Source organism: Strix aluco, chromosome 4 (genome assembly GCF_031877795.1).
Source record: "Strix aluco isolate bStrAlu1 chromosome 4, bStrAlu1.hap1, whole genome shotgun sequence".
Classification (NCBI taxonomy): Eukaryota; Metazoa; Chordata; class Aves; order Strigiformes; family Strigidae; genus Strix; species Strix aluco.
Genome location: NC_133934.1, coordinates 3,676,432 through 3,820,610, shown reverse-complemented (window position 1 = coordinate 3,820,610; position 144,179 = coordinate 3,676,432). Strand labels below are relative to the sequence as shown.

Genomic DNA, 144,179 nt, shown 5'->3' with positions numbered 1-144,179 from the left:
CTTATATCTATTCTAAATCTACCCTCCTTTGGTTTAAAACCATTACCCCTTGTCCTATCACAACAGGCCCTGCTAAAACGTTTGTCTCCAGCTTTCCTGTAACCCCCTTTAAGTCCTGGGAGGCTGCTCTAAGGTCTCCCCACATCCTTCCCTTCTCCAGGCTGAACAACCCCAGCTCTCTCAGCCTGTCACTCATAGGAGAGGTGTTTCATCACTCTGATAATTTTTGTGGCCTCCTCTGGACCTGCTCCAACAGGCTGACGTCTTTCCTGTGTTGAATATGAGCATTAACATTGGTATCTAATTGCAAACAGACCCAATGCAGCCCCAGTTGCAGATTACGATTTGCCAAAAAGCCAGACCTCTCCCCGTGCTCTGCTTACCTCTCCAGAGCACTCCAGGGAGCCCCGTGTATATACTGGGAGTTTTGTGGGTGAAAAGCGCTGGGGAAGCACAAAGCATTATTGTATTCTGTAGATGCATTTTACCAGGCTTTGACCTTTCAGATTCCTGCTGAATTGTCTCCTCCTTGAAAGCAAGAGAAAAGAGTTAACATTTTGCTCCTGCTTTTCAACCTCAGCAGAACAATTTTTAACAGGGCATGAAAAGCATAAGCCTTGTCGCTTCCTTCCTTTAACCTTTAAAGGGAGTTTTGTCTTTCCATGAACTCTGCTTCTGCTTTGTAATTTGAACTTGCTATTTGGAAACTGGCATTTTAAAACCGATTCAGGTTTCTGATCAAAGATGCTGGTGGTTGAAAGGACCTGTGTCACTAAGCCCTCTCCCTGGCTCAGCTGGTGCTGTTTCCTGAGGTCTCAACAGATTGTTCCTTCCCTGTTTCCTCATTGATCTGTCTCATTCCTTATTTCAGTACCTTTCTCAGTCAAGGTTATATATATCATTTCTCTCTTACTCCCACAGAAAAAAATCATCTGAGTCCACGGGCTCTGTACTGAACTCAGACCATGATATTCTTCTCTTATTTTCCACTCTGCATTCACAATTTTCTATAAAGTAGTAAGAATGAGAGATGACAAATGGTTTCAGGAACATGAGAACACTTATGTTGTCCAGCTCCATGTGTTTTTGTGACATTTAACAAATTTTTATGGCATGTGGCCACCTCCTTGAGTAGTAATGCATGATTTAAGGAGCTTGAGGACTTTTGAAAGACTTTTCTATTTGCATTTCTAGGTACCTGAGCACTTCAGAAAATCTGATCTTTGCTTACATATGTCACATGCTAAGATACTTAAGATACTGTGCTTTAACTTAATTGTAGAAATTGGCAGTCCCTAATTTTTTCTTTTATTTGACTCAGATTTCAAACTTATCCATTGTCTACTATAGTATTCCTCCTGATTTACACTCATGAATGTGAAACTTGGATTAGTTCCTAAAATGGTGGATTACCCTTAGTACTGAGACTGAATAGTCTAAACTCTTCTCTCAGCTGTTTCCTTGTAAATGCGAGTTCACTCTCCAGATTCAAGTGGGATTCAGTTGGATTTGGGCTAGAGCAGTTCAGGGTCTACAGAGCCCCCCTGTATGAATCTGGACACCTACTGATGTGATTGGTAGAATTTCCCCTGTACTTCAACAGAGCCAAGATCTCACTTCTTATAACTCAATTAAATGTTTCAGAAAACAACAAGGATCAGTTGGTTGATCCTCAATGATTATAAATTGTAGCATGTCACAAATTTCAATACGGTTGCACTTACATATACCATGCTAGATATCTGTGCTTATTAATGTCTTTAAAAGAAGTTGAAGACATCAGCTATTTACTTACAGTTTTCTACATCTACTTTGGTGACAGAAGGCTAACACTGACATTGCACATCATAGTCTTTAAAGATGTTCCTTTGCTAGTTGTACGTAATCCATAAAATGGTAGGAAGGTGCTAGCAACTTACTTTTGCTGCTTGTCCACTATAGACAGGGATTAAGACCACATCTCTAACTGGGAACTTCTCAGCTCCTCCTTTCCCTCAGTCATCAGCTTTTCTAGAAGTGGCAGAACACCCGGTAAGAGGAGATGGTTGTTTGAATGCTAAATGTCCCCTCCCCCTTCTGCTCCTCAACAGATCTTCTAACCAGGGGTGGAGTTAGCTCTCTACTGCCTCCTGCTTAGACATTGTCCATGAAAGCACAGTCTGAAGCATGAACTCTCCAGTGCAAAGACCATAGGTCTTTGAAAGATTGGAGAGTGGTAGCTCTCCTAATTGAGTGATAATAATTGAATGGAAGAAAGACAGAAGAATTATGCAATTAAGAGAAAGTGGAGGTTTGGATGATGAACAAAATAGCTGGGAGAGATGCACTGAGATGCTGAGGGAGTGGAATATGGCAGTGGCAGAACAACTGTGGTGTGACTCTCTGAGGCAAGAAAAACACATAGTGACATAGTTCTCACCCGCCTGTTCTTTTCTAGAAGTTTATTATATTGAATAGTGCCCTTTCTCAGACCAAACTGCATTTAGATTCTTGGAAATTTGACAAAAATGTCTCCTGAGAACTAGACTGTTTCCTCTCTTTCCAAGCTGACCTTTTAATGAGGTCTCATTTTGCTTCCATAAGCTGAGAACAGAGTGTACGAGACCAGCCCAAGATGTGCATTGTCTTTCTAGGATTTCTCATCTGGTTCATTCTCCTGCACATTTCTACTTTCTAGGGGCCAAATCCCAGAACAGCTGTCTTTCCCTTCAATGAGAGGTGTTGTTTGTTGATGAACCAACAGAATGGATCTACTTACCCTTAAGACCACTGTTATTCTCAGAGGTCCTAAAATAGCCATGTATTCACTGTATCTTCTCTGATGACTTAACACAAGTCTTTCACTTGGAATATTTGTTAGTTTGTTTTTATCAAACAAATAAAGGGAATGGGAACATTGATTGTGTTTCTGAAATAAGAGTCACAAAAATCTTTTGATCTGATTCATAACAAAGTATTCTGTGGGGTTTTTATGTAATACAAAACCTAATCCTGGTATTATTCTAAGGATGCATCAGCAGATGCTGGAAGGAAAGACTAAATCAAAGGCTATTGTCCTATGGGTATTTAGGATCACACTAGGAGTGGAGAAGAGGGCCTGTATTCAGCCTGCTTCATCCCAGTTGTTATACACAAAGCAAAATATAAAGTAGCAAAATCCCTGGCCCAAAACCTTGACATCATAGATGTTGGAGATAAATGGGATGGAAAGTTAGCCAAGATCCTTGATGGAAGGATTTGGAAGTCTCTTTCCTTCTTCAAGGACTGTTCAGTCCTGCCAGGAGACTATGAGTAAGTAGTAATGGCACAGAGTAGCTTTCCTGTCCAAGATCTGGATAGAGAAATGAAGGAAAGTCACCTTATGGTCAACCTGAGCTTCTGAGGAAGGAAGAGCAGTAAGCAAATCTATGTTCACTGTCTCATCTCCATCCTGAACATGTTGTGGATACTAAAGGCATGTGCCAGAGCTAGGAGCTTGGTAGCGGAAGGAAGCTTTTATAGCCTTTGTCAAGTTCCTGAAGAGAGAGAGACCATTATGTCAAGGAATTTGGAAAACTTACTCTACCTTAGGCACTTGCAAGTTGATGTGGTTACTCTTCCTTGGCACGCTGTGCACAAGGGAGATTACTACTCAGTTATCTCTTCTTCCATCTAAATTGCTACACCAAGATCCAGTAACTGGGATGGGGGAGAAGAAACGAGGTCACAAATTTGAATGATGGGGATAGTTAAGGCAAACAGCAGGTTCTTCCACTGCTGAAATTTTTAATTATATTATTACTTTATCCAAAATGAGACATTCTACCTAAGTTGGAAATTGATGCAAAATTTACTGAGTGACCTGTATTAGACTGGATGGTGATGGGCTTAAAATTGATAGCATGGTTACAGGGACCTTACTGAGTAAATACAACCATGCTGGGGAGCCATGTAGCATAAATCTAAAAGGGTCACAACACAGTGCTGTGCACTGCTGTTCTGCAGGTGCAAACTCAGTCCTTATGCTACTGGATGTTTAGTCAAAAGCTCAGAGCCAACAGGTATATATTTTCTAATAGCTCCTTGCAGCTTAGTTCAAAAAGACAGGAGTAGAAAATAGCTGTTTGATGGAAGACAGGGTTTCATGCTCCTGCTCCTCACGATAAGTCACAGAAAGTGAAGTGTTCAAACTCCTGCTAATCATGATAAAGCAGAGCTGGGAGCTTTAAGGTTTTGAAAAATAGAAGTGATAATATTTCATAGATGTGGTCATACACATATAATCCTTGTTATAGGACCATTTCTAAAATGGTGTTTTGGTCTGTAGATCTCAGCAACAACTTTAACTGAACAAAATGCATTCACCTGCAAGAAAATAAATAGCTTGGTACAAGAGGATGATGGCCTGGGGTATTCCAGGCCGAGACGGCAGACAACTTATGATTTCTTCCTACAACTCCTCCCAATCTCTACTATTAAAAAAAGCTGTGGATCCACCCTGACAGGTCAAAGGAGATAGGACATGCAAACAACAACCGCACTAGACTGATGTGTTCCTAGGTTTGAAAGAGACATTGACTATGTAGATGTCACATCTGTAAGAAAGAGAAACTCAACAATGTTTAGTGGATGTCTTCAGACAGAATCACAAGGACAGTTGGAAGTCATGAGGCAGTCACTGAAGGAAGGATTTTTAGGGCTGCTCAGGCCAGAGACTGGGCTGCCTGAGGCTTTCCATGGGCGGCTGGCACATCTCACTAGCTGGAAGAGAAAACAGTCCCCAGACAAACCAACAGCTCAACTCTGGACAAATACCACTCCTGGGGAACTTTGCAAACTGGATTCTAGTGTTGTCTCATGTCAACAGCTAATTATTGCTCTGTATAAAGTCCCTGAGATGGTAAAATATGAGGGACTGAGACTATCCATCTTCTGGTTGCTCCAGATAAGGATCACAGGCTTAATAGAGTTGGTACTGAGTTACTATATTTAGAGATGTAGAAGTTTACCCACTAAAGATATTTCTTGTGCATATATTTTATTACTTTCGTTATGCACTTAAAATAGAAAGTTTATGATCAGTGCTTTTCTGTGGAAGAAGGAATTAAATTGCATTTATAATGACTTCCCTCCTTCTTCCATGACCCTCCTACATATTATTTTCTACAGGAGCAAGGGAGACTCATTTGATTTTCTAAATTATTTTCCTATAGGCTTTAATTTTACTCTTTGTTTTTCTTCCTTCTGATGAACAAACGTGGCAATTTACATATATGAAAACACCACCTCTTCAGTTCAAGCTCATTGATTTTCCCTAGACAGCTCCTCTGGAAGCAGCAGAGAGATCAATATTTGAAGAAAATTTGAGGTAGCTGTAACATCACTGAGTCTATCAAAAAGAAATAATCAGTATCAACTCATACAATTTTTGCTCATGGTTGACACAATTGGACATTTTAAAAAGGTAAAGAACTATTAATATTTTCAAACATATGTTAAAAATAAGAGGTAAACACACAAAAGTGCACCACGTTAGCAAGATACACTCCAGCCAAAATGAATTAAAGCAGTGGTCACTGGGCCAGATCTGTAGCTGTGTAAAAGGAAAACTCCGTTAAATTCAATGCTCAAAAGTTCCATTTCAATTAATTCCTTTTTAATTAAGAGCATGCCTGGGCAGGTTGCTGCTACAGCCATAGACATCAGATTGTCTTCTTTTTGGAAACTTTGTGAGGTTATAGGGTCAACATTCTCTGGAGTTCAACTGTGAGAAAAGAAATACTGTGCTTTGATATGGAACTGGAAGAGGGGGGAGAAAAACTCTTGACACTTGGATTTCTAAATTTTCTGTGCTGCCTGAATGCAGAGGGTCAAGTAGCATGAGGAGGCTCATACTGAATTGATGGCTTTTGTGCATGGATTAACTTTAGTGAGTGTAAAGAAAAAGACTGGAGAAACCAAAGAATAGATCTGAAATGTGATCCCATCCCCTGAAGATCTGTTTTCCCCTTCTTTAATAAGTTTAGAAATTGTTAATAAATATTTAGGATATGGACCAGGCACCTACAGTTTTCTATTAATTGCTGGCAGAAACAAATAGATGTACTGATTTAATCACTGTTGCAAAGACTCTTGTGATTCCACCCATACCCCATCCTACCTGTGAATTGTCTCACGGTTAGACCCATTGCCTAAATGGTACAAACACTTGCTATGTGTTCATGCCCTGGTGGCTATGAGTTCATGTCCTGTTTCCATACAACCACTCTCCCACTGTGAATGTACAATTTTATTTCAAAAAGTATATCTGCTGAGTCTGACAAAAATAGCTGGCAAAAGCTGGCTGGTACACTGTGACTCAACCATAGGGAGCAGGAAAACTTTACAACAAGAAAAGAAACTGCTATGTTTTCCAGGTTTGACAATCAAGACTCTAGGAGAGTAATATGATTTGGCCAAGGCAGGACCACAGTTTCCTCTGCCCCCCAACACTGAGCACCAGAGATAGGACACTGATTTTTAACTAACAGCACTAAAGACATAAGGAGAATTATTCTGTGAGTGGGCAGCCAAGAAACAGGATTTCCAAATAAAATAAGTCAGAGGCCTGTGTGGAGGAGAAGGTTTCCTCCTTACTCAGTTTGGGAGGGAAAAACTCACTGTATTTTTTTTTTTTTTTTGTGACACACACAAGTATTGCTGAATGGATTGCTGAGAGTTTGTCTAATGCCTCTTCCTGCTAGGGAATGGTATCACTTCAACAAACACCCAAGAATACCTCATTCAACTTAAAGTTAGTGACCTCTAATAATAAAGACTTTCCAAAGCCAACTAGACTTATTTTTGAAGTTAAGGATTTGGCTTCTAGAATCTGCTTTCTGGCACTCTTAGATTTCTACTGACAACGTCCAGTCTTTCCTTCTCCAATCAAATATTGAACGTATTGGCTTGAGATCCAATATTTTTAAAAAAATATATACATTTAAGCTGCTTAAACATATTTCAAAGGTTATCCTACCTTTTATGTAATTAGTGACATTTCATTCCACTATAACATTGATCCAAGATCACAAATTTACGATGGGAAGGGATGAAGAAGTTTAATTCAACAGAATGAGAAAAACCAAATAACTAAATGCAATGATATAAATTATTTTAAACAGGGAATTAAATATCCAACCTGGTGAAGAAAGTCTCAGTATTTTGCTCTCCAGCTAAAATTGATGTGTGCCCCAACAGATATGCCAGCTGTGGGTTTCTAATGTAAAAGGCTTTGTCAAAGGGATATTTTTTGACACTTTTTCTTTCAATGAATGGATACCCTCTTGACATCTCTTCTTGCCTTCTGTGACATACTACTATTGACTTAGTGCAAAAAGAAGGGCTAAGACTGAGTTGCATTTCTGAAAGTCTTGTGCTGATTAATGCACATAATGATGTATGACTTGCCAAGAAGAGATTTCAATTTTTTTACTGAATCTTGCAAAGGAAGCATATTCTAGTTGAGCCATATGACTCTTGCCCTGAAATATAAGGGTTTTCTTCTCACTGCTCTCTACCTGTATGTTGTGGCTACTTCAATGAAATCCACTTTCCTAGCAGTTTACTGGGTCAAAACTCTCCCTGCGGATGGTCTGTTCACAGTCAGTGCAGCTAAATTATCTATTCTGACTCATTTGCCCAACAGAAGACATGAGGTGTGAATTATTGGTGCCACATATTGGTGAAAAGGTAAATTATACAGGATTTGTAGGCTAGTTTAAATATTTTGGGTAAATATGGCTTCAAATGTTCCTCCGGTTATGATTTATTTTATTGATACAACCCAGTAAGGCCACTCAAGCTTTGCATTTCCCTGTGCCAGAGACAGCTTTGAGTTTGATCGTCTGACTGGGGATATGTCTGCCACAGGGGTCACACAACTGAGGAGGAGACAGGGCATGAAGCTACAGGCGAAGCAGGTCTCACTAACCTGGGTTTCAGGTTCTTCTAGGTAATTTTCCCTGAAGATGCAAACACACCTCTACAGGATTTTTTTCCACTCTATCACCAGAATCACCAGTCACAGCTGGTCAATGAATCCTGAATCAGAGTGGCCTTAGTTGCCTTTGGCTCTTGTGACCAGGAAAGAATCTGTGTGATACAAAACTTGCTGGGGCAGATGCAAAACTATGGGAGTCTTATGATCAAAGCCCAAAATGGTCTGGTATTTTTGCAAAAGGTGATGATGTGAAGGTAGCCGAAAAGGTCGAAACCATGATTTGGAGTAAGAAGCACCTACATTTTTAGTTCTTGTGCTCATCCTGATTCTTTTGTCTGTGTTAAGTTGCAGTTATCAAATATCTCTAGAGTATGTTTTTTTGGCTGTAAAACAGCTGAGTCAAGATTTTTGTGATGACCTCCACAGACCACAAAGTAGTGGAAGGGATCTGAAAACGTTTCAGGTGTTTTGAATCATCTCTTATCAAGTAATTCTGAATTGAATTATCCAGATTAGGCTAGAAGAAACATGATTAAAAACCTCTGGGCCATGGGACGTGGTGGTTCTTTGTGGCTACTGGAGAACAGACTTGTTTGAATGATTTGTATTTTCACTGAATAAAAGAGAGAGGGAAAAAGAGAATGACATTTTGCTTCAGACTACTTTTTCTCAAACCCCAAAGAGTTGTTTTGTGATGATATTAGCCCTAAGTTATCTACTTAGAGGATGTTTTAGCTCTTGGTGTGATAAACTACACGTTCAATTAAGAGCACAGAATTCTGGCTCATCATGGATTACTTGAAATGTGGAAGGGGTCTGCTGGATACTTTAACACTATCATCATGAATTATTCTCTGAAGTTTCCTTGAGTTTTCTTTCTTTTTGTCTTCCTAGACTTGGAAAACCACTGGTATGGGTAAATCACTCTTTCTTCTCCTTCTCACTAAAATCTTCCAACTTGAGGATATCTACTTCAGCATTAAGGTTCTCTTGTTGTTGCACATGAGTTGATTATCTCATATTAGCATGGACAAAAATCATCCTTTGCTGTTATTTGTTTGCCCAGCAGGACGGGCTCCTGTGTTCCAGTTCTTGGAAACAGTAGGAATAAGTGAGGACACTTGATAGACACAGGAAGACTCAGACTAACTTTCTGAAATGTATAAAGTGCTATTTAATCTGTCTAAGGGTGTATCTAGACACTGCCATGATCTAACCATTACAATATCTGAGTACTCATACTCTGGAGAAGGACTGACTATGATACATAGCAAATAGCTAAGCTCATATACTTTCATTTATTTTTGAAGAGAATATTGTTCTACATGTTCTGAGATGAAAAGTGATTGTGGTCAATTTTAGCAAAACTAGCACATGCATGAGGCAGTGCTAAAGGGAGAACAATTTTCATTTGCCAGTTGATTGTACTTACCTACCAGAAAGAACATTAATAAAGATGTCCTATCATGTCTGATCTTTTGCCTTGAATAAGTGAGAGTGCAACTTCAGTTTCGGAAGATCAGTTTTCACTTGAAAATACACCTTTCTCTATGGGCTTCTGCTGCAAAACACAACGAGATTATTTATTTACAGTGAGTGTCTATTGTTTTTAGTCAAGTTGGAGACAAAATATAAAAGCTTGGAAACTGAATTTAGAAAGTGCCAACTTTCATTATCATTATTTAGATTTATAAGACAGCCAGTAATCTACAAATTACCAACACTGTGTGAATCCTGTTTAAATGAACTGAGAAGAAGAAAGCAGTAATTTAACATTTCCTTAATCCAGCAACTAGTAGGATACCAAGCCCTTTTCCTGACAGCTCCCACGCTTAGGGAGACTTAGAACGTCTGCTTAGTTTGCATCCATGACATGCAGCAAAGTACTAAGCATGTATTGACCAGAGAATAATCAGACCAACACATCACATGAATAAAGGTCTGCAAAAAAAAGAGATGACTGTATAGAGGTAAAATGTCAACAAAATCTATTTCTCCAACTTGGGTCTTGCAATGTGGATGTTTAAGGGTGGGTGTGGTATGGATGATAGTCCATCCATAGTCTGGTGTCCTCCACAAGGAGAGAACGGACCTGCCATTGCTCAGCAATTGAACCAGCAATTGTATGTTTTACCTGGTCAGGACTGGCAGGGTCCATCTTAATTGATATTGACTGTTGGCAGCCAGTTCCAGATACTTCTGGTCAGATGGTGGCAGATGAGTTGTATGGATGGCCTTTCCCAGGAGTCTGCAGCTGTTTAAATAACCACCCTGTGGGAGCCACAGCACCATAGCTATGTTTGACATTATTAAACCTCAACAGGGACAGGGAGAGCCATGGGGACAAGGAGTCCTCCCTGCTTCCTGGTTTCCATAGATTACTTTAATTGGTAAAACTATGCTCCTGTCACTGGAGAGGACATGTCATAAAACAAAGCATGAACAAAATCCTAGGCCTAAGAATTAATTTGCCCTGAGGCTCAACAAAACCCTTCTGGGTAAGACTGGTGGCTGAGTCAGACCACCAGCAGTGAGAGGAATCCCTTGGAAAGGGGACAGGCTTGTCACACCTCTCAAAGGGGGACACAGTAAACAATCTCTATGGCTTCCTGCCAGACTTTTATTTTTCCCCAGTGATCTTTGGCTTTCCCATCTGAACAAGTACATGAATCCTCAGTGAAGAGTCATTATCTTTCTAGGGTGAGAGAAAAACAAAATTGTTTCTGTGTGTATGTGTGTGTTCATGTGCACACATATATCTGAAAGTAAGGGACAATATTCTAATAATGTGCCTTTTTAATGCTTTCACATAGAATTTAGTTATGACAAGCCTATTATTATTATTATTATGCACTATTGAAAGTGGCACTTAGCAGCTCTCACACGTTCAAACAGATCTTTCTTCCTAAGTTAATTAATAGAATTTTTACAGGAACAATTAATTCTGATTTGTGACTGAACTTTAACAGGTGTTATTAAACAGGCTCCTTTAATCTAAATCTGTTTACGCAAGCCTGTTTTATTTGTGCTAGGTATGGACATGATACACTTCAAAATTTTAAGAACAGAGAGAACTAGGATTTGGAGATAAACTGTGCTCTCTACATAGTAAGGTAACAATCCCTTAGATACTGTGTTTCATACAGCCAGTATGAATCCCATAATAGATGTGAGATAAAAATCATCTTTAGGTGCTGAAAAGATAAAGTAATCCTAAGTACAATCCTGATATTGCCTACAGTTGTTCTAGAAATACAATTTAAGCTTAATCTTCAGAATCTTTGTGTTACCTATAGCTATGCTGTATAAAATCAGTAAAGAAATTTAGATCTTTTTGCCTTTAAATTTGCTACTGAATGATAACTACTGTTCTCCTGAGCCTACCTGCCTGATTCCAAATGAGCTGATTTTCCTGTCTAAAGGGCCTTTGGCAGACTGTGTTGAGGTCCCGTCCCCCAGACTTGCCCTCATTCCCCAAGCTTCCACACAGCCTGGGCAGGTCCTCACTCTTCAAGTATCACACTCTATAGGGTGAGAGGGTTTCTTCCACCTCAGTTTTCCTTCACAGTGCCCAGACTTTTCCCCCTTCCAAACCTAAAGGGAAATAATTTATTTTTCTAGTTTATCCATGTGGCTCTGAGACCATTTCCCAGCCTCTCAAACGTCTCTGCACAGGACAGTAAGAGAGTACAGTAGAGCTGCCCTCCATATATACACGTTACTGATCTTGTGTGGAAGTTTCCAAGGAACTCAGGCAAGACCCTGTAACCTGAAATGAGAAAATGTTCAGTAATTAGTAGGTTTTAAAGACTGGTTTTGAGCTTGCTTCTCACGGAACATTAGCAGGAAAACACATGTGTGAGCATGTGTGGCAAACATCTTACACTTGTGCAACTGGTAACAAGTCTTTCCAGAATTTAGTTTGGTTTGGCTTCTTCCAATGAGCAGAGTCACAGGGATGAAGCAATGCTCATGATTTTTATTTAGTTCCTGTATTTTTTTTAGTTTAATTTTGTTTAAAACTTTAGGTATCTTCAAGATGATTTCACTGAAAGCAAGTTTTGATCAACAGTTGCTTTGTTCAGTGTTGGTCTGATAAACTTGGTTGATGGGTTTCTAACTTTCATTCATGTGATAAACAAAGGAGAAACAGAATGGTCTTTAATGTAAAAGGAAAATTACAGCAAAGGCATGGGAGATGTCATCCCAACATCTCCATGTGTCCTACTCTAGAAGAGTTTACTGTATAAGAAGTTCCCATGACTAGAAACCCATTTCATTCCATAAGGGTTTACTTTGGAAAGAAACTTGTTCTTGCAGCTTGTGCTCATGTGATCTCTTCCAGCCTCTAAGCGCAACTTGGTTTTATTCCAGCAAATGTTGCTAGATTGAAAATCCAAGAGCGAGAGATTTCCTGCCCCTCTGTCACATAATTACAGTCGTATGGAGACAGAATTGGTGTCTGATCTCCAAGCTGGCTCCAACATTTGCCTCTCCATCATGGACCAGCCAATATCTTAAGCTTCAGGCTTTCCAGCCTATTTGTGGAACATAGGAAGGACACCACGTAATCATAATCACTCTTTTAAAAGCTACTAGATTAAAAGGTATAAATAGCCCTTGGAACAGGAACTGGAAACCAGCCTCCGCATTTCAGGTGACAGTCCTATTGCTTTGGCTAGCAGATGGCCTTCCTGCTACCTCTCTTTCATCAAGAGGAGATTTAATCCCAGATCTGCTGCATAAAGACTCAGTTTCAGCATGATAGGCAAAGAATGCTCTCCCCCATCTCCCCAACACGTAGGCTGTCTGCTGACAAAGACATTAGTAGAGCCTCATGGGAGAGTTTGAACCTCCACAGATGATAGGGCCTGGAAGACTTTCTACTTTCCAGAATATGCTTCAAAAGGGGGCAGCAATTATCTTCTCTTTTTGTGGCACTTGAAGAGAGCAGAAAGAGCCCTTTTCATTCTTTTAAAAGCAAAAATGTATACATTAGTGCTAGAAGAGGTGGCCCAGTTAGCAAGGGTCTCCTTATGTGTAAAAACCACGCACCAAGCCTATGGAAAGCGAAGGGTTTAAGACACACATCTCTCTTTGTAGTTTACTCTGACATCTACTGCCCTCAGTCTCTCAGTCATTGAATATCCCTTTTGGAGACATCTCTTCTTCCTGAGTGTATGAGGGCTCTGAGACTGAAGGGATGTGCTCAGGAGTCAGGAAACTCAAAGTTAGATGTTGTGACTGTTTGGCACTCATTTCACCTATTCAGCTCCTTTTAAAGTATATCTTCTGTCAACGACTGTCACCTAATCCAAGGTTTGTGTAGAAAGATGCTCCTCCAGGGTACAACTGGTTGTATCCTAAGTTAGGTGAAGTACTGCTACTTTCTAGAGGTTTCCCTCTCTCTCTCCCCTCCACTCGGTCTCTCAAAGACTATATCAGACCCAGTATCTCACATCAAGAAGTTTTACTTAGGTGAGATAAATCCTATTGAGAGCATCTAACTTCTGCTGGATTTAACCTTTTAACTTGAGTAAGGCTTTTATAAAATGGAAGAAATTATTGAGCTCCTCAGATTTTTGTCTGTTTTCTCTATCTAGATGGCAATTTTCCCATGGTAGGTTTGCCTTTTCGTAAGCGTGTGTCTAACTTGCTGGCACAACAGTATCTGAATCTTAGAAATGTGACAGTCTGGAGGTGTGTGTTTGTCACTTATAACCTGTTTTGTTTTTTAAAAAAAGACACTTTGCTTTTAGCTTTCCTATAGCTTTCAGTTTGTCTCAGAAATGATACAGCCATAGTCTTTTGCAGTAGACACTTTAATAACGCAGATGATACGTTATCCAATGAACAATGATTATGGCTGTTCCCAAATCTCCTCCCTCTCCATTATGTGTTGATTTGCTTTTTTATTAAAGTTCCTGTAACAGATGAAAAACCACAGAGTTCCTGTGGGTGAATTTTAAATTGGTGTATCAGATAGAAAATATTGATTTCCAGTCAATTTTATTTTTCAAAAAAAAAAGCACAGCACATATTTTACAATGGAAAAGTTCACACAGGACACAGGAAATAGAGAAAAATATTTCCTTCCCACTTCAGCGCAGGAGCTACACAGCGTGTTCCAAGTCAGAGAACACGCAAACAATGTTCAGTCTTCAGGCAAGGTCAGCAAAGCAGATGTGACTTTAAGTTTACCGCTTGTATAGCGTGAGAACAATCCCCAGATAATGGAAAGACCTTATGGGGAAGCCTGGAGTTTGCTAAGCAACTTGGCTAAACGCACCATATGATTTACTCTGTGCCATTTCCACATTGCTCAATGCTCTTGGGGCTGCTGGAAAAGCAATGATTAAAAAAAAAAACGAATCACTTTGAGATAAATATCTTTAAAGATTGTGGAGGGAGGCGAGAAGAAAACATCAAGACTCCAGGGCTACCCTTGCAGTCCTCCATCTCCTATTGAACGTAGAGCACTTTGATGGATGCTTTGCTCTCCATGTACTAGTTGCATTACTAAAGAGGTGTGAAGTTCATCCTAGGATAAGATACATCCTAGTCAACTCCTAGATATTTCAGCCACTCTTGGCTATTCCATTGGCAGCTGTGATCTAAGACCTCTAATATAAAAACTAAATGTACACATGGCCTTTGTGTTTGTTTAAGTGATTTCAGGTTCAACATCTAGTTTATTGGAGTCTTGATCCTTGACAGAGATTTTGGTATTGTATTTCAAAGAGAACAAGGAGATGAAAGCATGAATTAATGTTAGAGCAAAAAAATCAGGTCATTTTCCTTGGAAACTTCTCAGAGATATTTAAAAAAGTGGGACCTGTCCAAATAAATATGCAGTTCACTGACAGCTGAAGATTATCCATTTGTAGTTCATTAGTGTTTTATCATAACAAAAACATTAAGGAGATGGTATTCCATTTCAAATTTTTTTGAGGGAAAGAGCAATAACATTGTCAAGTGATGTATGTGACAGAGTAAGTTAACCTTTGTAACTCTGACCAAGGTCAGGTGACTAAGGTTGGAAAATAAATTTTAATCCCCCTCTATCATGTGGGTGCTAGGATCTGCTGGCTCTGGATCTTACTAGTACACGGATGTGAATCAAGCTCTAGTTTTCTGCTAATCTGCTATTCTGTAAAGTTGTAATGAATTGGAAGCTGAAGCTGACAGAACTCTAATGTAATATTATATAGTTGGTCTTATTTCTCTAAGCATACTCAATTGCTAGCATAAACATCCACCAAATGCAGATACATTCTCTTTCATACAGGAGTCTCTGAACAGGTAGTTTATGTTTTCCTGGAAAAAAAAAAAAAATTACACACAATTGAAGAATCACTGGCTATTGCCCCTAAATTGGATACACATGGATTTAATGGATGGACCACTCGGTGGCCCGTTTAAGGAATTGGCTGGATGGTCACACTCAAAGAGTTGCAGTCAACGGCTCAACGTCCAAGTGAAGAACAGTGACAAGTGGCATTCCTCAGGGGTTAGTGTTGGGACTGGTGCTGTTTAACATCTTTGTTGGAGACATGGACAGTGGGATTGAGGCACCCTCAGCAAGTTTGCCAACAACACAAAGCTGTGTGGTGCAGTTGACACGCTGGAGGGAAGGGATGTGCCATCCAGAGGGACCTGGACAGGCTGGAGAGGTGGGATGTGCAAACCTCATGGAGTTCAACAAGGCCAAGTGCACATGGATCGTGGCAACCCCAAGCACAAATACAGGCTGGGAAATGAGTGGATTGAGAGCAGCCCCAAGGAGAAGGACTTGGGGATGTTGGTGGATGGAAAACTGACTGTGAGCCAGCAACGTGCGCTCACAGCCCAGAAAGCCACCCGTGTGCTGGGCTGCACCCAGAGCAGTGTGGGCAGCAGGGCGAGGGGGGGGATTCTCCCCCTCTGCTCCGCTCTCGTCAGACCCCCCTGCAGTGCTGGGTCCAGCTCTGGGGGCACCAGCATCAGAAGGACACGGACCTGCTCGAGCAGGGCCAGAGGCGACCATGAAGATGATCAGGGGGCTGGAGCACCCCCCTGTGAGGACAGGCTGAGAGAGTTGGGGGGGTTCAGCTGGAGAAGAGGAGGCTCCGGGGAGACCTTAGAGCGGCCTCCCAGGACTTAAAGGGGCTACAGAAAAGGGGGGAGGGACTCTTGATCAGGGACTGTAACGATAAGATGAGGGGTAATGGTTTTAAACTGAAAGAGGGTAGATCAGATCTAAGGAAGAAATTCTTCCCTGTGAGGGTGGTGAGGCCCTGGCACAGGTTGCCCAGAGAAGCTGTGGCTGCCCCCTCCCTGGAAGGGTTCAAGGCCAGGTTGGACGGGGCTTAACAACCTGGTCTAGTGGAAGGTGTCTCTGCCCATGGCAGGGGGGTTGGAACTAGATGATCTTTAAGGTCCCTTCCAACCCAAACCATTCCATGATTTTATTACTTGAAGTCTGCATTTTATTAACGATCAGCCTAACTGGTTTAACAGTAGTTTTATTTTGCAACTAAGTAATGGATTTAAATTAATTTGCACCCCTTAGTGAAATGCATGTCTTTGCAGTGTAGTATAGAGGATTAAGTAGCAATGACCCTTTATCCAGGATATATGTCATACTTTGAAAATAATTTTACCTTAGCCCAGGTTCTGAAGCACAGATATCCAACTCATAAGAAAATAATCATGGATAAAATTATGACAAATAACCTTGCCGATAACTCACCACATCTTTTGCTGTGCTTATCTTCTAGTCTTAGCTGATATTCCCAAAATGGGATGCTGAAGAAAGCTGTCAAGGTAGGGTGGAAATCTTGCCAGCTTGTGCATTGCAGCCAAATATTCTGTGGAAAAATAGGCAATTTAAGTCTGAAAAGCTTTCAATTAATTCTCTTTCTTTATTCACACAAACTTTAACAGAGGGATTGCTGCTCAGATGCCTTGCTGCAGAACATGTTCAGTAGTGAAAATTCTCAGTGCACAGTTCCCTGGGCCCATGGTTGCAGTGACTGAAACCCTCTTGAACATCTGTAAGAGTTTTGAAGTCATAAATCTTATCTGTGACTAACTCATAGTCTTTCAGATGATGTCATGAATATAGTTTTATTATGTAGCAAAAATCTTTATTTTACCTGCATTCCATGCTAGAACAGAGACAAATAAAAATCCAGGATTGTTAGCTTTTGGCATATATTTAACTTTTGCACACCATTATGAGGTTGCTTTCACATATAGCACTAAGGAGAGAGATTCACACTGACTTCAAGTGTACAAACTCATTCAAAGCTGAACTGAAAAAATGCAGCATCATTTTCTGCATCTTCCATTCCATAGAGATTGCAGGAGTAAATTTGGAAAACACACAGCACTGGAATGATCTTGACTTGGAAGCAGTCAGGTGAGTTCAGAATTAGCTTTCCTCAGTGTGTGCTTGACCTAAAAAGAAATACCACAGCAGCTGTTCTTCCTCCTGTTACTCTGCTATTTTGAAGGGTATGGAGGGGTGGGGTTCGATTTTGACATTAAGTAATTATTTGTATAGCGGTAATATAATTAGGTCTGATTTAGAACTCCATTTTCACTGTGGATTGCCAGATTGCTGTTTGCCCTCAGCACAGCGATGGCTATACCAGCAGCAATGCGTGACAACACTCTCCTTAGTGGCCTCGGGTCAGTTGGTGCTGAAGTTATTGGTGAAAAATTACCTCTCTGCAAAGTGGATGAGACCATTATACCAGTGGATATGGAACTGGGGAATATTTCAAACTACAAGTCTGGTGGTGGAGGGTAAGGCAGGGGACATCTTGCATGTTCTTGATCTGTCGGGACCTGACAGACTAGATTTGACTTTCTAAAGAGAGAGTGTAGGAGATCACACCACAGTGCAAGGACTGAGCGAATAGGTTCATATTTTTCTCTTGAGTGTACTGATCTTGTGTATGATCACAGCAGAACTGCTGGGACTCTATGCAACCTCCTATGGACTGTATGTGTCTCATTTCAAGGGGTTTTAATGCCCGACTTGGAGACATGATTCCTTTATGCCTGCACTCTACTCAAAATTGCCGCCAGCAGTGAAGATATAGCGACAGATCACTTTCTGAAGGTTAGGATGCTGGAGAAAAAATTAGAAAGAACCACAATTTTTGGAAAATAGTTATAGTGAAAGTCATGGTCTAGATTAGTTTTAATGTGCTGCAATAGCTATTCTTGTACATTTTTCTCTGCATTTCTCTAAATTTTCAAATGTCGTTCAAGTTCATGGATGGGCGAGAATATAGATGTTCAATCTAATTTATCCAGGAGAAAGTTAGAAGCCTTCCTGATCCCATATCTTTGGCCAAGCCAAGTAAAGATTTCTGATTTGACTGCACACTTTCATTTATCAGAAAGATTCAAAACAAGATCAAATATCTGCCAGGAAAGCTGAGTAAAATCAGATGGAAGATCAAGGCTCTCATTTTTTACATTCCAAAGTAACTAAACATTACGTCAGGTTACCCCAGGACATAACAAAGTCACTTTTTCTTAAGTATTTAAGTCAAGACAGGTTAGTTTTCTAAAACATGATGCAGCTCAACCATTTAGTTCTCTTAAAACTCAATGAAATTCCCCCTCCTGCCTTTGTTCTGCAAGAGGTAAGTCAATTCAGGTGACTCCTGACCTTAAACATAAAAATCTTTGAATGTTAAAGAGATTGAATGCAAAAGGGTCATAAGCATGACATTTGAAGCACACACATGTATTAGCTGAAAATATGTATTCAGCAGTCATCCACTTGGATGACTGCTTCTCTGCATATCATTCTGTTCCCAGATGAAGTGATCTTTCTGCCTTGTTTATAGAGAAATTTGTTGCATGCAATGATTACTTTCTTTTTAAAAATCTAGCAAGACATGATCTTTAGGCAGTAATAAAAAAACTTGTCCTTTTCTTCTGAAAGCAATGTGTGGGGTTTTACAGTTCTACAGTAGCCGTGTTACCCATCAGGATAACTTTCTCTATCAGTGTCCTCACAAAGAATGATATTTCTACAGAAGCACCAGAAGTCTCATTTTTCAGATGATTAAGGAACACAAGAACAGAGATAAAGAGTCTGATGTCCACATTAACACATAATTTATCCTCCATGGTCAACTCTATCAAAATGCCAACTCTTGCTCTACCTCAAAACTGGAAAGAGACAACCATCCACACAGGAATGGAAATGTTAGTCCTGGAGGCAACTGTCTCACATTCAGTCTCTGTCCTTGCAGGCAGTGTGGGCACCACACAGCCAAGACACGTTATGTCCACAGGTTAAAAAAAAAATGGCAACAACTGTGGATGAACTTTCCAAGGCTACCACAGGAACAGTCCTCACTCTGCCAAAAGGGAGTTTCCCCATAGTTGTGGACAAGGGGTGTCTTGGATGCTTACAACATTCAAAAAAGCTCAAGAGAAGGATTTTCCATGTCAAACCCCACAGATATATTGCTGCATTTTCCACGATGGTTACACTTTGAAGTCATAAAGAGGTTCTGGGGCACACAGGACATGCCTTTCCCACAAGCACCCATGTCTAGGAGGTGTCTCAGAGCAGGGAGTGATGGGCTGTCTTCCACACTGTGCTGTCTTGCCTGTAGAGATGAGATCTGTTCCTCCCAGCTCTTACAGAGATACAAAAAATGAACAGAGTATGATGGCAAGATAGAGGAAAGCTGGAAAGGGAGAGGGGGAAGCAAAGTGAAAGTTCAAGAGAGACATCCTAGCTTCTCACTGCATGTCTTCTTTCCTGAACCTTCACTTTCCTACACCCCTTTCAGCACTTCATTAGCCACATATGAACCCTGTGCCATTTGCACCTTTATCATCCCTTGGTATCATTATCCTTGAAGAAGTGAGTAAAATTATATCTGCAGGTCCACTGATGGCTCTTCATTTATGGTCAAAAGTGCTTCTTTACAAAGGTTTCTCTGTTCACTCATGAATAGATTTGTATGCACACCCCCTTCCTTGCTTAAATTTCTCTTTGAGTCTCTAATTAGACAGTCTTTCAGACTCCTTTTCTCCTGCTGTGCTTCATAACAAACAACTTTTATTGGGTTTGGTTTAATCTTTTCTATTTCTACAGCCTATTGATTGCACATTTTTACAGTTTCGACATTTACACAGGAATAATGATGTTCTCACTCTGTACATTTCTATAGATGACACTGCATCCTCATGATTTTGCACCACAATGGGTTTTTCACAATGCTCTCCAGACAGTCATAGTAACTGATCATCAGTGGGGATGTTGGCATACTCAGATCTAACTCTGCCCCTGCCAGGTGTAGAAAGAACTACCCAAAGAATGAAAACCATGCGCTGAAAATCATGCAACAGTCTTGGGAATACCTCTAACTAAAGCTTCCTGGGGACAAAAATTGGCTAGTCCTTAGTTGAGTTGTTTGTCTAACTTATAACTGTAACAATGGTGTGAAACTTATGAAAATTAAGAGACGATCTGTTTTTTTTTTTCTTTTATATGTTGCTTAATGCAATATGAAACTAAGAAATAGCTGCAGCTGTATTGGGGAAAAAGTGTTTCAACTGATCCTTAATGTCTCTGGAATAAATGCCTCAGAGCTATCAATTCTTCAAGACTGGATTAGACACTGGAAAAAGACTTGTGGAAGTCCAATGTGTGGGTGAAACTAACCCTGACATACACTCCCCCTACCCTACAACTCTTGAACCTATAAGGCAACTTCAATAAAATATTATGGACGGAGAGCAGTCTCAGATATATTAAGACTTTTTATGCTTTATAATTATGTGACTACACAGAAGAGGGAAATTCTGCTTAATGTCCTTTTTGAAAGAAGAACCCACTAACGTGCTCACAAAAAGCCACACATCAGCAAACCAGGCTCCACTGCTCCTTTGGTTGTGAACCGACCTCTGCACCTCACTGTAGTCTTTTCTTCGAGATACAGGTTTCCTGGCACTCAGCCACGGCTTCTGCTAGAGAGAGCTATCTCCAGTCCTGGAATTGTGTTCTACTTTATGTAGAGACTCTATTATATGTTTTAAGCTTCTAAAAACAAAAATTTCATTAGCAGGCTAGAGGGAAAAAATATGAGGCTGAGTCTCTCTCAGGAATAGAGTACAACAAAGCTACAGTCAAAACCAAAACCGATAGAGGTCTGACATGATGCAGTGATGTTTTTGAATACTCATGATTTAGATGAAGCAGACTTGAAATCAGACCACAGGACTCTTAACAGTTTGTGGCAGGTGTAATGCTAAGAGGTGCCAGGCATGTAATTTTCTCCAATTAAAGTAATTACATGATTGGTGATCAATTACTGCACTTCTGAAAAATAGCTGGGAATCCCTCAACCATGGATATTCTGAACGACTGTTTAAGACTTTCTGTCAAAGAGATGTGATAATCACTGCTCTGTATGGAGTATCATACCCACAAGCTCTCTCATGCCCAGTTGTCTTTTGGCAGGTTTCTAGCTGTATTAAAATGGCCTCAAAAATGTGAACAGAATTCTCTTCACTTGTTTTTCTAACTGCTTCCAGAAAACTGGTAAGATCTTCAAGTTTCCAAGATGTAGGAATGGTAAACTGGGGTAAATCCTTCCTTCCCTACCTCTACATGCCTTTAAATATTTGATCTGCAACCCTGAGGTTGAGCACCAAAAAGTAGTCTGAACTTTATTGTTTACTAAGACACCAGTAAACCCACTGTACAGTTATTTATTGGAAAATTTTTCTACTAGCCTTTTGAAAGTAGAAGAGATCAGATAAGAAACCTCATCCTCTCAGAATGGGAGAAAAACCTCATAAGGGCTGGGAAAGGAAAAGTAGATTTACTCTGTCTCAGCATCCCCCTGAGTTGCTACAAACACCATGCTTAGCCAAAGAAAAGGTGTCTGGATGCAAGAGCATCCTGTGATGGCACAAAACCACAACCACTGTTGTTAAGTGGGAACATGAACTCCTGAGGAAACCATAAAGCATCAAAGGGGTGGGAATTCATCAAGCAATTGCCTGGACTGTACCCAAATGAGTCCACAATTCACAGTTCCCCAAAATAAGATGAATGCAAAAAGGTTGTGGGGGTATGACTTCTCCAGCAGAACAACCCTTCTAGACATTAGACTATGAGACCTTCATGAAAGGATCCTCGTAGAAGGAGAAGTGGCTCCCAGAGGAAGTCTATTCATCTCCAAATACCAACAAAAAAACATTCACAGGCAGGGGAGGAAGGGCAATCAGATAGACACCACGATGCTGCAGAAGGAGAGGAAAGTCAGGAAAGCACTGCCAGCCTATGGAAAAAGGAAGGCACATTTAGCATGTCTTTATATAACATGTAAACTATTTCAGAGTGTCGCAGAAACCCTGAAGACCTTCAGGGCCTTCTGGTGGAACAAGCATGATAGGAATTCACTGTAAGGCTTCATCTATAGGTGCAGCAAATGAACTAACATCTTGGTGAGCTCCCAGTAGTGATGGACAAGTTTCAGTTGCAGCTCCTGGTGTAATTCCCTCTGACTACCTCAGCTCCTGCACATCAAGTTCAGCAAGAGCCTCAAGACAGTGCAAAGAATTGGAGAAAGCTCTGGGATTTGTGTGAAGCCGTTATTGTCCCAAGAGGAGACCAGAGTTTAGGGCCTAACCTCAGACATTAAGACTTGAATATGAACAAAGCATGGCTAAAAGCACTTTGAGCTCATGAGATGTGTAAGACATCATGTAGAAGTAGCTTTAAGTATAATGTTCTGAATGGCAAGGCTGTTCTCCAGACCACCGTGGAACTTGGGCCATTGATCATAGACACTCAACCTTCATGTGAAATTTAGATTTAATCAAATACAGTTTCAAGGCAATAAGAATGACTTCACAGAACAAACAAGGCCAAACTTGGGCACTCCCTGGTTTACATCAAGCTCAGAGCCTGGCCTGGGACACCTGACTGCTGTGCTTACCCCCTTTTTAGTCACGAATAGCTCACAGCCAGGGCAGCTTTTTTTTTCAATGGTTTCTGTTAGGAAGGGGATATTAAGGGTTAAATATTCTATTTATGAATCCCGCCAAGATTTTGCAGTGTTTCAAATACATGGGGATATTTTTAGACAGAGAATTCTAAAATTAACCATTCGGCCTTCCTAAAAATACCCTGTCACACTTCAATAGTTCCCATTGATGAGACATGAATGTAAAATACATTTTCATTTCCTACAACCAAACAGAAGAAAAGGAAAATGTTTCTCCCTCTAAACAGAGGGAAAGAAGTACTTTTTTGAAGTGGCAAGTCTCACATATCAACCCTGCCATCTCTAAAAGGCTCTGTCTGGTGAATCAGCAAGTTTATAGGGGAAGCAGAAATAACCCTGAAGACCCCTGAGCTTGAGATTTCAGGTAGAAGGCACATCTTTTTGATTAAAAGAGCATCTCAAAATCAGATAAGAAAAGGGGATATATATTGTTGGTTTTGTAAAGTGTTTGCTACAGTTTTTTGTGATAAAATCCATCTTTTTTGCCTAGAGTATCAGAGGTAAAATCTTGTCTCCATGGAATTCAGCATTTCTGAGGGATTTCTAAACCTTCAGAATTTCATCCATCATCTTGTCCTTTCTGGTTTTTCTCCAAACTTTAAATAAAGGGTGCTATGTAATAACAGACAAACCCTTCAGCTCCCTCAAAATACAGGCACAAATAACAAAGGTTTTTTGTGGATGCTCAGCAGCATTAAATCCATGTAATTCTTTCGATGTTGTAGAGCCATGATTATCCTTGACTTGATTGAGGCTTTCAGTCTTCCTCCGACATCTTCAGAGCTTGATACTAATCGCAACTATAGTCTAAGCTCAGGCAGTGGGACTACTGTGATTGACACTTGGGTTGAAAAAGACCTATGAGCTTGAGAAGACAGCTCAAATACCTCCAATTACCAATTATCATCTTCCCCACTGTGCACACTGTAATTCACCACAACTGTTTTGGGAAACAGTCTTGCAGGACACCTTTAGCCATTTCTATCAAACAGCTAAACTCCCTGTATTGGTTTCAAAATCCCGTATCTTTTCCTGTGTGAAATCAATTACAAAACTCTTATACGTTCCTTTGAGACAGTACACCAGATGATTTTTGGAAACCTAAATGATTTCACTGGTTGGCTGTCATCTTGCTGAACAGTATAATTATCACAGTTGGTTTTGTTCACATCCATTTCCATAACCAAGATTCCAGAATAATTTAAAAGTAGGCTTTATTTTTCTTGATGGAAAATGTCTTATTGAATACCCAGAATCAGCTTGTCCCCCACGGTAACCACTTTCTGATCTCTTACAACATTATGACAGACATGTAAACTCACTATCTGCTCTTTTAAAAGGAAATATTATTTCAGTGACCAAATGGAGCAGTGCTTACTGTTGGGGGGGATCAAGCCAATCTCCTAATTACTTTACACGTTCAAAGCAATGATTCCATCAGGATAAAAACTTTCTGAATAAATCACTTTTAGATGACGTTTGTTAGCCCACTTAGCTTTCTGAAGAGTTCCAACAAGAACTCTTTCTATACTCCAGGTATAGAACTATTTTTACAATCTGGTTGAGAATACTTTAAATGGAAATAAACTGACTTTTAAATCTCCATCTCAGGGATGTCTTCTGGGACTATCACTTGTTTGTGCATGTACGATCCTACGCACTGGCTGATGAGTCATCCTGCCTGCCACCTTATCTGCACAATCCCATGCAATCTGGAAAGCGTGGTCACATCAGAAAGTGATTTTACTACTCCTGGCTGCCCAGGCTAAAAGCTGAAGCAGAAAAATGAGACTTTTTACTGTTTGCGTGTTATGAAAGTCCAATACAGTTTTTTTAATTGCCATTTTGATTTGCAGTTTAAAACTGCCAGGAAATGAACCTTCATTTCTCTGTAGCTCTTTGGCCCTTTCTTGTCTCAGAACTGCATCTCTAATTTATTCTGATAATCAGTGCTTCCTGCCTCCAAAAGTAAAAGTTGTCATTACATATTTGAAAGGCAGTGTAAAGTTGGTTTCATATTCTTATCTATGCCAGAAAAATCAAGGCCAGGTCCCACATGCACTCAAGGTTAGGCAAAAATGAGCAAAACACTCAACATCAGACAAGATCCATGCTAACATCTTTTCTGATTCGTACACAACCACTCCTGCAGCCCCTAGTGCAATTTCTGACTTAGACAATCCCCTCTATTTTAAAAACCTGTATCTTTATTCAAACAAACACTACCTGACCCACACCAGATAACATAGGCAGGTGACAAAATGCCTACAGTTTCCTGCTGAGTGAATCTATGCCTTTTAGGAAAAAAACTTTCCCTTATGATTTAAAGGAAGCAGCTGATGAAGAATCACAAAGATTGTAGGGAGGTTGTTCCAGTGGTTAATTTCTCTCACTATCAAAACATCTGGTTTTTATTTCTAGTCTGAATTTCTCCAGCAGTTCACTCTAGCTTGACCTCCACCTATCACAGTGTCCTTTTCTCCTAGATTAAAGAGCAGTATTCTCTCAGAAAGGGTATTTCTGTAGAGATACTTGCAGAGATGAGAGCAAACCAACTCTTAACTCTCATGGTGAAGCTTTTAAATCTCTTGATTAAAGTCGCAATCTAAAGAACACTTGTTGCTGCTTTTTGAAAAGCTCTTTACATTGTTTTCAGTATTCTCATTGAAATATAAATATCAGGCTTGAGTATATACATCTGTAATTGTCCAATTAAGACTGCATTCAAAATAATACAAGCTATCTGATAATCCTTTAGTATGTCAAAGCATGGCATTGGCCATAGATGCAACAGCTTCATGCTACTCAACTGTTTCTCCACCATGGTTTTGTTATAACCCTCCATAGATGTTATTGAGCCCTTTAGTGCTGTACTTTTAAATCCCCAGAGGGAAATGGCCCATACAACCAGGCAGACTTGGGAAAATGCTGGTGTTTATAATCCTTGTTGATCGCGAAATACTATTTCCCACAGGGGTGGAATAAAGTCACAAATGCAGATGTATCAGGTCTCCTTGGGAATGGGTGGAAGATAAATTGGAAGAAGGTGCAAGCTTGATCCTACTGCCTCTGAACTCTTGTTATATTTAAGGGTTCAATGACACCAAGTTTGTTGATGATGTTATTGTTCTTGTCTTTCCTTGTTTGCTTACAGGAAAGTGCCTGTCCTGAAACTGGCTGGAAAGGGGATCTGGCCTGGCCATACAAAACCTACCTATATGGGAACTCCACATCCATCAGTCTGTTGATAGTTCACCTCTCACTTCAGCTGCCTAAAATCTGAAATGCTTTAATTTAAATCAGCAGAGATATTGCAGTGCTATTTCTTCACTGTGCTCTTGGTGACATGGTACTACACTGAGATGATGCCTGACATGGGAATTTAGGCACAGCAGCAGTCACCCAGCAGGCTATTTCCCTTTACCTTTGTTAGTTCACTAGTTTTGTGCCCCCCCCCTTTATTTTGGGTCTAATCTCTCCAACTGTTTTAATTCAAGGAATGGAAATCTAACAGATTAATGCATAGTAAACCATTTCCACTTTCCCTTCTTGATAGCTTAGTTCAGCCTGGAAATGCCTCTGGATCAGTATAGTAAAGTCAGGAGCCTGGTACAGTTAAAACCTTTTATCTCACTTCTCTATTACATTGTCTGTCTAGACAGGATCTATTTATACTTGGCTATAGCACCTAATTTAGACAAATAAGTTCATTTTGGTAGAAGTCAAGTCATAAATGGCACAGACTTTGCTTTCTCTGATCTTTAAATCTGAGGCATCTTACTATGTACCTATCAAGGTACTTCTGCAAATGAGGAATTTCCAGGCAAAGACAGATGATACACTAATAGGAGGGGATTTAAAGTCACACAGCAACTCCACTGCATGAAAGATCATAAAGAAAATCTGTTCTCAGTGTAATTAATCTGTAGAGGCTCTCAGAAACCCCCCTCTTTTCTGCTCTCCAGACTCTTACTACTGTTATTAGGCTTCATTCTCTGATCAGTGCTATTTGCTTCAAAGGGAGATGAAAACCTATAATGAGCCACATCTACTTGTAATGTCCTGTATCATGAGATGAATTTATTTTCACACCCATCTGATGGATTAGCAAAAGCCCGGGCTGCATATGTTTTAGTAAACTGCTAATATTCTTTGTTCTGATAAAAGACCAATGCTTTCTTTAGGGACAGCTGCTAAAGCTATTTTTTTTTCTAATATCTTGCAATAGCGGCACTTCTAATCCCTTTGTGCCAGCACCTCCAAATGTTAATCAGAGCTAAGGGACTTGGGAAGAGCAAATGCACAACTATTTTACTGTGGCATAGGATGCTTTTGGTAAACTTTGTGATGCATCTGTGAACAGAAATTTGGGAAGGGTGTGTGCCAGGATACACCACTAGCTCTAAGATGGGCTTGCTGGTGGTATGCATATTGCACTATTGATTTGGATAAGCCCACTTGGGCCAGAAGGTATTTCTATTTAACTGTACAGGATCTCGTCCCATCCCAAGCATTCTGTGATGCCATGAACCATGGTAGATGTAATCTGGAGGGGGCTGGAAAAAACCTCTTCTCCATGTTGCCATAAAACTCTTCCCAGTAAATGTGGGCATGTAGAGGAGGCTCGCTAGTTAAAATGGTGCTGGGCCATAGTAGAAAGCTGCCGAAAGCAAGGCTGATAACTCACAGGTAGGAACAATCTGAAAGGATCTCCTGCTCAGCATTTCCTATTCATAAATCCTGGATATATTAACAAGTTGGGATTTTTTTTATTTTTCCTCTCCTGGCTGTTTTTGTCCTAAAGCGTCCCCATCCCTCCATCATCACCAGAGCTAGCTGTTGAGCAGGGTCTGTGACAATGTGCAGTTGTCAATGAAGTGATGGAAAAATATATTCATTTTTTGTTGCTGTCTCTGTCAAAGGTTCTCAGGGCTCACTACAGTGTGCTGGTAAGCCAGGAAGAGGTTTTGTTCCTGCAGCTTCTCTTTCTGTCCTCTTCAGTCTCCCATGGCTGGTGGCCCACTCTAATGGACAGAAAGGATCACAACGATGTTCCAGCCCATTGCTGTCCAGTGTTCTAGACACTGGTTTTGGAGATAGAGGTTAAAAGCTCAAGGTTAAGGAGGACATCCCCAGGCAGGGGAAAGCTCCAACAGCCAAACCACTGCTTACAAGAAGGGGACCAGTGTCTTTACTCTTGGATATGGCTTGAAGAAGGATTATGGCTACTGCTCTTTGCCCCTCTTGGTGCTGTCAGTCTGTAAATATGATATGATTATGCCCATGGGGCAGTCTGTGCAGAAAAGTCTACTCTGACAGTCCCAGGATTATTTAGGCTTGATATAGTTTTGTGGAGTTCCTTAATCACACCTCCATGTAGGCTGAGAAGATGAATTTAAATTGTTGAAGGTTTTCTGAGAAAAAAAAAAAAAAAAAGCCCCTTGCGGCTTCTTGCCTAAAACTGCAAGGACAAAATTTAGACAGGTACCTTTGGGAGCCATGGGATTTGGCCTTAGTTTCTATAGTGCTCAGTGATACCTCTGCTGCAGTTCTTGCTCTGCTCTACTTTACAGGAGTGTTGCAAGGGTAAATGATGTTTGAGTTCTGGTCATGCTCATCATTAAGAGGACCCTGTCAGTACCAAGGATGGGTGAATCTCTTTTGAAGCAAGCCCTGGGGACGTGAAAGAGCAACTTGCACTGATCATGTCTTCTGTTAAATTTCTCTTTTGACGAACTTTCAGTGACACCAACTGAACTTCTTGTGTTAAGAAAAAACATGAAAATTATTTAACTTGAGGCATTTAAACAACCGCACTGAAAAGTGCCATTTGCTAAAGACATTTCCAGCTGCCTAAGAGGACAATTACTGCAGCAAGGCAATTGCTCCCACCTTTAAAACACTGTTGCTCTTTTCTATCTTTTTTTCTTCCTAAATATTTTACCCATTTCCTACATGTAACTTGTTCTTGTTAGCTGAAAAGCATCACCTCCCAGAGGTATTCAGTCGTCCCACCCTGCAAACCTGGATACTGCTGGCAGGTTCCCAGTGCTGCATCTGAAGTGCATGGCACAAGTGCCAGAAGAAAGCTCCCCAAAACTCACCAGCCCTCTTTAACATGCTATTCTGGGGGGAAAGGATGTGACTGTTGATATGTTTCGGGGTGGATGTCCTAGGGGAATTGCATTCACAAATCTGGCAAAACATGAAAGAAGGAGGGTTGTGTTGTAGCACCTTGTTCAGCCTGGCTATGGCTCTTTCTAGTCCTTGTATTCATACAGAAGTTTTCAACAGTTAGCTTTTCTGCATTGGATGGTGGTTTGGTTTGTTTGGTGCCATCATGAAGCACATGATCAATGATAACATGGTCCAAAGTGTGTTCACGTGCAGTTTGTGCAGCCCCATGCAATAGTTTGGAGACCCTCCAAGAGGACTTCCTCTGGGATCCGGCTTGGCAGCCAAATAGCTTTCACTGCTATGAAACATTTCCTGATACACTGCGTGTTTGTCCCTGAGGGGTCACCCTCATCGTTTCCTTTACTGCTGGTATCTGCCCCCTTCACATGCTGCAGATGGATCCCCAGGCATCCTCAGGCCTGGCCATTTGGTGACATGCTTATGCCATTTACAGTTTTGGAAGGATGAGTCCCAAGTTCATATTTAGGTCATTAAACAAAAAACCTTTTAGTTAGTGCTGGTGCTGTGATGAAGGTTGCTGCTGATGGATGCAATCACATGCCCTACCACCAAATTCTGCATTTCTGAGCTATGTATTTGTCTCCTCACAGAAACATAAGAGTCCTAATGCTGTAGTTTTCTTCTGATGCAACACCATCAGAGGAAGAGAAGGGAGGCAGAGTGAGCTTATAGGTTTTTAAAAAACATTAAGGGTCAAGAAATAAACTTCCTCATATGTGGCCCATAACTCCATGCAGTCTGCACTGTTGTTGAAGAGCAGGATTCGTTTTTAATAACAACTAGGGGATGAAGTGTGAAAGGGTGGTATCATGGGATATCATTTGCATAGTCAGAACATGATAAACCAGAGCAGCAATGTACCTGCCCTGACCGAGGGGCTGAAATCCAGAATCCTGGTGGTAACAAGGCATTTCCTCTGCCATCTTCCATATCTTCCATAAGTGGCAGATGAGGGAGAGCACAAGTCCCAGTCTATACCACAACACACTATATTGCCTCTGCACATGGAGTTCAGTGCTCTTCCCTTCCATGCACTAAGGTTAACATGTTTTGTTTGTTGTTTGTTTGTTTCTTTTTTTTTTCCAAGTTGGGGTTTTTTTTGTTTTTTTACTTTGTACTGTCAAATAAAAACAGAAAAAGAGTGGAAAATTATGAGAAAGTGGGATATCATTTAGGCTAAGAAGTTTTCCCTAATTAGCTAAATTCCTTTGAAAAGATGGGGAACGGCATAATCATCGCTGAGACAATGTTAGTTCCTGAAGAAGAATAAGATATTTCAAGAAATAACCAAAGCAACACAAAAAGTGCAAGAAAGACCTGTTGCCATGGTAACAATGTGTATCAAACTGATGTCAAACATTCTGTGAAATAATCTCATAAAGTTGTAAGATGCGATGATAAAGCAGGCTACAAAAGGAGTCTGTCAGTGTTTTATTTATACTATTTTTTGTATACCTATTTGCCTGCGTGGTATGCATATATCACACCCACATTACCACCCACAGCACACAGCTGTCCCTCTGAACTGTCTTAGGTCTACTACAGAAATTCAGGGAACAATGGGGGAGGAAGGACAAGGAGAAGAAAAGAAAAAAGCATTCAGATTTGGAAAGAAACATAACACTGCATCTTTTCAGTACCAGGTGGACGTTAGTCGAATGAGCCAGATTCAGTTCTCACCTCAGTTATTTGCTATACAGGTTTCAGTAGTACAATTCCAGATTTGTGCCAGTGGAATTGAGATCAGAATAATCCTAATATTTTCTATGTTATTATTTCATTTGTGTGCTCTACAAATGTCAATGAATGGACATCAGTCTGAAGAAACAGGGCTGGGGATGATGTGTGAAACTAAGTCATGGAATCACAGAATGTTTGAGGTCGGAAGGGACCTCTGGAGGCCACCTTCTCCATTGCCCCTGCTCAAGCATGGCCACCCAGAGCTGATTGCCCAGGACCATGTCCAGATGACTTTCAAATATCTCCAAGGAGGAAGACTTCACAACATCCCTGGGCAACCTGTGCCAGTGCTCGGTCACCTTCACTGTAAAAAAGTGTTTCCTGTGTTTCAGTGTGTTCCCATTGCCCCTTCTCCTGTCACTGGGGACCACTGGAAAGAGCCTGGCTCCATCCTCTTTGCACTCTCCCTTCAGGTATTTATGTACATTGATGAGACCCTCCCTGAGCCTTCTCTTCTGCTGGCTCAGCAGTCCCAGATCTCTCAGCCTTTCCTCATAGGAGACATGCTTCAGCCCATTCATCAACTTTATGGACATTGACTGGACTCTATCCAGTATGTCCATGTCTTTCTTGTACTGGAATTCCAGAACTGGACACAGTACTCCAGGAAGAATCACATCCCTTGACCTGCTGGCAATGCTTTGTCTAACGCAGCCCAGGACATCACTGGCCCTCTTTGCCCCAGGGGCACGTTGCCGGCTCAGGGTCACCTCGGTGTCCACCAGGACCCCCAGGGCCTTTCCTGCCAAGCTGCTTTCCAGCTGGGTAGCCCCCAGCACATAATGGTGCCTGGGGTGCATGAGGTTGATCCTCCCCAGGTGTGGGAGTCTTCAGTTAGGTGACTGAACAACTGATTTGTCTTCATCCCCGCACATTCCAAAAGGAGAAACAAAACCTGGTGATGCACTTTCATGCTTGTAGACACAATGGGCCCAGTGCACTGCTCAGAGAACAAAGCTGAGGCTTGTAATTAGCATTTCTGCAGTTGCCAGAAGAAGCATTTGGGCCTCCTGATGGGATCTTGGAAAATCAAGAGGAGATACAATGATCCACAGCAAAGCAAGCAGAAGAGAGAGCGCCATCATCCCTGAGGGCTGGAGTGGATTTAGAAGCAGGCAACAGCTTTATCAACCAGCAATTATTTTTCTGAACAAAATAAGAATTTTCTCCCATTTGGCCCACACTGACATCTATGTATCTTGCACTTTTTGACCTTCTGTTTCTGTCCTAACCAGGTATAGAGATGCAAGCACATATATCCATCTCTACAGAGTCTTTCGAAATTGCTTTGAAATTACTTTTCCATTTTTCTGAGAGCACATCTTGGGTTCATTAATGCAAACCCTCGACTCCAATGAGCAGTGGTGTCACTGCCATAAGAGTGTTATCCTAATTCTGCCATAACCTCTTGACTCACCTTTGCTGTTCTCCCAGACATGTTCGTCCTTGTTCTTACATCCCCTCTGCTGCCTTGTTCCCCTGCCATCAGATCTTATCCTGTGGAGCCTGATAAACCTAACCAACTCCCTCAAGCTCGTTATGGTCCTTCTTGTCTCACCCATGTCCTTGTATGGACCATTCCTCTTCCCCAAGCTATGCCAACCTCCATCCCACAGACTGCTCCCTGGCTGCCAGACAATATCCCAGTTCACCTCAAAACACAACCTACTAAGAGGTCTCTGCGAAGGCCAGACACCACAAATCTGCATAAGAAAAACATAGATGGATGGTGGCATAAATCCATAACGATATGGACAAATAATTATAGCTGCTGTAAGTCTGAGTAGCCTCTTTATTCCAGGTGACACTTTGGTTCATTACACGTCTGCTGGGGAAGCACTGTGTTACTTCAAAGTATATGACACCTCCTTGATGACCTCAACTACCTACCAATTTCAGGGGCATAAGAGCTGAACTAAAACATTGTACAAAATTATTCAGATTGGTCATTTATTGCTGAAGCAGGATTTTGTTCTGTACAAAACTGAATGGCTTTATTTTTTTTTTTTTTGATCCTTTATTCCATGTTTCAGTTGATTAAACTTTGCCAAAGACAACAATCCCACTGGATAAAAGTAAGGTTATTTTGGATTTCTTTTCAGGAGTACACCAATTTTGTGCAATCAAAACTGTTTACAGGAAGTACCTGATTTCAGTGAATTGCCTGGTTTTTAAACAGAAAATTTGTGAAAAACAGGAGGAAAACTGTGATATTACGTATTCCATCTTTGACACTTCCACAAGAAAAAAACATGTTTTCTCATATGGAGTAAACTTTCATGATAAAACAGCTGCTGCTTTATACAAGTATCTACTTTTAAAGGTTGAAACAAAGATAAAGAGCCACCTTTCCTCCTCTTTTGCAGGTGTCCTGTGATTTGCAAAGTCAATTTACAGCTTTGAACTATATGCAGAGAGTTGCACCAGTAAACCCCTAGCAGACCCATTCAACACCCACCTTTGTTAGAAACCTTACTCTGAAATGAAAATAAAACTCACTGTACTATGTGGTACTTTGTTCCTCCATCCTAGATCTTAAGATTTAACTGGATTGGTGTTTTGCTATTCTCCCCAGTGTTCTGTCACTGAACCGTGGCCCTGTCACTCTGGCAGCTGAACTACCTTGTACATGGTGGGCTCGGGTGGCAGCGCTGTATAAGCACCTGATCCCAGCTGATGGTCTGGAGGTCTGCAAGAGCCAGGGAGATGAGGAGCTCAGAGGAGTTTTAACCTACCAATGAGGTGCTCCAATATGTATTATGTCAAGTGGTCTTGTTCCCTTCCAGCCATCTTCTAGGAGATAGCAGTTTTATGAGCTGAACATGAATATTTTCTGGAGCTGAGCTTTATGCTGTGTTTTTATTATCTGCCTACTGAACTCCACATGAGATAAAAAGAAGAGAGAACCCATTATGTTCAACACCTTCTTATGTTCAATGTGAAGTTACTGGGAAATATGGAAGAGCAATGATTATCGGTGACCCCTCTGTACGTATCTGCTGTGTTCTAACGTCTGCTAGAAAGTCTGGAGAAGAAGACAGCCCTGAATATTTCAGCGCCTGTAATTACAGAGAGGATGGGTGGAGTTTTCATCTTTTGTTTATTTTTGGTTTTTTTTTTCTCTTTGGAGACAAGCTGAAGTGATGAGGTATTATTTAGAGCTGGCCCTTTGCCAGGATGTGATTTCAGAACTCTAAACAGCCTGGAGGTTAAGCTCAGGAGAGAGTAAATCTTGTGCTTTCACTCAAACAAATGAACACTACTGCTGTTGCCTGGCTTTCTGGCTCCCAGAAAAAAATAAAGAAAGGGGGAGTGATTTAGTCTGGATTGATCCATGGTTGCCGTCGAGTCAGCAGCATCATGTTTAAGTGAAGTCTCTCACTCCCTCCCCTGCCACAGTTTATATACCACTGCTTCAGAAGCAGCACACTCTAAAGGAATATGATGGGTCTTCATGATTTCAAGCTTTAAAAATTAATTTTCAAGTGATTCCAAAAGGAAAAAGGAGGACTTTTAAAACTCAAACGATGTCACGGGTTATTGCTGGATATTAAAGTCCCAAGCCTGTTTGGTGAAGAGCCCATGAATGGCAGTAAGATGGTCTAGGTGGAATTTAAGCCTTTTAAACAATAGTCCTATCATTTTATCTAGTGTCACTCTCCAAGCTCAAACCTGGCAACAGCAGTGGTAGTAACATATGAGCAACTCTACTGCCTAACAGGGGTGTTTCTTGCCCTTCATTGTGGGACTTGATGAAGGGGAAACTCCCTATGCATCTGATGTGTTGCACTTGCCACATCTGATCCAGTGAATTTACAAGTGGGAATATGTTAAATTAATTGTGTGAATGTGGAAACACCAGTTTGGGATGGGGGGCATTACAAGCTCTACTACAGACATTATCTGTGGTTGTGGTCACATCACACAGTGTCTGCCCTTCACCTCTTTATAAACATTTAGGTGTAGATTTACTGTGGAAGATTAAGCATACTTTAGTCCACTGGCCAGTTGCTTTTTCTGATGTTCGTCCAGATATTCCTGCTCTGTTTCTGTGCATCCCATCTACTTCTGGCCCAGGCAAACAGCTTTTCTCCTTCTTGCTTAACAGACACTGATATTTGAGAGGCATTATGAAATATGATCACCTCTGTATTCTACAGATCTTCACTTCAGCAAACTTATAGGAGCCTGCAGAATAGGTGAACTGGATTTGGAGTTGAAACACAGTCTGGAAAGCACCAAGTGGCCTAACAAGCACCTCTTGCATTATAAATGCATCCTGAAAGTACAGGATTTTTTGTTAAGTAGATATTGTGGCTCCTCCCTCTATATTTCCTGCATGCTTCCCTGGTTATCACAGATGGGAAGAACTGTAGTGACCATGGATGGGAAGAGCTTTGGTCCCAGAATTGAGAGAGGGATGTGATGATTTTTTGTTAATTATTGAACTCTGATAATAAAATAACATAACAAAACCATGCCTGGAGTGACATGCAAAACTGACATTGCAAGGAGGTGACATGGTAGATGAAGTAATGCTTACAAAAATTTCCTTGGGGTCTTCAATTTGATGAATGCATTTAATTAAACATTATGAATACATAAAAAGATCATCAACTAGACTGTGAATACTCTGAGAATAGAGCCATAGAATATAATGGAGTTTGGTGTCTCCCTTTGTTTACTCCAGACAAAATTGGAAATCTTCCATTTGTTTGGATTAGTTTTAGTGTCAGTGAAAGTATAGAACCACTAGTCTTGACTCATCAGTGGTTTCCAGCTGCCGTCCATGGACCTCTCTGGTGGGTGTGGGAAAGATCCTTACCTATTGTCAGTCAGCTGAAATTCATAACACAGATGACTCTAACTCCACTAATGTAATTTTACAGCTGTGCAAGCTGGAGAAGGTTGGAAATCACAAGGTCCAGATGCTCAGCTGGTGCAAGCTGATAGTACTCCATTTCAACGTCAGCAGACTTGGCTGTCTCTCCTTGGCTGTCTCAGGAAGATCTCATCATTTGCCTTCGTGTAGTTCTTTGTACTCACAGCTATTCAACACAACATGTTTAATCAAGAAGTCACATCTGCCAGGCAGACTCTGCTGCAGAGCTACAGTGCATCTAGGGTCAATGTTACCCAAGCAATGGTCAATAAATCAGGCAGTCGAGTTGGCAGGCCTGATTCTTACAGTACCAGTGAAGTCCATAGTTTTGTGTATATTTCGGTGTTCATACACCCAAAGGGCTGAATACAAAAAGTGTGGCACAAAACCAAATGGTCTGCCTTTCCTTTGGACAAAAAGTGTGTGAGTGAGAGGGGGAAACTGGAGGGTATTTGAGGATTTTTCTCCTGGGTTACCCTGCAACACAGGCTAAACAAATGAACAACCTTGATCTGAGCCAGCCAGACTACACTGCCTCCAACACTTTGCATCATTGTTTCTGCCTCAGGGGTTTCTACAATGGAAAAATGTATTTTAGTGAATTGGGTTTTTGGTAGCACTTTATTTTCCCCAGCAAATTTCTTTCTGGTGAAGAAATCCCCTTCTTGGAGACATTCTACAGAGCCCTCTGTAGGCAGTTAACAAATGCAGATAGTGGGTTCCATGCTGTTTGTGGAAGAAAACTATTCCTCAGAATGGGGAATTTGGGAGGATCCTGAACTGATTCATCTGCCCTGAATCACCACCTGCAGCTCTTTAACCCTTCTTCACTGGCCAAAAGAAGATGGTCTCCTAATTATGAACCTAACATGAAGTTGCCTACAATATTGGGGCAGCACAAAACAAAAGATGATATCCAGCTCTGTGTAAGACTGGCCTCATCCTCTAAAATGTGAAGCAATACAGAAGAAAAATGGTAAAGCACAAGTTGCTGGGTCAAAGATGAGTTTGCATCCCAAGCGGGTTGTAAATTGGCTGAGCAACACTCACCTTACCCTCCTTACATTGAGTGAGGCCATAGCTAGTGAATCAGTTCCTGCACCAACATCCACCTTAGTTCAGGATGCATCATTCCAGTACCAACTGACATTCAAATCCTCTTTCTCACACCCTTTGGGGTTTGTGGACAGGGCCACATACCTCCAAAAAGGTCTCTTTGCACTACAAACAATACTTCAGTCTTCTTGAGCAAAAGCTTCTCTAGAATATTTGCTGCACAGAAAGCTCAGGGACAGTCATCCTGGGGAGGAAATGACTTGTGAAGACTATGATATCAAATCAGGCAACACATGCTTGTGTTTGGAAACAAGATTTTTAGTACACCCCAGACCTCCAGCTTGATACACCAGGGACCCTGGGACTCACCCAAACTGGCTACTGCCCCCCAAAAGATGTACAAACAACATAGGATAACTGGAGCTTTGGGACCTAATTGAACTGAAAGGGTTGTCAATCATTGCAACAGGCTGCCCAGGGAAGGGATTGAGTCACCATCCCTGCAGGTATTAAAAAAAAAAAAAACAAACATGTAGATGTGGCACTTAGGGACATGGTTTAGTGGTGGACATAGCACTGTTAGGTTAATGGTTGGACTCGATGATCTTAAAGGTCTTTTCCAACCTAAACGATTCTGTGATTCTATGATTCTATTAAAAGGTCTGTGAAGGCTGCCCCTCTGAGAAACCTCCCCTCCTCACCAGGTTGTGGTTGTCCCACAAAGGAGATGGGGCCCAGGCACCAAAGACTCCAGCCCACCTCTCAGCAGACTAGCTGGAGCCCAGCTTTTAGAGCAACTCTTCACCTTACCATTTGTTTTTCAGTGGGAAATGTTATTTGACGAGGATGGTGCCTCTGGCTCATCTCTGAATTTCTGCATTACTTCTACGTGAAGATGTTGCTCTTTTCTCATAGGTCAAACAGTGACTACTCATCAATTATGCAGCTTGTCATTTTCAGCACACCATTCATTTGTGTGTCAGAGAAAGCAACCACACCATAAAAACTGGATCCGAGACAGCACTTGATGCTTGTTCTTCTGAAAGGGGGCTGTCACATTTGTATCCAGACAGAGCAGAAAATACCATGCTGTCAAAAAAGCAGCTCCAGATTGCAATTCCTTTTACACACAAAGCTTTGGTGCGCGCTAGACAAAAGCTATAAATTGTGAGTGGGCAAAGGTGGCTAACGCTGATTCTGATTTGGTTTTAGCTTAAAAAAGAACATAAAGCAACACAAAGCTGGAAGAGTCAGTAGTAAAAAAAAGGCAGTGGAAGAATTTCTGTGTCAAGGAAGGCAAGGGGCTACTGAAAGCTCTTCCTGGGAGCAGGAAAATGAAAGCTCCATGTCTCCCCCTCTCTGCCACAAAAACCCTGAGTCACCCAACCACCAGAGAACCATCAGTGTGAAGAGTTTTGCTCTGCTTTAAGGGGAAACTAGGAGAAAAGGATATAAAGGCAGGAGTGGGCAAATTTCTCATCTTGTCCCAGCTCCTACTTCTTCCAGCTCTGAAAATGTCTTCATTATGACACACTTAGCCTCCAGCTTCTTATAGTGCTTTGGTTCTTTCCTAAAGCCATATCAGTGGCATGACACTACCAGAAAATAATGAAAAAAACCTCATTCCACTTACCCTTAGAAAAATTTGGTAGGAAGGACCATGCTTTAAAGACCTTGCAATCTACTTGGACAGAAGAGAGCAGAGAAGCCTGGTCGTACAGCAGGTCAGCAGAACGAGCATGATGATTTCCTCCCTGATTGATTCACCATGTCCTAGGGAGCTCAGTTTATAAAGCTGAGCTTCTCTTGTCATGGTGGGACAGCTCATCCCTAGCTGATGGGAGCAGTTGCACCAACTAGATACGACAGGAATAGTCTTGGTCTTTGATTTTCTTTCCAAGCTGGTGTTGGCATATTAACACTGAAATCTTCACTCAGCTTTAATTATTGCTAATCAAGTTAAAATCTGTGCACTAACTATAAGTCTACCTTGCCAGATCCTTATGTAAGAGCAGGGTCTGAATGCCCTGATGTAGGCCAGATGTTTTCTGCAGTACATAAAAGAAAAAAAAATAATAAAATACTTCTCCATCTACTGAAAAATATGTTTTGTCCACATCTGTTGAAAAGATTAATGAGTCCTCTTGAACCTGATTTACTGCAACTCAGATTTGTAAATTACAAACATTCCTTTTTCTCAAATATGTAGCAAATTTTAAAAAAATATTCTTGAGTTTTAGAAGTAGTAAAACTAACCGGCATAAAAGAGGAAATCTTGTTGGAAATAAAATTTAACCTCAAAAGGGAACTTCATAACAATCAAAAGTTTTATTCCAAGGCTCTCCAGGTTAACTTGTATTTTGATGTTTTCAGCATTGCCATTTAAAAAATGCAAAAGTAGGGCAGGGCTATAAAACACTCCCCCATATGGGAAGATAGTGAGAAAACTTGCCTATCAGTTTGCATTTCCAGGCACACTACTCAACCACTCAGCCAGGGCGTCAGTCACCCATGCTTGGATTTCAGCACTTCTTTCACTTCAACTCGCTGTCACTGAACCCTTCCCAGCAAATAAAAATAGTTCTACTGGGCTTGCTGATGTCTCAGACCTGACCCAACCTTTAAGGGCATTGCCCTGTGCTGTTAAATTGTCCTCAAGTTCCTCTTTGCAGTAACTCCCAGTAGACTTCAGTTAGATGAAGATGGAGTGAGCGGGAACTATTGAGGAGGAGCAGATGTTGTTATTTAAATTTTCACATGATTTTTCGTCTTTGAACCATGCAACTATTGCCCATTTAGCCGTGTGATCACTGTGTCTTCATTCACTCTGTCTGCTCTCCTGAGCTGTTCTAACTGGAAAGAAGGTGCAAGGTGCCCATATCAAGGATTAAACTGTCTCTTTGTTTTCAAATGATCCAGGGCTAATAGCCAAGGCAGGAAGCAAGCAAGCAGTATGGACATTTCCTACCCCTGTGTATGGACACAGAGGGAGACAAAGACTTCCAGAGTGAAGTCCAAGCTAGTGGAAGAGAACGATCTGGTGAGAATCATCAGTAACTTCAGAAAGATAGACCAGAAGCTGAAGGCAGGTTGGAAACAGTGAGGTTATTTAGGAACTGGATGTGATTTTATGACCAAACCAGACAGAATCTGTCTCTCCTGTTGCTACATCTGGCTGGTTGGGTGTTTTTCAGGGGCTTTTTCATGCTCTTGTAAGAAGGTATCCCTGAGGTCACACGGATGATGTAGGGGATCCTGGCACAGGTACAACCATGCCCTATATTGGGGGGAAAGAAGAAGAGTCTCTGTGTCTGCGTCTGCCAGGCCAACACATCCCACCAAACACAAGACAGAAAACATAAAAAAGGAAGCAGATTCCCTGTTTCTCCTTCCACAGTGAGTAAATCCGTGCTTCCCTGCAGTGAGCCAACAAAAGCTAACATTTCCTAGGTCTTGATTTAACATGAGAGGCTGTGTCAGATCTCAGAATAAAGCAGATTAACCCCAGTGTAACACCAGTAAAGAAACCAGCACCAGAGTGTTGCACTGACAGCATAACTGCTCAGCCGTGTAATAGCAGGTGTTTTCTCTTGAAATAGGTCCTGTTTGTTGCAGTTTGACATAACACTTGAGACCACACAAATCCTTGTTCTCCATATTTCCAGTGTTGTATTCAGTTTAGTTTCTATTAACAAGATAAAAGACAGCTATTGATTTGAGTCAGCTGGGAGTAGAGCCTAAATGCCTGTCTCAAATCCTCCAGCGTGTTGCTGAGTGCTGAGACGAAGTTGAGTAGTCCTGGAAAATAAGGATGAGGATTTGGCAGCCCTTAGGTCTGTTCCAGACTCAGCAGGTGAGTCTGGATGAGAATCATCAGTTTGCATGGTACAAGTTAGTCACCCTCAAACCTCTTTAGCATCCATGAAAAGCTATATAGACGTAGTAGAGGGTGATGCATCTCCTCCTAAACTGCGTTATCGTCAGTCTGATGAAAGAATTTTCCCCTGGAGGCACCAGTTTCTCCTTTTTTCACTCTAGTGGAAGGTCACAGTGACTGGCTTAGAGTGAGACATCTCATTTTAGATTTCTAAGAGTTAAGGGAGATGGATACCCCCATGTAACCTCTCCTTGGTGCCATACTTGTAAAATGTGAATAATGATTCTGTGCAACTCAGGGAAGCTTCAGCAGTGAATGGATGAAGACACTAAGAAAGCCTCATGTGAGAATGTGAAATTCTTGGTAATGATGTGTGTCACCCCAACTTTAATAAAACCAGATAAATCTTTGCTCACAGGATTTGATCTCATCAGTAAATTTGCAAAGCAAGATACCCAGGACTGCAGTGAGCAGGAGTGCTTGGCCAGGAGATCAGGACTGCTGAGCAGCCATGCTGTGGTGCATCATTCAGAGCCAGCCTGGAGGGACAGAATCTTATTGTCAGATGAATGGTGGGAGGTGATGGGGAACTTGCAAAACAGATCTTCTCCAGCCAGTCCTTACCTCTGCTGCCACTGCTCCCTGGAGCCTGTCTTGAAGGGCATCTTAAAGTCCTCCTTTAATTATGACCTTGGTTTAGGAGACCATTTAACACTCAGTTTTCCCTTGTTGGGACATCATCCCTTCAACCTTGAACTGGTGGAGGACAACCACAACAGCCCATTTGCCCCTTCACAGGTCTGCTCACCCCCTCCCATTGCTACCAGGGGTTTATGCCCCTCAGCTAAAAAGAAGTGCATTTTGTGTATTATTTGGTGTATTTTATCTGGGAAGTGGAGAGGACAGCGTGGCTGGCAGGACCTGCTGAAGGTGAGTTGAGTTGCAGTGGGACAAGGAGGCAGCCCTGCTCTTGGCCAGACATGCCTTGTTTCAGCTGCCTTCTGCCCACAACAACCTGCAAGGTGACTTCACTAACATGTTCCCTTGGAGGATGCAGCTGCAAGTTTTCTGACTTTAGAGCCGTTGTTGTTTACGCCGTTGTCAATGCAGAGAGGCAGGGATGGTGTGGACGAAGCCCAAGGGAAACCCTCTGCTAATATCCTACCCTGAAATGACAGGAAGGTCAGAGCTAGTTTCCCTGCATCTGCCAGAGTCACCCCCCTTTCCCATCCCTCCCCCTGCTCTGGGGACAGACAAAGCACCCATGCCAGAGGCAAGTTTGTCCCAGGGTTCATCAAAATGTTTCTGAAGAACAAATTTTCTGCTGCAAGAAGCCAGATTGCACAAACAGGCAGATGTCTGCAAGCAAATGTCCCAAGGAAGATTAAAATCCCAAGACACATTTTTTTCGTAGCTCACATCTCAACTGTCGTCAGGATGCTCGGATTACTCACTGGAGTCAAAATATATAGAAATGACCAGCAGAGACAAGAAGAGGTGGAATTTTCCAAATGATGCCTTCCTTCACAATGAGAGATGTTTATAGGGAACCTGTTAAAGGATTTCACCAGACTGTGGGTATCTCTAGGCTGGCTTTATTAACAACTCAGAGTTGGGACATCACCTCAGTGAGTGGCAACAGCTAACAAAAAGCGCCCTCTATATATATGATATAACATACAATACAAAGAGTCTTTGGTGATTTTCCAGGAACTTTCAACTCTCAATTCATCATCAATTTCAAAAGTCCATTGTATTCCACAGTTTCGACTAGTTCTTATCGTTCCATTCTAATTCCTCTTCGGACACCACTGCTCATTGATGCAGTCTTCGGTCATCATGGTTACTTATCGTCTGAACAATCTTCATCATAATTCACTTTTAGACTTCTGAGAAAAGACTCAAAATGTTCTATTTAACATATACTTAATCTATGTCTAGCTTTTCATTGCCTAGCCTTTCTAAGTTGCTTAAACTGTCAGTATTGTTCCTAGAGCACCTGTGCATACTGCATTGAGCTGTCAGTATTGTTCCTAGAGCACCTATGCTCTATGAATTAAGCCTATAAAACAATATCTATTTATTAATTATTCCTGTTATTAATAATATCCTAAGAGAAAAGAGTTTTCTAAAGCTTGTTCCTTTTACAGAACCACAAAGGAATGATCCTTGTTCATCAAGAGTGCAGCAACACTCTGAAATCCCACCAGAGTCTGGGGCCTTGATATTTATAGAAGCAATGAAATTCTGCTGCTAATCTGAGAACAGATAGATAAAATATTGTTATCCAGAAGAGAAAAGGACCTTGCTGATTAGTGTCAGACAGTGGGGACAACCCACCTCTGCTGTCCAAGATGGCTACAGCCAGTTTTGTCCCTTTTTGATAACCCTCCTTTTCTTTTGCCATGCATCCTTGTTCAAGACAACACTCCAGCTTTTCTTTGCTCAAAGGAAGTTCTAGGACACACTTCAAAGCATTAATACTGAACCATCTCTCCCACCCAAAGAATTATCTGTCAATAAATCTCTGTAACCCAGCAGGCTGAAACACCTTTCAAGTCTCCAAGGATTACCTCCAGATTGGGCTTTGCAGCATGTCCTGAAATCCAGGAAACCAAGGCTGGAATAAGTGGCTAAGGGCTTCTTCTAAAGACCTGTAAGATCCTTGTAAAGTCATAGCTCTCCTTTCCCGTCATCCACAAAAGTGGGATGGCTTATACAGATCCTACAGACAGATCAACAGGTAGGCAGATACAGATTTACCAAGGTAAATACAGGTTCATCCCTCCCCTTCTCCTGGAAAATCATCCAGGTTTGTGCATACAACTAATATACAATCATCCTAACACATGCTGTAAAACTAGCTTTTTTATTATTTGCACATACAGGTTTGCAGTGCAGTTATATGACTTCCCCCAGTTCCTCAGTCCCAAACAGAGTTGATTTTCCCACCAGCTGCGTGGGCAGTCTGTGCAGAAGCGCAGCAGTGTCATACAGATGTAGACCCAAGGACCTCTCGCAACAGAGATGTTCTTTTCCAACAGGAGTATGAAAATACAGCTGTGCAATCCCCTTTCAGCCCTCATTTTCCCCAAGTGCATTTAGGACACAGGTCCTTTTTTGGGGGCTGGTTTTGAGTTTTGGAGCTCCCTAGGTCTAAGTAGTGCCACTTTAGCGAGCAGCTTTCATGCTGACGGATGTATTGAGAACTCCTGAACTTGGTACATTTGCTTTTGATTCTTTTGCTCTGTGAGAATCTCAATCTACACCCACAGAAAAAGGGGTAGAGGTTTTAAAGCTAGAAACGATCCTCTCTATATTTGCAGTTGCTACAAATCTTTCTTCTGCAGAAATTCTCCACTTCTGTCCTTTCTACAGGTTTTGGAGTTCTTCAGCTTTTGTGCATTTCTTTTTTGCACCTGATGCTCCCATCCCTCCAGAACTGCAAAGCTTTCCCATGGCTTCAGGCAGAAGAAATTGCAAAAATATTTTACTGAGCCTCTGAGGGGACTGGCAAAAATTGTATCCAGCAAAGATGGCTTCATAAACAGGGTCAGAGAACAGTTGTACCCGATAAGCTGGCCTTGGCGTAACTATTTATTTCAGCACATATGAGCCTGCGATCCTAGTTATGTAGTCATTACGCAAAGGGCTGCGTGAGACCTTGATGACTCACGCTCAGTACTTTCAATCACCCCATGAGCTAATCTCTTGATACCATTGCCTAAACAAAACTAGTTTTCATTTCACTGCATATAATGCAATTTATTAATGTCACTAGACCACATATTGGCTGAGGAAACAGCTCCCTTTGGATTTTTGGAAGGGACCCTGGACTGCAGTCCTTGGCCTGTCTGTCTACCTGTTGTCTTTCCAAACAAGCCTGGTATAGGCAACCCAGCCAAGCAATCAAGTGCCCAGTTACTGGGACGAGACTGCCTGGAGCCTTACATGAAATATGCTTGGGAGGAGTCTGAAGCTCGAAGCCAAGGCTGGTTAGGGAAAAAAAAAGTCCTATTTTGGGTGCTCTTGTTGAACATTCCACTTGAAGGAATTTCCTCCTTTTAAGAAGGAATGTGAAATGGTCAGACACCATTAAACTGACAATTTTATATTTTGATTTTGTGTGTGGTCTATTTATAACCATAAATCTGCATGACAGGTCAGGTGGTGAGGAATGTTCTAAGGACAACTCTTAATCGTATCATCCTTATGCATTTTCTTGCTTAAGAAAACAAGGTCTCACAATCTTGATAGGCAGGGATGAAGCTTTAAGTTCTTATTTTCTGTACCTATTATAAGAATTTCCTTAGAGGTTTTCAAATATAATCTCTAAAGTAGAAAGAAAAAAAGAAAGAAAACAAGGGGAATAAAAAAAAGATTTTCAAGCCTCCAGGACAATAGCAGCTCTGACTACTGCAGGTCATTATCTTCCTGGAATCATCAGTCTTTTCTGAAATGCTAAACTGTGTGTGGCTTAGATTTCACACAGCAGCTTTCAGCAGTATCACACAAGAGTAGTTAAGTAACCACAAGACCTTTTCAAAGCCCTTGATATTTCACCTTTTATAATAAATAAAATAAGGCAAGACTAGTCTGAAAACCTACTGCCCCAAAACAGGTCAGGTTTATACTTTCCCCAGTATTATATGGAAGACTCTTAGTTGCCATTGGCTGAAGGTGTGTGGGGCAACATATTAAAAATTAAATAGTTTGGTCAATCATAGGCTGTGTCCTGGCTCCATTTAGATTATTAGTGGAGATGCAACAATAGGATGATGTGAGAGTTTCTGATTTTCTCTGTGCATGCTGAAAAAACAGCTCTTTTTGTCACCAAACTGACTTGTGGAGGGCAGTTTCAGTGAGGGCAAGCTCAGCCATTGACTGAGGAGGGATAGTTTGCTTAATCCCCTGCCTTCCCAGTCCACACCAACAAAGTGAAGGCAACTTCGCCTCTGGATTTTTCAGGCTTTTAACACCTCAATGCAGTGCACACCATGTGAGGGCATCCCCCAGAGCATGGGGTAATTCTCTCGGCTGACAATGGTCTTATCTTCTCGTTTCTTGTGCCCTTTTTTCAGTTGTCTGGTTCCTGGGGGGTGAGGAGTGCTCATCTTTTCCCCATGTCTGCTCTGTGCTGAACACAGGTGTCCCAGCCTGACCATGCATTACTGGAACATCAATAACATCATTGTAGTGGTGGATGCTGGGGTATGACATTCAAAAGTGTTGCTGTATGAAAGGACCTGCTGCACTGGGAGAAGAAGTCAGAAAACAATTGCAGAGCACGGCCAGGCGACACAAGCAGCACCACAGGCAGAAGTATTGTGTCCTGCCAAGTCTGCCCTATACTACAGAAGTCAGGCTTGGGTTTATGGTGCCTTTTTATTTGCAGTGCATTGTGACAGTCCTTCCATATCTCTGGGATCATGATCATGTCTGATCATCGCAGAGATCATCTCTGGAATGATCTCTTGGTGATCAGTAAAACCTCTGAGCTTTGACTCTCTTTGAACTTTTTCATTCCTTTTCACTAACGTGTTTCCTTCTTGTGTTCATATTGGCCTTTGTTGAAACTTTTAGTCATATCATTCACCAAGTGTTGTCAACCTTTGTGAAATTACCTTTTTTCCCTCTCTTTCTTGGCTGCCCAGCTGATCCACATCCTCACTCGTTTTCACATGTGGAGTCAAAGAAGCTCTTGCTTCTTGTTCTGCATCCTCTGCAGGGTCTGATTCCCCTGACACATGGTGCTACTCAACCTGGGACCCCGTGTCATTTGCTGGACATCCAGATTTCTATAGAAAAGGCCCAGAAAAACAGCAGACCTTGTCTTGCATGTCCATGATGTAAAAGCAAACTAAGTGTTAATGATTTACTGCTCCATGAGGCTATGAAGAGCTAGATTTCCCCACTTAAACAGGCAGGGAGAACTTTTCCATATCTTTTTATAACTACCTGCTCTGCAATTCAACGTCACTGCTTCATGTGTTCAAAATTGCACCTTTTTCCCTTGTAGAAGAAAATGCCAAATGGTCAGATTCCATTTAGTTCCCCACTTTGAATAGGAAATTTCTCCTTAAGCAGCCTCCTCCAAGCAATCAGGACTGAAAATAAGAGGCACACTCCCTAAATGACTACCCCATGTGGAACAATTAAATTGTACACAGGAATACCTGGCCCCTCTCACCAGTATTCAGGGAACAGGTTGATCTCTGGCAGCTGCACAAGATTACCAAATGCTTGCAGAGGCAGAGAAGTGTCTATACAGCTTCAGAGGCTGATGTGCTCTGGGAATCCAGTGCTAATGACTCCCTGATGGAGTCAGATGGGTTGGTGATCACCCAAGCAACCTCACATCCACTGTCCTATGCCGTGTACAGATATCCAAGATTTTGGCCTTATTTCCCATAGATGTTGTGCATACCTCCTCTAAACTGCTTCACATTGTGATGAACAAGGATACTTACTCCATAAATACTCTTCTAGCAGTCCATATCTGCATGCCAAAGGGTGAAGGTTCTCCATCAACATGGATGTCCTCAATGCTGGATTGAAGAAAAAGACCATAACTTTCTCAGGGTTGTTTCAGGGATGCTCTGTGGTCCAACAAGTCCTTTTCTTTGTAGCAGAACTGCTCTGATTACACCCAAAATGCACCCATCGGTGTTCAAACAGTGGCAATCCAATCCAGAGCCCAGTTGTACCGGGTCTGGCTGAGCCAGAATTGGTTTTCCCCTGTAGCAGCCCTCATGGTGCTGTGTTTGATGTTGGGAGCTGGCAGGATGTTGATAGCACACTGGTGTTGTGGCTACTGCTGAGTGGTGCTTACACAGCACCAAGGCTCTTTCTGACATTTCCCCCCGACAGTGGGACGGGGTGGGCAAGATCTTGGGAGGGGACACAACCAGGACAGCTGACCCCAACTGACCAAAGAGATATTCCAGACCATATGACGTCTGCTCAGTATAAAGCTGGGAGAAAGGAGGAAGGGGGTGGGGTCACCCTTGGTCCTCCGAGGCAACCACTACGCGTATGGGAGCCCTGCTTCCTGAGAAGGCCCGACATCACCTGTTCATGGGAAGTAGAGAATAAATCTGTTTTCTTTTTTTTGCTTCCACACGCGGACCTTTGCTTCGCTTTGCTTATATCAAAACTGCTGTTGTTTTACCCACAAGGATTGGGGGTTTTTTCCTATCTTATTTTCTTTCTCCTCTTTGCCCTGTTGAGAAAAAAAGGGGAAGGGGAGGGAAGTGATAGAGCGACTTGGTGGGTACCTGGCATTTAGCCAAGGACAAACCACCACACCAGTCCAAGGCTGGGCATAGAACCAGCAATCCTCTCCCCAGGATCTTGGGTACTTCCGAAATGAGCATATCCTCAACAGCAAAAGGTTTTCAGCACTGCCTTTCCAGGATTTTTATTTTCTTGTGAAGATCAAGCACTGTGAAATTCACTGATGACATGAAAACAAAAGAAGTAGCAAAACATCAATAAAATACCTGATCTGTAAGATGACCAAGAGGACATAACACAGACAACACAGAAAAGATTCAGCATGGGTAAAATAGAGAAATAGGAGACCAACACAGACAAGATCCATCTGGTTTCCCTATAGCTAATGGCTTGTATAGATTTGAAAATTAGCACAAAATGAAGTACTGTCTGATTAAAAGTGATTCCTGAATATCTCCACATGTATGCATTTTCATTCCCAAGTGACAACACCCCACTTCTAACACACAGATTTTGCAGACAAGTACTCATGTAGCCAAATGTGCAATCGATCAGGGGTTCCTCCATCGGCAGTAGTTTTATCTGCTGTCATCAGAAATCACAGAACCTTATTGACCTACTGAAACATCCAAGAAACTATCCCGTGTTTTCCCATGTGAACTGCCATTTCTGAATGTTTCCACACTGCTATAACTTGTTTAGTACCATGCTGTGCTGTCATCTTCACAACCTACAGCTCCTGAAAAACATAGCTTACCAAAAAAACCCTGAAAATAAACTAGTGATAGCTCAGTATATGGCATGTGGGACTAGCAAAAGTGTGATGCTCTTTGCAGTCGCATTGACTTTGATGGTCATATTTGTTGAACCCCAGGCACTGTTTGGCAACAACAAGAGACTAGGCGTTGACCCTAAGAAATAAGCAGTTTACCTAACAACATACTTCACAATTCAAAGAATAAATAAAATAACAATGCAATAAGGTTATGATAGGGCCAATACATATTCTATGAAATGTGCCTAGGTACAAAATACAAGTGAAAATAAGACGGATACTTAAAATCAAAAACTATTTCTAAGGATACTTGTAGGCAATTCATATATGAAGGCAGAAGATCCTGCTTTGGGGCTTTTTTTGCAGCTATTTGTGTCAGAAGGAAACTATTTTGTGGATAGTTGATAGAAACAGACAAACAGGTGGAAAGTTCTGCATGCAAGTTTCTCATCTGTCACAGGGTGTGCGCTGCTGTTGGGCACAGATGGGTTGTGGCAGCTTGTATTCTCACCCACCCTCACGTCTCATATAGTTTGACCAGAGGAGATAGAGAATATTCAGGCACTAGCACACCTTCAACAGAATTCAGATTGCCTTGCAGCATTATTGTAAATCCCTGAACTCCAGAGATCTCCAAGTAAGTGCTATCTGTATACCCTGCGCACACCCAGTTCCTCTGCCTTTGTCAGGCATACAATAATCCCCATTTCTCTCTCTGGAACCACCATAAAAGTAAAAACACAACTTCTACAGCACAGATTATAACTTCACATTATCCCCTCAGTCTGATGTGCTCTCTCCTGGAATTGGCGACCTTCAGCATCGATTCACGAGGCTCTGGACCCATTCCTCCCACGCACTTGTTGGGTACCACTCTGTCCATGCAGCTTGACCACCCTGTTCAGGAGCGTCTCTGCTAACTAGCTCCCACGTGCATGCTCCAGTTGTTGGCCAGATCGTCGCTCACAGGAGCTGTACGTGCTCAGGCCAGATGGGAGAATGAGTATTGCTGGGCAGAGACTGCCTTCGTGGGAAGGCTATTCTTCATGTGCTCTCTCATTTTCAATGTCCCCATGATTTAGGGTGAGTTTTCTGACTGGTCTCGGAAGGGTGGAGGGGAAATCAGAGCTATTCCTTATCTCCATGGGACAGCCGCTGAAGGTATTAAAGTTAGTCTGGACTTTGTGTTTAAATCCAGATGGCTTTAGGATTTAATTACTAAGTTGTCTGTGCTTTTTTTTTTTTTTTTTTTTTCTCTATCTGAAAACCAAATCTGCACCAGTGATACAAGGAATGTATAAAACATTTGATTTATACAGTTGTGGGCTATAATCAGCAGCACAAATGGAAGTGGTGACCAGGAAAACACTTCAAATGAAAAGCAAAGCAAGTGGTGATAAAGCTTTCTTTGCACAAAGAATGACAGCTGCCATTATCAGGATTACACTCAGACAAGCAGGTTTCATGGCAGCCCCTGTTTTAGGAAAGGATTGCAACAGGAACCTCTCTGGCTCAGGGAAAGGGAAGCAGCAAATGAAAGATAATCTTTCAGCAGACAGGAGTGACAGGTTCTTGTCATTAGATGCACTGTTATCAAAATGCCAGGTTTACAAGTTTGATTTCAACTCTTGGTTGAACCAGCTCTTAATGATCACACAAAGCATACCCCATGTAGAAAAATGTGACAAGTTTTAGTATGAAATGACTTTTTATTTTATTTTGGAACATTTGTCAAATGTACCCAAGACTTGCATTTGAACACCTCTTAGGAATATTATTCTCTATAGGCAAGGACCTCTGGTGGCCCTTTGCTTTCCAAAACATCCCTCTGTTTCTTTGCCTCTCCCTACCAAAAGAGAAGACTTTCTCCCCTTGAGGCTGTAGGACATCATGGGAGATGCAGTCTGATTGTGAGGACCAGAAAACTTCAAGGAATTGCAACAAGATGTATCTGAATTGCAACAAAATGTACTACCTGGGAGGAACTGGAACAGTTTGGGTGGACACAGAAGAGTGTGGAAGCCACTAAAACTAAATTATTCATCATAATGTAAATCAAAGTGTTTTGATTCAGAATAGCTCAAAGACTTTATTATCGGAGACACAAACAACCACAGGATGATATTCAGCTCCTCATTTCTATTTTTTGATTTTGCTTAAACAGGGGAAAACACAGTGGTAGGAGAGCAAGGAAAATAGCAACCATTTTAGCCCTACACAAGCACTTCCCTTTGAAAAATAAAAGCTGCCTTGATGTTTAATGCTCAGAGTTCAAAGCGTCCAGGCCAAATTCAGATTACCAAGGATGATTAAGGATTTCTTTGGAAACTGGGAACACTAGTCTGTTAACATTCTTGAGTGTATTCAAGACTATCAGATGCAAGGGAGGGGGAAGGTTACCTCTGGTGATATTTCATTGCAGGTACAGAAAAAAAAAAGACCTGAGAAAACATAACCCTGGCCTTGTTCTGGGAATCACTACATATTTCTTGAAAAATATACAAGAAATTGTGTATTTCCCCCTCAGCCTAGGGGAGGACACAGTGTGTGGACACAGCAGTTTTGAAGCTAGTTCACTACATCTGCCTGTAATTGCAGTAGGGTTTGGGGGTGTTTTCTGGTCCTTTTTTTTAACCATCAATGATGTTATTGTGTGTTTTGGGACCTGCTAACTGCAAACATATGTGGGCTTATCAATGCTCCAGCAATGCTTTCTACCATTTCAATTCCCTTGAAAACCAAGGAGATGTGCTCCTTCTTCATGAGTAATAGATTGGTTTTCCTTTTCAGTTGGAAATCTTAAAAGTTGAAATCTATTCTGAGGTGAGAGAGGAAGGTTTTGGGTCATAGACAGAGTCCTCAGGACTCCTGCATTATTGGAAAAACAGGCTGAGATTTTCTCACCCTCAATGAAACCCACATCTCCCTACAGATGTCTCCCCAAACACGCATGGATGTGGTAACTATGGGAGGAAAACAAAAAGGGGTGATGAAATAGAAATACTGCCACTCCAGCTGCAGGGAAGTGGCAAGATATCTCATTGAAAACCATCCCTGCACATTTTCTGGAATACACCCAAAAGTTTGCCTACCTGGGCTTCCAGAAGACTCTTCAGATAGCCTTGCCTCCCATTCAGCACTAATGCTGGTTTTCAAGGGGCTGGCTTAGAAATGGGGAGACAAAGAGAAGTTTTTTCTGGAAATTTGTTTCAGAGTCTAAATGGCAGATGAACTCTTTTGAAAATCTTGCTTTGATGGTGGATGACGAGCAGGTAAGCATTTAGCTGAGAGCTTTAGAAAAATCAAGCCTGTGATGCTGAATAATAGAATATATAGATGGGAAAGAGCTGATCTCTTACTGATATTCCCTCCTAGCAGTGTAAAATTGCTCTCAGTAACACATTTTCCAGAATCCATTTCCATATTAGACAAAGGCTTGTGCTTTCAATCTGTGCAGCGAGAGAAAGACGAGAGAAGAAGCAGCATCCTGCTTCTTGGGCAGAAGGCTTCTTAATGAGCACAGTCTGAAACACTACTAGGACAGGCAGTTGTTTTCCTTCTCGCACTTGCTTGCAAAGTCCAAGCTGTGAGATTCATATCACTGCTTGGTGGTCCACCACAGGAGGGTGGCAGTGGTATATTTGGCAAAGTGATGGTAGAAGTGCAGGCAATGGCCACAGGGCACGGAAAAAGCAAGATGTGTAAGTATTAGCCATGGTTTTTTATTAGGTCAGCTAGTGCAGCTGAAAAAGAAAGAACAGAAGAACAACCCATGTTTGTGGCCAATAGTGTATTTTCCAGGTCCTGAAACCTTCTTTCTCATTAAACCATCCAGTAATAGCTGAGGCTGGGGAAAGATGCTATCTCTTACATGAGCCACAGCCTAAGGAAATAAGATTCTTTGTTTAGGACTTGATAATCTCACCTCCTTTCAAATACAGTCCCCTGTACCCTTCATTTATTAAATTCTGTTATGAAACTTAATTGAGGCAGAAATCCCCAAGTATATATATTGTTTTGCAATTACTGAGATTGGCTGAAGATCTTCCCAACAGAGGCACCAATCACTGAAATCTTAGGAGCCAGACTCACCATGGGTGGTTCCTTAATGTATCTTCTGTAGTTGTTTATGCTTCTGCCAGAAAAGCAGGGAATGCTTCTACATCTCAAGGCGCTTGCAGGACCAGCTTCTTCTCAGAGCCTCCTTCGTAAAAGTGCAGCGTAATATCAGCCCCACAAATGCAACTGTTCTGAAATAGTTTAAATGAGGTTTGGATTTGCTCCAGGTGCAAAGCACTGGGGAATCAGACCCAGAGAGCAGAGCCAGGGACATCCGTCCCTTTTCTTCTTCCATGTGTGCTGCTTGTTGCTTTGACCCGCTGAGGTCAGTGTTGATTTATGCCTTAAGGCACAAAAAGTGGAGGAGAAAAAGCAAACATCAGGTGCTCTTGAGAGAACAGAGTTCCCTTGCAATAGAGCAAATTATTCGCTTCATTGCAGGGTATGAGTAACTCACCCCCTGGATCTGAAAGTACTTCTTAATCTAAATGAAGATCAAAATGAGAACATTGAATGTGTTCTTACATTAGTAGAGAGAAGACACTGACCCTATCTTTTAGCTCTCTGAAGATGTGTAATTAGGTTCTGGAGTTAAAACGAGAGCTTTTGAATGAGAACTAAGGTTTGGTTTCTTTTTTATAATAGCAGGAGTTAAAGACAAGTTTTGAAGGGCTATGACAAATAGCCTCCTCGTTCCTGAAGTCTTACTATCATGCCTGAATGACGTGGCTGAAAGTACTTGCTTAAGAAAACAAACGACTGGACTCAGGTCAAAAGTCAACAGAGGAAGTCCTTTCTCTGCTGGTTAGGGTAGACACGATGTTGCCTCGTGATTAAATACTGCAAAATTGCCTGTACGTTTGCGGTAAACAGTCCCACGCTTGCTCTGCCGCTAGTCCAGACTGATGAGGCACGAGTCATCTACCTTCCCAAAGCTGTTCAGCTGTACTAGCGTGCAACCATGCTCATGCTGCAGTGCTCCATCCTCCACAGAGATACATGAACAGCGTCAGAATCCCACTAGCTTTATTTGAGAGTAGATGACGGGGGCGGAATTTCCTCCCCCTAAGCACATATGCGGTATCTTTAGGCTATTAATAGGAACTCCAGGGCTTCAGAGTAACAGCAGATACTTTAATAAACTTATCAGTTGCCTCCAGGCTGTTGTTTACAAATCCCAGGGGGAAACATGGTCTCTGGACTGCTTCTGAGCCCATGAAAAGTAATTAAAAAATCAAAACTATTGTTAGCAAGCTTAAGTTTGCTATTCCAGGATCTACTACTCAGCAGAAAGCACTGAGATACCTGCAAACCAAAAAAAAAAAAAAAAAAAAAAAAAATGTTGAGAATGTCTGTACTAGGGAAAGTGCAGAAATTACAAAAATCAGCATTACCCTCTGTTGAACAGTTAATTCTAATATCTTCACTTAATCAGAATATTGCAGGGGATGGTGCATTTCTTCCTCCTAGAGCACCACAACCCCTACAGGATAGCTGTGCTCCTGCAACTCTTGCCACTGATGGACAAGCTCTGGCTTTTACCTGCTGTGACATTCTGTGAAAAACACCAAGCACTTTGTTTTTTCCTTGGTGGTGTGAAAACTCCACAGCAAAAATGATGGATCTGGGATTCAGATGTCTGTTGTTGAGTGTTTTTCAGTGTCATTTACAGCCTGTGCTGATTTTCATGGGCTACCTGCTATCATATTTGTGTTTGCTTCTTGCTGTCTCTGTTACTGTTTTGTATTTACCTTGTAACTGAAATGTCATCCCCTTTCACGCAGAAGTGGTTTTCTTGCTCCCTTGTGCATCAGACATTTTGTTGCTGGAACAGTGATTTTCCCTCCATTGCCACCTCCCATAAGCTGTTCCCTCTCGTGTAGACTTGGGGTGTCTGTAAGATAATAAAATAATCCCCATTCATAAAGGGCAGATAGAAACCATTGTTGTTTGAGCTGCAGAAGAGAGACCACTACCCAGCCAGTCAGGGGGTGAGGCTGTACAGCACAGCCCCTGCTTCCAAGGTGTAAAAGCACGTGGCAAACTAAGCAAGAGGAAAATGCTGCCCGCTTGGTTGCCCAGTGCCTGTGTCACAGCACCTCAGGAGAGGCAGAGCCCCCAGACAAGGAACCACCTGGAGAAAGTAAAGCAAGAAACTTGTGAGGAGAACAAAACTGAGCATGCTGGAGTGACAAATCCAGATGGCTGAGCCTTCATGGGAGCAGTCTTTGCAGAGACGACAAAACAGAAACAGATCCTCACTATTGGACAGGGTTGGCTGAAATGGAAGCACACTCAAACCCTCTTGAAGCACAGGGGAACTGAAGGAGATGTAGTTGCTTCTGCCTAATGATGCCAAGGGGCAAAACCTGGGTTGCAACAACTGCTCTTTCTCTTTTTCAGCAAGCAGGAGAGGATGCTAACACACCTCCTCTGTGAGCAGCTAAAATAAGAGACCATTCACCAACACCTGAATTCCTATGGTGGGTGAATTTTCAAGAACTAAAGTTGCTGCTCACCTCTGTGCGCAAGGAAATTCCTGAAGTAACAAAGTGAGCTGCAGACACAGGTCAGAGAGCAGCAGACAAACTAGTTGTATATGCTGCTTTTCATTCTACCCCTCTTCCCAGCTCAGCATCATTAATCTGAAAATAGACCTCTCCAAGTAAGGCTCAAGGATACCTAAGTTCTGCATCAAGATAATGTCCCTCAACAAGGGGACCATCCCTGGTGGACCATTAAATTTGCCTTTAAAATAATGTACTCACAATTTCTCAATCAGTTGAGGAAGGGTCCTGACTGAGAATGGATCGAGCATAGAAGGATACACTTTCCTCAGGCAGGATGGCTGTCATACTTTGATAACTCTGGGTGGATGTTTCTTCAATGGGTTTTTTCTTCCATAATTCCATCCACTTGCTTTTGGAAGCCATGTAAATGTTGGGCATCCACAGCATCTTGCAGTGAAGGGTGCTACAGGTGACAGGATAACTTGTGAAAAGGATTCTCCTTTTTTCTGTCTCCTTTCGGTTTCCACACAGTTGCCAAAAAAAAAAAAAAAAAAAGCCAATAATCCCTTCTTGGGCTTTAAAAAAATTATTTAAGTTAGATAAGAGAAGAAATTCATTCCCTGTGGTTAGAAATGTGTGAAGTTTTTCCTGCAATCTCACATGCAGTCTAGAGGACTTTTCTTTGAGAAACTCAGAAATGAATTGGAGGAAGTACAGGGCTCAGCGAGAGTGGCAGACATGTTAAAAAGTGACTTTAATGAATCACTGAAAGAACTGAGCTTTTTTAATCTAGAAGTAAGAAGACTAAAGGGAGAATATAACGGTCTACCCATCTGAAAAAATACCGCATATAAAAAGATGGATCATTGTTCTTTGTGTCTGGGAAATACCTTTTGGGGCAGGATCCAAAGTAATTAGTTTCCTTTGCAGGAAAGATTTTGGTTAGAGATGAAGCCAATCTTCCTAACTATAAAGCTCTCAGCAAATGGGAAGCATGAGAATCCCCAAATCCTGGTGAGGTGCAGGAGTAGGGCAGGCACCCCAGATGGACAGACTTGTCTGCTCTCACCCTGCAGCCTGCCTGGCCCCCAGCGTTCCTGCAACCATAATTGCATACAGAGGATGACCAGTTTTTGATAATGCCACCTTAGTTGTCCTGTCAATCTTTCCCAAAATGACTTAGGAAGAGAATTCCCTTTTTCCTCTCAAAAGTGCTGAGCAGCCCAGAGCACATTTTATGCCTCTGTGAGTTTTCCCCACTCAAACTGATGTGGTGATCAAACCTCCACAGCTCACACTTGTTTCATTTGATGTGATGATGCAGCTTTTCCCAACTGGACTGTGCTTGCCTAGTGTGCATAAGCCAGTTGTCTTCAGACACCAACAGTTGCAGATGGATTGATTTGCTTACCGGGTAAGTGGTGGATCACTGGGTGAGACAATAAATATAGTCACAATCCACATTTTCTTCCAACAGTAAGTTTTCTCTTTCTGTATCACATATTTCCATGAAAGGTGTGAGCTTCCTTTAGCACGTGATTCTCCATCTATTTGGCAGCGCTAGTGTGATAAGTTTTATCAATATTACTAAATAAATTCTGCCAAAGAGTGGACCTGAGGCTTATTCTTTGCCTGCCCACAACACAAAATCAACAGTTTGATCCCTGGCTCTGTTTTGGAGCACTCTAGATCTCTACAAGGCAAAGCCTGGTTTGGTGAGCAGTTCACTGCAAGGACCTCTCCCAGCAGGCAACATGAGTAAGACTAGATTTGGGGTTCATCTTCCTCCCTCTCTACAGTTTTGCAACACTACAGCCTGGCTTTGCATCCTTAAATATCCCTGAGAATGCTCCCATGGCAGTAACTTGGGATATGAAATGCAAACCCTCCACTTGGCATTATTAATAAAAAATTCCCCCAAGGGCTTTGTAGTATGGACGTGATCTGTTCAAGATGGGACTAACACCAAAAACTGCAGACATGAGGCATGATGCATTACTTGGACTCAAGGTTCAGGATTGCTCCTTGGTCCTCTTTTATTTACCAGCACAGACATACCCTTTCAGCTCTTGCTTTCTCCAGATGAATGTTGGTGAGAAGAGAATCAAATCCCTACATTTGCAATCTGAACACAGCTTTTTGATCAGATGGAATTGTTTGTTTTCCCAGAACAAGAATGAGGGATGAAAATGAGAGAAAATAGCCCCAAATTTCCTTTTTTTTCTCCTTTTTGTTCAGTGAATTCAATATAAAATGCTCAAGTATCTGTCATTTTCACTTACATTTTGCATTCCCCTTTTTTTTTACAAGGACAGAGAAGAGTTCACTCTCTTTTTCAAGAAAGGGTACAGAATCAGAACATTTTCCACCACTTCAGAAAGAAAAGAGATATTTGGAAAAAGAAAAAATCATAGGTTGTTTCTTTTTTTTCCCACTTTTAATTTTTGGGGGGAAGAGGGTTAAGGTGCCGTGTTAAGTTTTGTTTGTGTTGAACACCAGGGTCACCAGCACAAGTTTAAAATTCCTGCAGCCTGGGTTGCTGAGTTTTGCTATACCTCTGCTGGGCATGCAGGTCTCCAGGCTCTGTTCCCTTTCAGCCATGGTCCTCCAAACCCAGCACAGCCCATCCCTGCCCCAGATGCCTCTCTGCAGGCATCCTGCCTATCAGACTCTTGTTGCCCCATCAATCAGCTCTTCAATCCATTCATCTCTTCAAAAGCATGTGTTTTTCTCTTTTCCTTGATGCATCTCTTCAGGACAGAATCAGAGGACATTCTGCTGCTTGGACCTGTTGTCCTTTCTGCAACATGGGGAAGGACTCAAAACAGCACAGATCCAGTCTGGCATGGACTGTTGTGGCCTCCCCGCTGACTGAGGGTGGATATACCCCAACAGCTCCAGAGTGTCAGTACCTAAAGTGACCTCCACCCCACTGTTGCATGACCACCAACTCAACTCATATCAATGTGCAATGACATGGGCTACCTTGGACCACCTTTAGGATGTGACCTGTCACCCCTGCCTCCCTTAGGCTGGGATGAAGTTAGCCTTCTCCTGCGTTTCCCTGCTTTACTTGGATGCAGCAGCCAGACAGGACAGCTAGAGCCCCAGCTCTGACCCAGTTATGCACGAGGGCCAGCTGGCCTTATGGTTAGCATTCATCATCCATCGTTTGAGCAGATTTTCCCTGCCTGCGGGCAGAATTATACAGGTTGGCATCCTCCCAGGGGCTGGGTTCAGTGTCTTTCCTGCAGCTGGATTGCCAGTGTAAAACACCATCTCCAATCACTCCCTGTTTTAAAGACGAGGTTCTTCCCTCTCCCCATCCCTGCTTTCTGGTCCATCGTCCAGCTCTGAACATGATGGAGGATTTCCCACCTGAGTCAAAAAGAGTTTTAGCAGCACAAAGGCAATTTGCTCTTCCAAGTGTTATACTTTCCAGGCTACCTCTATTATAACCTCCTGAAGGACTGTTATTTGCCCTCATATGGTGCTCTGGTTTTGGAAACCTTTTTGAGGTTTTGAGTAGCTTCTCCTCCTTGCACTTCACCTCATTGAAACACAATTTGTTAACATGCTTTCAGTTCATTTCTGAATTGTCACTTGTCAGACCCAGCACAAAAACGTGCTCTGTGCATGCTGATAGCACCAATGCAGCTGTGAGGTCATTAGTGTCTGCATATATCTGTTTCACACCATTTATAGAGCACCATTAATGGTCTAGAGAGTGGTTGATTGTTCATATTTGGAGGAAATTGAAGCTTCCCGCATGGCTGAGAGCATGCAAGGGCAGAGGACTTTCTGTAGAGGAAAGGGAAAGAAAGACACAAGCAGATCACAGCTGCAGAGAACACTGAGCTCATCACATCAGTGATCCATTCACTCACTATGAATGACTCCAAATATGGTAAGGGCCAGAGCATTAAAAGAAATGTTGACAAAGAATACTAAAATTTAAGGAATGGCATGCTTGAAATGATTTCCTGGAGACTCAGATATTGTGACAAAAGTTTTGCAGGACTCTGTGAAGTCCCCAGACCTGTGGAAGGCCAGATGTTCAGTAATTATAACAGTGTCTTGCAGACATATGAATCAGAAGAGCTCCAGTGAGGGTATCACTCATTTGCCAAAGGAACAAATAAAATTAAGTCCATTTTAGTGGTATTGATTTGCAGTAGCCAGGGAGTTTCTGTTCATTACTCTAGAAAAGAATGGAAATCTTATAGCATCCCTGTAGAGTAGGGAAACTGAGGAATAAAGTACTAGGAGACAGGTCTCTTGCATTTTAGCTTACTTTCCTGAGGAAATAAGGCTGTACAGTTACACTGTGTGTGTTAACTGTCTTCCTGTGTCAAGCCTAAAACAATTTTAGACCTTTTTATAGTGTTAACAAAATTTGACAAGCAGGGTAAAGTCTGAAAGATATTACATCATATTGAAGTTTAAATTTTCATAAAAATACTAGGTGGAAATGATCTCCAGTGCCTCTGTGATGTGACTGAGGGAGTCTGTAGCTTGTTTCATATCAGATATTCTCCACTCAGAAGAGTTAGACAATATCTGGGTTCCCTCTTTGTATCTCTCTTCCATCTGAGCAAGATGCTCTCTAACTGCATGATCAGTATTGCTCTTTAAGGAAGAAGAGCTTTTATTTTCTGCTAATCCTTTTTAGTCCAGAATGGAAAAATGCTACAGACACTATAATGTGAGCTAAAGGCTAAGAAAAATTAAAGCGTAAGCAGGAGGAGAGTGTGGCTTTTATCTTCGCCTTGTTATTCATGCCGCTGCCTTTCTCAGCACTTCTCTCCCAAAAGAGAGTCTGGCAAATTAAAAACATAAGGAGATAAAATAAAAGGTTTCATTTCCAAAAGTTCCCTTTTTATTGTAAATGGTTTTCAAGCCCTTTCTGTTCTGCTGTGGATGGGACTCCTACAGTCATGCTTTCTTCCCACCATGAAAGGACTTCAAACGTTCAAGAGCTGCACTAAACATTTGCCACATGATGCAGAAAATCAATAATACCATTTTGGAGCATCCCCAAAGCAGAACCATCCTGCTAATGGCCAGGTCAACATGCACAGTCCTTGCACGCTGGGATTGTCTCCGTTTTGCTTCTGAGTAAACTGAGGTGCAGAAGCAGTCTGTGAATTCATTGCAAAATAAGCCAATACTCTTAAAATGAGAAGTGTAGCTGTAACTGCCCTAATGGATGGTCTACCCTTTTTCAGAGCTGAGCTGTAGGGCTTCCTTCCCCTGCTATGCTCTGTCCTTCACATCTCTGCTTGGAGATGCTGTGGGGCTGAACTGGGAGGCATCTGCCAATGAGCCACGTAATCAAGCACACTCCCAGCCCGAAGGTGATCAACCACTGCTGAGCACCCCATGCCCACAGGTGCTTGTTGCTGCTGTAGTAAAAAAGGAACAAACAAAAATTTCACAAATTGCTTCTATATTTTCAACACATAGAGTGAAGAGTAAAAGGAGCCAGAGTCTGTTTTCTGGCTGCACAGTACACATTCTGTTCACACCTTTTTCTCCCCAAACAGGATTACCTTGTCTGTCCTGACTTTTGGGAATGGTCCTTGGCAGATGGCATCCCCTGAAATAGTGCTGTCTAGGAAAGCATCAGCTCAGGGTAAAATCACACCAAGGTGTACAGGATGGTGAGCCAGAGCTGAAGGCTGTGCTCTGGGACTGTTTAGGGACTCACATATAATCCACTAGTGCCTGATACCACTCCTAAACCAGCTTTCTGCACAGCGCAGGGATGCATGGACATGGTCAAGCCATGTCCTGGGGGTTGGGACAAGCCCCGACTGTCTGCAGTGATACACAGCGGTCTTCAGCCTGTGCCGGTGATGGACTCTTCAACAAGCAGCTTTTCATTAACTGCAGCTTTGGCCCCAAGACCTCTGCTGTAAAAAGGTGGCCAGCCCAAAATTGCAAAGGCCAGATTTGTCATTTAGGATTAACAATACACAGGCAGTGAGCAAAAGTTGCCCTAGAAATTTTATGCATCTCATTTCTACCTCTAGAGACTACTGAAGTAAGGGAGAAAAAAGCAAATCAAAACCACATATTGTCTTTATTTTCTCATCATGTACAAGAGAGGGAGAATAACACAAATCACCAGTAAACCCAACGTCTCTTCTGGGAGAAAATCCTATTGCATTTGTAAGAGGCTGTTGACAGATAACTGGAAGCGTTGAAAGTGTTGTTTCATTTGAGCTGCCCCTCTCTATTTATAGCCATGACAATGTCAGGGAGTTGGAGGCAGATTAAATGGAAAGCACAGAAGTAACAACCAGAGTTTTAAAGCAAACTAAAGTATATTTAAGATGGGGATAGGTTGTTCCCCATTCTCTTCTTTAGCTGTCCCTGAGCACTTCTCTGAAGTGAAGCAAAGTGACCTTGTGTGCCAAATTTCAGTTTAATTTTCTTTACTGCATCCTCCATGGCCAGCTAAGTTGGGTAAGCGTTGCCACAGTGTGAAATAAGCAGGAAAGTCCCCCCCCTTCTGATATCTGTCATCAGCAAGCTAAAAATAAAATAAAGTAGGCAACTGTACTACTGTACCATACAGCCAAAAAGTAGTTAGCATCCGAATGCCAAAATTATTCTTTGCCCTGTGTTGCAAAGGAACTCATGGGAGAAATGTGCAATGGCCCCTCACAATCTTTATGGTCCATGAAACATTCATTGTGACTACTTCAAGCGAGCAGTCATCTCCCCCAGGGTCTGTGCATATGTGCAAAAACAAGCTAATTTTCAAGCTACCTTGCCCAAATTCTGCTGCCATTTCCAGTGCTGCAGCTCCCCTTGATGTGTCCCTCATAGGCAGAACCTGGCAGGACACGGAGATTGTTGCACCATGGGCAGTGATGACACAAAGTTTTTTTGGATGTGACTATGGGACTGTTAATCACCAAGTGCCAGAAGGGCCTTGCCAGCATGGTAAATGACCATTTTTATGCTAATGTGTTATGGATCGTTTATTTATAAAGTATTCTGGGGGATTAAAGGATATTTTTTACTTTCTTAGACAGTGAAGCAAAGTGGGCAGTGCATTGCACAAGAGACTCAGTTCTATTTCCAGCTCTGACAATGGTATAAAATACATGACCGGAGGCAATTCACTTCACCTGCTGTTAAATGAGGTAAGGAATCTTGCTTTACATACTTAAAAAAATGTTTTGAGATCCACCAATAAAAAAAAAAATAGATCAACATTAAAAAAACACTATTACTAAATCAAGCTGCTTTAAAGCATTCTGCGGTTAAATATTCCTCAGAGGCAGCAAGAAAGAGCAAAAGAGGCAGTGACAGCTTTAAACAACACACAAATACCATCTCTAGTTTTTCCCCTGTTTTCCTCACTCAGACCTCCCCTAAATTTCTGCTTTTCCCACAGAAAACTGCCAAGGTGTGGCTTTGCCCACAAGCTGACATATTTCTTTGAAACTAGGGGCAAGAATTATTCTGACTTTTGGAAAAGAAAACACAAGCCTTTTGCAGAGGATCAAACAAAAAACATGTGAAAAGCAATCTCTCTCCACTTTTCTACTGAAGGAGAGATGTGCTGGAGGCAGGTGGTGAAGCACAGCCTAGGAAGAGCCCTGGTGGAACCCATTTCTGCATGTTCAGGTGACAGTAGACTTGGCCAGGGCTGAATTTGGGGCAATTCTGCCTGTGCAGGCTGTGATGGAGGGAGAAGGGGATGGTGGAGAAGAGAGGGAGGGAGGTCAGGATGTTCTCATAGGAACTTCAGGCAGGAAGGGACCTCTGGGGTCATGGAGTCTTGCCCCGTGTCTCACATCCCACCACATCCTCTAGACCCTGTAGTCAAGCTCCACATCACCCTCAGCTGCCTCAGCCTGTTACAATGCAGAGATCAGAAGCAACGTGCTGTGATACAGCCACTTTCCTGCAAAACAGTGGATATGTAAGAGCTGAAGCAATTACGCTCCTTGACTTGCTTTGGGTTTTTTTCTCCTTATTTTTCTCCTTTAGAAATCCACCCAGAAGGCTCCACATTAATCAATAGCAGTAAGGAGGCTCTCACTCACCAGGAAATGCTGAACTTGAACTTGCATGCCAACACTGAAACCTGAAAGTGTAGATCACATCATGTGTATGTGTCCCAGCACGGACTTGCATGAGCTCATTACCTGCTCTCCCTGGAATGATGTAGCACGGCTTTCAAATTAGTTTCCTGTGGGTTTTGCCCTCTTTTTTTGTCATTTCAGAGTTTACCCAATCGGATAATAAAAAGACAGTTACAACTGTGCTTAAATAAAATTTAATGTAATAACTTTCTGAGGCTGTGCTTAGTTCAGATACTGTTTTGGGACGTTTTTGTTGCCTGGCCATTTTCCCCTTTTGTTGAGAAAGGTTAAGCTGCTGAAGGGACAGTCGTGATTGCTAGGTTGGATGGCTGATAGGAGGGACAAAGAGCTTTGGATATATGTCAAATCTTTCACAGGACTAGCTGATCGAAACTATTTCGGGGTAATCATTATCAGCATATCTGAATAATTAGTCTCACTTTCCAGAGGATAACAATACTGGCTACATCTCAGTGCTTTATGGTACATGGGCATTTTTCTTGCTTTTTAACGTAACCAGTCATTGACCCTTCAGGGGTCTGCTCAGAGTTGTTCTGTAGCACAGACAATTGGATCAAATCTCACTGCTCTGCATCCCTCTGGAGGTGCTACATGGGTGAACCTCTTTGAAATGGATTCCAGGGTGAATACGATGTCCTGGTGCTCAGCTGCTCCATGATGTTGAATGTGTAAACAGTTTAAAATAACAAAGTGAATGCTGTGTACCACTTTTGAAGTGTACAAATGGGACAAAATCAGTTTGGTTGACAGGGCTGGAGCCTGAGATGTTTCATGTATACTCCAAATGTGTAGAGCATGAAGGGGTTGCTCTCCCATGCAATGCTTGAACTTCAAGACTTGACCTAATGCAGCCATAATTCAGCCTTATTGTCTCAGACACCTCGAGAATATTGTTGGTCCACATCCCAGGGAACCAAAGTCTTTCTGTAGTTCAAAGTCTGGCAGTGTGTCTCTGCCTCTGCTAGACCAAGCTGAGTTTTACCCATATGCCTGACTTGTCATGGACTTGTAAAGCCCATGTGAAGTCTTAGGGACTTTCCAGGTTCCACCTTGCTCCCAGAAACACTCGGGTCATCTGCAGCCAGGTAATTAGGCAGCTGAGACTCTTCACATGCAGGTTTGGTCACCATCATTTATGTGTTTGTGCCCCACGTTGACTGCTGAAATACCTTTGAGGGGTAAAAAGTGGTGTACTCAGAAAGATGTGAATATTTATAAATTAAAACTGGATTTGTGAACTGATATTTTCATCTGTCCATCCATCCATTGAAGAGAATTCCTTCCTATCCAAAGTCAGGAGGCTCCAATATAGACTCTTGAGCTCCTCAGGGACCAGAACCTGATTAATGAAAAGCTCATCTTCGCAGCTGCTAATTAAAATGGTTGCTAGGCTTATTAGCAACAAGAAGACAACTTGCAAACAGAGTAAAGCAAGTACTCTCTTTCATGGGTTCCACCGTATGGAGAATATGAGGCTTTTTCTTCTGCATGACTTTCCAGCTGGAAGCCCAGTAAGAACCCTGCCTCTCCCCGTCCACCCTGCAATGTTTAGGAGCACGTTCATTTTCAAATGAACTCTTCCTTCACTATAAGAGTTCATGAGAGATACTACAACTCCTACCTGTGTTTTAACCATGTGCATGTAGACAAGATTTCTCCAAACAGGTTGCTACACCTTCTTTTGTGCCCTTTAAAGAGCCACTTGAAGATTTGGCTAACACAGACAGAGTTACAAGTCAACAACCCATCTCCTAGGCACATGGTTTTTGCTGCAAGCCCTTTAGGTTTTTTAAAACCTCATAATCTTTCAAAATCATTGAGCAAAAGCCCTATTATGATGTTATTATTTTTATGCTGGCTGTCAGTTTGTTGCAGCTCTGCATTACCCATGTCCCCTTTTTCTATCTCAATCTGATTAATAGATGAAGCTTTTTTCAAAGGCATCTCAGCCTTGACATTGGGCATTCTAAGTCAACTGTGACCTAACACCTTTCGCAACTGTCTTTAGCTTCACCTCCTATGCTCCAAGACTCTCATTATTATATATAAGGTGGGCTTTTTTTTCTGCAAATTGCTCCCATTTGGCTATTTAATAGTTACTGGTTGTACATTTACAAGTGTACAATAAGTGCTCTTACAAGTCCTTTATTCTTCTCTGCTGGACTGTGACACTCTCCCCTCTCCAACTCATCAGCCACTGTGAAATGGCACTATTTCATATTACGTTAATAGCCATAAATGCGTGGTTCAATATTAATGACACTCCAAATTTCAGAGCTGGTCTTGGTCTATTAGATTATTAGTAAAAGGCACAGGCAGCTTTGCAATGGATTAGACATAACGCTCTCCTTGGAGAGCAGAGACACGAGGGTTATCTCTAATCTGCTCAAGGAAAGATGCTCGGAAATCAAACATGGTTATCCCTTTGCACTAATCTATGCATGCTGCCACAAAATTCCTAAAATACTTCAGATTATACCCTTATCTTACTTGTCTTTGGGGGAATTTTACATATCTTGAAGTCAGCAAATATATAGTTTACTTAGCTTAATTACTCAAACCTGGTTTTAGTACTAGTAGAGTCATCTGCTTGATGTCACAGTGAAGCCTGAGAAATGTTGTGATTTTGGACAAATTTAACGTAATTGAATAGCATTGTATGGCTGTGGTTCACAGTCACTTGCTTAGCTTAAGTACACTGTTCAGTAGACATTGGCTATCATTCTTCCCCTCTCAGCACTGTAACCTCAGTTACTCTATCATCTTGACATCTTTGCTAAATGTATATAAATGATAAATGCTAATAAATTCCTGTGCCATTCACATAGGTCAAGAAAACAAGCAAACATAAGATTAGTACAAGTTAATCGGATACTGTTTACAGAATAATTAAAGTCTTGAAACACAACCTCTCTCTGTTTTTAATAATGAATATTTGTAATTCACTGTTGCCACATGAGATCATTCAGCATCTTTTCTGCCTTATAACTTTCAGCCTAATGTTAATAATGAGTGCCTTTTCAGTCTAACAATGTTCTTTAGATTTAAAGTTAGCAGATTAATATGCACATAAAAAATAAGTACATCACCTCTAATATCTCCCCAGTGGTCAGGCTTTACTTTTCATGACTGACTCATTATAGGTAATTAATATTGGCATGATTACAGTTTGGTAAACTAAACTACGTGTCCATGGAGTAAAATCAGAACCACAGAATAACTTCTTTGCAAGCGAGACAGCTGTATAAAATCTCAGTGACTTGCTTCTACCTGCTACAGCCTGTCTGCTCTGGAAGTCTGTTCTCCCTCCAGGTCATATAATTTTGGTGAGGTTTAAGAGATAAGTGGCCATGACATCCCTCATATTAATCCATGTCAAAGCCACCACATCAGTACAGGAATTAATCCCTCTCTGGCAAGCAGCAGGCTGCCAGCAACGCTCTCGGGGTGCCAGACGTTGGGCAAAACTTCACCACATCTGGCAGATCCAGATGTCCTCTGCAGTGTTATTCTTCTAAAAAAAAAAAAAAACCCAAGCTAAATAAATTTAGCATTGAAATTTCAGCATTTAATTATTTATTAAAAATCATGCTTTTCTATTCTATTCTGTCAGGGGCAGTGGTAACAAATTTTAATGGGCATTTAAGAAATAGCCAGAGATTTGATTTTGAGAAAAAGCCTTTGCAGCAACCTATGCTTCAGTTACTGACCCCAATTTATGAACTGAAAGGAATATTTGAACGTAATGTAGTGTGTTGGCAATTCATAGAATCTTCTGGTGTGTACAGTCTTGTAATTTCTGGTGGTCACGTTCATGAACCACAGCTCCAGTGCTCCAGACCATCTGCATCCTGACCATCACAGGTCCCATTCCTTCAGCTGAAAGGGATGATTCAAATGATGTGTCTTCCTCACCATCACTCTTGGTTTTCAGTTACACATAATGATATCTACAAAGATGATCATTTTATTTATAACTTATAAGGGACCCAACAATGCAAGGCAGGCTACACTAAAGGAATAATCTTGTTCTCACTTTTTATTCTCCATCCTTTTGTTTGGTGCAGGATCAAACATGGTTTTGCAGCTCTTTTGATTTTTCCAGACTGTTAACTGCCCACAATTGTATTTTCAGAGTGTGTCTTGTAACTTCTTTATAAAAAACTCCACTATAACTCCTTTCACATGTCCAAAGACTTTTTTTTTTTTCTCACAGAAAGCATCCTAAATTGTGCAAAAATGTGAGGCCAGGTATAAGACACTCTGTGACTGCCATCTCCTTTTTCTTCCCCAACAAAGCAAGAAGTTGGTCTCATCTCCTCCCTCCTCCCATCTCTTTAGCTGTACCAATGCAACCACAGAATTAAGTTCTGTTTGTTTTTCATACCCTCTGCCTTTCCCTGACATTCTCTATCCAGACTATAGGCTAAGAGGTGCCAAGATTTCTTGATGCTTTCAGAGTGCTTTTTTAAACTCCTCATGTTCTTAAAAGCCTTATTGCCAGTATAGAAACCTAGACTGTCACCTTTTATTTTTTCCTTGGCTTCACCTTCTCCATCACCACTTCACTTTGTTTTCAGCAGGCTACAAAGACAGTATCTTCTTCAACCAGCACTAAAAGTGCCCCCCATGACCAGCTATGGGGTAAAGCGTAAAACCCACAAGGGAAGTTGTGCTTCACTTTCTTGTTTGCTCTGACTTTAATGCTGTAAATCATTTCAGCGTGACAGATGTCTGGAAGGCATTTTATCGAACAGAAATGTTTCGCTGCAGTAACTCAATCAACTGGTTACTCCTGGTGCTGATGCAAGTTCTGTCAAAGTCAGCGCAGTGTGGTTGGCATTGGGTGATTATGCAAATAAAATCCAGAATTACCAAATTGTAATCACAGTGCAAATACTATTAGCACCTGATTCATCAATCACTACCTTATTAACCACTCTGATTAGTATGAGCTGTGAGAAAACCCTCTGAGTACCGATGCATTGATCTACATCTAAATATAGTCATAATTTTGGGGCTCCAATAATGAAACCACACGGTTCAAACAATTACTTCGTAAGCAAAAGAAAAAGGGACCACGTCATCTCCTGCACCATTAGCCAGGCTAGACATATATCTCAAAACAAATGGTCTAAGATACCTGTTTTCATCACTGCCGCTGTTTGGAAGCTTTCCTCTACTATTAGATATATCTGCTGCAACTGTAAGATGGGTGACATGTCCCAGAAACGAGCTGCAATTTGTATTGGGAATCTTTAGTGTTTCTAAAATCTGATATGGATACCAGAGTTCTTGGCCTCAGTGAATTCCAGTTGCTCCCCTGCCTTTTTTCCCCAGTTTCACAAAAAATCATTTTGTTTGATGCAATCTATTGTAAATCAATCCAAAGTAAAAATAATTATTTGTTTTAATGCATACATACATAAATATATATAAGTAGGTACATAACTCTTCCTTATATGCTTTGCTGGAATTTTTAACATGGTGGTGGAGAGCAGGAATAATTCTTACTGAACGCAGCTTCTGCCAAGTTATTGTGATACTTTTTGGATTCCTGGATTAAAAGTGGATGTATGTATGCTTTCTCGACAAACTCTCTCTGAATAGCTGTCATGTATTCCAGACACAAAGTTTTTGATAACCATGGAAAAACATGTACAAAAACGGGGGAAAAAAATGCATTTCAAACATTTTAAAATTGTTTGTGGATCAAAAAAGATTTCAGGAAACTCAGGTTACTTCCTCTCTTTAAAAATCTAGGAAGTTTTTATTCATTTATGCACAACATTCCTTTTTCCCTGCTAGACAGCTGATGTATATGATTTGTGTATCTGGGGTAAGTTGGTTTATCTGAGATTTTTAGAGGGAATCAAAGGTCAAAATGTGTTCTGACGCTTAATTTTACAAGTTCTGCCAAATAATTAATTCTTTAAATTCTTCCAAATGGGAAATCATATTTTCTGGCCCATAAGCAGACTTGTTATTCCTAACCATAGAGTATGAAAAATAACAGCCTTTTTTGCAGATACCAGGCCATATGACACCTATAATTTTCAGCATTTTTAAACACAAATGGAATTAATGCCAGGTAAGGTTTCCAAAGGGCCTGGGAATCGGATATGCTTTCGAAAGACTGTTGACCAAGGATCACAGAATAATCTGTTTAAGGGACATGCCTGGCACACTGTCTTGAAAACTTTTCTTCACCGAAGTAGCGGTGTTGAACTCAGCAGTTTAACATGTCTGGGTAAGTGCTGGCAGGATTCACCCCTCCTTAAATTTCTACATTTTTACAGAGCTGTCTGGACATGTAGGAACAAGCTCTAACTATAGCTGACTTATTTATGTTGTTCGCGCCAATCAAAATATTAAAGAACTTGGGACATTAGCACCCCGTTATCTCTTTGTCTGTACATATTGCAATCCATACAAAAGAGGAATTAACTCTTTCCTCCTTCCCTCCTATCCTTTTTCTTTCTTTGCTTAAATCATTTTACACTTGCAATTCATTCTTTTCAGCATCTTTAGCTTGTATCTTTTGAATTTTGGCTTTTGGGATTATCACAGGATTGAAACTACCTTCATCTTTACCCCTTCATTACCTCTAAGAAACACTGAAAAAACAGACGTATAGGATTGAAACTACCTTCATTTTCACTCCTTCGGTTCCTCTAAGAAACACTGAAAAAACAGAGGTACAGGTGATAAAAGCAATATTCCGTCCTTGGAGGTGTTCCAGAGTCAACTGGGCATGGCCCTGGGCAACCTGATCTGGTGAAACCTGTTTTGAGCAGGATGTTGGGCTAGATGTCCTCTGGAGGCCTCTTCCAACCTAAAATTTGATGTTAAAGTTCTATGAAATTCCAGCTGAACTACATTTCCAGTGATGGCCAATATCAGTATAATGGCCAGACATCTTCATTCCCAGCAGATTGACTGGGACCTAAGGAATGTACTGGCATGAGAGTAGCATGGTGCCTAACTTTTAAATCCTTCCTCACCTTAAACTATTTGTGGCCCCTTTCATAGAAGTGTGGTACTATCTAGAACTTGGGAGACCAGCTGACCAGCCAACATTGCTGAGCTAAAGACAGACCGAGTGTCACCCATTACCTTTTTTAGTTAATATCAAGACTAAAAGTGTTTTTATATCCAGTGTTTAATATCCAAAGTGGGTTTTAGTTAATATCCAGATTAAAAGCGTAATAAAAGGTAATAAGAATATCCCAAATCTTGAAAAATCATAGAATGGCAAAAAATTATATTAATTTCCAACAGATTTACAGCAGTATGATTCCACACACTTTAAGAGTGCTATGTCATATTAGAAGGGTTTAAGTGAGAAAAAGAGTTGCCATTAAGTTGATCAAATTTTACTTACAGCCTGGTGCATTCCCATCTCTGCAGGGCAGCTTCCTTTTCCACAGCAGTATGAATTCCTGACAAATGTTCCTTGCGTTCCTGCTGTGGCCCCAATTCTCCTCCTCTGGCTGCTGCCACTCATCCACTCTCCTGTATTGCACAGCTGATTATTCCTTCTGAGGGCTAAAATTTTACATTTAGCCTTATTGAATTGGACTTTATTTTTTCCAGACAATTTTTTCAATCTGTCGAGACAATTTCGGATTTCAGTCTCGTCCTCCTGCTTGTTCACATTGCAAATGCCATCAGTCTGCAGAATCTCAAAGTCATTAATAAAAAATGTTGAATGGTACCTGTTCTATGGCAGACTTATGCTTTTGCTTCTTAATACAGTGTTCTGGTCTGATACTTCTCAGCAAATAGTTATTAATGCTTTTCTATTTTCCAGTCAAATGCCAGTACAATAAATAGTAGCATTATCTAATCCTTGTTTCCCAAAATTACGTAGGAGACTATCTAGTGAAATAATGTCCAGACCTTAAGTCACAATATTTGGCATCTATGGTTTCTTTCCTATCCTCCAGGTCTATTGCTTTGTCAAAAAAAAAAAAAAATAAATTTATTCAATACAGACTGTTCTTTAAAAAAAAAAAAAAAGTTTTGACTGTTATTCAGCCCTCTGTTGTCTTCACACTTACAGACTTAGTATTTATTTCCACATTATTCTGAAAACTGAAATGAATCTAACTCATTGTATCACCCCAAACTTCTTTCCAAAGATTGGCACTGTGTTAGTCTTTCCCCACATCACGCCCCACCCCATGTTCTCAAAGGTCATTACCATACCTCTGTGGGTTTTTCTAGCTATCTCCCAGAATACACTAGGTGAATGTTGTCAAGTCCAGATCATTTAAAACACCTACCTGTCATATCTCTTTCTTTTTCCCATTATAGCCTGACTTCTCATTTCTTTTCTGTAATGTTAATTGTGCCAAACACCTAATCATTTTTGTTATAGTTATTTTTTATGTCTTTGGATGACATCTTCCTCTCCCTTGAGATGAGAAACAACTGTGTCATGGATATTCATCTCATTCTTCTTATACCTATCAGATGCTTATTTGTTGTTCTTTGTCTGATGTTTGTCCCTATATATTTGTGCTTGCCTAATAAATCAGTCCATAGTGCTTTGATGAAGTTTCTGGATCCTGCATGTTTTCTGCCTGTCTGACATCCCTAAAGGTCTGTTTGGTCAAGTAAGTTTCTTACAACTTTCTTAAGCCATTTTTCATGTTGGGATAGTCTGTATGTCTTCCTTAACAGAAATTTCTTAAAGCATTGCCAGTTCTCCACAATTTTTCCCTTAAAAAATTTCCCTTCTGGGTCTTAACAATTTCCATTTGAGGAAATGCATTTTTCTGAAGACCATTATCAATATCTTGCTTTCTTTTTCTAAGGCACATCCATCCTGGTTCAGATTCATCCAAGCTCTCCTCTATCTTCATTTTCTCAGTCCATTCCTACCTATTCTATTTAAAGTCATAACATCTCTTTTTCTCTTTAGTTGGGGTTTTTTTTAGTTGCCCATCAAAAAATTATGCTTATTAACATCCAGAGTTTTCTGGGTTCTTTATATACCTTCTTGTATTCTTCTTTGTAGACATGTCTGGGTCAAAAAATTCCTTTCTCACATCGGCCAGTTGCTACCAATAGGTATCACTGTGACTAATTCCATTACTTTTCCAGAAATGGAATCAAAGATGTAAAGTGAATCTTTCACACTGAGAGTTGGAAGATGGTTGTGGCACATGACAAAGATATAATCGGTGTTTAACAAAGGAGTGAATTGTTGCTACACAAGAGACCTTTCTACAAGCATATCAGTTCTGGCATCTCTCATAAACACTAAAACCAAATCAAATATCAAATAAAGCCAACTGGTGCACACAGCAGGAAAGGCTGGAGTGTTTGTTGAGGTCATTCTCATCCTAGCTTTATAGAAAACCCAAAGACTGTTCCAACTCCAGCATTGACTCTGATTGCGGTTCTTGGATACATAGTTTTACGTAAACTGCGGCCAAGCTCCATGGAGAAGAGCTTTTTCCCAGTTACTGGCTGGATTGTTTATATTCCTTGTGGTTTATTTGTCTGCTTAATTAGTGCTTGAATCTCTTTGCATTGTATTTCCTCTAGGAGCTGATTCTAGGGTATTTTAATATCCTCTAGGAAATTTCTTGTAATGCTTCAATTAGAAGCTCTCTCACACTTAGCTTTTTTTTAATTTAGGGCTCTGCATTCAACTGACAGAGGAACAGTAAGAGGCAAATTGTTTGGGTCCTGCTATTTTGATAGGTTTAAAAGGTGAACGTTACTGATTGCATGGGTCATCTCTTTGGTTTCTTCTCCTGTTCTGCATTCTTACCGATATTATGTTCATTGCCATCATCTGAGCACTTCTTGGTAATGCATTAAGCTATGTGACTTACACACATTATTTACATGGTCTTTACTGTTCTCTTCTTTCCCCTTCCACTGTGTGTGGGTAGTCTTTTCCTGTTTTTTAAACTTATTTACTAAATACACAATTTGTACTAAACATATTGCTATTCACTGATGTTTAAAAAGTCAGGATCAAGGAAAAGAAAGATGGTGGTCCTTAGCTCAGCAGCTTCACTGACAGCTTTTTGCTGTGAACACGAGGAGTTTTTTCCAGTTCAAGGAAAGTTCATTGCATTAGAACAGTGAAAGAATTAGCCAGAATTTTTGTTTGATGGATCTTGTTGATCTTCTACATATTTCAGTCAGAACCCTTCTTCATCTCAGAACCCAATCACTAATTATCTTTTTGTGTAATATAATTAACTGTAAATGTAAACCTCTGTTTGAAGCTTCTAGTTTAGTTTCTGTTAGGAAGTGTTGTTGTCCATGAATTTTGTTAAAATCTTCCACCTTTAGGAGTTTCCTAGGTGAGCCATGCTCATCACTTCTCTTTGATTTGAATGCATCTAGCTGAAAAAGGTAGTTTGAAGGGGATGTCTATGGTGATTCATGGTTATGATTGCAGAGAGTTAGAAGCAAGCATACAATGTAAATGTATAAAATAAATCAGCATGTATTGGGCTGGTCAGCTTGTTCAACATCATTTGGAGGAGTGTCCCAGAAACCTGAGTATGTATCACACCTCGCATAGGTGTGATACACACCTCGCACCTTGCCTGACGTGCCCTGCTTTGGCTGCGCATCACAATTAAAGGACCATCATTGTGATTTGCTACTGTGGAGCTGAGCTAGTTTCTGGAGAGAAGCTTCAATTAAGCAAATATCTCAGCTGTGTAGTTTTTCTTAATAGGAACGTGCTGCTTTGAGTACATTGTTTTGAAGGATATAGCATTGCTTTGGGAAAGCCTGCACTGCAAAGAATCCACTCAAGCTGTCCAGCAGATACTTAGGAATTAAGTATATCATATGAGAAGGAAACAGCACATTCTCTAACCTTTGCCAACCACATGGAGATTCATCTCTCTTACGTTTCACGTCCTGAGATGATGACCGCGATAAGAATTGACTTAAATCCCACAGGCCTTGGTTTTACTTGCAAATTGGCTTAAGCTCATCTCCTAATCAAGTAGTTGAAACATTTATCTTTCTTGGCTGAATTCCAGTTCAGGTTCATCTGTTACGAAATTGTTCCAGTTCATTAACCAGTTTGGTGATCCTGAAACAGTCATTATGCAAAAATACAATACTTCCCAGAAAAGGAAAGATGACTTAAGGCAGATTTCAGATAAGAGTTTTAGACCCTTTGTCTTAGTCTTGTGACAGATCTTGAAGGCTGCTTCCCAGCAGAGTGTCCCAGGTCCTCCCCACATCCTTCAGCTTGGCATATAGAGCTGAGCACCCACTGACTCTGTCACAAGGTCATAAATGGTACCAGTAGGATGGCAGGTCCACCTCCATTCCTGTCGGTGCTGGCACCGACAGCCTCAGAACACTCAGTCCATCCTCTTGCCCTAGACTATTCTTTGAGGCAGATCAGGGGATGGATGGGGCAGCACAGGTTAGTGAGGCACATCAGTCCTAACAGGGCACCACTGAGGGTTACAACATGGTTCTCCAGTGTGACAGAGAAGCATCAGAGGTATGCCTTTGGTTGAGAAGGACTCTCTGCTGGTGCATTCCTGGAGCTGGCTTTAAAATTGTCAGCCTTGTACAGAGTCAGGAAGAGTCAGAACATGGCACAAAAACATGACATTTCCCTTGTGCATTCCCACTGTCTACTATTCTTTCAGCTCAGAAGATTTCCTGAATATGATGCAATTTTCTCATTTAATAAGCTATTTCTTCAAAAACTCATGCAAACTCTTCCAGGAACTATATACACTTCCTGTAGCAAAACAACCTCTGGCAAGGAAGCTTGTTGTATTTTTTTTTAATCTGACATGTATTAGTTTCGTTCAATGGCCCCTAGTTCTTACTTTAGAAAAGACTAGAAATAGCTGGTTCTTCACCACTTCCAGTCCCCTTGATTTTTTATCCTGAACTTTAAGCATCTCTTTCCCAGACTGAGGAGTCCTAACCTACTTAATCAGACTTCATAGAAAAACTGTTGCTAACAGCTGCATGGATTTGTTGCCCTCCTCTGTAGTCCTCCGGTATCTCCTTTGAGATAAGGGTGCCAAACTTACACATAGTATTCGAGATGTGGGAAAATCCAAATATTAAAGATTGATTCAGTATCATAATACTCTGTGTCTTCTTTTCCACTGCTAACTTTTGTGGTGCTTTTTGGCTTACTTTATTTGGGCTGTTTTATAGAAGTCCTAGGTATTTATGGAAATATCTATCATAACCCCAAGGGCTCGCTGCATTTTTAGGTATCTATCTCGTGTGAAAGAAGATAATTTCTGCAGTCCCTGCAACTGACACCTGAAGGCATTGCTTCAGATGAATGTGTCACACTGTTCTTATGACATTCAGCTTCATCTCTTCCAACATGCTGTAAAAACCCTCAAAATTAGCTTTGCCTCCATGAAGGCAGGGAGGTTTTCTTAATCTGAATCCAGCTAGTTATTTTCAAAGAATTAGATGATGCCCATGGAAGTATTCACAAAGCAATTACACAGACTACAAATACAAAGGGTTTTCTTACACAAAATTGTGCCATCAGGTCCTTTCTTTATCAGTTTAGTATGTTTTAAGTTTTGTTGCATCGATACAATAAAAAGATGAAGCCTCTTGGAAACTCAGGAGACCAGAAGTCTGTTCTAAGTGTTAGCAGAGTCCTGCTGCCTGGCCTGTGGCAAGCTGTTGGATCTCTGGTTTCTCTTCAATTATTTCTTGATTCTATTTTCATGGGAAATCCTGGGGGAAAAAGGTTAACACATCTTCTCATGCAGAGGCCTCACTCCTCCTCTTTCCCCAGTACGAACATGAAGAGTGACCTTGCTGGGACAAGAAAAAAGTCTAGAATCTTTTCTCTGACTGTAGCGAGCTGCCTAGGAAAGAGCATAACAGCAGAGCAGGTAGGTAGCAATACGCCTATATACTCTGGTGAGTATGTACCACCTATACTCTCGCCAGAGTATATAGGTGTATTACTCCTCCTCCAACCAGAGGAAGAGGTGATATCACTGTGTTTGATATCCTTACCAGCCCCTTTTCCCTCCTTTAGTTCATTTCTAGGCCATTTTGTCTGCATTTTGCTATAACAGCTAATCTGCAGCCGAGAGGATATCCATCCTCAGACTGCCAAGATGTAGCCATTGAGCAAGAAAATCCAGAATTTCTCACTAGTAGGGTACTACACCCAGCTATTTCATAAAATAAGAAGTGATCAGTGGTGGGTCACTGTTATACAAAGAGATTTTCATACATTGTCATGCTGAAAATACAGGAATGGGTGCTAAGACCTCTCCTAAACAAATTACTTTGTTAGCATTCAACAAGCTACTAGCATTCATGCTAGTTTTGCTCACATTCACTGTCTCTCCTGACCCCTCATTGCTGTGCTAAGGTACTCCCATTACATGGAATTATTTAGATTTAGAAGGCACCCCTGGATGGTGAGGACCTGAGCGCTGGTCTTTGTTGGCTCTAACAATTGGCTGTTATATTCTTCATAAATAAGTATAACCTAAGGTAAACATTTACTTCTCACACTTTCTACAGCAATATGGCTTTAAATGTGGCGGAAAAAACAAACTCTAAGACAGCCTCTCAGTTTTCAGTGTCTTTTGCATTCATTTTTCATGTTTTATTTTCCCTCATCCTGGAAGGAAAACGGAGCAGTAGAAAGCATTAATCTCTAACCACAGTAATTTCCTGAATGCCAGAGAACTGCTGTCAAACCCAAGGATTCACTCACTGCTGAAACATCTGTATTAGATTACTGCACTTTCCTTTTTGCTCCTGCATCGCGGCCTGCAATCAGCCACTGCTCCAAACCAGAAGCTGGAAGCAGCTGCAGACTTCAAAACCATTCCAGGCTTCCCCTGTCTAACAGTGTTGCAATGTAACTTTTACAGCAAAGACATCTTTTTGGATTTTATGGATGCTCCTTTATCCAAACACTGCACAGCAAACAGTAAATCCTGTTTCCTTCCTGGAACAGAGATGGAAAATTCTGGGTTGGGTTCCTACTGTTTTCTAATGTGGCTTTACTAATTTCTCTCTGCCTCACTTTCCAGATAGCTGCCTCTAATCTCTACCATTTTCTCCCACTGACTGCCAAGCTGCTCATAGCACACACTTTTCTGGAAGTGTATTTTTCTTCTTTTCCTCCCTGTATATTTATATTCTAGTCCCTACTAAAAATAATGATGATAGTTTTAATAATGACTGATCTTCCTTGACCTGATTTAGCTCTTTAGCTAGCTGACGCAAGAAGATTATTCATTGTCTTCTCCAAAGTAATTTTCATGAGTTTTTGGGAGTCATGTCTCCTGTCTGATTGACTCATTAGATTTCAAGATCCCTAATAGCCAAGATCAGAAAGATTGATTTGGATAATACCTTCTGGGAGTTTGCTCCTGACTTGCATGTCAAACCTGGATTTCTCTTGAGAGGTGGCAATGCATACAGACCCCACTGATTTATCACCAGAAGAAAGCATGATCCTACCGAGTGCCCTGAAATACTTATTTTGACACCTGGCATGTTGCTGACATGTTGTGTGACAGCCACCCTCTGCCAGTGTCCCCACAACAAGGACTCTCTGACTACCAAGGAAATGTTCAAAAAGGAAGAAGTGGGAAGGCACGTGGGATAGAGCCAAGCCAAAACAGTCTCTGTGTAATGATGGCTGTTTGCATGTTGAACATTGCCAAGATATCCTCAGACTGAAGTTCAGTTCTCCCAGCCTTTGCAACCCGCAGCCTTGTGGGGCAGCTGAGCTCAGCTCACCAGCAACTGTGGTGATCCAGGGAATCTAATAGTGGAGACAGAAAATTTGGCTTCTTTCCCTGAGGGATCCTGGTTAATGCCTTTGTTTCTTTGTCTTTAACCGGGGGATAATATGTAAAATATTTTTGAAACTTATCTCTAACCCCTTCCTTCCAGCTGGGATGTGTAATTTGAAAGACACACTCAGTAAATGAGGTTAGCTCTTCACCAGCAGGAAGAGTGAGATCTGATCCCACTTTTGGGTTTTGGATCTCCCACCCTCCTTCGTGGGAGATCACAAAATAGGGTTTATGTTACAGTTAGCAGGTGGTTTCTTGAATAATTGTAGCATCAGTAATATGCTGGTAAAAAGCTCAGAGAACAGTGTTGTCTAAAGCACCTTGGAGCAGCAGAGAGGAAGAGGAGATAAGATGACTGCCTGCCCTTCTCTACAGCAGCCAGGTGTCACAGCCACCTGTAAGGGAGCTGAATTTCCACGGGTCTTAGCAACCACATGGAAGATTTCCAAACGCCATCGAATTTCATTTTCAGAAACAGGGTTCATAACCAGATGCAAAGCCACCAGTGAAGAAATTTGGGAACTGCAGCTCGGTACCTTTTCCCATCTGAAGAGACGTTCTTACAGTGGACACCAGGGAAGTCTGATTCAAGGCATCTCATTTAAGCCTAGCAAGGGCATCATATGTGCTACATGCTTGGATGGGCATTCACCTGGTAAATACATCTGCATATGGTCACTGGCTCCCGAAGGAGTTTCTATTTCAAGCTCTGAAGTCCCCCGCGTATGTTTATGTATCACTGTCCTTTCTCCTCCCTCGCTCTGCTTACTAACAGAAAGCCCTGTCCTGGAAGGCCAAGTTCACTGACTGCGATGACAAAGCAGCACAGAATCACTTGGGAACAACTAATAAAAAACGGATGCTGCCATCCAAATAGCCTAGCCATTGCATAAGGTCATTCCTTTAGCAAAATCTTAATGAGGCTACTCTGACTTAGTTCACCTCCAAACTGGAGAGCTATCAGCAATGATTTCTCGCTTTTACTAGCCAAGATGAAGCTGATGTTCCCTCCAGCCTCTAAATCAGAATGCAGCCATGCAGTCACTTTAGAGCTGGGGGAAGAGAAGCCTATCCTCCATGTGTCATGCTAAAAGCAAACATCTGGCTAATCCTTTTACATGCCCATTGCTACGCCTGGTGCTAAATTCATTACCACTTTTAACTCTGTAGGTTGCAATACTTGGACTAGCAGCTAGAGATATTATTTTCCTCTTCTTTCAGTAACTCTGGATATTTGTACGTGGGTGCTCTCTTTATTGAAAATAATATTCTGAGAATGGGAAACTGTCAGGTTAGCATCACTCATGGGGACACTCTGTTGGTTTATGGGAGATTGGAAAAAGGTGAGGTGAACTACATGACAGTTCAAGCAAAAGACCCAGAGATGCATTTCTGACCTTTCATGGGGAGGTCAGGGAAAGCTGAGCTGATCAATGAGGTGCTGAAACACAGATAAGATGTCCTCCTGCTCTCAGTGTTGCCATAGGCTTCCACTTTGTGACAGATTACATTTTAACAGAAGGAAAAAGTCAGACATACAGAAGAGATGTAACTCTCTCAGACCCTAATTACCCATGTTATAGACCCAAAAATGTCTTTAAGATTTTGAAATAGAGAGGTGGCCAAGCTCAGTCCAGCCTGTGCACACTCCCCAGTAGCACACAAGTTCCCGGAACAGCCACATTTGGAGAACAAGCACTGGGGAAGGAAGCAAAGCCCGGCCTGGCTGGTGTTACACATCACCAGAACTGGCAAGACAAACCACTGCCAGGAAGGATTTTGTCTGAGCTGGATGAAGAAGAAAGCCAGCTGGACAGCAGCATGGTATATTGGGCCAAATCTCTCAGAAGATGTAAAACAAGATGGTGCATTATTTCTGTGGGGGAAAAGGTATCAGAATTTGTTCCCAGAGGGCTGCTAAATGTCCTTATTTGTACAGAGAGAGACTACAGGAACAAGCCTCCATGAGACATTGCTACTCAATGTTGGCATTAAAAGCAAGAAAAAGAATAATGCATTGGGTTTTTTTTCCCCACACCCCCTTTGCTTTGCAAACATTTCATGCAGACAAGACACTCGTGTGCTTTTATCTGAGTACAAGCTCAAATTCCACTGTTTAAAATCTGGCGTATGTAATATGCACGGCATTAAATCGAAAATAAACCAGAAAAAACACCACCAGCAAAAAGGAGACAAAGCTAGTGACTGAAGATATTAATGCAAGAGAGGTTTTCTTCCAGGTGAGGCTTTCACAGTGAGCCACCCTCAGGTCCTGGCTGTACCTATGCCCTGTGTCCTTGCCCACAGGTCACCGGCTTCAAACACACATTTTATTAACCCCTACCTCGAGGTGGACATGAGGTGAGGAAGTCAGTCAGGGGGTGAACTTTCTTAATGCCACAGAAATAAATGAGCCTGACATTTATTCCTCATCCTTTAATATTTTAGATGGCTTATATAAAAACCCTCAAAACTTCACACACATTAAACCCAGATCTTCCTAACCTGTCACAAAGTAGCTGCTAAAGTAACTCTGTTTATTTCTAACTGAAGGCAAAGTTGAGGAGCAGAACGCAGTTTGCAGAGTTTAATTTTAGTCTGAGCCTATGCTACTCATTTTGATGCCATATATTTATATTTCCCTGTATTTATTTGAGCTAAAGCAGAAGGTAGAAACCTGGGAGGTCCCTATGTTCACTTAAGAAAGCAAACAAGCTACTGGGAGAAATTACAATGTAACTTGAATTTATAGAAATAATATTTATTTATTTTTATTTTTATATTTATTTTTATATTTATATTTATATTTATATTTATATTTATATTTATATTTATATTTATATTTATATTTATATTTATATTTATATTTATATTTATATTTATATTTATATTTATATTATGTTCATATTTATATTTATGCATCATGCAAACTGAATTACCAAAAGGGTTTAGGTTGTTGGGCTTTATTAGAATCAAGATCTTTACCTTGCTTCTAAAGCACACTCCTGGCCTGGAGTAACACACACAGTTCAACTCACCCTTTTGCCCCCACTCTGGCCACGCAGTGTCACCCTCTGCCCTATGTTCTTCTCTCCTTGTGGCCACACCACTTCCCCCCTTCTCCTCCTTGTGCCCACATCTGTGCCCTCACATCAGGTTGACATGTGGACAGGTCTGTAGCAGGACCAAGCTCGGAGGTGCCTTCACATGCACACACCATGTTGGATGCTGTGTGGTCTCCAAGACCAAAGACCCTCATGCCCTGCACGTGTCCCCCTTTCCTGGTTGCCAAAGGGAAGTCCTCATGCCAAACACCCAGGATCCTCTTTACTAACTCTCCCCTCCTCCTAGTGCTCTTGACATCTCCATTTCTCTAACTCCTCTATCCCCTGTTTATTTAAACAGCGGCTGTTGGGACAACTTGGTTATCTTATGGTTGCAGAGATGGGATGACATCATGACAACTTCTCTTTGTGGGCCAAGTCCTAGTTTGGTATCCTTTTCCAAAAGCTGCTTCTCAGGACTTTTATTATGAACAAAAGTGTCAACCATGAGAGGCAGGTTTTCACAAATCCAAGGAGGCTTTGGTTCAGGGCTCTAACCATACCTGCCTTTTGAGGCAGTTGATGGTCTGAATTTCTAACCAGTAGGGAAAAATACAGTAATGGCAAATAAATGCTGACGTTTGGGGGAAGTGAAATTTCTCAAAGAAACAAAACTGCCAACAAAAATATTTTTCTGTGATAATGGAGAAACCCTTCGTTGCAATTTTGACCTTTTGTAGCATTTTTATTTAAATATTTAGCTGTGCTGTGATTTATATTTATGCTATTGTTTATCTTATTCTATACATCAGTGACTGCTCTTTTTGCATCACCATTAGCAATTATTCTACTAGTTGATAATTCTGTTAGTAATTTCTGAAGTAATTGGCCTTACGTTTTGCTCCTTCCCCCTCCAAAAAAAGTATTTTGAAATGTGGATCTAAAATGTTCTGTTTCATATTGAAGCATTTTATTATATGGCTCTTAACAGAACAAAAGACAAAAAAAGAACATCCCTGAGGAATGCTTCATTTTGAACACATCAACATTCCCACTGAAATAACAAACATGTCCACCCAGCCCTATAAACCACACTTATCTGCTTGTTCTATCCCACCAGCGTTGGCTGCCCAGATATCAGCATGGCACTCAGAGCTGTTCTCCTTGCACACAACAAATCTGGCCTCTTTGCTTGGCTCCTGTCCACTGCATCAAGCTCTGTCTAAGATCTGGGGTAGAGGCTTGCTCCTCCTGAAATGCCCACAGCCCGTGTCTACAGGCACCGACTGCTGATGGCCTGAAAGATGATTTGCCAACTTGATTTATGTCACCTCTTGTTTTGAGTTCGGAGGGGCTTCTGTTGGCTTCAGCCTCGCTCCCCCACTTGTTGTGTCAGCTCTTGCACCCAGAAAGCCAAAATAATTTCTGCTCCTACAAGTCTTCACTGTTAATCAAGCCAGGCTCTGTAAAAGCACCTTCACTGCATCAAGAGAATGATCAGAAAGAAGTATTAACTTGATAACACTTTTCTCTTCCTTTCTTTTTTTCTTTTTCCATTTATTTTGTCTTTTTCTATTCAGTTGTTCCAAAATTAAATTAAGACCTGTAAGAGAAAGATAACAAATTATTCTCCGCATCAGCTGGCAACAAGCCATGAAATAAGAGCAAAGAAAGTTTAGACTAGACCAGAGGAGACTTTCTAACCAAGAGGACAGAAAGAGGAGAAAGCCACCATGAGGGGTGGGTTTGGAAGAGACAAATCTATCTTCAGTAAAGGGGCTTGGGCCAGATCACCACTGTCCTTCCCTCCTGTGGCCTGGAGACCACTGGTGGCCACCAGAACTGCAGCAAGGTAGCAAAGAGCTAAAAACCAAATGAAACCCAAAGCAGACACATTCACACGCAAAGGAGAAAACTGGTGAAGGTAGTAAATGTAGTAATGGGGTTGATGTGACAGTGGCTGGGATGGTCTGGGGGAGTGGAAAGATAAAGGAAAAGGGAAGGTATAATATATGTCTGAGCAATTTCAGGTAGACAGCATAAGAGGACTGTCTGATTTTCTTTTCCCACAACTTTATCAGTCAGCTAATAAAAGCTATTTCCTCTCCTTATCCTTCTTGCCTCATTAATTAAGACATAAACATTCATAGTGTAGCCTGATTTTTCCTAGATTTCAAATAAAATCACAACAATACAACAATATTATTAAAACATACATCCATCACAAACCTCACATCAACAAAAAGAATTCTCTACACCAAAGTCAAAATAATATCATCACAACACCAACAAAGGTGGATAATTTACTCACATTCCACCCCTCATCCCTTAACCACAATTAAAAGAAAAATTCCCCACAATTGTAATGCTCTCTTGCAATGTCCTGTCCATGTTTTGCCTGTTAACCTCTCCCAGTTACTGCCCTTATCTGGAATATCTCAAAAGCCCCACTTTGGGCACCACAAAGGACAGCAGCACAGCTTTGAATCATCTCTTGCAATCACTTCTAGCCCATTTCTTAATATGCTTGAAGACCTGGGGTAAGCTGGACACAGGAGCCATCAGAGCTGGATACAGCCTCAGAGGGACTCACAGCAAAGACTGATCCTGGCTTCCCAGAGGATTGTTGAACCGCCTGCCCATGGCAACGCAAGCCCATCTTTATAAACAACTAAATATTAAAATTCCAGCACTATTCTGCGTTGAATGTGAGCAGGATCCATCTCTCCCAGCTCTGGACCCGGAGATGCTGCAGGCAGCTGCACTGCAGCTAATCTTCCTTTGCAGAGGAAGAGGCACCACTCTCCTTGGGGTGCCTTGTATAAACCTGGAGTACATGCAAATGTTGATCAAAATCCTCTAAGCTGTGTTTTTTTGCATCAAAAATTTGCTTGTCCTTTTCAAGACTCAGGCATACCATGTAATTACCTGTTTACCAGGTGTATGTGTCTTTCCTTTTATTTAAAAAGCCCCATCCATGCCACTACATGGCACTACCCAAGTCCTAGGATTAACCCTGCCCCAAAACAGTAAAAAAGGGTAAAAAAGAGGGAGGAATGTGATGTAACATGTCAAGAGGGTAAGGAGCTGTACCTCCTTCCAACTCAAATCCAACAGATTGGCGAGGTCCCAGGTGATCGCAGATCTCCATGTGTGTTTACTTCAAGCCCTTCAGTTCCTCCGCACAGACCTACCCAAACACTTTTATTGAGGTTTTAGTGCGTTAGCATAAACCTGTTCTTCATTAGTTTAAATTAACTGTAATAGCCCTGGTTTAGACTGAAACAAGGAGACAGATGGAAAGCAATGAGGTAACTAGTTCTTAATGAGTTGATGTTTGCTAGCTGAGCTGCAGCAATGGCACGGGACGTGCTCTCTCCCTGCCCTGGTTGGGAGGGGAAAGGCATCAGTGCAACCCCAGAGGTTTTATACATGGTTGGGGCAGGTCCATCAGTCCTGAGGAGCACACAAGATGGCAGCCCCCAGCCTTACCCCCACCAAAAGGTGCACCTTCAGCCCAGATATCCCATTCCTGCATCCCATCCAAACCCTGAGATCCATGCCAGCTCAAGCCTTCCAGCAACGTGGGCGAATTGTCTTTGGAGAGGTCAGGAGAGGAGGAAAGCTCACCCAGGGAGGGCAAGATGAAGGGCAAATGCCATCTTCACCCTACCATGTCATTTGGGAGAAACCTTTCTTTTCTAACCAAAAAGTTGATTAAAATCCCACTGTACGTGAGAAGACCAGTCCACCCTTAACTTTGGAGAAAGGCACATGTTTTCTTTATCTCTGTATGTCACTGGAGAGATTAGATGAGATATATTTATCTAGCCAGTGATCTGTGTAGCTGCAAAGATACAGCTACAAAATTCCATGGGTTGAGATCATCCCATGCTGAGTTTAGCATCCCAGTAAGAAACGATACTTCATTTTGGTGGTTGACATGTTTTCATCAAAACACAAGGAGAATGAGTAATTTGACCTCAAGTTTTGGGTGTCTGGGCTTTTTTTTTTTTTTTTTTAATTCACATTTTAAAAATTGTAAAGGATTCGTTCAGTGCGATTTTTTAAGCAAGACCATCTTTTTGAACATTTTCCTTGTACAGTAGTTGTTCCTGTTTACTTGTATTTTCCAGTTGTTCTACTTTGCTTGTTCCCAGCAGTGTCAAAAACCCAGCTCTAGGAAGGAGGGTGAAACCTTAAGGAAGAAAAAAGTGCATAAAAGAAATTAGAAAGATGAAAAATGTGTCTTTTCCTGCAACGATTGTCAAGAAAAATAGGGGAATAAATATACTATTATTTTTTTTAGTCTACTCTCATATCCAGTGAATCAACAGAACTCCCATGGTCTGACAGAGCAACAGTTAAATCCCTGCACCGTCCACTTGGACTGCCCTTTAAAATCATTTTATGAAGAAAGAAAAGTTGAAAAATCATGGGTAAACACACTGCAAGGAAATATTTTCTGTGTACAGTAGAAAGGAGCCGAGGGAGAGCCCCTGTTCAACACTGGGGTCAGGCCCCATCGCAATGTATGGAGGCAGGAGAGTAGGGTCACTGGGAGGAAACCAGTGTAAACAGGATCTGCTTCTATCAGTGGGAAAAAGAAACAACCCTGTTTAAATTAGCCAGAAATATGTGCCTATATGTTTTAATCACAAGCTGCCGTTTCCAAGCCTTGCAGCAGGGTTAAGTCACAGACAAGGAGCTGCCGATCACATGCTGTCCCTGAATACAAGACGGTGGTTGTCACTTTTTGGTTCTGGAAGGAACTAGCAAGGGGCAGCCTGTGCTTGCAGGGGAGTGGGAGGACCAGGGTCAGCATGGGAAGATGCTTGATGGAAGCCCTGGGTATGGGGCAAGAAAGGATTCCTGCCACTCTTGCAGAGCACCCTCCTGGTGGGATGCTGGGACTGGGGGGGACCTGCCAGCCTTGCAGAGCACCCTCCCGGTGGGATGCTGGAGTTGGGGGACCCTTCCAGCCTTGCAGAGCACCCTTCCGGTGGGATGCTAGGACTGGGGGGAACCTGCCAGCTGTGCAGGGAACCCTCCCGGTGGGATGATGATGTTGGGGTACCCTTCCAGCCTTGAGCCTTGCAGAGCACCCTCCCGGCGGGATGCTGGAGTTGGGGGGCCCTTCCAGCCTTGCACCTCCCGGTGGGATGCTGGGACTGGGAGCCACGGCACAGCTTGTCTCCCGTGCGGGGTTCTTCCCCCCCGCCCCCCCCCCCCCAGCAGCGCATCCCTGGACCCCCGAGGGGGGGACACGGACCCGCCGGGCAAACCCTGCGCTCTGCTGCCCCCTGGCGGCGGCGGGCGGCGAGGCGGCGGGACGGCCGCACCCCCAGGGTACCTGCACCCCTCCCCGGGGTGTCCGCACCCCAGCGCGGCGTGACCCCCCCCCCCCACCAGTGGGTGACTGCCCGCTCCTGGGGGTGCCTGCTCCCCCGGAGTGGGTATCTGCCCCCCAAGTGCGTGCCTGCCCCCTCCGTCTGTTCCCGGGTCCCCCCAGTGGTGCCTGTTTCCCCTCCCCGAGTGGGCGCCTGCCCCCCCGAAGTGCGGGACTCCCCCCTCCCCACCATCTCGCCTCCCCCCGCCGGGTCTGCAAGCGCCGGGCGCTGCTGCCGGCTTCACCCTGCCCCGGGCTCGCTTCGTCCCGCAGAGCAGCGCTGCTGCCGCCTCCTCCTCCTCCTCACCCTCCTCTTCCTCCTCCTCCTTCTCCTCCTCCTCCTCCTCCTCCTCCGGCAGCACCTGACGCTCGGGGCTCCCGACACCCCCCACCTCCCCGTCCCGGCTCCCCCCTCCCTCCCTCCCTCCTTCCCTCCCTCCCGTCGCCCCTCCCGGAGCTCTACCGGGCCAGCGGGAAGGCGAGCGGAGCCACCGGGCGCTGCCGACCGCTGCCCAGCGCAGCCCCCCGGAGCATGCGAGGGCAGCGGGGGGGCACCGACCTCGCTGCCCCCCCGGGCGGGCCGGCGCTGGGGCTGAGGGGCGGCGAGAGCCGGTCACGGGGAGGGGGACCGGCGTGAAGCGGAGCTGGGGAGGGGGGGGGGGGCGGTGACGAGGAGCAGCGCATCCCGCTCGCCCTCCATCCCTCCATCCCGGCTGGGGGGACCGAGCCTTGCCCCGCGGGGGGGTTGGGGGGTGGGAAGGCAGGTGCTGAGTCTTGGAGGGGGCTGCGGGGATCATGCCGGGGGGGCTGCGCCTCGGCATCGCTTTCTCCTCACCCTCCATGGAGCCCGGACCTTTTCTACAATGACTTTCCCCGAGCTGAGCAATGGCAGCTTGAGTGGGAACCGGACGGGACAAGGCAGCCAGAGCGGTGCCAACCGGTCCTGGGGGCTGCAAGGTGAGGAGACCCCCGAGGGCAACGGCACCACGCTGACTTTTGCCTTGGACGTGCAGGCGGTGGGCGTCGGGGTCTTCCTGGCCGTCTTCATCCTCTCAGCCATCGTGGGGAACATCCTCGTCATCCTCTCGGTGGCGTGCAACCGGCACCTGCAGACCGTCACCAACTACTTCATCGTCAACCTGGCCATCGCCGACCTGCTGCTCAGCACCACCGTGCTGCCCTTCTCGGCCACCTTGGAGGTGTTGGGCTTCTGGGTGTTTGGGCGCATCTTCTGCAACATCTGGGCAGCAGTGGACGTGCTGTGCTGCTCCGCCTCCATCATGAGCCTGTGCATCATCTCCGTGGACAGGTATATCGGCGTCAAGTACTCCCTCAAGTACCCCACGATCATGACCGAGAGGAAAGCGGGGGTCATCCTCGTGGTGGTCTGGCTCTCCTCCATGGTCATCTCCATCGGTCCGCTGCTGGGATGGAAGGAACCCCCGCCACCAGATGAGAGCATCTGTAGCATCACAGAGGAGCCGGGCTATGCCTTGTTCTCCTCCCTCTTCTCCTTCTACCTGCCCCTCATGGTCATCCTGGTGATGTACTTCAGGATCTACGTGGTGGCCAGGCGGACCACCCGGAGCTTGGAGGCTGGGGTCAAGAAGGAGAGGAATAAATCCATGGAGGTGGTACTGCGCATCCACTGCCGCAGCGTGCTGGAGGAGCCTCTCTCCAGCACCCGGAGCAAGGGGCACAACTTCAGGAGCTCCCTCTCCGTGCGGCTCCTCAAGTTCTCCCGTGAGAAAAAAGCAGCCAAGACTCTTGCCATCGTCGTGGGTGTTTTCATTCTCTGCTGGTTCCCCTTCTTCTTCGTTCTGCCCTTTGGTAAGTGATCCCGTCCCCCATCCCAGCCCCGCTGCCTGTGGCTGAGCCCCTGGGAACCTGCTCCTTGGGACAAACTTTCAGGACACAACTCATGAATAGAGGTGAGGGATAGGTAACTGATAGGTGAATAAACCAGCAATGAATTAATTCAATTAATTAACACTTATTCAATATTTATTAATCAGAGTCATATAATCAATCAAAGTAAATAGCAAATGAATAAAATAGCAGCATAATAATTGCTTTAATTAATTCATTTTGCATTCAGCAGTTTAATTAATGAATTTCAGACTAAAGAGGCAGCAGCTCTGTTTCAAACAGGCTGTAATTATGGCACAGTGATCTCCAAACAGCTTTGCTGCCTCTTCCCCCAGCCTTCCTTCCTTCCAGTTTGGGGGAGGGTGCCTGGATCTGCCTCCATGGGCCCAGAGCTCCCACCTCTGTTGTCAAGCGGTGAAGGTGCTGGAGATGAGTGAGGCTTGATCCCACTAAGGAGCATGTCAGAGTCTGAAGCATAAGTCTTGCTGACTTCCCGGGATGCTAATGTTGTACAGGGACCTGGAGCAGAACCAGATCTTACCTACAAGGGTGATGGTCCTAGGTGATTTCCCAAGGCTGATTCATCTCCTCTAGGAGCCGTGCCGTCTACTCCTGGCCCTGCCATGGTGCCCGTGTCACCAAGTGCTCATTTGGGGTTGTCTGACGGGTTGTGCTCTAAAGTTCTGGCAAGTTGTTTGCCCGGGTGAAAAGAATGCAGCGGGGAAGTGTGATGTGCAAAGCAATGTCCCCTTCCAGCACCAGTGCTACCCATGGCCCATGAAGTGCAGGAAAGCCAGCACTCTTCATCACCACCTCATCTAACAACAGGCACCCAACTCAGGGAACCTGATTAACCCTCTGGAGTGGTGTAGCTAAACCTAGAGGGAAAAAAAAAAAAAAAAAAACACAAACGATTAACATAACTTCTGAATATTGCCGATGGCCTTTGCACAGAGCTCAGCAAAGCAGAGAGGTCTGTCACTCCATCTGCTGGGTGGGATCCACATCTCCCATAGCCCACCGAGGACTTGTATCCAACTCACCCTGCAGCCAGGGAAGCACTATAGCTAGTTTGGCACTTTTTCTCAGGATTTTTCAAATCCTCTTGCTTGAGGCTGCCCTCTCAAGTCAATGGAAACAGCATCATGACCACAGGACTGATTTTGACCTGCTGAGGTTTTGATCTCCCTCCAGCATTGTGGCTGTCCCCCCGGGGATGGCTGGAGACCAAGGCTGTTAGACACCTAGTTGAGGTCACTCAGTCCCCACCTGCCCTCCTGTGGGATAATTCACCAGGACCGATGGAGCCTTGGGAGATGAGGTGTCCCTAGGGTGGTGGATCAGGGTTGTGGGGGTCTGGTCTCACCATGCTGCAGTCTTTGCTTCAGCTTCTCTCTCTGAGTGAGGGTGGTATTTGGTGAGTTTTTCTCAGCTCTTCATAGGGGTACAATTGCTGCTCTGAAGAGTTTTCCCCCTATGTGAGCATGGGAGTTGATGGTATAACTCAAGCAGGGAGCAGTAAGGCTGCAGTGAACTTCTCTCACTACAGGACTCAAGATAAATTATCCTGTCTGACCGTGCCTCAGTTTCCCTTTCATTGATCAGGTGCATTGGGGGATTTTTGCAGCCTGCAAATAAATAACTTGGGAATCGTGAGACTCAGGGAGATGCCAGTACCCAAAGGCTGAGCTCTCTGGGCAGCCCCAGTCTGATACTCTCCTCTTTGGCTGATCAGCAGGGCAGGACCCAGGTCCAAACCTTACTCACATCTTTACACCTTACAGCTAATGCAGCTGGGAATCAGGATCCTGTTCCTCTGAGTTATTCCTAGTACTTGGAAGTAGAGAACAAACATCAGGCAAATACTTTTCAGTAGAAAAAAATAATTTATTTTGTTTTGCCATAGCTGTTCTCCCTCGAAACCTTTGAACCAGCTTCTCCACTGATGTAAATCACTACCCTTGCACTGAAGTCAAAGGAGATATGCTGATTTACACCAGCTAAAAATCCAAACTTCATTCTTTAAGTACCTCCCGTGAACCCATTTGCTTCCTCCAAGCATGCAACTTGCCAAGTTCTTTATAAACATGGCTTTGATCTTTACTTCCTGCTGTATTATATGTATAATATAAACACAGCAAAAGTTAATTTATTTTATGACTACAAGATACGCTGCCTTTGATTTCACCCCCCTTTTATTAATTGCAATTTCCTATTCAAATCTGAGAATCATTCAATGCTATCTAAAAGGAGAACAGAAATTTCTGCAAGGTCTAATCTGATTTTACAGTTCAGGAGACAGGTCTGAAACTCAGAGAAAGCAGCAAAGTTCTCTGTAGATCCACAAAATGAAACATGCTGGGGCAGTTCTCCTTGAAAAGAAAATTGTAAATGGTTAAGTAGGATGGGTTTTTTATTTGCTTGTTAGATAAACTTAAATGAAATTATTTGGGACCAACTGGAAATTACATTGATACACATTTTAAATGAAAATGAAACACTCATGAGCAAGAAAGATCACTTTCAATTGAAGTGAAACATATTGTTTCAATTTAAGAGTGAATGGAAGTTTATTAAAAAATGAGTCTCAGATACATTTCAAAATGAACTGTCACATTAAAAAGAAATGGATAAGTGATCTGTTTTCTTCTGAAAATATCAAAATGTTTTGACTTTTTTTTTTCTATTTGACATGAATTTTCAAGATGTTGTCATTGACTTAGACTGTTGACTGACTGTTGTCTGATTATACTTTTTAAGGATAAGTAAATTTGAGAACTGAAAAAAAAAAAAAAAAAAAGACTCCCAGCTCTACTCAGCATTGACGTAGCAGTCAGAAACTTCTGTACTGGCTCTGTCACCAGTGTCTGTGTGAGCCTGCACACATCTCCGCAACTCTCTGCAGAACAGTTTTCATGTTAGTTACATAGGAGTAATATTTATCACATCAGTGTTGAGAAGCTGAAATAACCAATAATTTTAAATAACAGGATCTATGTATGTGCCAAATGTTGTCAGCCATTCCTGCATGCTTGAATAATCTACAAAGATTCTTTAAACCACCTCAAACTCCCCAATATCTCTACAGTCTGTTAATCAGCTGAGTAATTTATCTCACTCTTGGGTTTGTGATACACATCCCCAAGCACAGGATGCCATCGCCAGGAGTTTTAACACAATTAACAGTTTCTGTGGCTAATGAGACTCTTTAAGCAGCTGGTTGTTCAACAAGAGATGAAATCCTAATTGCCCACATAACTCTTGTGTGGGTTGTGTCTTTTGCCGGGTGTGCAGCAGAGCTCTACCAAGCTGCTTTGTCTGGGGATCCTGGGTGGTGGTTGTGTGGTTTATGCCAGGGTGTCTCTTCCCTTAGCAAAGACCTGTCAACAGAACATAACTGGAGGCTTCTCAGAGATGTGGGCCAGGAGTTTAAAGGTGCTTTATAGGACAAGATTTGTCTCCTTTTCATTGTCTCAGACATCTGTGCCTTCATGGATCGGTGGGCGAACGTTAACGGGATGAGCTCCAACAAGGCCAAGTGCCAGGTCCTGCACTTGGGCCACAACAACCCCCTGCATGGCTACAGGCTTGGGGAGGTGTGGCTGAAGCTGTCTGGAAGAGAAGGGTCTGGGGGTTCTCATTGACAAGCAGCTGAACATGAGCCAGCAGTGTGCCCAGGTGGCCAAGAAAGCCAATGGCATCCTGGCTTGGATTAGAAATAGTGTGACCAGCAGAAGCAGGGAGGTAATAGTCCCCCTGTGCTCTGCACTGGTGAGGCCACACCTGGAGTGTTGTGTCCAGTTTTGGGCACCTCAATACGAGAGAGATCTCAAGGGGCTGAAGCGAGTGCAGAGGAGGGCAACGAGGCTGGGGAAGGGCCTGGAGAATAAATCCTGTGAGGAGCGATGGAAGGAGCTGGGACTGTTCAGTGTGAGGAGGAGAAGGCTGAGGGGAGACCTCATCACTCTCTACAGCTCCCTGAAAGGACATTGTAGAGAGGTTGGTGCTGGTCTCTTCTCACAGGTGATTAGTGACAGAACAAGAGGGAACGGCTTTAAACTGCAACAGGGGAGGTTCAGACTGCACATTAGGAGAAAATTTTTCCCAGAAAGAGTGGTCAGAGAGTGGAATAGGCTGCCCAGGGAGGGGGTGGAGTCCCCATCCCTGGGTGTGTTTAAGGGCCGTTTGGATGAGCTGTGGGGGGATGTGGGGTAGGGGAGAACTTTGTAGAGTCGGGCTGAGGGTTGGACTCAATGATCCCGAGGGGCTTTTCCAACCTGAATGATTCTGTGATTCTGTGATTCATCTCAGCTAGTCTTTGCATCATGGAGATGCTGGTTGGAAGGGAACTCTGAAGGTCCAACTCCCTCTCTGAGCAACACCAATACCAGATCAGTCATATTCACCCAAAGCTCCCTTTATAATTCCGAGGGGAGTGCCTGAAGGTGTGACTTGCCTATTTTGGACATCCTTCTTAGGGTGAGATGAATTGTGCTGTCAAACTACCTCTTCCTCTCCCTTGACTACAAAAGCAGCCAGGGGCAACTAACCAGCTGATGGTGTCTGTACTGCAGGTATTTGCAGAGAGGTGGGCTGTATCCTAGTCTGCGTTTTTTTAAGTCTAATGGAAGCAAGATGCCCAGGTGAGAGAAAGCTCAATCCTGTGTCAGATCAAGCTTTTATAGAGAGAGAGAATAGACAGAGAAACTCCCTCAGGTCACACAGCCATAACCATTCACTGGCTTTTTTGCTAATGGAAAACCCTGCTAAAATTTAGGTGTTGGATTACAGTAGACCATCACAGTAGACCATCTATGCAATGGGTCAAGGAACCAGAACCCCCTACATACCTATAGTTAGATAGTCACCTGCTTTGTCAATCCTGATCCAGAAGGAAGGAAGGAAGAATAGGAGAAGGAATGGAGCCCTGCTCCCCATCCACTCTTCAGTTTCTGGGGAGCAGGCAAAGACAGTGTGGCACCCCAGATGGGACCATCTCAGAAATGAAGCCAAAGGCCTTCTCCACCACCACCCCAGAAGCATCTAAGAGGAAACAACTATCCCTGTGGATCAAGGATCCACTAGCCAGTACCCAGGATGTCATTTTACACTTGGCCCTATTTTTTTAAGAAGCATAGTCTAGTCTGGGTGGTGAGCTCCCATGTTTGTTATTCTTTAGATTTGGTTAGAAATCAAGACTGGTGTGAGAAAGGCTCAACAGCACCCACAGGTGAAGGCCACAACCCAGGGCTCCCTTCACTCTGTCCCTCCACAAGCAGCAGGTTACCCAGACAAGGAATGACATAATAGATCACTCAGTATGAGCAAAACCCTCTATATTCATGATCTAATGCTTGCCTTGGGGTGGTGACTTGCCTGCGTTTGCAGTGGAAGCTGGTAGTCATTTCCAGCTGTGATGCAGAAAAACAGTGTACTGGCTTTTTAACCTGCAACCCAAAGGAAAGACAGCTGCTATGCAAACCAGGCTCAGAAAGGTCTCCTTCAAGCCAAAGACAAAATATTTTTGTAGATGCTGTTTTTCACAGGGCAGAAGTCCTTTCACAACACATTTTGCAGAAGATGGGCTCACAGAGGCATAGCAGTGCTCAAGCTTGGGTAACCGTCACTCGTAAAATAAATGATGAGGAAGACAGTGTAGGTAGAAGCACATTTCAGATGAAACCAAGTCTGTACTGGTAGAAGTGGAGAATCTAATTCTATTCTGGTAGAAGAGCATTTAGCATGGTTTTCTAAGCAAAAACGGGCTCTGTCATTGTTCTGTGCCTGTGTGCATGTAAGCCTTTCCCCACCACCTGATGAACTCTTTCATCAATCTCAGTCACATTTGACAAAGTGCTAAAAGTCCTCAATATACCAAGTTCCTATAAAAAAATGGGCAGATGGGTAAAGGAATGAAAACTTTAATATTCTCCCTTACAAAAGGAAGGTTGCACAGTGAGTTTAGCCCCTGGTTAGACATCCGAAAATACTCACTAAAAATCCACCGCAAGACAGAATTCCACAGGAAACCAAACTTCTTTAGTTTTGTTGTGCGCAGGAGGACCTGATCAAAAGCCTGGTTTAAAAGGAGGAAGATGAAAGATAGACCATGCAATTACTTTGATTGTCAGGGCAGTCTCTTGTATCGCCTGAAATTTTCTGAGTCATGGTGGAAGTGGCAGAATGGGCATGGAAAAAGAAATGGGCAACCATTGTGGAATAAATAGCTATGGCCCAGAGCATCAAATCAGACTGCAACAAGAGCAATTGCAGTGAACTATTCCATCTGCCACATGTTCCCCATTGATCCTGGTCCCCAGGAACCATACATTCATAAAAAATGCCAGCAAAGACACAGACACAGAGTCTCAAAAGCTTCTAGGTACAAGGCTCCAGTTTGATTTAATAGACATCATCCAGGCAAGAAGCAAGATTCTTTTCATCTGCTTTGCACCACAGGACGTTTCCATCAAATGGGCTCATGCTAAATTAACGTAAATTCATTAAATGACAGAGGATGGATGGGTCTTCCAGCCAATCTCCCTTTCTCAGGGAAAGACCACTTGGCTCCAAACCATTCTTGATCTGTTTTTCAAGACTGTTCTTAAAGCATTGCAGTGAGGACAAATCCATTGTTTTCCCAGGCAAATTATACTGTTGCTTAAGCAGCTCCCAAATGTGATTTCTGCTTCTCTATTTCCAGTTCAGAGTGTCTGCAATAACACTAGGGCTGTGTTTCAGCCTACCAGAATGTCATTCCTAGGGCGTGATAGCAGGGGTGCAAGTGGTGGGCATGGCACAGGGACACGTGGGGGTGTACAGCCCCCGTGATAGCACTGGTGGAATAGTCCAGGCACAGGGGACCTGGCTGGGAATCATCTGCATTGATTGGGTCTGTCTAGAGAGAATACTGTGCAAAAGCAACTAGTGAGCTGGGTTTCTCTCCAGGAAGAACATGTTGACATCCTGCAGGAGGGCACAGGAGAGGATTACAAGTAGGCACATGGCTAAAGAGCCTATCAGTAAATTATGTAGCTAAAGCATTTGGCAGTGTTGATTCACTCCTTGTGCCCTAGCGCAGAAGCCACCAGAGTGCAGAGCAACAGGGAAATAGTCTACGTGTGTTTGAAATAGCCAGCAAAACATTATTATTTTGAGACCAGTTGAGTGCGTGTGGTTCCCTTCCTACTCATTACCCTGTGTAGAAGGCCAGAGGCAGATGAAGGGGTTTAATACAGTTTTTGATGTTACAAGAGATGCAGCATTCTGGACCTCAAGCAATGATTTGGGCACCCAAGTTTGAACATACGCTTTGCCTCTGCCTGGACAGTAATACAGTGATTCACTGAAGTGACTGGGAATAGGATCCAGATCTCCCATGACCTATGTACGGGATTAGTCTGCTTCCAGTCCACCCACTGCACCACCAAATAAAACTATTTAAAGCCAAATGTCTGCTTTTATATCGCAGTGTCTTGACGCATCTGGAGGCAGTTGCTATAATGGATGTACCACAAACAGGAAAAAATAGATCTTGAAAAATGTAAAACTCCTGTGATTCTGTGGGCAAATTGTTATAAAATCTCTCAACAGGAGTTTTGGAACCAATACCAAAATACACCATATTACATTAAATGCATCTATATTAAGCTGGGTCTGAAAGTTTTATTATGTTTGCACACACAAAACTTTGTCCTGGATATTCTGGAAAGGAGCTTTTAATTAACCTGATCTACTTTCGTTAATTTATATTTGGATAAATATTTGCTCATCAGTTCTGATAATCTGGTTAATGAGAGGTAACAAGGATTGAGTGGAAGGATGGGGATGCACTTTGGTATAATCATGCAAGATGGTTGTTTAATCTCTTGCTACCAGGCAGTTTTTAACTGGTTTTTCCACAACAAACAGCATGAACAAGGTACTAGCAACTGTGTCATGTAGAGCAAGTAAGAGTGTGAAGGCTTCATGCTACCTGTAGGGTTTTAATCAGAAGTGTGCTCACTTCGGTGAGTACCTAGAGCACTTTTGCTCAAGGCTTTTCAGAAAAAGAGTACATTTCCTTGGTAAAGCAACCTGAATTATCTTCCAAGTGATCATTCAGGACTTTTACTTGATAAGATTACTGTGCTGTATTCTAGGTAGGGCTGATAGTACCTATTAATATTACAGGACCCTTCTGGTCTAAAGTCCCTGCTTCTCGTGCCAAACATTGTCTATTAGGTAAAGTTTTCCATTCCGTGTCTTTGTAAAAGGCTAAATTTTTTCTGCCAAATATTCGACAAAATGAAATAGCTGTATCTGAGAAAGATGACAGGAAGAAACATAGCGTTCCGTTCCTATAAAAAGTATTATGGGGACAGCTTTGAGTTTAAAAAGCTCTGGCAGTACCATGTGTCAGAGCAAAAACTTTTACTCCACTGGAGTTGGGGGGTGCTTTATGTCAGGACAGGGCAGGAAATAGTCAAAGCTGGCCCAATATGGCCAACTTCTGCGAAGAAAGCAGGTTTCTGAGGTGGTGTCAAACCTGAGCAGTTTAGCAAGACCAGAGCTTGCTGAGGAAGGGCTTTTAAGACCAGTGACCTGATGGTGTCTGCTGGGCATTTCTGCTCCTCTTCAGTCCCCTGAACTGCTCATTTCCACACTGTTCCCATCTTCAATGTCAAGACAGTCCCTGGCATTGGATGCCAACAGTATACAGTCTTCAGCCAATTGCTCTTCAGCTTTCTACATGACCAAACAATGAAAAATAGATATTTTGAGGCTGCAGTTCGTCTCATCCTAATATTGGTATCTAAACCAGTCAGATGAGTCACACCCCAAAAGCACCAGGGTCTCCTCAGTGCCTCTGAGGGAGGCCAACTGTCACTAGCTCCAATGTGCACAGTGCACATCTAATCTAGTTGAGACGAATCTCACTGTGAAGTCAAATATGGGACTAGTTTTGCCAAAGTCTGGCACACTTCCAGCTGGACATGGAGCTGATAGGAGTTACGCTTTAAGGATGTGAAGTGCTCCATAACACCAAGGGCTCAGGAATCCACACTCAAAATATAGACATATTTTGGCGTTGCTTTGTAGATGGGATGGTAAAATGTCTCTAAAGAACCTTTTTCTCTTTGGAGAGCTGTGAAAAGAAAGATACATTTGTGAAATGTTTGATCATAACTGAGCTAAGTACCTTCAGATATCCATGAGGAAACAAATAGTTCCGTCATAGTTCCCAAGTAACAAGCGATAGGACAAGAGGGAATGGCCTCAAGCTGCACTAGGGCAGGGTCAGACTGGCTCTTAGGAAGTATTTCTTTGCAGAAGGGGTTGTTGGGCGTTGGAATGGGCTGCCCAGGGCAGGGGGGGAGTCCCCATCCCTGGAGGGGTTGAAGAGTCGGGTTGACCCAGCGCTGAGGGATCTGGTGGAGTTGGGAACGGTCAGTGTGAGGTTCATGGTTGGACTGGAGGATCTTCAAGGTCACATAACCCAATTGGAAAGAAAAGAATGTGAAAATCTCTTAAAATATTTGTTCTCTGTATGAGAAAATACATCTTTAAAAAGGCTGAAGCTCAGAATCAGCAGTTGCAAAGGCTGTGGTTTACACACCACATTTTCAGCAATCATCTTTCCATGGACACTGGTGGGATTTTGAGTGGTGCCTGCAGCAACGTCCACATTTTAACATAAACTCCTAAATTCAAGTGGCTGATGAGGACAGGAGCTGCCTGAGAAAATGGGGTTTTTCTTTGAAATGTCTCTTTCCACATAAATTCAATTCAGGAAAATACAGTTCTACCTGTGGATATTTCTGTGTGGTGCATGGCATCACTGGATATATATTTTTTTCCCCGTCTTTTACTCTTATTTCCCTTTACATGGTGATCCTCCTAACTGGTTTACATTTCCTGGTATACCCCGCTGTCTCCCACTTAGCCACGACACAAGTGCTAACCTATGTTGCATCACAGTTTATACCATCCTCCAGACAAGTAGTAATAGGAAAGCAACTGAACTGCAACTCTCGGAAGAATGACATTGTCACTGACAATAGGAAATATTTCAGGGGTTGTTTGTTTGGTGTTTGGGCAAAACAAGGCTGCAAAGAGCTTCTGACATGAAATGTACATAGTGAAAAATCCAGTTTTCCAACTAATGGATGTTTAGACTGTTTTGACCAATCCAAGTTGTTCCATCTCCTTGTTCTTTTTACACACAAAATTTCAGAGTTCTCCTAAGGTGTTTAAGCTTTGAGGGTACAAAGCAGGTTTTTTCATCCATCTTTCCTTACAGGATTACCTGACCCTTCTAGTGCTGAGTTGATTCTCTGGAGGTTGTGAATCAGCTTCGTTCTCTGAACAGACCTTTTCCCAGGAAAGCCTGGTATTAACTACACTTCATAAATGTTGTTTTCTGGTCTATGCTGTGAACTAATTACCTCCTTTTCTTGTCATGTGATAATGAAGCAAGGCTAAGTGTGGTATCATAACCCCGAGACTGTCATTCACTTTCTCTTGGGTTGTCATCAAGGCAGATCTGTTGCATGCATCAACCCAAAACAGCTCTTCTGAGTAGAGCCAGTGTTTTATTCTTCTGTGCATTGGCATCACTGACTTTTGCTGATGGGCCAGGCCCTAGAGGAGGATGGCTGCCGTAAAGTTCAGGGTGTTGGTGTTTTGTTCTTCACAGCAGGTGCTACACTGGGTTTACCACTACGGCTATATCCACTAGATAAATGCACCCATGCAAGGAAGCAAACCCTACACTTTCCCCATCAAAGCAGTGCCTAGTGACTCACATCCACATAACTCAGGGCTAGTCCTCTCTAGAGGAGACTTGCACATCCAGGGTCTTCTCCAGATTTCACAAGGTATCTCAGTGCCTCTAAGACTTAATTACTATTTTGAGCCATTTTTACTGCAAAAGGGTCTATGATAACATATCAGTTGTTGGCAACTTGTCAAAGAAGGAGTTAGGTAATCTAAGTGGCCTATCTTTCAGGAGGACCTCACATATGAGGCCCATGCAACCCTCTGTCCCATCAGGTTATCATGTAGAAATTATTGGGTAGTAACTCTCTGTGAGCAAGGTCTGTTCTGTGGAGTACGTGAGAGCACTCATCTCTCCCTCACAAGGGACCTCTTGAATGTGACTATAGGGTTGGAAACAGCCAACCCTCTGTAGCTATGGTGGAGAACCTCACCCATTGTAGCTTGTTTCTATGCAAGATCTGTGATGGGGGGCAGGTAAAGGAGTTGAAGATCTGGAAGGCACAGTGGGAAATGAGGAGGAAGAGGGCTTGGGGTGCAGTGAGGCTAGCGAGATGCTGGGAAGGCTGGTCTGGGAGCTCTTCTTGTCTCCAGCAGCCCTGAGGTGGCAGGGCTTTGAGGTTCCCTGAGGTGGCCCTACAACAGAGCATTTGCTGAGCCCCAAAACAGAACCATCCCTTCTCTCTCCTAGTGCTCAAACTCACAAGAGTGTCTCTAAGGGCCAAACATGTTTTATGGTCTTGTTTTTGTTTACCCACCTGCTCTTAATTTGACTGTGGCTGAAAGGGTTTGGGAATTTTGGAGCGAGGGTAGTTCATGAGGAATAGCTTCAGTATTAAAGTTCAGCAGCTGGCTGCTTTCACAGGAGAGATGCTTTCTGATTTGGCAGTTAATTGCCATTCTTATTTGCTGTAAACATTTCCTTTAAAATGCCATTAGGAACACTGAGTGATAAAGTCTTCCTTCTGAAGGCTTTGCCTTTACAAGCACTTTCCATCCAGAGAACTCTCAGCCCTTTGCACCTGTACCTGAACACACATCCCCAAATATCCTCATCCTCCTCCTTCCTCCAAAGCAAATTCCAACCATGTAATGCAAAAACGAAGTCTCTGGTGGGTATTGATTTGCTGCATTGACTATCTAATGTCCAGGCTGGTGAGGAAACCTGCCTGAGTGGCAGAGGTAGCATTCACACCTTCCCACACAACATCTGTGGGGAACAAACTCATCCCAGTGGTGCCAGCTCCATAGTTCAAAGGACTAAATAAGAAGAAGGGGAACACACACAAATGTCATCAGGGAGGGAGACAACCCATATGTTTCAACACTGTTCATCATCATTCTTGGGTAGGGAAACTGAGGCACAACTTACATACCTGTGGTCACTTGGTAGCTCTCCAGTATTGCTAACACACCAGCTACTTCTGTCTATCCTACTTTCTCTGTTTCGGTGCTGTATAAAACCATCACATGGCAACAGAAGACTGTATTTCTCCCTGCACCGTAATTTATGGGCGCGATTAGCCCAAGGATGGATTTACTGGAGTGGCTGGAACAGGATATGGCTTTTTAGCTACTCCTAATGAATAGCCTTTCTCTAAGAGGGCTCCTTAGCTAATGCATTTGGAGCCAAGCCAGAGAACCACCAGGTCTGGTGGCAGAAAACCAACTGCCAGCTCGCTAAAGAGAGGGCATTTCCTCCTCCTGGGAAGTTTCCAGCCCAAGGCAATTCACAACTCGGTCATTAAGGCCCCTGAAATGCAACTTTTATTTTTACCCCCTCCAGTAGCTGAAAAAAAACCCAACCAACATTTGCAAGGGATTCCTGCTGGGAGAAATCCCTGCCCCAGACAAGTCCAAGACGCCTTTCCCATTGCTCACAGAGCATACATTGATGGCACTTAGTAACGGGAGATAACAAGTACTGGACTGGCCCCAGCCAGCTCTTTCCAACACAAATCCACCCCAGAAGTGTGCCTGGAGCTGTACGAACATGAGGTGGTTGGTGCCACTTGGGTTCAGGAGCTGGAATCAGACCGCCCCTCTTCTGTTCAGCAGGTTGTTTATTTATCACAGTTAATGGGATCTGTATTTCCCCCAGTGAGTCAAAGTCTAAAGCAAATCACAGGGGTAAGCTCCTGATCTCCTGAATTAAAGAACTCCTGGCTGCATTCCCCTGTAAGACTGTTGCAGCGCAAGGTTGCAAGTGCTGAGAAGCCCAAGACAAAAGCCAGGCTGCAAATCCTCCAAAAGATGTCTATGATGGGGAGAAAAAATACATAAGGAAGCCTTGCAAGACATCTCCCATGAAAGGGTGAGTTATGCCCCCACTACAAAAGAAGGCTGCCCAGCCTTTGCTCAAGGGCAATGCTGGACCTCAGTCCAGGTCTTCTGCCACTGACAAGACCTTTGTGAAAACATTTAGATGGGGAAAAGATGACAAAGAAACTTGTTTAGAGGGAAATTCATATCCTAAGCCTAAAACTGATGATTTGTAATATAGAGACAGTGAGGAATGGGGATATTGTCGTGGCATGATGTTCTTTTCTTGTGGCAGTGAGCCAAGAGGGTTTTAAGGCAGCATAGTCTGGAAAGGGACAGGAACCCTCCCTGCAGCAGAAGGATGGTCTGGAGCCAGGCATTGCCACCCCAGGACAGGCTGAGGGGAAGAGGTAACAAGCACGGTGGGCTCATGCCACATCACATCCCTGACTGTTTTCCAGCTGCAGTTTTCCTCAGACCAGCCTCACAGGTTGCTGAGAAACATCCCATGGGTAACAGTAGGATTTGTGGACTGGTAGCCACTTTTGAGCCCTTAGCTCACCAGATGAAGCTGGCAATGGTGTTATTTCTTGCCCTAGGTGAGAGCCCTCTCACATGAGTCCCAGGCAGTGGATCTGACACCTGCTTTCCCACCCTAGATGTGTTTTCAGAAATGCAATTTGGAAGGGCATCGGGCACACACACACGCACAACACACCAGTGGAGACACCATCAGCTGCTTGCCGACATAGTTTGAGCACAGACAGCAGAGGACTTGAGTTCAGAGCAGCTGCCAGCTCTTGAACCTCTGCCTTTAAAGCCAAGTTCTCTAGGAGACACTTGTCAAACCGCACCAGAAAAGTTTTTCAGCCATGGGCTATTTCTGTTCCCTTCCATAGGAATTATCTGGAAAGCTGGGAGGATGCGTCGTGAAGTCGAGCTGGCGGCCAGCCACAGGCTTGTCTGCCTCCCTCAATATTGCACTCAGGCTGAGGATTTGGGGAAACAAAACAGAATGACTTTACATCACAGGGCTTGCTTTCTGTGTATTCCTTGCTCAGAGACAAACATGCAGAGACAGAGGAAGAAGGAGCAAAGTGCGGAGTTTTCCAAATGTTGCATCTCTCCCTTCCTTCTGCCTTGCAAAAGTGGAGTTATTTGGGATTAATCACATTGTGCTTCACCTCCAGTGACACCACACAGTTACAGTACTTCAGGCTCTCTGTAGGCTGATCTATCTGAGATCCTTAATGGTGCACAAGCCCATTAGTAATGTGCTTCAGCCCCTTTTGTGTCAGGTGCTATACAAACAGCAATGCTATTTCTAGACCAGAGGAGTTCAAAGCAGTGGATCCAGATGGATGTGGGAGGCCGGAGAGTACCCAGTGGTATCTGTGTGCCTGCAGACTGCAGTTTTGCCAGCATTCAGGCAAAGGAGTAGGAAATAGTGGTGCAGGTATTGGCAGATTTCTTCTGCTACCCTAGGAAAGCAACAAAGGGATCAATTCCCTTTGCAGCTGCTCACCTCCTTGGCCACCACCTTCCCTCCCTGGGTCCCTTTCCCTGAATATCTCCTTACCAGCACTTCCCCTCTCATCCATGCCTCTGATAACCAAGGCACATAATTATTTCTGGTTTACAGATAGACAAAGAGATTAGGGGTAGGACCAGACTCACAGGTGAAGACTTCTATGAATGGGTGTGGTCTGTGGGTGTCTGGATGTGAGCTGGATATCTCAGCTCCCATTATTGTCCATGTCTAGAGAGCTAGATTGCTGACCAGATTTGGATTGCAATTTACTTTCCTAAAATATGCCCAGTGATGTCCAAGATCCCCTAAGGTAGATGAAGCAACTGTGAGGGGTTTTTTGTTGCAAGACAGGACCTAGAGAAGCCCTGTGCTCTACTAGAGGGACATCCAGACACCAGGAGGGACATCCCAAGGCATTTATCTCCAGCAGTACAAGACATGGAGGCAACCTCAGTGGCTACTTTAGGATGACCTGGATTGCACCCATTTTCCCAAGTAATTAAAAAGAAAACCAGACACCCTCGTGGAAAATACTTCTGATAACCTGCCCACACAAACATTTCTTTCTCTATCCCACAAACTGGAGTGTGGGTTGTGCCCTGAAGCTTGGTATCTTGGTACATCAATACTTCTTCCCTAGATGCACCCTTCCACAGGCTAATTCTGAAGCTGTCTCCTGAAAATAAAAATGAAGCAATCATTACTGCTTTCTCAGATGTCCTATGAGAAGTCAGTCTGGCTTCCTTTACATCAAGCATTAAAAAGCACATGCAATTCTTCAATGCAGAAACAGTAGGAAATATATAGAAAAGTCTTTGTAGGAAGTGCTTAATCTTTGCTGACTGGTAGAGATAGAGAATAAAAGTCACCTAAGTGACTTTACTTGTCTGACCTGTCTGTTTCTCCTGTAGGCTCCATCACTTGGTTATCTTGGTTTATCACTTGGTTTATGTGTGCAAATAGGACCCAGCTGGCCAAACAGATGGAAAACATGGAGTTACCTGCCAGTGGTGGGTTTGGCCTCTCCACTTAGGACATGCAGTGATAATAAGACTGTTGGATAAGATGGTGGTGCACACAAAGCTTTTCCCATCACAGCTTTAAGTCTTTGCCCACCTGCTAATGCTCGGATGTGAGAACCAGCTCGGAAACACATAGCATGACACATGTGATGCACAGACTCTTCCTGAGCTTCATTAGCATCCCTTGATGATCCCAGCAGGCAGCATGGCCACTGCTCTCCAACAGGAATGATCCATGAACTTCCCCCAAAGGTCAGGGGAATCAGGACGTGGGCGGTTTCATTTTCTTGCTGCAATGAAGGGGAAGTATTTACATTCAAAACAGAACTTTCACAGTGTCTGAAGCTGTCAAAGGCAGCAAGGGTAGGGGGCTGAGTGGAGATTGTTTACATTGAATGTGACCGTCAGCCTGTCAGGATTTATTCCACACATTTAGGTGGAAAAGGTCTGTTCCTTCTCTCTGTGTACTCTCGCTGCACACCCATCAGCATGCACTTAGAGAAACTGCAGGTGATTAAATTATCAGCCTAATGTATAGAACAAAAATAATTTTCTCCAAAAACAAGCATTTACTGTTCAAAGCAGAACTGGGTGACTCACAGCAGAATTCAGACAAGCCATTGGAGAGCAACATAATCAGAAATGTGATCATGTCTTCCATCCCACCAAGTGCATTGGCAATCCCTCAAGTACCTTCTTGTTTTGTAGCTCTTCATCTTTTTCTTATTTTCCCTGTTTCTCCTCCTATCTCTTCTGTGGCACTTGTGTGCAAATACCACAGGCAGATGTCACCATTTTGAGAAAGGAGTGACTCCCACTGCAGATCACCATGTTGCATGATCCTGTTCAAAATCACTTGAGCTTCATGTGTGTCCCAGTCCCTGACCCTCAGCTGACAGTGTCTTTGGGGAGGCCATTCTGGATGTTATTACATCCAACTCTTAGAAACTTTATTTTTTACAGTGGGAACATATTTGTGCCTTATTTGCAATCATCTAGTTTTGTGTCCATATCATCTTCTTCCTTAAGTAGTTCCATCCTTTCTTGGCTTTCACCCTTCTGGTGGTCAGAGGTCATCTTCCCCTATATTCCCCTTCTTTTTGCTGCATTGAACAAGCGAAAATTCGTCCCACCTAATGAATTCCCTTTTGCCTTTATCATCCATATTCCTCCACTGGTCAATCTGGATTTACTCCCCTTTAAAAGATCACTGATGGTTTGGATGCTTTGGGACACCAACCTTGTACTTTACACTCAAACTCTTGAAGGTGGACCAAGCAAATGGTTGTCCGCACAAGCAGTAATCCAAGTGGTAATCCTGATGTCCCTGTTAGCTTTGGAAGTGGCAAATCACACCTCCAACCCGGAGAAGAGACAGAGAACACAACCACCTACACTGTGTTGGTGGATGTCCCCTGTGATTGTCACCGTGCAACCTATGCAGCTTGGTGCTCTGGCTGTTAAGTCAGCATCTGGGTTTGGACTGTTCTGAGTCATGCCACAGAGATGTCTAAGGAAGAGTGTCTGTAAAAATAAACGGATGCTACCTGCCACATCCAAGTGCATGCTCAGAATTGCACCAGAGGATTTATTTCATAAACCCATCTTTTTCACTGTCATTTTGCTCCATAAGGGACTCTTCAAAGGACCCTCCTTCCAAACTCAGCTGGAAACAACTCCCCAGGTCACTGGAGGGGTCACACCTGGAAGCCACGAGGTCCCCATCAGCCAGTGCTGAAATGTGGATTAAGAAATATTGGTCCACCCCCAGATATGAGTCATCCTGCCTCACTCGCTTATGGTCACCATGGTGACTGGGTCATGCACCTCAGAAAAATGATCTGAGGAAGTCCATTTTTCTTTCTCCCTATTTATTTCTTGTCACTTCCAAATGCTTGCCTCTTACGCTTCTTCTCCAGCCCAGGAGTGACCTGCATTTCAAGGATAAAACAGCTTGCAGGGAACTGGGGAGACTTTATTTTATTTCAAACTACAATCATCAACGAGGCAATTCCACCACATGCATTTGAAAAAGGTGTCACAGTCCATGAGAAATAACTTTGCTTGTGAAGAGAGACAGAGGGACTGGGTCAGCCACATATGGTATCAGGACCTGTTTTCCCTCCTCTTTTCCCATCAGAAACTCCATCAGTGTGGTTCTCGGGAGGACAGGCATTGGAAGTCAGCCTGGGCTGCAATAAATCAGGGTCTCATCAATACAGGTGATTATGCATCATACCTCCACCAGCGTCCAGTGCCCAAGAAAAAGAGAACACCTTTGCACCTGTCACAGGAGCAAAGGATCTCAAGGTTAGAAGCCCCCCTTGGATGAAAAATTTAGGAGCCTCTTTCCTTGGCTAGCCCTTTGTTTATGCTTAGCCATGCTGTCCCATTCTCTCCTATCTACACTCCCAAAAATGTCCCCTGGGACCCACTGCACTTTGCAAGCACCTCCCAACCCCTTGGGCAGGGGGATTTACTTTCCTTTCTCCTCCCCTTCTCGTAGCAATGGACATCTCTATCTCTTGGTGTTAGAAAAAACCCCGTTCATGGGTCTGGCAGGCACTCAGGAAATGGTGAGGGCATTGTTAATGGCTCTGCAAAATAAGACACTGAATTTAGGTGTCTGCATTGGGGTCACCACTGGAGTCACCACTGTTGTCACCCTGATACCTGCACAGATCCTTGTACCCAGAGCTTTTTGTTTCCTTCCTTCACAAGGTTGAATCCTTCCTCATTTAGTGACTGTTGGTCTCCATTCCACTCTGAATGCCTCTTCTAACCAACTCTGATGGTGTTAAGCTAGTCACTCAGAAAAGTTTCAGCATTAGCAAGTTTTCCCTTGATTGTGTCCTCTCTTAGGTTATCATTATAGCATGTTGCTCCATTTCATTCCCTACACAAAACAGAAACACTACGGCAGTCTTTGACAGTTAAACTGGAGTTTGGGTCCTGCAGATCTTGGCAGAAACCACCAAGGCTGACATCGGTGCTAAGCAGTAGCTGTGCCTCTATTACCCCAAATAATGGTAAGGAGCAAAAACCATCCCACTAGACAGATGTTTCCATTAAATTTGGGAATGTCTGCAAAACCATGCAGAAAAGGTCTACAAATGAAAAGCAAACTGAGCTGTTTATTGCCATTAGCAAATAGAAGAAAAACAAAAAAAGAAAACCAAAACCAAACCAAAACCAAACAAAACAAACCAAAAAAAAAAAAAAACCACCAAAAACAACAAACACAACAAAACAACAGAGAATGTAAGAATGTGATCATTTGGGAACAATTCATTATTTGTTATTCCTACTAATAAAATCTATTTGTACTGCAGTTACATCCAGGAGCATGCATGTAGGAGCTAGAACTCTTGTAGCAAAATAATAATTCCTCACTCTAAAGACTTTGTTGCCTTGGTTTTGTGAGCTTAACTGTGCAAATTGTTGACCTCTAGGCACCATAAAGTTGTGGGACTATCACAAGTGGTCCACAGCAGATGCACAGAAGAATATCAAGCATTAAAATGTGTAAATTTTCAGTGAAATTTGGATAATGAGGTTGTTGAATTACCCAAGGGAGATCCAGAAGATTGATAATGGTCTTTTATCAGTAGGTTTAGGATGTAGTGAAGGAAGAGAGAGGATTGTTGGGTCCACAAAAGAAAATTAAACTCTGTTTTTCAAATTGACCCATAGTGTCCTATTTCCTTTTGTGTTTTGATTAGATTTGATTTGGTTTGTAAACTTAAATGTAAGCAAATTTTTATACAAAGTACTTTGACATGCCTGTGCCTCCCTATCCCAAAAGAAGTTTTGATTAGAAAAGTTTCAGTATTAAAACTTTGCATTTGTTTTTCACATACTCCCTTCCTCTTTCATCTGCTTTGGCCAAAATAATTTGATAACTTTGCCCTACATGAAAATTTGTATTTGTCTCCTCCAATCAGTATGCTTTTCAGTGAATGAAAGAGGCAACCAGTATGTTTTTGCCCTGATATCATCAAATGTCTTTTTTTCTGGCAGGCTACATAAGAATGGTGTCAGAAGAGATATCCTGGTACAGCCTGGAAAGCTTTGGGGAATCTCTGTGTATAAAATGATTAAGAAGGTTGGATAATAAAGCAGACACATGTTATTGCTATGAACAACCATGGCATTTCTTGGTTGTATCCATTTTTTGGTTTCCCTTTGCAGAACAAGTCCCAGACTGAACTGCACCTTTGCTTCTGTATATCCCAAAAGCCATTTTAGGGAAGTAAGTGGCCCCTTTCAAAGGAAAGTCATAGACCCCTAGCAGCGGAGGAGAGTGAGAAAGGATGTCACCCAGCCCTTAAAAAGTAATCACCCTTGAGCCATCCCAAAATCCAGGCAGAAAGGGTCACTTTGACATTGTTGGCCTTCAAGTTGTCAATGCACTTGGCTGTGGGAGCAGCATCGGGGGCCAGGCACCAGGTCAGGCTCAGCCATGGAGCCAAATTCTTCCCAGCGTTACCTTGAAATCCCTCTCTGGGGCTCTGGGCATAGACAGTATCGCCAACACCTCCTCGTATGGGCCACAGCTAGGACACCTGTGCCACAGGAGATGGGGAACAAGGGCAGATTCGTGACCATGGAGGTTCCAAGGGAGCTCTGACAGTCTGCAGAGCCAGCTCATAAATTGGACCATTTCCTCTCTTCTCAAAAGGAGCATCCAGGGATTTCTCCATGCCAGGGCATCAAAGAGGAGATTATAACCAGCTGTCTCATGCAACTAATTGATACCAGGCCTCTTTATTCCTCAGGGAGGTTTCTGAGGGAACCAAGCCAAGGGATGTCAAAAGGAATGAATAAAGGAACATGGATGTCCCAGAGTGTGAGGAGGGCAGAGACGACCTTCACCCCAGGGTCTCCTTTGGGAAGCAATCTCCCAGCCGGTCCAACGCCCCCCCCCCTTCCATGAAGACAGAGTCTACAGTGGAATCTGGACTGATTTGTCACCCAGCACCCAGGGGAATATCTCATGTCACCCAATTTCTTCCTTTTCTGGTTTAAATAGCCTAGTGCAAGGGCAGGACAGGATGTCAGTCCAGGCTGGGGGATGAAGGGATTGAGAGCAATCCTGAGGAGAAGGACTTGGGGCACTGGTGGATGAAAAGCTGGACATAAGCCACCAATGTGCACTTGCAGCCCAGAAAGCCAACCGTGTCCTGAGCTGCATCAAGAGAAGTGTGGCCAATAGGTCGAGGGAGGGGATTTTCCTTCTCTGCTCTGCTCTGTTGAGACTCCACCTGCAGTCCTATGTCCAGATCTGGAGTCTTCAGGACACAAAAGTCATGGACCTGCTCGAGCAGGTCCAGAGGAGGGTCATAAAGATGGTCAGAGGGATGGAACACTTCTGTTGTGGAGAGGTACTGAGAGAGTTGGAATTATTCAGCTTGGAGAAGAGAAGGCTCCAGGAGACCTTATTGCAGCCTTTCAGTATATAAAGAGGGCTTTTAAGAAAGATAGAGAGAGACTTTTTACCAGGGCCTGTAGTGATAGGACAAGGGGCAATGTTTTTAAACTAAAAGAGGATAGACCAAGATTGGACATAAGGACAAAATTATTTATGATGAGGATGCTGAGACACTGGACCAGCTTGCCCAGAGAGGTTGTGGCTGCCCCCTCCCTGGAAGGGTTCAAGGCCAGGTTGGACAGGGCTTTGAACAATGTGATCTAGTGAAAGATGTTCCTGCCTATGGCAGTGGGGTTAGAACTAGCTGATCTTTAAAGGTCCCTTCCAACCCAAACCATGTCACGATTCTGTGATGCTATGTCACTCCAGTGACTGGGAGTCATCTGGAAACTGTGGCTTAAAGGGGCAGCCATGCTCTTGTCCCTGTGTCCTCCACAGGGTCAGTGTAGGATATTCTGCAACTCAGCAGAATGCCTCTGTGCTTTGATTTTGCAGAGAAGCAAAAGTTACCTTATTAGAGAGCTCAAATGGGAAATCCCCCTTTAGGACAATCTGAAAGTCAGCATCCATTTGTCAAGGCACATTTTGGTCTTCTCCAGTAACTGAAAGGACTTTCTTCAAACAGAAAGTTTGTCTGAGTAGAAGCATTTTGTCCTCCTTTCTCATCAGCGATCAAAAGAATAAGAGACCTCTATTTCTCATTGCTTACATCACTTCTGTACTTCCAAACCAGCAGCTTAACTCTGTGCCTAATCCAGCATGGCTGGGGATAGAAGTGTTGGCTTTTACAGCAGTCAGGGGTGCAGGGCTGAAAAGTCTGATCTCAACCATGCTGCAGACCCATGTGTATTTGCATTTGCAAACCTGGAAATGGCTATTCCAAATCCAAAATTGGCAGTTTAACTGCCTGTAGGTGACTGATTGGCATCTTTTGCATTAAATTGCTGGGAAATTGTGTGTTACATAAGTGAAGAAGGAGGAGTGAGAAATGAGAAAAGAAAACCATTGGGCAGAGATTAAAATGGGGATGGAGAAAAGATCCATCTGTGCAACCTCTCCCCTTCTTCTTTTCTGCAGCCATGTCAGAAGGCTCTGTGCTCTCCAATGTCAATCCAGAGTCAGCAGTAAATGCAAATCAGTCGTCTTTTACCTTCTCATTGTAATATTTGGATTCAGCCTCCTGCACATCTGCAAAGCACTTGCCGTTCTCCTGAGTGTAGTGGCCCAAAGTAAGTGAAGCATTTAAACAGATGCTGAACTCACAAGATTCCCAAGTAGCAGGTCTGGATGTTGGCCAGGAAAGGAGGATTTCATTGGAAAATACCAGTTGGAAAACCAAGCGGAAATGTCCCAGGTTTAACAACCTCTACTTCAATTGCTACTCATAGCTCCAGGGCAGTCCACTCATGCCAAGTTTCCATGGCTTTCTTACCATACAACCAGCAGAGTGAAAACCTTGGCAGCCCTGCACTAACCCAGGGTTGACTCCTGGAGCCAACACAAGTAACCTGGAAGCCCTGAGCACCCTGGATCCAGAACGGGTTTTCTCATGCTTCAAGGTTTCCTGCTACAAGTATGTTAATTTGGGAAACTTTAAGACACTCTAGATTCCCAGATTCATAAATTCCAAGGACTGCAGGACTTCCACTTCCTGATCTTCTGTGTTGCTCAGCCCAGGGAAAGCCCAAGGAATGTAGCTGGCCAGGGACTTTGCATCTTTTGTATCCTGTGACTGGGGAGGCTTGAGAAGGGGGAGAAGGGGAAGAGCACCCCACGGTGCAGATCCATCTAGTGGTGGTGGACTGTTGGCATGGCTGTCTCCATGGATTAACAAGTGTTTCCATGTCAGCTGGTAGATGGCAGGTTTCCAGAGATACATCCTTTTTAGACAACAGTGTGCACTGAAGGTTCTTAGAATTAATTTTTTTTAAATTTATAGTTCCTTGGAAATTTTCATTAATTGTTTTATTGCATTCTGTTTTTGAAAGAAAACAAATATCAAACTCTGAAATTTCCCACAAACCAGGCATCTGGATTTCCAGACAGTTCTGTTCCCAGTATTGACACACTGAAAAAAATGAGTCTTAACAATTCCATCTTGTCACATTAAAATCATGGGGATTTGCACCACTGGCTTTACAGAAATATAGATGGTTGGGACTGAAAATTGTCTTAAGAGATGATCTAGTTCCTCCCTTGACCTCAGGCCAGAGAAACTGGATCTGGCCTATATAATGACTAAGTAGTAGATTATTTCCATTACATGGGAATTTCTGTTTGTCCTGGTGCTATGAAACTGGTTCCAGTGTGCAAGTCTGCTTTTGCTGCTTCATGTGATTCAGGCAGTATCTGCATCACTGCAAGTCTGTTCTGTATGGGTTATTGTGAGGAAAAAGCTCTACCATCCAACAACAGTGCAAGTATAAACTGTGTGACATAAATTGTCCCTAAATCCAACTCCTGATTAATAGCTTCAGCCTTTGCAAAGCTTGTCTCCTCTTTCCAAATAGCTCCATTGCCCCAGTCTCTTGTAACTGGCTTTCTTTATCTTAGGACTCCCCTACACACAACATACACATCGAAACCCCTGCCCTGAAGATGAGCTGATTGTCTTATGGTGTGAGTTAGCTGAGAGTATAGTTTATCAGCAGATATTTCCAAGCAGCATAACTTTCAAAGGAATATAGATTATCTCATGTGTAGGTTAAATGCATGAAAACATGGTATCTGTTATTCAGAAGTAATTATTTATCTCAAAACAAAAGATTAAATAGAAAGCCTGATTTGATTCTATTTTTTTAGTACAGCTGGTGAATATTGTCACTTATAAAACATTTAGTGTCATTCATGTGATGCTGGAATTTTGCCACCCTCATCCATGGCATGCTTTGCTGTGCCTTACTTGTTTTAGTGACTTAGAAAACTCTCCAAATTTCTGACAAGACACTTGGAACCCAATGGGAGAGATGGGCACCGTTGACATGCTCTTTGCTGTTTGCACAGAAAACCTGGTTGGCCATGGCTTTATTAGTGGTTGGACCAGATACCTCCAGCGATCTCTTCCAAACTCACTTATTCTGTGTCTCTAAAATCAGATCCAACTGGAGAGTTATATAAGTCAGTAAAGTTATAATTGACCCAGTTTGTTATACTTCAATTATTCCACTTTTGGCTTTTTGTTCCAGTATGTTAGGCCCATATCATTAAACAGCTGATGCCCACCTATGTCTCAAAATTGCAGAGAAATAAGCTGTGTCTGTATCAGTAAACTAAATGCCTTGGAAGTTCCCAGACTCTGTGGCCAGCTGGCAGATGACAGCCTTCATCTCGGCTAGTGAATGCTCTCAGCCCTCAAAACAGGGTGGCTGTGTGCAAGCCACCTGTTGGGAATGGACCTTGGGAGGTCCCACCTCATGCCTTGTGCTGGTTGCATGGGCCAAAGTCATTCCTTTTTGCTTGCATGGAAACGTCTGTTCCAGTGGTGGGGATGTTCCCAGGTAATCTTCAGATTGACCATGACTAGGCAAATGGGGCAAACTGGCTGGCATAGTAATGTTTCAGAAAATAAGTGCACATGTCCAAGCATTTACACAGGAGGTAGCTACCTAAACTCTCATTACCATGCAGGGAGGTATGGGGAATCATGTTGTTTCCATAAAAGATGTACTAGGGTCTTCCAACTATCTTCCAATTTCTACCTCAGAAAGTGGCAGATCTCCTGTAGTCCTGTGTCATAGCTGCCAGTCCTGTGTAGAAGTTTGGGATGTCCTGTGTCATGCCAAACAGCACAAGGCACCTCTGCATGGGCATTGGAATTGAGCCTTTCACTCACATGCAGATAACTAAATTTAAGTGCCAATTTGTGAGATGAATCTTACCCTTGAAAACCCCGGATAATCTGTGTCCCAGACATTTTGGCTCATTGAAGCTATCTTTTTTATTCTTTCTCTCTGTCATTTGGTGCATCTCCTTCTTTTTAAACAATGTATTTCAATCCAACCATGAAGATTAACAAAGCCTAGTATTGTGCAAATATTTTGTCTTCTTCCTCCCTATCATTGCCTGTATTTTTTCCACCAACTCCACGTTCAAATGAGCCTTGACTTCATGTGTGCACCTAGGTGACCATTGCACAGCTCTCTTGCTTCTCCTGCTCTTTGCTATAGGATCCACCATCTCCAGAGGTAGCTGGGATCCACAGAGCCTATCCTTGTTTTAAATGGATCAAGGAATGACTCTGAGCTGACGTTCTTATTTCTTTACTGACACAGAACTCAGAAGTGTCAATCTTTTCATCTGTCCACATTTTACCCTAAGCATGGAGTAAGGACACATCTGGTGAACATCCTACTGCTTTGATTTCCAGAAGAGACCTGAATACAGCACCTCCACATGCATTTCCATCTGGGGAATCATACAGACTTCATGGGGCTGTGGAAAATTTGTTGCAGAGAAGTGCAAATTCTGATCTTTGGCTTCTTCATGTTTATTTTGCTGGAGCAAAGGGATGAAATCCAGCTGAACTCAGGAGGAATCAACCACAACCTCCTTCCCTGTTAACAAACAGCTGGGGAAATGACCTGACTGTCCTAATGGGACAACCTTCCTACTGCCTGGTGAGTCTGCAATGAAACTTGTGGTTGCTCTGAGCTGCTGTTCAGGTCTAGGAGAGAACTTCATAGAAAAAGTTTGGAGAAACAACAAAGTTTTAGGAACCGCACTTTTTCAGAAACAACCTGAACAACATAACAGCTTGAAATGTCTATTACAAGCTGACATTTTATCTTCAAGGGAGTTATGGAGGTTCATGGGAGCCTCTAACTCACTTTCTGCAATCTAATTTTCTTTGTTGTTGCTGTTATCTCTTCTACTACTCACACACCTCAGCCCATTCCTGGTTATCTATTCCAGTATCAATCATAGAATCACAGAATCATAGCATAGTTTGGGTTGGAAGGGACCTTTAAATGTCATCTAGTCCAACCCCCCTGCAATGAGTAGGGACACCTTCCACCAGACCAGGCTGCTCAAACCCCCGTCCAGCCTGGCCTTGCCTGTTTCCAGGGATGGGGCATCTACCACCTCTCTGGGCAACCTGGTCCAGTGTTTCACCACCCTCATCAATAAAACATTTCTTCCTAGTCTAAACCTTCGCTCTTTTGGTTTAAAACCATTACCTCTTGTCCTATTGCAACAGGCCCTGCTAAAATGTTTGTCCCCATCTTTCTTAAAAAAATCCTTTTTATATTGAAAGACTGCAATAAGGTCACCTACAGCCTTCTCTTCTCCAGGCTGAACAACCTCAACTCTCTCAGCCTGTCCTCACAGGGGAGGTGCTCCAGCCCCTGATCATCTTCATGGCCTCCTCTGGACCTGCTTGATGTGGTCTGTGTCCTCCTGATGTTGGTGTCCCCAGAGCTGGACACAGCACTGCAGGGGGGGTCTCATGAGATCGGAGCAGAGGGGGAGAATCACCTTCCTCACCCTGCTGGCTGCACTTCTCTTGATGCAGCCCAGGACATGGCTGGCTTTCTGGGCTGCAAGTGCACATTGGTGGCTCATGTCCAGCTTTTCATCTACAAACACCCCCAAGTCCTTCTCTGCAAGGCTGCTCTCAATCCCTTCCTCCCTCAGCCTCTTTGATACTAGGGATTGCCCCGACTCAGGTGCAGCACCTTGAACTTGGCCTTGTTGAACCTCATGAGGGTCACATGGGCTCACTTCTTGAGCGTATAACATCTGTCACAATATGGTGTGTGCAGAGACCTCTCAGCAAATCTGAAATGTGTTTGCTTGGATCCAGGATCAGCTCAGGCTCAACTCCATGCCTGGCACGGAGATTCTGCTTTTCTGCTCAGACATGGACTTAATGGTATTAGTAACAGCAGTGTATTGATGTTTTGTGATTACTTCTAAGAGGTATTAAAGAGGTTATCAGACCAGGGCCAGCTCAGCTGAGCCAATCGGAGCTTTCAGGTTTGGAGGATAGTAGAAAAAACAAAATACACCTGTAAAGACTCAGCCCTAGAAATTAGACACTGGGCAGCCACATGGTTTTGTGCAGTTTTGGAACCAAATAAGCCCTACTTTCATGTAAAATAATCAGTGGAGTGGAGTGATTTGGGCCTTCCAAGTGTAATGGAAGGATCCAAAAATTCTCAGGGAAGGTCTCACCTCCAGATCTCCAAGGCTGAAGGCAGAAGTGCCAAGCCTCATATACTTTCTGTGGTTTGGGCCCCATATACGGGAACAGCAGCCCAAACACCTTTTTCTTCATGCACACACCCCATCACACATGCACACACGTACATCCAGATTTTAAGAGCTTGGTTCAGTTAGAAAAGCAATTTATTTTCTTTTAAACAGCGAAGGAGTAGTCTGGTTGCAAACAGTAATTACTGTCCAGTTCTCTGCTATCTTGGGTCATGCACTCTGGAAGTCAGACGCATATGCTGAAAAGACCAGGGTATCTGAATGATGTCACGTGGCCTGGTGTATAATTGGGAGACAGCATCCATCGGCATATACAGCTGGAAGAGCTGGGATCAGGGGATTTATCTGCTTTCCTCTAGACACAAATTCCAGGAGGTCACCCTGTGTGTCATCAGGCTTAGACCAACAGAGAGCTCGGCCCAACAGAGAGATCAGCAGCCAAGGTACACTTGAAATTAAGTATATTTATTAAGGCACTCATCAGCAGTGATTGTTTGGCATGCAGTAGAGACACAAGGCCAGGCCAGGCTCTGTAAAGCCTCTTAGAGCTGCAGCTGGCTCCTCAGCGTAACGGTCTGCTCCTCCCAAAAAAGAGGCACAGCAGTGAGAGAGAGATCCAAAGTGCCAGGTATATCTGCAGATCTGACTCCTAGCAAGGAGCGTTGAGACACAGGTGTGATTATTCATAGCCTCACACACCTCCCTTTCCAGCCATCTGGGACAATTCCAGCACTGCAGCAACAGCTGGAGATCCAGCACGGAGGAAAATGTGAGAGCAGCCCCATCTCTTCTGGGCCAGCAGGAGGTAAAGGGACCTCTCAAAAACAGAAGCAAGGTGGTGATTGTTGAAGATTCAGATGTCAAACCTGCAAGTAGAACAAAATAATATCCTAGATGCTTCTGTGCTACGGTCATGGGATTTGAGATCTTTTTGTGATAAAGCCCCTATCTCCTACAAGGTATCTGACACCTGGAGTCAAAAGACTCAGCTAAGGTGAAAAAACCCACAGTAACAACCTCTTTTTGCACAAATCTACATGGGCAGGCATGAAAGGGACAGATGGACTCACCCTGAGAGACATTTGAGGACAGCTTCATTGCTTTCTCCTTGATTTATTTTCAAGGGGCTGAGACATCCTTATTGAGGAAAACTAGTATATGCTTGGAAAAATATTAAAGCAGCTGTGGTGCTTTTGTCCCTGTGGCTTGCCTTGAAGACTTAGGCTGTATTCTGGCATAGCTTACTCCATTTCTGAGTTTCTCAGCAGATGCCTACCTCACTCCTTATGGGTGGCAGGGGCATGGTAAAGGAAAAAGCCACAGGCAGCTGGCACTGAACAGGATCACCAGCGAAGTAAGGTGGAAACCTTAGCAAAAAACCCAAGGAAATAAGGTGGAAACACCTTAGGGAGAGGGACCAGGTAGAGGGAATGGAGAAATAAAGCAGGCACCTACCCACCACCAAGAGAAGCAACGCAGGGTGATGGGAGCGCCGGGATGCAAAGCCTCCTGACTCCTTGCGCTGATGCTGTGCAGGGCTCCACTGCCACTGAGCAACTGGCACAGTTTGCCAAGTGCTTGCAGGCAGGGCTGCCCTGGGTTTGATTTTCCTCATTTGGGCATGGCCAGGAACGAGCGTGTGTCCTTTGGCACCTGCCCCTGTGAGAGTGAGACACAAACGCAGAGACGAAAGCACAAGGGAGAGTCACTGGCAGAGGCTGTTTGCTTGCCCTGACAGGGAACAGGGGATATTTTGATGGGAGCCTTAAGAGAATCTACCTAGAGAAAGCACTAGGTGTATGAAAGTGAAGGGAGATATTTTTTTTATAAGCCATTTTGATTGTTTGAGGGTTTTTTCTTCCTTGATCTTGGTTATACATTTTTTGCTGGATGGAGAGGGGAAAGTTCACAGATCAGGAGAAAGGTATGATATCAGAAAAGTTCTTTTTCATGGAGTTTTACACCAATACACCTGCTCTTCCAGCTCCTTTGGGGGTCCTTAGAACCCACAGATGGGCTGTGGGCTCACAAATACAAGGCAGAGCAGGCGGGCAGGTGCCAAACAGCACAGCAAGGCTGCTCTCACCAGCTGTCCCCAGAGCTGCAAAGCAGTATTAGCATGTCACACATTGATTTCTTCAGCAGCACAAAAAACGCAGCTTTAATGCTGCTGGGACCTGAACCACTGTTCAAGGCTGGCTCAGGTTTCTGCTCATGGCATCCACAGTTTGCTTTGGGAGGAAGGACCCAGAAAGCACTGTGCGGTGCTTATTTCTTCCCAGCTTTGTTTGCTCTGGGTAATTACTAGCACACTAAAGGATATTAGCTCTGGATGTGAGAGTGCAGAGAGACTAACTGGTCTCAAATACCAACACTGTAGCTCACTGTAATTAATTAAAAGTTGACAAGATCCCCAACAAGCAAAACCTTCATTATACTCTGTTAAACCCCTTGGCACAGATGCTCGACTCATTGTCAGTCCCTCTAAGATAAAATGCATAGAAATGTAGACATCTATGTGTGTCAAACTCAGGAAAAGATCTTGCAGTGGGGAATAAAGGTCCACTGCTATTTGCAATTAAAGCAGTTTCTGGAACAGATCAACTATTTCTCAAACAGTTCTTGCACGTATCATGCCTGAAGACCCTCTGTGACATGATGATTTTTGCAACTCTTCTATATTCAAGACCTACCACATTTTGGAATGGAGTTTGTTAATCATAGTCATAGTTTGCAAGGCTGGAAGGGACTGCTCCAACTATCTACTGTGATTTACAGATGACTGCAAGCCTCAGTGTCTCGTTCAATAATTTCTTCAACTCCCCCATTACTCAAAAACAGTTTTCTCCTTAGAAAGACACTAGGCATTAACTCAGGACTGAAATAATGGAGAACCCATGTCTCTAGTTATGCTTTTTCACGTTGCTTTATATCCTTGCTATTAAAAATGACTGCTTTCTTTCCAGGGTAAATTTATCTAGCTATAACATCAAGCCATTAAATTTTTCTACCATTCTTGGCTAGATTAAATATATGTTTGCTATCAGAAACAGTTTCCCCTATATTTCACCACAATTCATGAGCAAGTCCCGTCAATTTCTCCTGGATAAGGCCAATAGATCAAGATCCTTTAATCTCATGCTCTTAAGTCAATTTTTCTGGACCTTTGTGTTGTTTTGTAGAGCCCTCAGAGCATTTTCTGTATCTTTGGCTTCTTTTCTGCACTGTGGGCACCAAAATGTGACATGATTTTCCATATGAACAATCTCCATTTTTCAGTCTTCCTTGGTCTGGTTCATCTATTCCTGTTCTTGGCTTTTTTATGATCTGAGCTTGTGGTGTTATTATTAACGCTCTGTGAAAAGCTACTCCTAGGTGGATCACACATGTCTTTTCGCCAACAGCCTTGACAAGCATTTCTGTGAGGGAGGTAGCTGCAAGAGAAAGTCATCAACTGTTGCTGGAAGGAAAGATATTCCTCTAACAAACTATTTCACCAAAATGTTCCCATGTGTTATATTCAGGGTGGGCATGAAGTAGTGACACAGAACTGAATTTATTGCTAACATATGCAATACTGGGATTGATACTGGGAACCCTCACATTCAGAAGATATTTTCATGCTTAATGCCCATGAGTTTAATGAGAGTTCAATGTGTAACTACCTTTAAAATCTGTGCCATGACTTTTGTGTTAGGGATCATCAGATGGCTTATCTTCACCCAGTATTACAAGATATTTGTCTCTATGTACAAGAAAGTTGATAGTCTTGAAGAAGCATATCACTGGTGTTGTCTGAGACAGATGGCTTCATTTGCCAGGGAAATTGCTCTTTTCGGTGTTTTGAATATCTGGAGGCAATTTGTAGGGGATCTGCATTGTAGGGAAGCTGGGTCCTGTCTCACAGCAAATGTAGAGTCTCTCTACCCAGCCATAGATTCATTGCACAAGACAAGACTGAACAACTCTGCTTGAAGATCTACTGACTGAGATGGCCTGGGGACCCACTGGGAGTCCCCCATTGGACCCCCAGACTCCCTGTCATTAGATAACACTGCTGGTGGAACTGCCCAAGCAAAGCAAATTATATATGGCATGGGTTTTTGTTCCGTTGACATGAGGACCCATCAAAGTCTCCTAAGAGGGAGATAACAAATCAGAAAGTAGTTGGTGATGATGGAAGAAGAGGAGATATGAGTTACCTGGAATGATACCTGTCTTGACAGGGGCTGTCTGCAAAAGCAGCACTTTCCTAAGGAGAGGTGGAAAGTCCGAAAAGTGAATATGCAAAATTAGCATATCCAAGAGTTAATTAGGAGTCAAGGCCACATCAAGACAGGGAGTGCACCCAGGTCCCATGTCTATTACTTCTGAGCAGTGAGTGAAGAGCACAGGAGGCAAAAAGGCTTGTTTATCTAATGAAAATGCAAGAGAGAGGCAGACATATCTCATGGGAGGTACTCAAATTGCCATGAAAATTGAATGCAAATTTCCATCCTTTCCCTTCAGGATCAGAGATTAAAAAAGAAATAGAGATAGAGCAGAGATGGAACAGGAAGCATGTCAATGGAGAATGAGCCTCATCACCATAATGAGGCACTTGGAGACACTCATCTCTTCTCAGCAGAGATCCCATTGCCCTGTGCAGGCATTTAAACAGGCAATGCAGTAAATTTCTTGCATTTTTCTCTCCTGAAATATCTCCTTAAAACTCCATGTGGCTGTAAAGCTTAAACAAAACTACCATGATATGATGGCTTTTCTGCTGCTCTGTTTCTTGGTCCTTCCCAGCATTGTCTTCATGCTTGTCCCAGGCTCAGCTCTATGGCTAAGAAAACCAGGCAACCAGTTTTTGCCTCTTGTGTAATTTTACTTTCTATTCAGCCACAACATCCAGGTGGATTGATCAGGTAATGAAAAGTAGCAATAGTCTGCATTTTCTGGGCTTGTCACCCCTTCCCGCTGACAGGTCCTGGCACCATTGTGCATGTTTATCTCATGCCACTGGCTCTGCTGGAGACTGCTCTAGTCTGGGCATCACAAGCCCTCTCCTCTCCTAATGTGGTACAACCCATTCAGTCTCTCCCATCCGTGCTGCCAGACATATTGCTGTGGATCACAAATCCTGGGGTACAAACCCTGTGTGTGCTGCAGGTGTGCAGAAACCCCTGCTCAGTATGAGGGAGCAAACATCCCCTTTGGGGACTGGTTTTCCCACCACTTTGTGTTTGTACAGCACCAAGCACAAAGTGTGGTCCCGCCATCACATCAATCCTAGCAAATAAAAGAGATCAGGGTCAATTTGTTAGCCATGTCCCTGGCATTGCCACAGCTAAACCCTCCCAAACAGGGATCTGCATGCAGGTACATCTCTCAGCTCTGTTACCCACTGCACCATGTCAAGGCCAAAGTCATGCCAGGGTCCATGCTAACAGCCTGGGTGCCCCTCGGTTGAAATCTTGTCCTTTATCCTGTTCCTGTTCCCTGTACTCGCAGAGATACGGTTTGCATGCATCACTGCTGAATAACCAGATAAGAGATGCACAGCTGGTCATGTCAGATGGGTGACATGACCCTCCCCGTGGAGATGGGACAAAGGACTGAGCAAGAGGGATCCTTCGCAGGCAACCGATGTGGCATTAAACAGGAGACATTACCCTTGAAGTGAAGGGTTTCAGGAACTGTTGGGAGGGATGAGGATGTTGTTATCTTACCATTCCTGTTATATTTTTGGAGCCCTGTTACACGCGCCCATTGTTTTCTGAGAGGGGGAAAACATCTTTTTCTGAAGTAGAATGCTTTTAGAGCTTGGTATCAGCTGAAAGCTGAAAGAGGAGAGACAGAGCAACTCTTTGCTGTCTCCCCTGAATAATTCCAGGCTGGGGGAGAAGAAGGAAATAATGATTTTTTTTTTCTTTTGTTTCCCTTCTTGTCAAAAAAAAAAAAAAAAAAAAGAGAAAGAAAGAGAAGGCAAGCGATGAGAAACTCTGCAGATTTTTCCATGCAAGTTAAAGCCAGAAGGGCTGTGCCTTGGAGCCCGGTGCGGAAACAGGGCAAGCGTTGGAGGATTTTCCCCTCCAAGATTGAAAAGAAACAAGAAGTTGGCTGGCTGGTCTTGAATAACCCCTCCTGAGCCTGCAAAGCTGGTCCCGACTTTTCATTAGAGCTGAAAATATCAACCTCCCCCAACCTTTCTTCCCCACCCTTTCCTCCACAACGTCACAGCGCCCGGGTCTGGCGGTGCAGCTCTCTGGAGGATGCTGTTCAGAATCCTTCGCAGCCGGCGACGCTGGGAGGGGGCACGGGCTGCGAGTGGTGCAGTGCCAGGCTCCGTGGCCGGTGACGTGCTGTCTGCCCAATTCTGATATAAACAGAATGTCCTTGGGACCGGCACGGTGGAAACGCACTGAGGAAGCTCCCACACCTCCCCTCGATAGGGTGTTTTTCAAACGCTGGCGTCCCGCCACTAGCAAGTTCTCCAGACTCGGGGCCACCAGCGTTGCCAACAATCAGCTTAAGTAAACCTTCCACTGTAGCATCTTTCTTGATCAATGCCTTTATCTCTGTTTGGGTGCTGGCGATGCTCACCCACCCAAGGTGAGTTCTGCTCACCCCGCGCTGTAAATTAAAGTCAGGACTCATGCGTTTTGCTTTGGGGGATAATTTTTTTCTGGGTTGGGCCCAATGAAAAGTTGCCTTTTTCCTTTGTGCAGCTTGAATCTGGCCTCACTGTACATAAAATGCCATGTGTTCCCAGCAGGATTCAGCCCTTCTAAGGCCTACCCCGCAGCCAAATCTGATCTACATATTTACGAGCTTGTAAACAGGACAGGGCGGGTAAGTTCACATTCTTAGAAAACCAAGTGCAGAGAAAAGAACTTCTGAGTTGGAAAAACAAAGAGTAGTCTTGGGTCCGACCCAGCAAACACAGTGGTTTTTCCAAGATTTGGATGACTTGCTTGAGAATCATTCCCTTCCACTCCTTTTCTACAGGATTTCCCAAGCTTGGTTTTCAGTTGGAAAAAATACACATTCTCAATATTTCTGACCAGAGTGGAGGAGGCAGCTTGTTAGAAAGGGACATTTTATCTTGGAGGTGAGTTGAAGCCAAGCTTCTGTTTGCAGTAACCACAGAGGAATAGCAGTTACTTGCAAAGGGAGGTTTAAGGAAGCTATTAAAAGGAGTTGGACAGAAGCAGCCAGTTGGAGTGCTCACCACAAAGTGTCAATGTGTCTGCCAAGAAGTGCAAGAACCAGTAGTCTAGAACAGTCGTTCCCAAACCATGCTCTCCGGATCTTGATGGTCCATGAAGGCTTGGTAAAAAGTTCATGGACAATCAGAGTATAAGGGAGTTATGCAAAAAATGATGCAAAGCATAATGAGGATTAACAGGTTTTGGTTTAGAAAATTTGGAGAGCTGCTGTTCTAAAGCCCTGTGTTATGTCCATTCACTATTTATTGATACAGAATCAGAGAGCTCCTTGTGGAAAGGGCTGAAGAAACATTTTTGCTATCTTCTTGAAAAAAAAGTTTTGATGACATTCCATGAAATATTTGTGTCAGAAGAGTTATCACAGGACTCAGTCACAGCAGTGCTTCTACTAACTTACCTGCCTTGCTGGGAAGTTTGTCACTGCTTCTCTCATCATAATACCTAGGGTTTTCTCAAGTCGATTATTGTGGTGAATCTTCAACTGACCCTTCAATGACCTTTTTGGCACCTCTCCTCCTTGGTTATTGGGGTTTATTCTTAGTTCAGTATGTATTTAATTCTCTGTCCTCTATATACAATATTTTCATCTCTCTAAATAATAATGCTGATAATAATGTTGATGATCATGAAGTTCTTGTTCTTGTCACCAGTCATATGAGATTCATTTTGCTGAGCTGGATTTGTGCTAGATTAAAAGCCAGGCATCCAGAGCTCAATTCAGTAGCCTAAACACCAGTCTGTAGTGCCATCTGAACCACCCCAGGTTCTCTGAGGCACCTGCACAGATCTGGCTGATAAGAGACAATTTACAGAGGACCCACACACTTTTGAAACATTAACAGTAGACCAAGATACACTGGGGTGTATAAAATGGCTCTAGCCTTCTATGTTTAACGAACCAAGTCACACCAGTGAGACAGCAATGCAGGCAACAGGAAGCTAAGGACATAGCCTCCTACTGCGAAGAGTTATGGTCCACCAAAAGAGAGCATTATGCAAGCCAGCAGTTAAGGACAAAGTTTTCCAGGGCCAAGAACTTACCATCATACTGTTTGAGACACTAGTAAGCTCACACAGGACTTGAATAAGCAGCATCTTTGCTCATTATTATTTGCAACCTGTGCCTACGGTAGGATTTTTGGCCGAGACATTCTACCTATGGCTTATTCCTGCTGCAGCTGGCAGCTAGTCAGCTTGTCCATAAATGCTTCCCTTCCCCAGGGGTTGGCCATACTGGCTGCATTACCCAGAAGTGTGCCTGAAATGCCATCATGCAGAGAAGAGACTCCCAGGCTCAGATGCAGCAAGACCTTCATGCTCAGGACGCTCTCGCATTTGCAGAAAGGAGAGCCACGGAAGTGCTCCTCTCTGAATGACACGCTGATTTTTGCATTGCCCTGGAGGGAACCTAGCAACCCCACAAGGCCACTGTGTTCATTCACATCCTGAGCCAGATGGAAATTTTCTTTTCAAAGACTGCCCCAAGTGTATTTCCTCTGTTGACCATCCCAGCAAGAATCTCACTGTGGTCTTTGCCGTGCTCACTCTAACATCAGCACATGGATTCCAGTCTTCTTCCTGCTCAGACAGCAAGAACTCTTGACATGCGACTCAGCTACTCTGACTTTTTCCTTCTCTCAGGAGACATATTATTTTTTTCTTCATTTGCATCTGGCAAACAAGAACCTTCCTGATATCTCCCTTTGGATTTGCCAGATTGGCCAATCTTCCAGACTTTTTTTCTTCCTAATTTTATTTATGTCCTTTTGTTGAGTCTCATGATTTTAAGATTTGTTTTAAAGTCCCCTTTGGGGCTGGAGTCAGGCTATTATCTGTGAATCATTAAGGAATAGGCAGTTGGATACACATATATCTTTCCCAAGCATAAGAAACACTGCAAAAAAAATTACCTTTAAGGGAGTCTGTACGAGAAACCAGATGAAAAAAGCCTACATCTTTGTCTTTTTAATTTTGTCACTCATTTTCAAATCCCATCTTCCTACTAGCCCTGTTGTGTTCAGCATTGTCTGTGGCCCTGAATCTGCTGCCCAGCCCTTCTTCTTGGAGTATGAACCAAGCAGCTAAACTGGGTGCTCCTGGGCAGGGCAGCGTTGAGGTGTGTTAATGGACAGCTTGGTTTGAGAACATGGAGAGGATAATGTCTAATCAAGTTTGGGGCTACCGGGCCCTCTGTACAGTCCCTTTTCAAGTCTGAACCAGACATGCTCTTCGCCAAAGAGCAAGCAAAGCATTCACGTGGCCCAAGATTAAAGGTCAGCAGCAGTCCTCAGACAGAGCCCAAGTCCTGGCTTCATCACAGGCACGAGAAAACTCATGGACCAACATTGCCTTCCAACAACATGCAAAGGAGATATTTGGTCTTACTCTTCATTCCCTTGTGAAAACATTGCCTTAACCATTTTAAAAGCTTTGTATAAAGTGAACTTGGTTTGTAGTATCCAGGCCAGGTGCGGTTTCAAAATCTCCCTCCCTTTCTTCTGCCCAGTCCTGCCTGAGTAGGGTCCACAGAGCTCCTGTCAAGGAACAGGGAAAAACTTACAAGATCATAGAATCATAGAATGCTAGATTGGAAGGAACCTCAGGGATCATCTGGTCCAACCTTTCTTGGCAAAATCACGCTCTAGACAGGATGACCCAGCCCCCTGTCCATCTGAATCTTAAAAGTGTCCCATGTTGGGAAATCCACCACTTCCCTGGGGACATTATTATAGTAGATGATTGTTCTTCTGAAAACTTTTCCTTGTGTCCAATCAGAATGTCCCCAGGAGTAACTTGTACCCATCAGCCCTTGCCTTTTCCATGTGACTCCTTGTAAAAAGGGATTCTCCGTCTTCTTCGTAGCCACCCTTTAAATACTGGAACATGGAGATAAGGTCTCCCCTAAACCTTCTCTTCTCAAGGCTGAACAACCCCAGTTCTCTCAGCCTCTCCTCACATGGCTGCCCAAGTCTTTGATCATCTTTGTGGCCCTTCTCTGGGCCTTCTCCAGCCTGTCCACATCTGTTTGTATAGCGGGGACCAAAACTGAACACAGTATTCCAGGTGTGGCCTGAGAAGAGATGAGTAGAGAGGGATAATGACTTCTTTATCTCTGCTGATGATGTCCTTGTTGATGCAACCCAGCACCCCCTTGTTTTTCTTTTCTGCAGCTGCACACTGGTCACTCATGGAGCTTTTTGTCCCCCAGGACTCCCAGGTCCCTTCCCACAGAGCTGCTCCCCAGCCTGGTAGATCCCAGCCTGTGCTGCACTCCTGGATTATGTTTTCCCAGGTGCAAGACCTTACACTTGTCCTTGTTGAACTTCCTAAGGTCCTTCTTAGCCCACTCCTCCAGCCTATCCAGGTCTTCCTGCAGACTGTCTCTCCCTTCCAAAGTGTCCACTTTCCCACTCAGTTTGGTATCATCAACAAACTTCATCAAGGTATACTTGATCCCATCATCCAGATCATTTATAAAGATATTAAACAGCATTGGGCCCAGGTTTCCAGTTTGAAAAGGAGCTTTTTACCACCACCTTCTGGGTGCAGCCGGTCAGCCAGTTCCCCACCCGCTGCACAGACCACTTCTCTAGACCGTAACGCATCAGTTGCTCTAGAAGGACGGTGTGAGGAACCGTATTGAATGCCTTGGAGAAATCCAGGCAGACAATGTCCACCACCCGCCTCACATCAACTGAGCATCTTACTTTGTCCTAGAAGGCGATCAGGTTTGTCAATCACTATTTGCCCTTGATGAATCCATGCTGGTTTTTCATGTTCTTCATTTGACTTGTGACAGCCCCTAGGAGGATCCATTCCATAACATTCCCAGGGACTGAAGTAAGACTGACGGACCTATAATTTCCCGTATCCTGCTTTAAGCCCTTCTTGTAGATGGGGGTAACATTAGCCTTCTTCTAGTCTTCTTGGACATCTCCCAATCTCCATGACTTCTCAAAGAATATGGACAGAGGCCTTGTAAAGACATCAGCCAATATTTTAACAGTGGGCCAATATTTTCCTTCTGTTTCTGCTTGTTGTTTATGTACCTGAAGATCGCAGTTTTTCACATCTCTGACTAGTTTCAATTCAAGCTGAGCTTTTTCTTTTCTAACTGCATCTCTGCACACCCTGGCAATGCCCGTGTAGTTCTCAATGTGTATTTATCCACTTTTCCATCTCTGGTATACTTCTCTTTTGGTTTTGAGCAGACTCAAAAACTCGCAGTTAAGTCAAGGGGGTCGCCTGATCCACCTACTTCCCTTACTTTTAAAGGGGATGAACTGGTTTTGTGCTTCCAGGAGAGGGTTCTTAAAAAACTTCCAGCACTCACTGGCTCTTTTATCCTCCATGGAAGCTTCCCACAGAATCCCTCCCAGATGAGCTCTGAACAAGCTGAAGTTTTCTCTTCTAAAATCTAAAACATTTGTCTTAGTACTAACCTTCAGGGTGCTCAGCAGAATCCCAAACTCCACAATACTGTGACCACTGCAGCCAAGGCTATCACTACCCCAGATATTACAAAGCAGGTTTTCCTGGTTTTTGGGTAGCAAGTCCAGCAGTTTCTCATTCCTGGGTGGCACATCTAGCACTTGTATGAGGAAGCTGTCCCCTATGCATTCCAGGAGCTTGATGGATGAGCTGCTGTATTGTTCTTCCAAAAAATGTCAGGGTAGTTGAAGTCACCCATAAGAACCAGGTTCTGTTGACGTGAAGCTTGCTTAAGTGACCCAAATATTTCTTCATTGGTCTTATCATCTTGGTTTGGAGGTTGGTAGCAAATGTCTACTATTAATATCCCCCTTGGAGACAGTTCCTCTTATCTTGACCCAGGGCTTCCACAATCGCCATAATTGACTTCTAGACATTAAATTTCTCCTTATCATGCAGCGTAACTCGTCCTTCTCTTCTTCCCTGACTGTCTTTATGAAACAGCCTATAGCTGTCCATTGCAATCTTCCAGTCATGGGAATTGTACCACCATGTTTCAGTTATTCCTAGTCCTATTTCTGACTGGGTGTGGAGCTCCAGTTCCTCCTGTTTGTTCCCCAGGTTGCATGCACTGGTATACATACACTTGAGGTGGCTGGGCTTCTGGTTCTCATCTTGGGAGACAGCCAAGGAACTTTTGTTGCTGCTCTGGTTGGCCTGGCTTGTTCTCCAGTAGGTTGCAATGGCGTGAGTGTTGCCACTTTGGACCCCATCCCCCAAGTCCTTCAGTTTAAAGCCCACCTCACCAGGCTGGGCAGCCTGCAGCCAAAGATGCTTCTGCCTCTTCTAGACAGGTGGATTCCACCCCTCCCTAACAGGCTATAGTCATCAAAGAATCTCCGTTGTTATAAAATACAAAATCCTCACTATAGCACCAGACACAAAGCAAGAAGTTGATTTGCATTATACATATTTCCGGCTGAACTGGTAAAATGGAAAAAAAGTAACTTGGGCACCAATACTTTTCGCTTGCACCCCGAGGGCTTTGTAGTCTTCCTTGATTCTGTCCAGGTTCTGGCTTGTGGTGTCATTTGTGCCCACATGAAAGAGTAGCAATGAATAGTAGTCTGTGCTCTTGACAAGTTCTGGCACCCTCTTGGCAACATCTCGGACCTTAGCTGTCAGAATGCAGCATATCTTTGTGATTCCTTGTCAGGCTGGGAGATGGGAGCCTCAGTGCCCCTTAACAGAGAGTCACCCCACTACAAGCACTTGTCATTTCTTTTTGCAGTATCCACTGCATGCTGCTGGTACAGTTTCTCCTTGCAGACCTTTCTCGTAGGTGTCTACAGTTGTTAAAGCTTCATATCTGGTTTTGGTTGCAATGCCGGAGGGTGGGTACTGAAGCAGAGTCCTGCTTTTGTGGGTCACGAGGGTTCAAGGTGCCTCATTCTCTGTGGTGTCCACCACAGGACCATGGTCCTGAAACCATTTCTCTATCTCCGTCTTGGCCCCTCTAATACTGCCCAGCCTTTTAATTGTTTCCTGCAACTTGGCCACCTGACAGGACAGATCATGAACCTGTGCACATCTTTTACAGGTACTTACCTTTTCTTCAGGAGAAGGGTCTGGGCACTCGTTGCAACCTACCATCTGTCCTGAAGTCTCCTTCCTTACCAGTTCCATCTGGTTGGAAGCATCAGACATCTCAGGGGCTTTCTCTGTAGCAACATTGGTTTTAACTCTGAGGCGAGGGCCCACGATCCTGGTAGAGATGTAGAGCACTCCCCTGGGCTGTGGGCCTACAAGCAGGGTGCACAGCCCTTCTCACCTGCCCTTCTGTACGAACTGCTGTGCCCTTTCAATCCCTGTTCTCAACACTCCTCTCAATCCTCATCCTGCTGACATATATACTTCAAAAGGATGGTTTTGTCATCATGCCACAGGGCTACAGAGTTGAAGGGAATCCCTTCTTGGCCCTTCTACCGACCCAGGGCTCTATATATCTGTACATCAACCCTTCTGCAGTGGCAGGCCCCAATCCCTTAATTATTCCTTTATTATCTTGAGCACGACTTTCTTGTTTATAAATCCCTAATGAAAGATAGAATGCCGTTTATTCAGTTCAGGGCAACGAAGCTTTGTGCATGGTGCTAGCATGGGACACGCAGGTCCTTGGAAGGAGAATGCAATGAATGTAATGACCTTCTGGGGATTTGCTGCTGCTGCTGCTTTCAGCTGTGTGTCCCCAGATGAAGGGTCAGTGCCCTCCCAAGAAACCTGGCATATTGAAACTTCTTTGGGGCCCCTCGTCTGTCTATAATAGTATCACATAAGCACATTCCAAATGGCATCCAGCAAATCACAAGTTTAGCTACACTTGTTCAGGAACAAAGCCAACTACTAGGGGTCAGCTATACTGCTAAAAAAAAAAAAAAAGAAAAAAAAAAACAGTTTATAGTCACAAGCCCCCAGAGCAAGCACTGTAGAGAAGACTAGAGCAGACTAAGTACTTTATGGCACCTCCTGGGCCCCATGCAGGGCCCCAGTGGTCCTACAACATAATCACTCTGTTGTCGAGTTGTGAATCTCTGGAAGAGCAGGAGGTATTGTGTGGCAGCCCACCAGAGTGGATCTTCAGTCTGAACAGCTGCTTTGCATTGCATACCCTGTGATGTGGCATGAGGGCATATGGAGGGAATTAAGGGTGCAGAGCCTGCTGGGACAATGTTGGAGGACTGCATAGTCAAGTCCTTATGGCCTTTTGGGAATGGTCTCTGGAGCGAACTGTTCCCTGGAGCAAATTTATCTGGAGAGGTCTAGCTGGACCATATCAAGCAAATTAGCACTGTACACAATCCAAGACTTGAAATTATTTATTAGCTTTCTGTTAACAGAGTAGATGTACCTGTGCGGCTCTTCACTGTGTCACCCTTCACCACTATGGGAGGCTCACTGGTGAAATTTTTCCAGTGATGAAAGTCCTATCCTGCACAGGAGAGAAACTGGTGCATGGGAAGTTTGGGCAACTGCTCCTAAGAGAGGAGACCACCAGATGCCAATGACATTAAGGGTGAAATCCATCAGGACTAACCTTGGATGCCCATGATGTAGTTGCCCATGGAGTCTGGGTCCATATCTGAGACCTCGTGTGATCCACATGCCTGGTACAGGCTCACACTTTAAGATGAGATGTATCGTTGCCTCTTCTCCACAGAGTCTACTGACAAAACCACTGACTGTAAGAGGAACTCCGGGACCTGTTCAGATACCTAAATTCAATTAGGTGACTCACAGAAGATACCCACAATTTTCAGGAAATTTGATGCCTCAGAAACATCCTCATGGTAATGACTCTCATTAGTGGCCCAGATTGATGGGATTGTTCTGAGAAAAGCTCCAATGTGAACTTTGAGGGGAATGAAGGGCAAGTTCAGCCAAAGTCCTACTTATGTGCTGCAACTTAGAGGAAAGCTTTGGAGACACCAGTGGGACCATATTGCCTAGAAGTTAGGGGACAGGTTTGGGCACTGTGAATTAGACCAGTAAATTATCAGAGCAAGGCTCTGCTGCATTATCCTTCTCATGCTGACAGGCAAACTGCACTCAGTCTTCAAATTTGAGATCCTGCTTGAGAGTGACAGTGTTTTCCAGAGACCTTAACCCCACCCAGGCTGGCCTCTCCTGCCTTTACAACCTCCCCACACCACCCTCAGCCTAAGCCATGCTTCCCTGAGACCCACCACACCACAGGCTTCCCTCTCTCCCCATGGGAACCCCGCACACCAGATATGCACACCCCACCATGGGCTTTGGCATGGCCAGGGGCCCCCCAGGAGGGCCACCCCAACCATCAATGTGGGACAATGCAACACTGCCGAGAAGGTCAGCAATGGGGAGGGGAGGGGTGGCTTCTCCCTGCTTTTCTTCTTGGCCAGATCAGAGTACAGAAATTGGAGCAAAAAGTCATGCCTATGCGCAGAGAGGCACAAAGGCAGCTCATCGGGGCTTTCATTGGCGTGACGGAAGCTGTTGCTTATCTGTGACATTGTTTATGGTGTTGGCTGGAAGGCTCACAGGCCTGAGGAATTCCACCCGATATCCCAACGCCATCGTCCTCCAGGGAAAATGCCGGAGTCACTGTGAACATGCTGTCCTCCTCCCCACGCCAAGCAGCTCTTGGATCCCTCTGAGAAGGGCAGTGAACTCCCCCATCACTCCAAGACAAGCCACCAGCTGCAAGGAGGTGTTAACCCTCTAGGGACCCTGGTATGCCTACAGATGCCCAGCAGAGGTGATGAATAGTGGATGAAGGAGAAGGTCAGGAAAGACTGGTCAGAAGCTGAGACTCCCAGTCCCACACACAGGCAGAAATCCTTGCTGATATCCATCCCGTTCCACAGCTTGGCAGCCGCTTCAGGGAGGTTGTCAATCATGGGGGCCCAGCAAGGAGCTGGCAAGGAGGGGTACAAGCTGGGTAATGAGCAGAAAGTGGCAGCTCATTATTACTTTGGACCAGATTTAATTAATCTACTTTGTGAGAGACAGAAAAAAAGAAGGAAGAAACTGACTCTCTGTCCAGGAGAGCCCACAGTGAGCTTCGGCAGCTACAGTACCTCCTGCATGAGGATTTTTCCTATACAAGCTGCAATTTGCTTGACCTGATGCTCTGATACATCCTGAGTCCTCAGACCCCTCCTGACCTTTGAGGCCACACTCAGGAGAAGCTCAGGTGATGGGACAATTGTCCCCACCACAAGCCTAATCCTATATATGGTTTTCTGGAGCTTCCTAACTCAAGAACAAAGTGGTTTGCCTCTTCATAGATTTTTAGTTTTCTATGAGTTTGGCCAATCATTTTTTAGCATGCACAGCCTCCTGCTGCAGGGACATCCACAGCTGAGCAACATGCTGTGAGATGAACTGTCTTCTTTGCTTTTAACCTACAACCCACTAGCCTCCATCTCCCATGATGACTCTTGTAGTGGAAAGGGCAGTAAATAACAGCTCCTTCTTTACCTTCTCCATGACATTCCACCAACACCTACAATATCTAACTCTCCATAAGCTATTCTTGTCCAGGACTATGCCCTATACAAAGCCCACACCAAGCAACAGCGAGGCCCCTTGTCAGTGTAAACAACCCCGACGGTCCTCACATTTCCTGTTCATGGTGGGACAGCACTGGGGCATGACTTGGGCACTTTGTTTTACCCACCTGCTATCACATCTGCAGCACTTTTGCGCCATGGACTACTCAGGACATGCTGTAAAACAGGGACCTTTTAAAACAAAGATGCCTCTGCCAACTGCAGCAGAGAGCAAGCCTGCTCACAGATTCTGCCTGCGTACTGGAAGCCAGGGCCAGAATTTAGATTGGACTAGGTCCATTTTCATTTGTGCATTTGTCTTTTTTCTTGTTTTGCTTTAATTTTTTGAGCGCTGAACACTGGGACCAGCAACTCTCCAAACAATCCAGTGATATCACCTTCAAGTGAGTCATGGGGAGGGCAGGGTGGAGAAGTGCAGACAAGGAAAGATCATAAGATTGTGCTCGCTCAAACAAACTAAAAATAATGGGATATGTGTTTGGATATGTAGAGGGGAGATTGCATCCACTAGCCACCCAACACATGTCCATGGCCTCAGAGATTTGTAGCTAGCTGGGTTTTTTCCCAGATGTGAGCAGGGTAACGTTACCCAGGAAAAATTGTGTAGGCACACACAGAGTATACACACACATATGCACATCCTGCACACACACACACATATAAACGTGCTGTAAGAACACCAGATAAATTACTTTCTTGCTTTCACTTCAGATCACATACCTTATTGGCCCAACTTCTGCACCACCAAAAAAATGATATCCAATCTTCAGATCATGTTTAGACTGTGACTTTGGTCACTTTGCACTGTGGGGGCAGGTTCTCCCTGAGCTCACCTGCAGCTTCCTTAATTTCTTAATGATCCTGAAGATAATTATCTAGGGTTACAGCAGGACCTCCAGTCCTTGCTCAGACCCAGCTCTATCACTAGGATTCAAACTACAAGGTGTAGAATGACCTTTTATAAAATGACAAAAGGTATAAAGGCCCCAAATGGACTTTCAAGTCCCCCAGCAGTATTATTATAAAATTTATTCCTATTAGGAGAAGATCAAGTCCTCAGCGGGCTCTCTATAAGCCAACATAGAGCCTTCTCAACAAGGTAGCTGCATCCCATCCTACCTGGGAACATCCTACACTGAGACACAACCAGGATCCCCCATCTACCGGGAGAGAACATCACTGGGTATGCAGTCAGGATGGAGAAGGAGCACCTCAGAGGTCTGTCCCTGCTCCCCAGGCTGTCTCTGTGTTTCACATGTGGATTTGATTAGGTTGGATGGAGACCTCCCTGCTGGGAGCACTACCCCCAAACACAGCAGTCCCATTCAGGCAGAGCAAGTCACGTCTCCATTGTCCTCTCCCTGTGAGGGCTCTGGGGTCCCAGATGCTCCAGCACAGCATGGTTTGCTGCGTCCCAGCACACATACTGCACTGCTCACCACACCGAGAACACCCCATGGGTGGATATCCCCAAGGCGGGTGTCAGCACCTCCCTCTTTGGAAAATACACCAGGCTTTGCCACAAAGTGTTAAGCTGGATGTCCAGGAGATGTCCAGAGGGATGATTTTGAGTGAGTAGGAAGAGCTCCTCTTTGAAACAAGACCAGGTTTCACAAACTCATATTGTGACACAGGTCCTACATTTGGGCTTTATGTTCTTTGATGCTCTTGGGGCCAGATCATCAAAAAGTTCTCTTATGCTGAGATATCAGGCTAAAGTGCTGGTGCATCACTTTGTCTTGTTATACCTGATGTTTTACTCCCATTTTCTATTTCTGGACCTTGGATACATCCGACTGTGTTTCCTGAGCTCTTCAAGTGTCCATTACTCAGTACTGTCTTCCCCACATCTTAACATCTATGCTCCTACATAGTAACTGTTACAAAGCCCAGTCCAAAAACCCTCCCTCTCTCAAAATGTTGTTGCATAATTTTGTGTATGAAAGCAACAGCTAATTGCTTCCATTCTTTGCTCATTCCCTAAACAAGACCCCACAACTCTTCCTTACGTGCAGCCTCCCAGTGCTTATCAAGAGAATCTGATGCTCCAGCATGTACAAAGTTACCAGCCAAAGACCTGTTCTGGGGACTCCCTGCCTAGTTCTGTTCATCCCAGAGTGATCAAATGAGGAAACTATGGATGCACTCAGTACACGTCTCTTCCAAGGGGCACGCTTATTTGCATGGTAATGAGGATGGTAATGAGCCCCTTGTCTTCAGATGTACACAAGGTTCTAGTGGGGGAAAAACAGCCAAAGTTGAAATTCAGGGAATTCAGAGCTTTTTTTTTTTTTCTTTTCAATCTGTATATTTTATCTGGATGCAAAAGACAAAGCATGTAGTACAGAAACTGCATTATGCAATGAACTGCTAAACACCAGATAGAAATTATTATTTTAACAACAATCGGGCTGTTTAAGCAAGCACCAATCTCTTAAGTAGCCTGGCTCAAGCAGTAATTACTAGTCTCATTTCTAAGGAGACCCTTCTTTTATTTGCTTTGTTACCATAGCTTTTTGTTTTCTTTTCCTCTCTGTTAAAGTTAAAAAATGCTACATAAAGCTGCAGCTCCTCTGAGAACCCAGCGCGCACTGCAAACAGGGTTCACAACAGTACTGTGAAAGAGATTATGATAATTAGCCCCATTCTCCAGTGGGGAAACTGAGGCATGGAACCTCTCCCCAACAAGGGTATGAGTAGGATTACATGCTTAATGAGCTCCTTCACCTGTATTAGACGCAAATGCTCACACTGAGCTATGGCAAGGTCAAGCTGGGACAATGCAATGTCTTAGGGCTGAGACCCAGGGATCCCTTGCAGACAGCACAGGGCTCTGGGTAGAGGCTGGTTCCCTGCAGGATGGAGAGGAAGGCATTTGGGACAGGAAAACAGACCCACTCAATATTGATAAACCTGAGATTGAGGAAAGGAACTGATGCCACAGCTTGGAAACCCACCGCTGGTGCACATCGCCCAAAGCATCGGATGGTGCCTGTAGGTCCAGGGTGGTGGGCTGGGGGCAGGGTGAGAAAGGAGGAACGGTCAAAGCTGTGGTCGGATGTAGAATGGAGGAGATGCTACATGCGGTGCAAAGGGGGCTGTCCTCAGCACCACTGAGGTGTTTAAAAGCTCCTGGCTAAACATTCAGGGGTGGTGTTTCTACCATGGTTAGGAATGGATGTCGTGATTCAAGCAGCCTAGCACCAACCTGTAAAGCTCACCACTGTCCCAGAAGGAAAAAAAACAAACAACCCTTTAATCAAAAACAACCAAGGGGGGGCCATTGCCTCTGCAAACCCCTAACCATGGTGCCCATGGTCCAAAGCCATGGGCTACCACACCAGTGGCTGCTCATTAAACTGCAAATACCATTACCTCCATGAAGGCCTGTGGTGGTTTTGGCTCAGGTAGAGTCAATTTTCTTCATAGTAGGTATGAAGAAAATTAACATTTTGGGGCTATGTTTTGGATTTGCGCTGAAAACAGCGTGGATAACATAGGGATGGTTTTGTTATTGCCAATCAGTGCTTATACAGGGTCAAGGCCTTTTCTGCCTCTCACCCCATCAGCGAGTGGGCTGGAGGTGCACAAGAAGTTGGGAGGGGACACAGCTGGGACAGCTGATCCCAACTGGCCCAAGGGGTATCCCAGCCCATATGGCATCATGCTCAGCATATAAAGATGAGGGAAGAAGAAGGAAGAGGGGGACATCTGGAGTGGTGGTGTCTGTCTTCCCAAGTCACTTTTACGCGTGATGAAGCCCAGCTTTCCTGGAGATGGCTGAACCCCTGTCTGCCCATGGGAAGTGGGGAATGAATTCCTTCTTTTTCTTTGTTTGCGTGCGCAGTTTTCTCACTTTTACTCTTCTGATTCTCTCCCTCATCCCACTGGGCAGGGTGAGCAAGTGGCTGGGTGGGGCTTGGTTGCCATCTGGGGTTAAACCATGACAAGGCCTCAGGTCTTTCCAGCACAGAGACATCAGTTCTGTTTACTGTCCTTATTCAATGACTCCTTCAGCACATATTGACAGCCAGCTTGTACTCCAGCCCTACGACTTGGGTTGGCCTTCGGCAGATATTTAAGCTGCATGGCTGCATCTGTGCTTTCCCTGCCTAACCATCAGAAAATGCTGAGATCTGTCTTTCTTCTCCCACGTCCCCATGAAGGATTAGCCCACGTCCAAGTGCAAGTGTAATTTCTGCACTTTTTAGGGATGAGTATAAGAAAGCTTTGCTGGAACCTGGGTGCTCTGTGTTTCCTGGATGATGGTTTTTCTCCAGCAAACAGCTTGGGGAGCTTTTATGTACTGTCAGTCCCAAATTTCTGGCTTCTGGCACTTGTTTTACTGTTTTGACACCAGGGTTTTGAGCACAGGGAAAATAATAATGATATCCAGAGCTAATGTTATTTACTAAAATACAAATTAACGCTCAGTCACATGGCGGCACAATTTGTCATCCAGAGCTAAAATTAAAAGAAATTAAGACTGAGTCAGAAAGTTATTTCAGACCTGAGTGGGGAATGCTAAGTGACGGGGCCATGTGGGAGCAACACTGACATCTTCTGGCTGCAACAAAAAAAACCCTCCAGCTTTTTTACCAAGAAAACCAGTGGGAACCTCCAGCACAAAAGCATAAATAGGGGTTGGGGTGGACAAAAAAGTTTTCAGGTAGTAGGTACAAGCTTGGAGTAGTGGATATTATCTGACCCCACTTTAAGAGTCCACCTTAGCATCACTGCAAAGTTTGAACAGGGAGTGTGTGACACTGATGACCCAAAATCCATGAGTGTAGGAGGTGAAGAGGTGTTGCTCTTCTATCAGTGAAGGGGACAGGTTTGTATCCATCCTTTTACGTTGCAGTGTTAAACTGTGCAGTGCAACACGTAGGAAGAGGCAGGCACCAAGAACTGATCCATGCAAACCAGCCGAGCAACAATTTTCTCTGTCTGATTTGGAATGGGACAGGGCCTGGCTGCCTTGTACTGATAAACCAGGGAGTCATGGGGACCACTGAACCTGTTCCCCAAAATTATGCCCTCAGCCCCTGCTATAGGGTCTCAGAAAGAAGCCAAGACACACACACACACACACACACACAGAGGTATGGCAGATATCTCTTGAGTGCAAGTGTCCTGCATCAATTGAGAGCAGGATGGCTGAACCACAGTGAGGTAAACAGGTTTGGCCATGGAGTTGTTGGGCCCTGTAGGACAACTTTCTCCTCTGGAGTGGGTCGCCTTCAAAACATGGTGCATGCTAGATTGGAGTTGGGGGGGGGGGGGGGTGTTGGTGAGCTGGATGGTTATCTATCTGGAGAGAGGTGTGAGAAAAATCTTCCATCCTCACAAGCCCTCATACTTGTGTGGCTCCTGCAACATTTAACAGCCTCCCTCCAAGCTGTATGGGCTTGCCATGATGGCTCACAGCTGCATTTGAGGTTGCTGGGACCATTGCTGGGAGCCTTTCTGCAGTGGGGGTTAAGAAGGTCCTGCCAAAGATATAGTATTATCCATCATTATCACTTTAAGGTCAATGTCTTGCAGTCCTGCAGTGGCCAGATCTTCATTTTGGTGGCAACAGCATGGTTAGCCAAGGACCTAATAGCAGAATCACACCTTCAGCCTTCTCTGTAGGTCTCACCTCTTCCAGACTGGGTTGACCTCCACTCTTGCTACCCTGTGCTGTCATACCCTTCCCCTTCCTCTAACCATATTTCTTTTAATCTCTTCCAAGGTTCTTTCTTCCCATCTCTGAAGCCCTCAGAAATTGTCTTCAAGGTTATCTTCTGGCTGGGATACTTCAACAGCTGCGTGAACCCCATCATCTACCCGTGCTCCAGCAAAGAGTTCAAACGAGCTTTCATCAGGCTGCTCAAGTGCCAATGCCACCGGAGAAGACGGCCCATCTGGCGTGTTTATGACCACCACTGGCGAGGGGCCTCCATGAACAGCTCGGTGCAAGACTCTGAGACGGACCTGAGGCCCAGGATTAACACCCTGAACAGCTCATTCATATTTAACTCCTCCTTGCAGGAGAGAGCCAGTAAGAGGCGAACACTCAGCTTCAAGGGCTGGAAAATGCTCACTCCTTTTCAGAAACCAGCATCCACTCAGCTGAAGGAGAAGATGAACAGCCTTTCTAACAAAATCCGGGGTGGCTCCAGCAAAGGGGGGGTGACAGCCACCTACAAACCAGAGGTGGAGTCTGTCTCTATCGGGATCCCTCATGACTTCACGGAAACCATCGACTACCAAACCTATGACTTAACAGACTGCTGCGGGTTGCGAGAAACAGATATTTGAAGCCACTGGGACAGCTGTCGATGGTTTCTTTAGATGTATCTAGCAGAAACGTGAAGGGATACCATCTGTGGGTCTGTCAGGCAGACTGGAAGCAGCAATCAGGTATAAAATGCAGTTGCCCAAAGGTTATACAAGCATGCCCCACAAGGAGGTCAGCCCCTTCTGTGGGATTATGGGTTCCTCAAATACGAGTCAATGGCATATCCCATTTTAATGAGACTCAGCAGGAGGGGAAGATGTGGGGTGGATATGGCCTTAGGACAAGAGCTGTTTCCTCCAGTGGATGGTTATCTTTGACTTTGGAAGAAGCTGTGCAATTAAGGGAAACCAGGATGTCTCCTTTGCCTTAAAAACACCACCATAAATCTAATGGAAAGCTCAAACCCCAAAAGATGCCGACCCTGCCTTAGTACATGTGATCATGTTTCCATCCAAAGGCAGCACCCAGAAAGGACACTGTCGAGCAGCAGTTGGCAGTTGATCCTTTAGGTAATGGGTTGGGAGCTTGTAGGGCTGGACAGGACCTCCAGCCAAGGCCTTTGCTTTGGAGGGAAAGCAGACTGTGGTATTCCCAAACAGGGTGGGGGACCCTAGCTCTCAGCCATCATGTCTGCAGTGACCACAGCTTTACCCCTTCCACATAACCTGGGTTTAGGCCAGAGGAGAAGCACAGATGTGTACACTAATGCCAATGGGTGGGCAGGTCTCTCTTCTCTAATTCCAACCTGTGATGCATTTCTTATTTCACTTTCCAGTGAAACACTTGCAACCCACCTCGTTCTAATGCAGATCCATCTGTGACATGGGGAGAAAGCAGCTTCTTTTGGTGTCGGTCACTTCCTGCTCTTGTTGTTGTCTCTTTCAAACAACACGGAATAAAGATGCGTCCTAAGGGCTTCGCTCAGGTCCATAGTCAACCTGCATTGTGGCTTAGGAAAGGTGGGATAGCTGAGTTTGGGGCCTGTTTCTACTACCTATAGAGTCAAAGCTAAAATGGAGCTGATGTGCAGTTAGAGTTCCCTCATGGAGCTCCCTCCCCAGTCAGGGGCACGCCCATGACTCTTCTCCTAAGTGGTTTCCCATATACTTGATACATCAAAGCCTTTCGTGGCTATCAACAATTGCACTTTGTTATGTCTGCAAGCATGGTCAAAAACAATGTCAACAAGGCGGGGTTCACCCTGATCACAGCCCCAGAGTGTGAACTTCCTTCAGGATGGCACCATGGCCTCCTCCGGGGACCTCAGGGAGGTTGGAGCCATGACAGACCCACCTCAGCCAGGCTCACACAAATCATGAATTGCAACTCAGAAAATGGTCACTCAAACTCTACTTGGCCATGTATTGCATGCATTGGTATTATCAAATTTCAGATAGGACAATGAGCCACAGAGAGTGATCATCAGATTAGGCTGTGAGCAGAGGCAGGACACATGTAGGCAATAGAGGCAAAGTCTGGATCTGAGGTGCAGTGTCTCAAGCCAGCTGACTAAAGAACAGCAACATGAACTCAAGGGGTTTAAGCATGACACTGAATGTGTCCTGGATGGAAACTCATCCACATCAGCACTGTCCCCCAAATCCATTAAGAGTCTGTCATGAATGTGCCAACAGCACATCTAGCTAATCCTCTTAAGGGTGGCTCTCAAAGGAAGATGAAAGGCTTCTAGGCATAGCAAAGAGAATGCCACCTTTCTTTCTGCTGTTCATTTGCTTTAAAGGAAATCAGAACAGAGGAAAAGTTGGACTTCTTTTATTTTTCACTTTTTTGTACAGTGCATACTGAGACAAGATATCTGGAGTTGGCCCTATCTCAACACCTTTAACACCTTGCTGCCCTTTAATCAATATAAGACTCCAAACTGGACAAATTACTGCACAAAGACCTGCAGATTTTGTCCAAATATTTTCCTCCCAGCAGCAAATCCCACCAAGGCACATAGGCAGCATTGCACTTACACTGAACCCAGACTCATTATTGCCTGCATGTTCTCCAGTGTCTGCAGAATCCTCCAGATGTTGACAGCTTGGGAGGTTCAACCCTACCAAAGCAAAGGCCTAATACCCCATGGGAACCTCTGTGGAAAAATGCATCTTTTTTTTTTTTTTTTTTTTTCAATTTCTTTGACCTTCAAGGGAAGTGAGACCCTACAGTGCTAATAGGGTGACACAGAAAGTCATTTTGCAGTGTGAAGACTGCATCTGCCACTGGTTTCCTGGGCTTTTGGGGCATCCTGATGGGAGAGCACACTGTGGCACTGGGGACATAGCAAAGAAGGCATCAGGGAGAGGGCTGTTGCTGAAGAGCAGAGATGCCTGGAAGGTCAAAGTGAAAGCATTACTCCTCCCGCCTTCCACCCACTTCTCAGGATGCAGGTACACACATGCCGCTGTCAGAGGGAGTAAATGCCCCCAGATCTGCATTTTTGGACCCTGCATTGCAGGTCTAACATGGGCACATGCATAGCGTAAGCAATCTGGGGACACAGTTTAGGATGAGCTGATACAGATATCATCAGAAGTGAAAGTCTAGTCAAGGGGAAAGAGGCCCATTGGCCACTAGATGCTATGCTTAGGAGCAGATTTATTTAGTGTCTTTCCACAGCCAGACACCCATAGCACATGGTAACGTGTGCATCCATGACCATACAGATACAGATACACACTTTACTATATTTATAAATATGTGTCATCTCTAAAATAGCAGACATTCTCCTATAAATGGATACTTTGCAGGGGCTTTTAGCAATTGCTGGCAAGCAGTTCTTTCCCACAAATGAGTTGACATTGTTGCTTACACTTGTCCCTGATCTTTTAAATACACTTCTTTCTTTTTTTTTCCAATTTTGAAATATTTACATTTACAGCCTCTAGCCCCTTGACAGCATCCAGAAGGGAAACAAAGCTTAGTCTGGAGGTTTACTGCCTCACCATCCCAATTCTTTACAGACCTACAAGGGAGAAAATGAGAATAAAGTCTGTTTAAGCATATGTATGCACATACACACATAAGAGCCCAAACTCTAGCTCATTTACTTACTGCATTTGATCTGGCCCTGAGAGTTACCCTAACAGATGCTATAGCAAAGTCTTGAGCTCTGCTGTGCTGCATTCAGGCAAAATACTTGTTTATCACCTAAGCCAGAGCCCCCTTTTCATTTAGCATCTTGCAACAAAATAAGCAATGCCAGGACTGGACTCTGAGGCTGTTCATGTAGAGCTTCATTTAGAGTAGACAGGGCTGCCTTTGCTGGCAGGCGAGGAAGGAAAATGTCGTATGAAATATGACCTGAGTATTTAAAATTGTGCATTTCTCTTTGATTCCCTTAATCTTCAAGCTCTCCCAAGTTTGGAAAAATGAGCTCAGACCTTCAGGAGGTAAATTTGTCCTGCTCCCACTGACTTCTCTGGAACCACAAGGGTGTGACCAGCTGAGGGTATGGCCTCATTTCTCCAAATTTGCCAAGCAGTCCATTTCTCAAAGTACCCATACCTCGGCTATCCAGCAGCTCTCACCTCATTGCACTGGCTTCGTGTCACTATTGCATTGTCAGACCTTGCTGCTTCAACAAACCAAGTGTTGAGGATGGTGAACAGCAGCTTTTATGTCAGTAGACTCTCACAACCCCTTTTTTAAGGGGGAAGGAAGGTCCCTGTCAGCCTGAGCTGGACTGCAGTTGGGTTGCATTACTATTGTTTACAGTGTGTATATAAGTGTACATTTTCTTTAGCAGACATTGGAATTTTTTATGTATAGATTTTTATTTTTCATCCCCAGATGTATTTATTAACCAGAGTATTTCTGTTTTGTGATTCAAGTTCTGTCAGATTGATGTAAGCTCTATGAAACAGAATGCACATATTTTTGTTTGTTTGTACCAAATACATGCACAAACCTGTCTAAAACGTTGCTGTGAATTGTTTCAGTGTCTGATTTTTAAAACAGGGGTTGTAAGGGAGGAGGGAGGAAAGAAGAAAAACCTGCAAATTATCCACCGTTTTTTTTTCTCAAAGACTTTTTTGTAATTTCACAAGGATAATCACTCCCACATGCAAGAATTTATGATAAAAACAAGTCAGAAGAGGACACTTTCAGCTTTGTGCCATGCAGGGATGAAGGGGTTCCACCAGCAGTGTCTCTTCTGAGGTGATCCCTGGAGCAGGAGGAATCTGGATGCAGCCATGACCCACGGGTGAGGAGGAGGGCAGGAGTTGGGAAGGCTGTGGTGTAGTTGGTGGTCAGGAACAAGCTCTGGTTCCTCTGCTGGCTTTTACGGTAGCATAAGTATTTCCATCAGAGCAGAGTTTTTAAATCAAAACTGAAATTTTAGCTTGTTGAAGATTTCTCTGGAAAATTTTCATTTTTCTTCTAAAGTTAAAATTCCAGCATCACTCACAAAGCCACTACCCGTGGTGAAATGAAAATAGCATTTCTTACGCTCCCGTCTCACTCCAGGTACTCCATTTCATAAAATGCAGCCTAGTTTCACCTCTAGATACTGGGCACAGGTGTCTCAGGGACGGGGATCGTGGGAAGGACTCTGAGCTGGAAAGCCCAAAGAGGAAAACAGCAAAAGAAGAAAAAACACCTGCCTCACGTCTAGGACACTAGAGTAATATCACACAGCAGAGTCTGAAATGCAGTGAAGGGAAAAACAGAGCTCTGAAAACATCCAGTAAGTTTTCTAGAAATATGTCTTTACCATGCAAATGACCAAACGTGGCCCAAGACTGGCTGTCGTTGAGGCACGGCTCCAGGCAGAGGAGCGAGCAGCCACCAAAATCAACCCAGCAGCTCCAGGGAAAGATTGTCACGACTTTGCTGTGTGTTTTGCTAATGCTTGTGTGTGGTTGAGTCAGATTGATGCTGGGGAAGGCGGATGGATGCTGTGTCCCCTGGCGAGGCCACAGCAAAGGATGTTCTTGATTGACACTGCTCAAATTTTTTGAAGGGATTTCTTTCCCTTCTGTATGACTGTCAAGCCAGGCTGCTGCCCTCCTTGGCTGCCAGGAAGAAAGCAATTAGGCGCTTTGCTGTTGATTTCTCCAAGAAGAAAGACCCATGCCATGGCCATGAGGACTGGATGAGCCTTTGGAGCCACAGGGCTGGGCTGGGCATGTTGCTTCTGGCATCCTTCCTCACCCCAAGTTTAATCCATTAAGAACATTGTGTGGCCTGAGCTATGCAGACAGGGTCAGAGTCCAGGGCTACACAGTCCTGGTGTCTGTCAGAGCCCAGGATGGTGCTGGTCTGGCTCAGCAATCTCATCTCACAGAAGCCCGTAAAAGACCGTGCATCCCTTAATGCAGCCTCAC

The 144,179-nt window shown here is 43.5% G+C and overlaps 1 protein-coding gene and 1 long non-coding RNA gene across 3 annotated transcripts; one reads left to right on the top strand and one right to left on the bottom strand.

Moving 5' to 3' along the window:
• Nucleotides 1-42,333: 42,333 nt before the first annotated feature.
• On the bottom strand, nt 42,334-52,953 carry LOC141922191 (uncharacterized). Its single transcript, XR_012622900.1, has 4 exons — nt 52,858-52,953; nt 47,225-47,302; nt 43,328-43,479; nt 42,334-43,211 (listed from the first exon to the last, which is right to left on the bottom strand). It is a non-coding gene; the product is annotated as an uncharacterized LOC141922191 (long non-coding RNA).
• A 34,349-nt stretch (nt 52,954-87,302) lies between these two features.
• Nucleotides 87,303-139,638, top strand: ADRA1D (adrenoceptor alpha 1D). Of its 2 annotated transcripts, XR_012623007.1 has the most exons (3): nt 87,303-88,548; nt 138,295-138,965; nt 139,619-139,638. XR_012623007.1 is itself a non-coding variant. In XM_074821827.1 (2 exons), the coding sequence occupies exons 1-2, from the start codon at nt 87,582-87,584 to the stop codon at nt 138,861-138,863; spliced, it is 1,536 nt and encodes a 511-aa protein (XP_074677928.1). In that variant the 5' UTR covers nt 87,303-87,581; the 3' UTR covers nt 138,864-139,384. The 2 variants fall into 2 exon arrangements, 1 of the variants encoding a protein (XP_074677928.1); XM_074821827.1 differs by lacking the exon at nt 139,619-139,638 and having other exon boundaries at nt 138,295-139,384.
• Nucleotides 139,639-144,179: the final 4,541 nt, after the last annotated feature.

Coding starts and splice junctions, on each gene's coding strand:
- ADRA1D (XM_074821827.1), top strand. CDS start 87,582: ATGACTTTCCCCGAGCTGAGCAATGGCAGCTTGAGTGGGAACCGGACG. Junction 88,549..138,294: donor CTTCTTCGTTCTGCCCTTTG/GTAAGTGATCCC, acceptor ATCTCTTCCAAG/GTTCTTTCTTCCCATCTCTG.